General features: G+C 37.5%; 25 protein-coding genes across 36 annotated transcripts; 14 read left to right on the forward strand and 11 right to left on the reverse strand.

The window, feature by feature from the left end:
- On the forward strand, positions 10,932 to 12,363 carry LOC18769991 (dehydrin Xero 2). The gene has a single exon (XM_007202386.2). The coding sequence runs from the start codon at positions 11,324 to 11,326 to the stop codon at positions 12,128 to 12,130; it is 807 nt and encodes a 268-aa protein (XP_007202448.1). The 5' UTR covers positions 10,932 to 11,323; the 3' UTR covers positions 12,131 to 12,363.
- On the forward strand, positions 13,417 to 17,430 carry LOC18771354 (cold shock protein CS66). The gene is made up of 3 exons (XM_007202534.2): positions 13,417 to 14,923; positions 16,194 to 16,577; positions 16,920 to 17,430. Exons 1-3 carry the CDS (start codon positions 13,520 to 13,522, stop codon positions 17,244 to 17,246), a joined length of 2,115 nt encoding a protein of 704 aa, XP_007202596.2. The 5' UTR covers positions 13,417 to 13,519; the 3' UTR covers positions 17,247 to 17,430.
- Positions 17,481 to 19,837, reverse strand: LOC18769645 (pentatricopeptide repeat-containing protein At5g44230). Of its 2 annotated transcripts, XM_020568497.1 has the most exons (2): positions 17,980 to 19,825; positions 17,481 to 17,889 (listed from the first exon to the last, which is right to left on the reverse strand). In XM_020568497.1, exons 1-2 carry the CDS (start codon positions 19,765 to 19,767, stop codon positions 17,803 to 17,805), a joined length of 1,875 nt encoding a protein of 624 aa, XP_020424086.1. In that variant the 5' UTR covers positions 19,768 to 19,825; the 3' UTR covers positions 17,481 to 17,802. The 2 variants fall into 2 exon arrangements, with proteins under 2 accessions (XP_020424086.1, XP_007203772.1); XM_007203710.2 differs by having other exon boundaries at positions 17,481 to 19,837.
- LOC18770803 (protein FAR1-RELATED SEQUENCE 5) lies at positions 19,952 to 23,404 on the forward strand. 3 transcript variants are annotated; one of them, XM_020568499.1, is made up of 4 exons: positions 19,952 to 20,045; positions 20,516 to 22,666; positions 22,869 to 22,963; positions 23,087 to 23,404. In XM_020568499.1, exon 2 carries the CDS (start codon positions 20,533 to 20,535, stop codon positions 22,567 to 22,569), a length of 2,037 nt encoding a protein of 678 aa, XP_020424088.1. In that variant the 5' UTR covers positions 19,952 to 20,045; positions 20,516 to 20,532; the 3' UTR covers positions 22,570 to 22,666; positions 22,869 to 22,963; positions 23,087 to 23,404. The 3 variants fall into 3 exon arrangements, with proteins under 3 accessions (XP_020424088.1, XP_007204240.1, XP_020424087.1); XM_007204178.2 differs by having other exon boundaries at positions 20,516 to 22,604; XM_020568498.1 differs by having other exon boundaries at positions 20,516 to 22,963.
- On the forward strand, positions 23,618 to 27,061 carry LOC18769925 (protein FAR1-RELATED SEQUENCE 5). 2 transcript variants are annotated; one of them, XM_020569436.1, is made up of 2 exons: positions 23,618 to 24,180; positions 24,755 to 27,061. In XM_020569436.1, exon 2 carries the CDS (start codon positions 24,767 to 24,769, stop codon positions 26,768 to 26,770), a length of 2,004 nt encoding a protein of 667 aa, XP_020425025.1. In that variant the 5' UTR covers positions 23,618 to 24,180; positions 24,755 to 24,766; the 3' UTR covers positions 26,771 to 27,061. The 2 variants fall into 2 exon arrangements, with proteins under 2 accessions (XP_020425025.1, XP_020425024.1); XM_020569435.1 differs by having other exon boundaries at positions 23,619 to 24,180; positions 24,751 to 27,061.
- LOC18769274 lies at positions 27,864 to 28,938 on the forward strand. 3 transcript variants are annotated; one of them, XM_020567791.1, is made up of 3 exons: positions 27,864 to 28,029; positions 28,151 to 28,381; positions 28,479 to 28,938. In XM_020567791.1, exons 2-3 carry the CDS (start codon positions 28,214 to 28,216, stop codon positions 28,677 to 28,679), a joined length of 369 nt encoding a protein of 122 aa, XP_020423380.1. In that variant the 5' UTR covers positions 27,864 to 28,029; positions 28,151 to 28,213; the 3' UTR covers positions 28,680 to 28,938. The 3 variants fall into 3 exon arrangements, with proteins under 3 accessions (XP_020423380.1, XP_007202879.2, XP_020423379.1); XM_007202817.2 differs by having other exon boundaries at positions 28,203 to 28,381; XM_020567790.1 differs by having other exon boundaries at positions 27,864 to 28,023; positions 28,203 to 28,381.
- LOC18769912 lies at positions 29,129 to 33,258 on the reverse strand. Its single transcript, XM_007201978.2, has 7 exons — positions 32,466 to 33,258; positions 31,414 to 31,556; positions 30,878 to 31,149; positions 30,645 to 30,799; positions 30,246 to 30,508; positions 29,913 to 29,975; positions 29,129 to 29,792 (listed from the first exon to the last, which is right to left on the reverse strand). The coding sequence occupies exons 1-7, from the start codon at positions 32,710 to 32,712 to the stop codon at positions 29,535 to 29,537; spliced, it is 1,401 nt and encodes a 466-aa protein (XP_007202040.1). The 5' UTR covers positions 32,713 to 33,258; the 3' UTR covers positions 29,129 to 29,534.
- On the forward strand, positions 34,085 to 38,728 carry LOC18769125. Its single transcript, XM_007204273.2, has 17 exons — positions 34,085 to 34,412; positions 34,520 to 34,611; positions 34,749 to 34,787; positions 34,942 to 34,995; positions 35,275 to 35,349; positions 35,467 to 35,532; positions 35,681 to 35,723; positions 36,262 to 36,307; positions 36,498 to 36,591; positions 36,682 to 36,734; positions 36,841 to 36,925; positions 37,022 to 37,124; positions 37,203 to 37,295; positions 37,653 to 37,719; positions 37,824 to 37,890; positions 38,004 to 38,057; positions 38,282 to 38,728. Exons 1-17 carry the CDS (start codon positions 34,175 to 34,177, stop codon positions 38,417 to 38,419), a joined length of 1,407 nt encoding a protein of 468 aa, XP_007204335.1. The 5' UTR covers positions 34,085 to 34,174; the 3' UTR covers positions 38,420 to 38,728.
- Positions 39,995 to 41,801, forward strand: LOC18771351 (peroxidase 72). Its single transcript, XM_007202286.2, has 4 exons — positions 39,995 to 40,421; positions 40,575 to 40,766; positions 40,863 to 41,028; positions 41,156 to 41,801. The coding sequence occupies exons 1-4, from the start codon at positions 40,197 to 40,199 to the stop codon at positions 41,581 to 41,583; spliced, it is 1,011 nt and encodes a 336-aa protein (XP_007202348.1). The 5' UTR covers positions 39,995 to 40,196; the 3' UTR covers positions 41,584 to 41,801.
- Positions 43,053 to 44,896, forward strand: LOC18769420 (50S ribosomal protein L7/L12). The gene is made up of 2 exons (XM_020569311.1): positions 43,053 to 43,803; positions 44,575 to 44,896. Exon 1 carries the CDS (start codon positions 43,224 to 43,226, stop codon positions 43,800 to 43,802), a length of 579 nt encoding a protein of 192 aa, XP_020424900.1. The 5' UTR covers positions 43,053 to 43,223; the 3' UTR covers position 43,803; positions 44,575 to 44,896.
- LOC109950466 lies at positions 45,139 to 46,292 on the reverse strand. The gene has a single exon (XM_020569310.1). It carries the CDS (start codon positions 46,127 to 46,129, stop codon positions 45,317 to 45,319), a length of 813 nt encoding a protein of 270 aa, XP_020424899.1. The 5' UTR covers positions 46,130 to 46,292; the 3' UTR covers positions 45,139 to 45,316.
- On the forward strand, positions 49,408 to 53,644 carry LOC18770561 (folate transporter 1, chloroplastic). 2 transcript variants are annotated; one of them, XM_007203985.2, is made up of 10 exons: positions 49,408 to 49,724; positions 49,818 to 49,894; positions 50,116 to 50,209; positions 50,639 to 50,732; positions 51,198 to 51,271; positions 51,887 to 52,000; positions 52,828 to 52,899; positions 53,016 to 53,036; positions 53,218 to 53,285; positions 53,492 to 53,644. In XM_007203985.2, exons 1-10 carry the CDS (start codon positions 49,536 to 49,538, stop codon positions 53,622 to 53,624), a joined length of 936 nt encoding a protein of 311 aa, XP_007204047.1. In that variant the 5' UTR covers positions 49,408 to 49,535; the 3' UTR covers positions 53,625 to 53,644. The 2 variants fall into 2 exon arrangements, with proteins under 2 accessions (XP_007204047.1, XP_020423752.1); XM_020568163.1 differs by having other exon boundaries at positions 51,890 to 52,000.
- On the reverse strand, positions 53,337 to 55,484 carry LOC18771073 (epoxide hydrolase A). The gene is made up of 4 exons (XM_007202191.2): positions 54,984 to 55,484; positions 54,716 to 54,898; positions 54,380 to 54,621; positions 53,337 to 54,037 (listed from the first exon to the last, which is right to left on the reverse strand). The coding sequence occupies exons 1-4, from the start codon at positions 55,263 to 55,265 to the stop codon at positions 53,791 to 53,793; spliced, it is 954 nt and encodes a 317-aa protein (XP_007202253.1). The 5' UTR covers positions 55,266 to 55,484; the 3' UTR covers positions 53,337 to 53,790.
- LOC18769332 (epoxide hydrolase A) lies at positions 56,071 to 58,045 on the reverse strand. The gene is made up of 4 exons (XM_020568162.1): positions 57,639 to 58,045; positions 57,304 to 57,486; positions 56,977 to 57,212; positions 56,071 to 56,579 (listed from the first exon to the last, which is right to left on the reverse strand). Exons 1-4 carry the CDS (start codon positions 57,927 to 57,929, stop codon positions 56,327 to 56,329), a joined length of 963 nt encoding a protein of 320 aa, XP_020423751.1. The 5' UTR covers positions 57,930 to 58,045; the 3' UTR covers positions 56,071 to 56,326.
- LOC109950410 (putative mediator of RNA polymerase II transcription subunit 26) lies at positions 59,056 to 60,432 on the reverse strand. The gene has a single exon (XM_020569015.1). It carries the CDS (start codon positions 60,430 to 60,432, stop codon positions 59,056 to 59,058), a length of 1,377 nt encoding a protein of 458 aa, XP_020424604.1.
- LOC18769569 (probable ubiquitin-conjugating enzyme E2 18) lies at positions 64,448 to 67,105 on the reverse strand. Its single transcript, XM_007204683.2, has 6 exons — positions 66,929 to 67,105; positions 66,685 to 66,788; positions 66,304 to 66,406; positions 66,097 to 66,160; positions 65,182 to 65,270; positions 64,448 to 64,894 (listed from the first exon to the last, which is right to left on the reverse strand). Exons 1-6 carry the CDS (start codon positions 66,956 to 66,958, stop codon positions 64,799 to 64,801), a joined length of 486 nt encoding a protein of 161 aa, XP_007204745.1. The 5' UTR covers positions 66,959 to 67,105; the 3' UTR covers positions 64,448 to 64,798.
- On the reverse strand, positions 68,820 to 74,240 carry LOC18771746 (D-2-hydroxyglutarate dehydrogenase, mitochondrial). Of its 3 annotated transcripts, none has more exons than XM_020568066.1 (15): positions 74,046 to 74,214; positions 73,353 to 73,723; positions 73,088 to 73,189; positions 72,831 to 72,878; positions 72,639 to 72,709; positions 72,192 to 72,310; positions 71,846 to 71,941; positions 71,722 to 71,744; positions 71,376 to 71,456; positions 70,974 to 71,074; positions 70,561 to 70,669; positions 69,927 to 70,032; positions 69,525 to 69,610; positions 69,316 to 69,441; positions 68,820 to 69,192 (listed from the first exon to the last, which is right to left on the reverse strand). In XM_020568066.1, exons 1-15 carry the CDS (start codon positions 74,161 to 74,163, stop codon positions 69,103 to 69,105), a joined length of 1,647 nt encoding a protein of 548 aa, XP_020423655.1. In that variant the 5' UTR covers positions 74,164 to 74,214; the 3' UTR covers positions 68,820 to 69,102. The 3 variants fall into 3 exon arrangements, with proteins under 3 accessions (XP_020423655.1, XP_020423654.1, XP_020423656.1); XM_020568065.1 differs by having other exon boundaries at positions 71,635 to 71,744; XM_020568067.1 differs by lacking the exons at positions 68,820 to 69,192; positions 69,316 to 69,441; positions 69,525 to 69,610; positions 69,927 to 70,032 and adding an exon at positions 70,039 to 70,241 and having other exon boundaries at positions 71,635 to 71,744; positions 74,046 to 74,240.
- On the forward strand, positions 74,317 to 77,702 carry LOC18771217 (CDK5RAP1-like protein). Its single transcript, XM_007204164.2, has 3 exons — positions 74,317 to 74,703; positions 75,207 to 76,273; positions 76,722 to 77,702. Exons 1-3 carry the CDS (start codon positions 74,393 to 74,395, stop codon positions 77,231 to 77,233), a joined length of 1,890 nt encoding a protein of 629 aa, XP_007204226.1. The 5' UTR covers positions 74,317 to 74,392; the 3' UTR covers positions 77,234 to 77,702.
- On the forward strand, positions 81,305 to 86,470 carry LOC18771246 (3-epi-6-deoxocathasterone 23-monooxygenase). The gene is made up of 9 exons (XM_007201906.2): positions 81,305 to 81,929; positions 83,180 to 83,507; positions 83,632 to 83,781; positions 83,891 to 84,172; positions 85,177 to 85,266; positions 85,410 to 85,488; positions 85,585 to 85,691; positions 85,779 to 85,909; positions 86,092 to 86,470. Exons 1-9 carry the CDS (start codon positions 81,703 to 81,705, stop codon positions 86,180 to 86,182), a joined length of 1,485 nt encoding a protein of 494 aa, XP_007201968.2. The 5' UTR covers positions 81,305 to 81,702; the 3' UTR covers positions 86,183 to 86,470.
- Positions 87,275 to 88,736, reverse strand: LOC18769056 (ribosomal RNA small subunit methyltransferase, mitochondrial). Its single transcript, XM_007203627.2, has 2 exons — positions 88,276 to 88,736; positions 87,275 to 88,176 (listed from the first exon to the last, which is right to left on the reverse strand). Exons 1-2 carry the CDS (start codon positions 88,669 to 88,671, stop codon positions 87,427 to 87,429), a joined length of 1,146 nt encoding a protein of 381 aa, XP_007203689.2. The 5' UTR covers positions 88,672 to 88,736; the 3' UTR covers positions 87,275 to 87,426.
- On the forward strand, positions 98,226 to 104,618 carry LOC18770721 (beta-galactosidase 3). Its single transcript, XM_020567830.1, has 19 exons — positions 98,226 to 98,832; positions 98,945 to 99,040; positions 99,158 to 99,270; positions 99,403 to 99,469; positions 99,589 to 99,681; positions 99,797 to 99,940; positions 100,198 to 100,286; positions 100,395 to 100,500; positions 100,592 to 100,679; positions 101,047 to 101,165; positions 101,253 to 101,417; positions 101,572 to 101,750; positions 102,112 to 102,221; positions 102,291 to 102,400; positions 102,810 to 102,920; positions 103,002 to 103,115; positions 103,201 to 103,403; positions 103,528 to 103,864; positions 103,967 to 104,618. Exons 1-19 carry the CDS (start codon positions 98,662 to 98,664, stop codon positions 104,111 to 104,113), a joined length of 2,562 nt encoding a protein of 853 aa, XP_020423419.1. The 5' UTR covers positions 98,226 to 98,661; the 3' UTR covers positions 104,114 to 104,618.
- Positions 104,936 to 107,341, reverse strand: LOC18771266 (thioredoxin H-type). The gene is made up of 3 exons (XM_007202704.2): positions 107,167 to 107,341; positions 105,375 to 105,497; positions 104,936 to 105,268 (listed from the first exon to the last, which is right to left on the reverse strand). Exons 1-3 carry the CDS (start codon positions 107,254 to 107,256, stop codon positions 105,119 to 105,121), a joined length of 363 nt encoding a protein of 120 aa, XP_007202766.1. The 5' UTR covers positions 107,257 to 107,341; the 3' UTR covers positions 104,936 to 105,118.
- On the reverse strand, positions 108,414 to 110,557 carry LOC18769801 (protein RTE1-HOMOLOG). 2 transcript variants are annotated; one of them, XM_007202455.2, is made up of 3 exons: positions 110,459 to 110,557; positions 109,318 to 109,602; positions 108,414 to 109,072 (listed from the first exon to the last, which is right to left on the reverse strand). In XM_007202455.2, exons 2-3 carry the CDS (start codon positions 109,585 to 109,587, stop codon positions 108,650 to 108,652), a joined length of 693 nt encoding a protein of 230 aa, XP_007202517.1. In that variant the 5' UTR covers positions 109,588 to 109,602; positions 110,459 to 110,557; the 3' UTR covers positions 108,414 to 108,649. The 2 variants fall into 2 exon arrangements, with proteins under 2 accessions (XP_007202517.1, XP_007202518.1); XM_007202456.2 differs by having other exon boundaries at positions 109,318 to 109,605; positions 110,459 to 110,543.
- Positions 110,686 to 117,181, forward strand: LOC18769579 (protein MICRORCHIDIA 2). Of its 2 annotated transcripts, XM_020569347.1 has the most exons (19): positions 110,687 to 111,042; positions 111,147 to 111,181; positions 111,299 to 111,377; positions 111,473 to 111,562; positions 111,800 to 111,875; positions 112,266 to 112,344; positions 112,447 to 112,575; positions 112,839 to 112,855; positions 112,976 to 113,036; positions 113,153 to 113,251; positions 113,839 to 113,937; positions 114,031 to 114,177; positions 114,367 to 114,459; positions 114,746 to 114,797; positions 114,882 to 114,993; positions 115,690 to 115,852; positions 116,364 to 116,452; positions 116,633 to 116,675; positions 116,798 to 117,181. In XM_020569347.1, exons 1-19 carry the CDS (start codon positions 110,721 to 110,723, stop codon positions 116,912 to 116,914), a joined length of 1,902 nt encoding a protein of 633 aa, XP_020424936.1. In that variant the 5' UTR covers positions 110,687 to 110,720; the 3' UTR covers positions 116,915 to 117,181. The 2 variants fall into 2 exon arrangements, with proteins under 2 accessions (XP_007204594.1, XP_020424936.1); XM_007204532.2 differs by lacking the exons at positions 112,839 to 112,855; positions 112,976 to 113,036 and having other exon boundaries at positions 110,686 to 111,042.
- Positions 118,502 to 124,662, forward strand: LOC18771605. The gene is made up of 13 exons (XM_007204562.2): positions 118,502 to 118,802; positions 118,907 to 119,065; positions 119,180 to 119,428; positions 119,557 to 119,676; positions 120,051 to 120,131; positions 120,435 to 120,530; positions 121,134 to 121,229; positions 121,570 to 121,623; positions 121,720 to 121,923; positions 122,007 to 122,132; positions 122,491 to 122,556; positions 123,072 to 123,371; positions 123,789 to 124,662. The coding sequence occupies exons 1-13, from the start codon at positions 118,740 to 118,742 to the stop codon at positions 124,260 to 124,262; spliced, it is 2,088 nt and encodes a 695-aa protein (XP_007204624.1). The 5' UTR covers positions 118,502 to 118,739; the 3' UTR covers positions 124,263 to 124,662.

Consider the following 130,761-nt stretch of genomic DNA (forward strand, 5'->3'; position numbering starts at 1 on the left):
AGATGCATCTTTGCCTTCCTTCCACTTGAGATACCACAGTAGGACAATTAGTTGAATCCTCATACTCTTCCTATACAAGATGCAATCATTGGGGCATGCGTGCATTTTCTCATAACTCAGCCCCAATGCACACAAAGTCTTTTTAGCCTCATACATGGAGGTTGGTATTGTATTTCCTTCTGGAAGCAAATCGCCTTGAAGTATCAATAATTCTGTAAAACAGACATCACTCATCCCATGTTTTGCCTTCAAATTATACAACTTCACTAATGCCGATAACTTCGTGTACTTTCTACAACCAGGGTACACTGGTTGATCTCCATCCCCAATCACATTGGCAAACTCATACGGATCCGAACCAAAATCACCAAAATCATTATCATCCATATCAATTTCTTCAGACACAAAACTGTACCTACTATGGCCATCATCTTCTTCAACATTTCTGCTAGCATTAGTAGTTGCTTCCCAAGGTTCTCCGTGAAATGTCCAATTCTTATAGCTTTGGTCAATTCCATTAAAGTATAAGTGATCCCTTATAATTCCAACCCCAAACAACTTCAAATTAACACATTTAACACATGGACAACGGATATGTGTTGTAGTTAGAAGATTTTCTACAGCAAAGTTCAAAAATGCTTCCACCCCAAACTCATATGCCTTCGATCTTCTATCCGAGTGCATCCATGACTTATCCATCTCCGACACTATAACCTATTATCTATAATAAAGTGAAAATACAAGCAATGACCATCACTATAGCAGATTATACAATGATCTAATCGCAAGTAATAAACAACAGAGACGACGGGTTTTAATCAAAAACAGACGTATTTGGCATATATAGACGACGGATTTTCAACAGACGTCGTCTATTATACGTAATACAAACGACGGTTTATGAAAAAACCGTCGTGTATAAGTAATACAACGACGGTAGTTTAAAAACACCGTCGTGTAATCGTCGTCGTACGCCTTAAAATTCGTCGTGTCTCAGTTTATTTTCAAGAACACAAAACCCATTAAGAACACAACATATATATGAAACCAAGCAAGAAACCAACATATACATGAAACCAAGCATGAAAACAATAAATCCATTCCCAATTCAACATAACATAGGGTGATTAAAAGATACGACAAAATTAAATCCATTCCCAATTCAACATAACAGATAATGTAATCCATGAACCCATTAAACAGAAAATCCATGAACCCATACCTATAAGCATTGGTGCACTTTGCACCTTCTCCAGAGCGGAAAATGACAAGATCAAATAAAGGTGTCCTTTTGCTGGAAATCATTTGGAAGTTGGTGATGTGTCTTTTTGTGTTGATTTCCAGCAAAAGTACACCTTTATTTGATCTTGTCATGAACCCATTAAACAGAAAATCCATGAACCCATACCTATTTCCAGCAAAAGTACACCTTTATTTGATCTTGTCATGAACCCCTTTAACAAAACAACCTAATATCATTCAATGAATTTACAAGGGGAAGATAGGGTTTGTACTTACAGGTTGGACGAGCTCACAGATTCGACGAGCCTGGAGAGTGCAACTTTTAATTAGAGCAGAAGTGAGAGAGCGAAATGTTATGTCGCGTGAAATCTGAAATTTTAGGTTTCAGGGATCAAAGTATAAGAATAAGAGCCAAATCTAAAAAAATTTAGGTCGCGCGAAAATTTTTAGAGCGCGCGCGTTATAAAACGTCGAAAGAAAAACCAAGGCGAAAGTTCTACAAGTACCGACGTAAATTTAATATTCCACGACGGAAACTTCATTTTTCGGATTAAGAACGTAAGGCCGTTCATTTTTCGGATTAATTTTAAATTTATTTTGAATTTTTTATATAACGACGACTGAAAAACCACGTCGGTGTTAAGAAATTAAAGACGTTGTAAATTATATAAACCGACTTACATATTAAAATAACGTCGTTTAAAGCGTAAACCATGTCGTATGTTTTACTGTACGACGTAAAATATGTATTCCACGACCCAACCACCGTCGTTAAAAATTAATACACTAAACCCATAAAATTAAATTATACAATTTAAAAAATTAAGTTTATAAAAGGTTTTATGGTTTTAAAGCCTAACATATACCCTAGACTACCCAAAAATTATACTTTAAAAATAAACCCCAATAAATAACAACCCTAATCTCTAAACCCTAGACTCTAAACCCTAAACCATAAAACTAGAAGTGATTTTATGACTCATCAAAACAATTTTGTTTTGGATGGTCATTTTAAATTTTTGTTATTCAAAATGAATTTTTTCAAGGTTTATGTGGAAGAAAATATATCAATGACTTCATAGGAGTTGACTTTTCAATTTTCTGATTTATTTTATATTTATTTTGAATATTTTGATATAAAAATAATAAAATATTCTTACCATACAACAAACCACGTCGGTGTTAAATAAATTGTAGACGTTGTAAATTGTAATAGACTACTAAGTCGTTAAAATGACGTCGTTAAAATGAGAAACCATGGCGGCTATTTAACTATACGACGTAAAATATATATTTTACGACTTAACCGCAGTCGTTACATAAACGTCGTCGATTATACCCTGAACCCTTAAGAAATTGAAGATATTGTAAACCATTAACGACTCAATTGTTCAAAGAACGTCGTCTAACTATTTTTTTACGTCGTATTTGTTTAAAACACGCAACAACAAAATACGACGGTTATTGACTTTATTAGGTCGTTGGAAAAGTATTACACGTCGGTTAAGCAATTTGTATGTTTGTTTTTTTTTTAATTTAAGAAAACCTCAACAAATTTTTACATTACATATTATAGAGAAAATTGGTACATTATACATAAATATCAAGTGTTCAATAATTGCCCTGTTTAATAATTTGGAAAACAAACTCTGCCCATTCATTCCGGACTTCATCAATGGCTTCTTGGGGGTATGAAGCTTCCTGGTTTCCCTTGGCATACTGCATAAACAATGACTATTAGGGTTTATAAATAAAAAGAAATTCAATCACAGACGACGATATTTTTCATAACCGACGTAGTATATCCATTCAACGACGTTAATTTTACACGACCGTCGTTGATAATACAAAAAACGACGTGAAATGTATGAAGGTAATTTCTTCTTACCTTATTCTCAAACCCCAAGGAAGGATCCATGATGATGTCCCTCATGAAGCGCATTACATAATACCCGCATTCGACATTGCTGGGTTGCTTTGGTGTGCCTGAGAGAGTTTTCCAAATTACATTTTTACGTCCTGCTCGGGCTATGTGGGTATTATATATTTTTAAAGCACTGTTCACGATGTTTTTGGCCTCTTCATCGACCACACGATTTCCTGGCAGAGGATCCAGAAAATAGACGGTTTCTCTCTTTGCTCTTACAATCAGCAAAATCCAATGACGGCTGCACAAAATTAATATAAAAACGACGGTTATTTACAAAAACGACGTATTATAGTATTTCACACGACGAAGTAAAGTAGCTAACGACGACATTATATATTTATCACGACGATAAATAAATACCGACGTGGTTAGTAGTTTCAAACGACTAAATAAAATAAAACACCGACGTGGTTAGTTTATAAGCTGTCATTTATTGAAAATCATAAAAACAAAATCCTAAGGAGACTAACCCTGGATTGTAAGGCATCATGAAAATCTGTTCACCGTCTGTCTTCTGAAGTCGAGCTGCTACGAGTCGTGATCTTTCAGTTATTGTGCCAGAGTTGGCACTAACTGTAGCAGGGTCGATAAAGCCAACCATACTGCACATATTGGCTTTTTTCAAAACATCGTGTAAGTACCTAAACAAATAAAATAATATAAACAAGTCAGCACACAAAACACGACGGTTATGTATAAAAAAACGACGTATTATAATATTTCACACGACGTACTGAAATAGATGAGGACGTTATAATATATTTATCACGACGGTTGTTAGTTAAGACGACGTGGTTAGTTAGTTAAGACGACGCAATATATAAACCAACGAGTTATTATTTTAGAAGTACAAACCTCATATATACAGCCAATACAGTAGCTCCAATTTCTTCCATGCCTGCAAATTGTGTAATATCTTCAGGCAGGAGGAAGGTATCGCGCTCACCACCAAACACCTCCTTATCAATTGTAAATTGGACTGTCTTATCCTCAAGCAGGAGTGTCGTTTCCACAAAACGACAAAGGGTTTTTAAAGAAGATGGCGCCTCCATTTTTGAATAAGCACCAACTTCAATAACCTGTTTAAAGAAATAAAAAAAATGACGTGGTAATTCAATAAAGACGACGGTTTAAGTAATAAAACGTCGTCTTAAAAGTATTTAAACGACGGTGAAAAAACTGTCGTGGTAATTCAATAAAGACGACGGTTTTATGAATAAAGCGTCGTCTGAAACCATTTAAACGACGGTGCAAAAACCGTCGTTTAAATATTTTATTACGTCTTAAAAAAATTCCGCCGTCTAAGTTTTAAACAAACGACGGATTAAATAAAAATATCGACGTCTGAAATTTTGAAAAACAAATAAAAAAGGCAAAGTTATGTGAACATACCTTGTCGTCATGCTTTTCTTCATCTTCTTTCTCCTTTTCTTCTTCCTTCTCTTCATCTCTTTTTTCTTCTTCCTTCTCTTCATCTGGCTGATGTTTCCCCATTTTGGCAGTATCATCCTCCAAATGTAGGGATCTCACATCACCTCCAGAGCAGCTAGCTTTGTCAGACATTGGATTTTTGGGGCTTTGGCTAATTCTTGGTTTAAGCATGCTTGGATCAAAATTGGGAATTAATTGGGAAAGCTGACTCAGGAAATGCTCCCTCTCAGCCTCTACCAATTGTTTTGTCCTAGCCTCCATCCTTAAGGCCTCTTCCCTTGCCTTAGCCTCCATCTTTTTAGTCTCTTCTTGAAGGAGAACTCTTAAACTGTCCTTCAAACGGTCGTCAAAGCTCACCCTCTGTGGTTTGGGCAAATTGAAATATTGCCTTGGGGAAACACCAGCACCAACTCCCCTCAGTCTGCCTGGATGCTCGGGGCCCAAAGCCATGGTCAGCACATCATTGCTGCCATCTACTCTGACTTTGCCTTCCGAGACTTGTTTCTGCAATTCATCCTAAAAAAAGATAAACAAAAAAACACACGACGGTTATTTATGTACAAACGACGTATTATATAATTTCACACGACGCAATAACGTATAAACCGACGTTATTATAACTTATCACGACGGTAGTTATACCGACGTGGTTATTTATTTAAAACGACGAAATGAATAAACAACCGACGTCTTATGCTATAATTAAAGATAACAGAGTAGTGATTCCTATTTAGACCGTTAACGACGTTTTTAAAAAATTTTCGACGTGGTAATATCATTCACACGACGCGAAAATGAACCACCGACGTCTTATGCTGTAATTACAGAAAACATAGTAGTGATTCCTATTTAGACCTTTAACGACGTTTTTAAAAACTTTTCGACGTGGTAATATCATTCACACGACGAAAAATATAACATACGACGTAATAAGAATAATTCACAGTTTAATAAAAATTTAAAACAGAGTGATAGTAGGCTTACAATTAATTTTGCTTTCTCTGCCACCTTTGGATCAGGGATGTTACCATGTTTGTCCTGTCTAGCTCTCTTCCATAAGGTAGATCGATCAATTTCTACCCCAGGCATGGTTTCCTCCAATTGATCCTCCAATCCAGCATATCCTTTTCGAGACAATCGATGATTGTACTCGAGTTTCTCCCTAATCTGTGCATGTTGAGAATGCACAGACTCAAAATCTTTGGATAGCCTTGAAGCTACAAAGGCATCCCATTGTGCTTTCTCTATGAATTTATATGTTTCAGGGGGTTGGCTTAATTTCTCCCTGTCATTGGTGTATGGAAGGATATAATGCCTCGTTAGTGTAGACTTGAAATCCTTCCATTTCTTGGAAGCAGAAGCTAAAACAGAGGTCTTGCCCCCTTGGCCTACGACAAAAGCCATGTCAACTGCTTCCCAAATCTGCTCCTTTATATCCTTGGGGATTTGGGACCATTTCTTGTCCACAAGTGGGATCCTGGAGCGTGCCAACACACCAATATACGACTGCATCTCAATATGTGCTTGGCCAACACCTTTCCCCCTTTTATTGTACTCAACAATTGGCCTCAGTTTCTGAAGCTTTCTCTTCACAACACGAGGCATTGTGCTCATACCTCGACCAGTCTTTGAATCATCTGAGATTGTTGTCTGGCTGGTTTGTTCTGTCTCAGCAGATGATGAAGCAAACTTCATCTTCTTCGAAGACTTCATCTCCTTCGAAGACTTATCTTGAGGAGCTACCATTCCAAGCTTCTTGGAGCCAGAATCCTTAGTTTGTTGTTGAGAAACCATTTTAACAGACAAAACTGCAAGTGAAAATATTTCAGGAAAACATTAAGAACACAAACGACGGTATTAAAAAAATACGACGTATGATATGATTTTAGACGACGCAATGAAATAATCTCAGACGTAATAAATGTTTAAAACCATTATTTATATAACGTCGTGGTATATATGTTCACACGACGTCAATAGTAATACACCGTCGTGGTAAACTATTATTTATATAACGTCGTGGTATTTATGTTCATACGACGTCAATAGTAATACACCGTCGTGGTATTAACATTCACACGACGTAAAACAATAAGATATTTTGTCGTCTATATTAGATACCAACCCTAGTTTCTTTTTCTTTATATTTTATCAAATAAGGGAAAAACAAAAACCATTGTTCAGCGAAATCAAACCTGCAATTAAACAAGCATATAAAAAAAGACTATTATTTTAAAAACAACTTTGTCAATTTTCAGACGACGCTAGAACAACTGACGAACCGTCGTGGTCTACCGTCGTCTTATTTAGTTGATGTAGTTGTCTTCAAAGTTGGAAACTTTCTCTCTTTGTCTGTATATTTTATCAAACTTGGAAAGAAGTAAAATGATTTTGGCCAGAAAAAAGGTAAAAAGATTTTTCAAACAAAAAACGTATGAGCATGCAAAACAGTAACCAAAATAGTGAAAATGAAAGCTTACCTTTTGCGTGCAATGAAAGCAAGAGGAAGATGATCGATGTTTAAGTTCAGAGACGACGAAGAAGACGAGAGGAAGACGATGAGAAACTCTGACAATGCTCTGACAAGGAAAAAAGACGAAAAGGTTTCTCTGGGAGATTGAAATTTTTAATCGGGTTTGGAAACAGTGCATGTGTAAGTCGAAAAGTTGCTTACATATAAAACCATTTCAAAAAAATAATACGGCGGTTACATTTAACTACGTCGTTTTTAACTAAAACGACGCAATATTTTTCATTCGACGTGGAATCATTTCATTTAACGTCGTTAGGTTTAATATAACTGACGTGGATTTTAATTTTTAAATTATGAATAGAATTTTTTTTCCCGTGACCTTTCAGTTTATTTTTCAATTACAGTGCGTTATAAATAGAGTTTTTTTTCCGGAGGAAATTTAAAACGAAGGAAATTAATATTCTGCAATATGTAAAGTTTCTTTTTTGGATGACAGATTTAAATAAAATAAGAATATAAAAACAACAAATGTGTAAGTCAAGTAGACGAAAAGTTGCTTACATATAAAACCATTTCAAAAAAATAATATGGCGGTTACATATAACTACGACGTATAAATTACAAAATACGACGGTACATTTAACTTCGGACGTGGTAAATAAATACGACAGTAGTTTGTAGGTACCGTCGTAGTAAACTCAAAAATTAAAGTACATAAGTAATAACTCGCGTCATGGTATATTATTTAACACGTCGTTTTTATTAATTTACCGACGTGGATTTCTGTAATATACGTCGATCATACCGACGTTGATTTTACAATTTAAACGGCGGTTTTTTTGTAAGGACCGCCGTTGGTTTTAAAAATTTATTCTATAAATTTGTCGCTTTCATTCATTTTCGGTTTACATTTAAGGTTCCAAGTTCTTCCTCTCTCAGTCTCTCATGTCTCAAAGATAATAATTTGGATGTTTTCTCAAAGAGAAATTGAGCTTACTCGCATCAAATATATGTCCACAAGAAGAAGCTTGTCAACTAGCCTTCTCACTTCCTTGATCAAGCCTGATAGGACACTTAGTGCTTCTGAATACTCCTTGCTTTCCATCAAAAGAGATGCAAGCCTGGCCTCCACTCGCTGTCGAAGGAAAGTTCGCTTCTCAGGGAAATCTGAAGATCAGATGTGCCTGATCCTCTGCTTGATTTTCTTGCCTAAGAAGATCCGTCGGATTTATTGTGATAGCCTCTTCCTTTATCCGTAGAGCTTCAGAAGAAGAAGATGGGTTTCAAGAATGCGATAAAGAATAGAAATGGCTTCAGATGGCCTCTAAAGCATGAGCAATTGAATCAGTAGTTTCTGGGAGATATGATGAAGACATTGTCAATGCTTTGAACTACACAAGTCCTGCAGAAAGATATGCTAAAGAAACTGAAACAACGGCGGTTTTCTGTTCTACCGTCGTCTTTTCTCGTCGTCTATATTAAGTTACGATGGCGGTAGATTTATAATTACCGACGTAGATTATTTTGTTAAACGTCGTTAAGTGTACTACAACCGACGTGGATTTTAATTTTAAATTATAAATGGAGTTTTTTTTCCCGTATTCTTTCAGTTTTAGTTTTCAATTCCAAAGCGTGATAAATAGATTTTTCTTTCCCGAGGAAATTTAAAATGAGGGAAATTAATGTTCTAGAATTTGTAAACTAACACGACGCAATATTTGCAAATCTGTGTCATCTGTTAAGATTATGATGTGGAACAGAGTTCCATCTGGTAAGATTTCGTAACCCTTGGGATCTCAGACAAAACTGATTATGTCGGCGGTGTTCTATATAAACCGTCGTGGTTATTTCAATTCTTGTCATTAAGTAGATCTACCGACGTAGGATAAGAAAATCAAAGAAAAAAATTGTTAACAAAAATTCTTATTAAGACGACCGTTAAAATTAAAGGTACGACGTATAAAATGAATAAATACGACGATAAATTTTATTGTACGATTTAAAGATAACGTAGTAGAACTATACGAGAATGACGTCGATATATTTATATTTTCCGTCGTTGTAAATTAATTTAATACGGCGATATTTTGTATTTTAAAGCCGTGGATTTGTTTGTAATTATACGGCGTCTTATACGAAAACCTCGTCGTCTTATTTTATGAGTAAAAACGGCAGTTTTTATTGAAATCGTCGTCTTTACTTTCTACGTCGGTCGATTCATAACTTCTGCCGTTCTTTGTTGGCATTGATTTTACACTGCGGAAATCTGTTTCAAATAGACGTCGGTTGTTTAATTATGTACGTCGTTGTTTTTGAACAGCCATTTGAAACTCCATTTTTTAGTTGTCTAAGGTTGTATTACACGACGGTGTTTTTAGAACCGTCGTCTTTTTATAAACCACGACGGTTTTCACTTAGACCGTCGTTGTTTTCTGGTCGTCTTTTTCACTTTTTGTAGTAGTGTCTCTTTACTGCCTGTACCTTTATGGGAGAGCATCACATGTTTAGCTGTTTGTATACTGTAAAGATGAATCATTCATGAGCTTTTGAACAAGTACCATTACAAGAAGTTGTGTTAGCTCTTTTGTTAGACATTACAGCAAGGGCAGCTTGCCAGTCAGTCTTTCGTACACGATGTCATACGAAACGCAAGTGCTTTTTAGCAAACGCATGAGTAAATTAACTAAATATTAATGTTTGTATCTACTGCGTTTATCCATGTAAGCATTGATGATTAATTGGAAAGGAATTGCACTTTACAGATTCATTAGTAATATCAGATTTGCCATCTCAATGCCACAGTCAGGTTTGAGCATTTAAAGAGTATAGCCATGCGGCTATATACTTTCTAAATACATTGGAATTTTTTAAATGTATAGCTGGGTGGTTATACTCTTTAAGTATTATACCCATAATAGGTGAATTACAAGTTATATTATTGCATAATAGGAACTTATATAAAAATGCATTTATAAAAGTTGGGTATATTATTTGAACAATAAGTAAATTGATACTAGGTACATTATTTTTAGTAAAAGAAGTAATAGGTACGTTATTTTTTAAACTTATATTTATAAAATAATAAAATAATAGATAATTAATCACATATACTTCATAAATTAATAAATTAAAACTTTTTTTTATTAAATTAACTGATTAGGTATGTTAAATATGAATTTATTGTTAAATTTTAAAAGGATTCCAAATTAATTCCTATATCCATTTGGAGATCTTTCCAAATTCAACATGTGTCATTAGTTACAATCTATTAAAATTTGTTTCTATATTGGTTCCTACATTAATTAAAAATATATATATAATAATAGCTTAGTTGGGGGTATTTTAGGAATTGAAAAAGTACAATAAATTCGATTCTGCACTTGATTAGGTAACTTTTCGAGTTGGATCCTAGTCATCGGGTTTTATTTATAAAAAATAGGATTTCATTCAAACAAAAATAAAGAGAAGAGTTGTAGTTGAGGAAAAATGACTTTGAAGGGGTTAAGCTAAATTTACAATTTTTTTTTTCTTTTCCATTTATATTTATTTAAACAAAAAATGCTAAAACTTCTTCTGGGTACTTGGAGAAGAAACTTATGATGAAAAGCCAATTATTAAAATAAAGCATGCTTTTGGATGCCAATTATCATTGAAACCATAACTTAGCCTGCAAGAATAGTATAGTCCCATGTCGGCAGACGGTTTCCAAGCCAAAGTTGTCAAATGATGAGATGATGAAGGAGCATCAGATTCAGATGGGAGATTAGCCATTATGATTAAGCAGCATTTATAAGAAAATTGATCACTTAATCACAACATTCTCCCTCATAATTTCATCACTTTTGAATTCTCAATCTCGAGGAGGAGTAGTAACAAAAACTTATAAATATCTCTTACACATAGGTATCTTCCAACTGCACGGAGGTGGGTAAGTGTCACGAGCGTTAACTTACTTGAAATCTTATCTTATCCATGGACCATGGACCATGCACCATGCACCAACATACACTTGTCGTGTCACAACATTGCCACGTGTTTCAGTAGTTAACGTGGCACTATGATATGAAATCAGTATCCAGGTATGGGTAAGAATTTAGCCTACATGCACATCATGCATGCCTTTACGTAATTGCCTATATAAACCACCCCCAATTCTCCATCCAATCCAAGACAACTTACACTTTCTACTCAAAAAATCAATCTACAATCTCTATTTGTTTCTTTGTGTTATTGTGTGATCTTTGAAAATGGCGAATTACCAGAACCAATATGGTGCAACGGCCCAATCTACAAATGATTACGGGAACCCACTCACCAACTACACCGGATCAGAGCCCCAATCTACAAATGAGTACGGGGCTACAGATGAGTATGGGAACCCAGTCACCACCTACACCAGATCAGAGCCCCACTATACAGATGAGTATGGGAACCCAGTACGCGAAAGGGGGATGATGGACAAGATCAAGGAGAAGCTCCCAGGTACTCATGACCCCTACTCATCTCATTCTCAGACAACCTACCCCACTGCACGTTACGGTGAAACCGGCTACACTGGATTGGAGCAGCACCATGGGATGATGAACAAGATGCCAGGTACTGACCCCTACTCATCTCATTCTCATACAACCGGCACCACTGCACCTTACGATGGAACCGGCTACACCGGAACAGAGTACCGCCAGCACAAGGGCACGATGGACAGGATCAAGGATAAGCTGACTGGGACTGGTGGACATAGGGTGGATGATCCCTACTCATCTCATTCTCATAAAACCGCCACCACCACACCTTACGGTGGCACCACCACCACAGCTTACGGTGACAGCACCACCACACCTTCACCTTACGGTGGCACCACCACCACACATTCACCTTACGGTGGCACCACCACCACAGCTTACGGTGACACCACCACCACACCTTCAGCTTACGGTGGCACCACCACCACACCTTCAGCTTACGGTGGCACCGCCACCACCACCTACCCCCGTGAAAAGAAGGGCATCATGGACAAGATCAAAGAGAAACTTCCTGGTGGACATCATTATTAATAATAGGGTTATGTAAGAGATAGATACGTTAGGTATCGTTTTGTGTTCAATGTTTTAGTATGACGTGTATAATAAGCGGTGCTTGGTGTGGTTGTTATGTTTGTGAACACCGAGCTCTGCGCCATGTCCTTTGTATTTTGTGATACATACTTTGTATGTCCTTTATATCTATCTTAACAATAGTTCCTGTGTAAGCAAGTTTTAATTGTTTGGAGAGGGATTTATTAAAACCAGCAATAGTCTAATTATTTTAAATTATTATAATTTACAAGGAATTCAAACTTGAGGCCAAAAACGTAAGGCTCACCTCTGCTATTATTCATGGTATTCACGATTGGGTTGTAGATAAAGAATTTTATGGCTATACGTTGTGGTATCTTACGGCACTTCAACAATAAAGTATCTATTCCACACAAACAAAAGACGGTTCATGTCACGATTATTGACTTAACCCACATATACTTTGAAATTAAATTTTTTTTCAGTAAAAGCATTTAAATTTGGAGTCATTCTATAATGAAGGCGGCTCTTAGATGAGATATTATCTCTTAATTATTAAATTAAATTAATTATTTTGATCTAACGATTAACTAATTTAATTTAATAATTAAAAAATAGAACATCATCTAGATGAGACCCACACTTTAGAATTTGGCTACTCAACAGATTGGTCCGTTTCATGTCGGCCGTTTGTAGACCAAACTGCTGAAATTGGGCCGGTTCAATTCAATAACCCTGTACAGCTAGAACCAATGGATAACACCCACGTGGAACCTCATACACGGAACGATGAAATCCCTCTTATGAATCTTAGCCATCCAATGAGTCGGTCTGTGTGACAAAGATCAAGATGATGAATGACTTTTACAAGGGTCAAAAGCTAGTGGAGTGGAACGGGTACAGATGTTGTTGTTCCTCCTGTCGTCATCAATTCCATACAGACGCGGTGAAATGATACCTGCTTTTCAAGACAACGAGAACCACTTATTTTATCTTATCTTAATCGTAATCTTTAATCTTATGCCCGACGTAAAAAGAAAACAAAACAAAAACAAAATATCTTCCGATGTGCCGACACCGGCACACAGGTGTCCTGTCTCAACAGCGCCACGTGTCTCATATGTGAATATCAGGTAGGTATGAAATTTACTTTGCTAATTATGTACGTGGGTACGTGTAAAGATTAATGAAATTATTATTCATGGCATGGCATGCGCGTTATGCATAATGCATGCATAGCCTTTGGGTGTAGATTCGTTGCCTATATAAACCAACCTCAGTTCTAATTTCAAATACATCACTTCATCCCAAACCAAAGCCAGTTTCATTCATTTGGTTTTTATCAGGAGTTGTATTTTCTTGTGTCTTTTTTTGTTCGTACTTTGAAAAATGGCGCATTTTGGTTCAACACCCGAGCCTACTAAGACTGATGAGTATGGGAACCCGGTTCATCACACCACCACCGGAACCGGTCGGACAGACGAGTTCGGGAACCCGGTTCAGCACGGCGTGGCGGATACCGGGTACGGAACTGGTGCAGGGTACGGCACTCATACAAAACCTGGTGTTGTTGAGCACCACGGCGTCCCTGCTGTGCTTCATTCCAAGGATGACCAGTACTCTCGTGATACCCAGACAACCACTGGAGGTTACGGTGGGGACGGGTACACAGGAGGAGAGCACCAGGAGAAGAAGGGTTTACTAGGCCAACTCCAGGACAAGCTGCCAGGTGGGAACAAGGATGGCCAGTACTCTCATGACACCCAGACAACCACTGGAGCTTACGGTGGGGCCGGCTACACAGGAGGAGAGCACCACGAGAAGAAGGGTATAATAGGCCAAGTTAAGGACAAGCTGCCAGGTGGGCAAAAGGATGACCAGTACTGTCGTGACACCCACCCAACCACTGGAGCTTACGGTGGCGCCGGCTACACAGGAGGAGAGGACCACGAGAAGAAGGGTATAATAGGCCAAGTCAAAGACAAGCTGCCAGGTGGGCAAAAGGATGACCAGTACTGTCGTGACACCCACCCAACCACTGGAGCTTACGGTGGGGCCGGCTACACAGGAGGAGAGCACCAGGAGAAGAAGGGTATAATAGGCCAAGTTAAGGACAAGCTGCCAGGTGGGCAAAAGGATGATCAGTACTCTCATGACACCCACAAAACTACTGGAGCTTACGGTGGGGCCGGATACACAGGAGATGATACCCGGGAGAAGAAGGGTATAATAGGCCAAGTGAAGGACAAGCTGCCAGGTGGGCAAAAGGATGACCATTACTCTCATGACACCCACCCAACAACTGGAGCTTACGGTGGGGCCGGGTACACAGGAGATGATACCCGGGAGAAGAAGGGTATAATAGACCAAGTAAAGGACAAGCTGCCGGGTGGGCAAAAGGATGACCATTACTCTCATGAGACCCACCCAACCACTGGAGCTTACGGTGGGGCAGGGTACACAGGAGATGATACACGGGAGAAGAAGGGTGTAGTGGAGAAAGTGAAGGAGAAGCTGCCAGGTGGGCAAAATGTGCACCCAACCACTGGACCTTACGGTGGGGGTGGGGCCGCGGGCATAGGAGAGACCCGGGAGAGGAAGGGTGTAGGGGAGAAAGTGAAGGAGAAGCTGCCAGGTGGACATAAGGATGACCAGTACCTTCATGACACCCACCCAACCAAGCCAACCAGTGCAGCTCACGGTGGGGTCGGGCACACAGGAGGAGAGCCCCAGCTCCATGAGAAGAAGGGGTTGATTGAGAAAATCAAAGACAAGCTTCCTGGTCACAACAACTAGATGGAATGGATCATCATTTGGACTTCCTATCAGATAATTATCTGCTGTGCTGCTGTGTATAATAAATCGGTGCTTGTTGTTGGTCTGTGACCACCGAGCATTGTACAATGTCGTATTTTGTAATATTTGGATGTCGTTTGTGTTATAGTATAAATGTGCTCTTCTGAGTACAGTGTTTTGCTTTTGTAACTATTTATTGTCTGCTGCTTTCAAGTATAAATCTCAATAATGCACATATATTATTATTATTATTTTGTGATGAAATAGGTTTGTCTAAATGAAATCTTAACCAAGGGTTGAAAATCAAATTTTTTGGAAAAAAGAACCCAAAGGCTCCTACTTTCTGCACCGGCCCCTTGAAAAAGTGAAGAGTTTGAAATGTCAAGAGATCTTGTGAACCTTTTGCTTTAAGCTGTTGAGCAGCAGTATCACAAGCTACAACTTCATAGCTATCCTTTAACGTTTGACGGACTGCCTTGCCCTCCTCTATCTGAGTGAAGAAGTTGGCTTTCTTTGCCTTTTCTTCTTGTTGCCGCTTTTCTCAGAGTTTTGTTTTTTCTTACTGTTTGTTTGGTCTTCTTCTTGTATTTGCCGTTGACTGGTTGCTCGGTCTCGGTTTGTTCTCCTGACCCTTTGGTATTTGTTTATGAAAGTACAACTTTACCCCCCAAAAAAGAAAAGTAATTCGCTTTTAGCTCGTCTAAATCCCTGAGCACATACGAACAAGGCCCCTAATTTGTATAAACCTATATATATATATTATTTAAAAATAAAATGCAATATATATTAATTTTTATGTATTTTATAAAGTTGTTAATTCCTTTTTAAATTACAACAGTTCATATAAATGTTTTTAACTTACCGGGAAAAAAAAAATTCACATAAGAATACATAAAAAGTGGGCATAAATCACTCTCTGAAACATTATCCCACTCCTCCGAACGACCTTTACAGCGCCACTTGTCAAAATGTGACAATGCAACAAGTTCCAATAATTTTCAACTGATACAGAGGTAGCTATCGTCAAACAGGCTCTTGTGCATACGCGGTCAAAGTGTCACGAGCTTTTAACACCAAGACAAAGAATACTATTATTAACACATGATATACACATCTTATCTTATCTATGATGCAGAAACAAGATCCAATTGTCCTCTCACGGCGCCGGCAGGTGTCCCAGTGGCTAACGTGGCTGCAGTGCATGGAGTCACTATTCGCGTACGTGTAAGAATATGCATGCCTTGCCAATCCAATTGCCCATATATAACCCCCAAACCCCGTTTCTCATTTCAAATACATCAAATCCCAAACAGATCTTAATTTAAAATTACTCAAAAGTTCAGCAGCTGTTTGTGTTTGCAGTTTGAAAATGGCGAGCTATGAGAAGCAGTACGGGGCAACACCGACCGACGAGTACGGGAACCCGATCCGCCGCACCGACGAGTACGGGAACCCACTTGGTCATCACACTACTACGACCGGAACCACCGCGGCCACCACTGGCGCAGGAGGGTACGACCCTCATGACTTCGCCGCCACCACGGTAGCTGGCCAAGGCCAAGGGGTGCATGGTCACGACTATGACAGGAAAGGGCACCACGGCGTCACTGGCGCCGTGCTTCACCGCTCTGGTAGCTCAAGCTCTAGCTCTGTAAGTCCTCTTTTTTTTTCTTTTTCTTTTTTTTTAAATTTTCCTCTAATATATCAAATTATGGGAATTTAATTTCATGAATAATATGCTCGATTGCGCAATATATTTTGTGCTACATCTCTAACAGTTGTTATAGATGTGGTCACAACTTTTGTGTCACATCAATATTTAACAGTTTTAACAGTTTGTGTCAAGTCTCACGGATCACACTGTTTTGTATCACATCCATCTTGAACAGAAGTGAGACTCGTCTTGTGTCGCACTATTTCATCACAAAAATAATTTTATGGTGATTTTATTATATATGATATGATAAAGTTGGTAATTGATTGTGATTTGTAGTCTGAGGATGACGGGCTAGGAGGGAGGAGGAAGAAGAAGGGGTTGAAGGAGAAGGTAAAGGAGAAGCTGCCAGGTGGAACCAAAACCGATACAACATACGGTGGAACTGGGACCACCGGGCAGCACCACCAGGAGAAGGGGACGATGGACAAGATCAAGGAGAAGCTGCCTGGGACTGGGGGGCATAGGGCAGATGACCCCTACCCATCTCAGACTCATACAACTGCCACCACCACACCTTATGGTGGAACCGCCTACACCGAAGAGCACCAAGAGAAGAAGGGGATCATGGACAAGATCAAGGAGAAACTTCCCGGACAACACTAGATATCATTTATAAGTGCTCATATAAATATGTATACAGAGTGGTTAATTAGTAATTTTATGCCCTGTATAATAAGCTGGCGGTGAGCTCAGTTCTTTTATGCTCAATACGCAATGGCGTTTGTGTTTCGTAATGTACTTTGTATGTCGTTTGTTTCAATAAATAGACTTGCTTTTCTGTGAGCAACATAATTGACCCCCAAAAAAAAAAGGTCGAAACATATATTGCAAACTGGAAAACAAATAAGACTTGTTAGCAACCAAGAAAATTAAGGTCAAAAGTTAACAAATAAAATCTAGTTTCATTAGCACAAAAATAGATAAAATAATCAATCAAGCTAAATGAAACTCAATTCTACTTCTACATCTCTCAAAACTTATGCTAGCCGTTACATACAATTTGTCAACGGCGTTCCGTAAATGATATCATAGGCTCTAGAAAGACTGCATAATGAAACCCAAGGCAATTAGATAGATTTGTGTTTTCGAGCAACATTACCAAAAGCTACAACTTCAGAGCCAGCCTTCTACAACAACCTTCATCCTCCTGCAGGTTCAATCACCAAAAGTTACCGCAAGAGCATTTCCCATTACTGAAGTGATGGAATCTCATGTTATCTCTCACAACAATCTCCCTCCCGGCGACCTGCGATGCACCACACATGAACACATGACAATCTTCACAGATCCTAATGTTCTTCATAATCTTTATGGTGCTTCCAGAATCTGTACTGACCAATGCATATGCCAGAGCTAGCTTTTCACTATGCGACATTAATATGCGCTTCCTCTCTTCAATCCCCAAATCGTAAGCCGCAGAATTCAGGTTTGGCTGGTACCCATGAGCCTGTAATCTGTTCAGAAGATCATCCAATGCCTTCTTAATCTCGGCGTACTCTGGATGGTTCGTTTCACCTGCACAGAATTCATGAATTACCCCTTTCTTCGTTTCGACCCAGCTATACGCAGGATTCTTTTTCAGACCCTTTTCCTTCATCATCTTCCTCACTCTTGAAACATCAGCCCACCTTCCTGCCGATGCATATATGTTAGAGAGCATTACATGGTTTCCGATACTATCGGGTTCAAGCTCAAAAAGATGGTTTGCAGCAATCTGAGCTATGTCAGGGTTCCCATGAATATGACATGCTCCGAGTAGTGCTCCCCACACACCTCCGTGGGCAGCTATCGGCATTGTTTCAACAAGCTCAAGAGCTTCTTCCAAGCGCCCAGCTCGACCAAGAAGGTCTACCATGCAAGTATAATGATCAGCTGATGGAACAACATTATAGTACTTCTCCATGGTTGCAAATAACTGCCGACCTTGATCAACCATGCCTGCATGGCTGCACGCCGTTAGCACCCCTATAAAAGTAACCCGGTTAGGTCTTATCTCTGTTGTCAACATCTCATGAAACAATTCTATCGCTGCATTGGCACGGCCGTGCATTGCAAACCCCAAAATCATTGAGCTGTAAGAAAATACGTTTCTTTCCTTCATTCCTTGAAAAACCTTGTAGGCTTCATCCAAGCTCCCACATTTTGAGTACATATCTATCAATGCCGATCCCACAAGAACATTTTCAGTAGGCCCAAAACCAGATTTCTCGGCAATGTCTCGAACCCAATTAGCATACTTAGATGCACCCAATTGTGCACAAGCTGAAATGAGACCAACCAACGTAATCTCATCGGTGCCCACACCAGCACCTTGCATTCTCTCAAAGCAATCCAACGCATCTCTTGGCCGGGCATTCTGGGCATAACCAGTAACCATTGCCGTCCACGCCACCATATCTTTCACAGGCAACCCCTCAAACAATTCCCTTGCTGATCCCATATCCCCAATCTTAGTATAAGCAACAATTAACTCGGTCCAAGAAACGACATCCCTGTCAGGCATTTCATCAAACACCTTGCGCCCACAATCCAAAAAACCACACTTTACATACATATCAATCATGGTGTTGCCCACGTACAAATCCGCCGCAAACCCGCCAACCAAAATCGTCTGGGCATGTATCTGCCTACCCAAGTTCACGTCAAGCACATCCCCACAAGCCTTAAAGAGCGCAGAGAACGTAAACGACACGGGCCCAGTCCCTGCGCTTCGCATACAAGTATAAAAATTCAGCGCCTCCGAAATGGGTCCCTGAACTGTGTACCCGCGAATCATAGCCGTCCAGAGAAATGGGTTCGGGTACTTGACCTGTACGAAGACGAGGCGCGGATACGCGTCCACTGGGACGCCGAGCTTCGTGAGCGTGCGGACGAGCTTGGTGAGGACGTAGCAGCACTGGCTGAGGCCATGGCGGAGGAGGTGAGCATGAACCTCCTTGACTTGGCTGAGATTGTCGCAGCCATCTAGATCAGAGATGAGTTTGTGCTCCAAGAGCTTCCGCTTCTGCTGAAACTCGGAGAAAGGGATGAAGAATCTGGTTGGTTGTGGCTGGTGCTGGTGAAGCTGCTGAGGTAAAAGCTTGTGAATTGGGACTGTGGAGAATCGGCGAGAGAGATTTTGCATTGGACAATCCAAGTCCCTCCGGCTGCGCGCGGCTCTGAGAATGCATTTGATAAAAGAGGAGGAGAAACTCCCGCTATACAAATTAAACGGTGCGTATCGGAATAACTCGAGGGAAAAGCAAAACGGTGCGTTTTGTTCCTCTCTAATTTCTACACTCTGCTCTCTTCGTCGCACAGTGACAAGCATAACAGAACTCCTGAGCCCAAACTCCAAATTCCTCTGCCCTCCTCTAGACGACGTCGCATCAAGTCTCCTCCTTTCTTTTCTTGGAAAACTAGGTAGCTTCTCTGTCCTCTCTGGGTCTTTTCCAATATGATTATTACTGTTTTGCTGTATTATTTTAGAGGTAAAGTATTGGAGGCAGGAGGTTAATATCAAATTTATGGGTTTCTCTTGTTTATGAAATTTGATGCTAGTTTCTTATGGATGTTGCATGATTGCTTCATAGAAAATGGCTTCTAATGGTTTAGAAAAGTTTGGGGCAGAATCTGATTAAATGATTGTTCTTGAAGACAATATTTATGATTTAGTTATCTTACATTGCTTTTGTGATTTAAATTTTTTAATTTAAAAGCTCTTTTAGGGAGACTTACTATTTTGATTTGATTGAAAACTGGTATCCAGGATCATTGTCGACCTTCTGGTTTTAATATTTTTACTTGTAATCCCTACCAAACATATGGCTTACATTTTACATTTCGCTATTCTGTTATGGACAAGCACTAAATACTTTGTTCTGTATGATTAGGCTGGTTGATTTAGCAAATGGATAGTGATTTTCAAAGCAAATCATTAGAAAAAAGTGACAAGGAAGCATTATTTGGAGAAAGTGATGAACTAAGAGTAGGGATGGAAGTTAGTGATGAATCTGAAGCTTACCAGCTCTGCAACACATATGCCTTTAACAAAGGTTTTAGTATTCGCAAGGGGCATCTTCGAAGAGATTCGCAAAATAATGTCCGGCAACGAGAATTTTTGTGCTCAAAGGAAGGATTTCAAGTAGATGAAGACTTATGTGAAGCGAAGAAAGTGAGAAGGTTAGATACAAGAACAGGTTGCAAGGCTGTAATTCGATTCACCGTGGAAAATGGTATGTGGAAGCTCTCCTACATCAATCCAGTTCATAATCACGAGTTTGCTAAGCCTGAAGAGCGACAATTTCTAAGATCAGGTCGAAATATACCAAGTGTTCGTGCAAATATCCTTGGCTCTAAGAGTGATGGGAGTATAAGAACAGCAAAATCACATTCATACTTGGGAAAAGAGTTTGGCTGTGATGAGAATGATAGATCTACTAATAAAGATTTACCTAATTGTTTGCAAAGGAGTAAGGATGAAATGATAGAACAGAATGGACAAAGCTTGATAAATTATTTTAAGCATAAACAGATGGAGGATCCAAATTTTTTCTACAGTGTTCAAGTGGACCAATTTAGTCGAATCACAAATTATTTCTGGAGAGATGGTAGATCAAAGTTGGATTATGATTGCTTTGGAGACGTTGTATGTTTTGAAACTACATTTCGAACCAACAGCAATCTAGTTTGTAGTCCATTTTTGGGAGTCAATCACCATTGGAAGAATATCTCATTTGGTTGTGCTTTTTTATTGGACGAGAGTGCTGATTCATTTGTTTGGTTGTTTGAAACATTTTTGGAGTCGATGGGAAATAAACAGCCAAAAACCATTTTCACGGATGAGGATAAAGCAATGGAAAAGGCAAAGGCAATTGAGACTGTGTTCCCAGAGACACGGCATCGGTTATGCAATTGGCAGATCTCCAAGAATGCTACACAACATCTTGCTAGTCTTTGTGCTGATCCTGAATTCAAGAAGCACTTCAACAAATGCTTTCTTGATTGTTTTACTGAAGTAGAATTTCAAAATTCCTGGGATGACATGATTAAAATGTTCAACCTTGAAAGCAATTCGTGGCTGAAGATGTTGTATTCACTTCGAGAGAAATGGTGTCCTGCATTTAGCCTAGATACTTTCTCAGCAAATATTGGATCAAGCCAGAGGGGTGAGAACACAAACACTATTTTCCATCAAGTGTCTAGAAAAACAGTGGATCTCGTTAGTTTTGTACAGCATTATGAGCTAAAAACAAAAAAGATGCGATTCACAGAGTTGGAAGAGGATTTTCGTTTTAAAAATGCTATGCCTCATCTTAGAGTAAATAGTGGTATCTTTAAGCATGCAGCTACTGAGTACACTGTCAAAATGTATTCGTTCTTTGAAAATGAGCTTATGAGTATTTTTGGGGTGAGGATGGTAGAAGTTAGTAATGATGGCAATCAATATATTTATGAAGCAATTGAAGAAGGTCTTCAAAGAGTCTACATGATTCAATACAACTGTACTACGTCCATGATTTCTTGTTCATGTAAGTTATTTGAATCCATGGGGTTGTTGTGCCGTCATGCCCTAAAAGTACTGGATTTTAAAAACTATACAAGCATACCGACACAATACATAGTGAAGAGATGGACTAAAGGGGCAAAGAAAGGGATTGTGGTGAGTAATGAGTTCTGTAAGTCATCATATAGAAAGGCCAAGTCTGCCCAATCGCTGCGCCTAAGTGAGTTGATGCATGAAGGAAATAATGTTTTCAGTATAGGCTCATTGTGTGATTCAGGAACGAGGATTGTCAGACAAAAGTTAGCGGAGACCATGAAGTTACTGGAAAGTGACGAGGAAACTACCAACATGCTGGGAAGTTTGAGCAAAGTAGACGACCAATCTGTTCGTGATGTGCTTCTTGATAATGGAAGTGTGGAATCCCCCAGTTGTGATGGCTAAAGGACAAATGCTATATTGAAAAATATATGTTCAGGGTATTGCTTACTTTTTGTTCTGAAAATTGCACTTCATTGCGTAAGATGTTCAGAAATGAAAGGTTAGAGTATCTTTTTCTTCTTTGGCAGAAGCCAGCATTGTACATCCTTTTCTTTTTCAAGTAAATCAGTGTTGATATTTCTGATAATATAGTGGAGGATAGTTGATGAAGTATATGGAGTTCTGTATTGATATTGATGTAAGTATATTTTTCGTAATTTCATCTCTTGAATATTCACTAGACAATAGACTATACAAAACAGGTGAACTGTCTCAGTATCATCTCTGGGGTCATCTTCAATATCATCGACGAGCATGATCCTCCTCTCAGTATTGCTGAAACCTGGGGTCGCATTAGGTAATTGGATTCCCATTTAAAAGTGCTGTTTTACTATTTCAAACTGAATTCATTTTTTCGATCTGTAACTTTGTACATGTTTGATGTAATTACCGTGTATGGATTGGCTGAATAAATGTCTAGGTCATTTTCATGAAGTTGGTTTGAGAGGATTAAGGAGCAGTAGGCGCATGAAGATAGTGTGGAGGTGGATGAGGAGGCAGAAGCTTAGACTAATATTCAACAAGGTAGGGTCTCAGAAGCAGTTTCTGGTTCTGGGTATGACTTTGGTTTACAGAGCCCAACTTCAAGCAGCAGGCTAAACCAGTAAATGATTATCCACAACACAAGTCCCCTTGAAGTCTATGAATTACTAGCTAAGAAGCTTTGCTCTGCCTTATCAAACTTTGAGTTGTTTTGCTGTAACCCCTATAATGTAAAAAACCAGGGCTTAAGTGATCAGTTCTAATTCTCTCCCTTTCCAGTTTGTCAATGATACTCATCTAGCTAATGCTATGCAAACTGCTAAAAAGTAAACCACACCTGGACTAAAAAGTAAAATGCTACTTGCTGATTTTAACTTTTCCAACTTATATTGCAAATTATAAAATACACCACATAATTATATTAAAAGAAGAATAATGTGCAAAATTCAATGTGAGCATGCCGTATAAATTGTAAAGGAAATGTTGAAGTTATATAGCATTATCCTACAAAAGTTTACCTTTTTCCAGTAAGGCTGGGGTAATTGTAGCAAAATAAATTCACGAACACCACCAGCCCCCCAACCAATAAAAACTGCTTCTTTTTTTTTTTTTTTTAATTTTTTTAAGTAAGAGGGGGAAATCGAACTTAAGACATCGAATCGGGTGCATAGGTAAATCTTCTTAATCGTGGCATCCTTAACCACTTGGGGCCGTAAAATTATTAGTAAAAATTACTCATGAGTTTGTGGGAACCCGCCACAAAAGAGAACGAACAACTAAAACATAAGCCGAAACGCAGCGTTTCGTTCGTCTCTAATCTCTTTCGACTCTACTGTCTTCGAACAGTGAGCCAGATACAGCATCCCAGCACCTCAGCTCTCTCTCAGTCCTCAGTCAGTCCAAACTCCAAAGTCGTCTTCTCTATTCTCTTCTTCTCCGATAACCCAAATTCCCCCCGTTGCAGCTTGCAGGCCTCCTTCGAACGGCGACGTATCGAGTCTCTTTCTCTTCTCTTGTTTCTCGGCGAACCAGGTATCTCCTCTGTCCTCTCTTGGTCCTGGCTCAAATGATCATTGATACATTCCTGTTTCCTTTTTATTTTTCAAAATTATGGGAATTGGAGTTCTGGTGGAATGAGATGTGCGAATTTATGGTATTTCGTTTATGAAGCTCGATGCTTAAATTTTTATTTTTATTTTTATGGATATAGGATGATAAATTCGTAGAAAGAGACTTCTAATAGCTTAGAAAATTTGGGATAACTTACATTGCCCTCGTGATTGATCTTGGTTCTGTTTTCATTTTTTATTTTTTTGGAATTTTTTTAGCTGAAGTTGTGAACTTTAATCGCTTTATTTGGTTAAAAAAACAATATGGACGGAATAAAATCACCAGGGTTGTATTTGGATTTGTGGATTCAAAATGGGGCATATAAATTAGGGTTTTTGGTTTAGATAATTGATAGGTTGAGCCTAATATGCTGTCACGTAAAATTTTTGTTTGCAAATAGATAGAGAAACTTTTACTTGCAACGTATCTGTTACATTTTGGATTTTACTATCTGTCAATACAAGTACTGAAAAATGTGTTGTTTATGATTAGGCAGTTGGTTTAGATAATGGATTACACTTGTCAAGGGAAAATATTAGAGATAAGTGACAAGGAAGAAATATTTGACGCAATTGATGAACTAAAAGTGGGAATGGAGGTGTCTAATGAAGCTGAAGCTTACAATCTATGCAACACCTATGCCTTTAGGAAAGGTTTTAGTATTCGTAAAGGGAATATTCGAAGAGATGCGCAAAATAAGGTCAGGCAAAGGGACTATTTTTGTTCAAAAGAAGGGTTTCAATCAGATGAAGATTTGTGTGAAGTGAAAAAGGTGAGAAGATTAGACACAAGAACAGGTTGTAAGGCTCTAATTCGATTCACCGCGGATAATGGTATATGGAAGATCAGTCACATCAATCTAGATCATAATCATGAGTTTGCTAAGCCTGAAGAAAGACAATTTCTACGATCAGGTCGACATATACCACGTGTCCGTGCAGGTATGCTTGGCCCTAAGGTTGATGAGAGTACAAGACCAACAAAATCATACTCTTACTTGGGAAAAAAGTTTGGCAATGCTGAGAATGTTGGGTCCACTAATAAAGATTGTCTTAATTATTTGCAAAGGAATAAGGAAGAAATGCTAGAAGGAGGGGATGGGCAAAGTTTGATAAATTATTTTAAGCATAAACAAATGGAGGATCCAAGTTTTTTCTACAGTGTTCAAGTGGATCAATTTAATCGGATCACAAATTATTTTTGGAGAGATGGTAGATCAAAGTTAGATTATGATTGCTTTGGAGATGTTGTATGCTTTGACACCACATTTCGAACCAAGAAATACAATCTAATTTGTGCTCCATTTGTGGGTGTTAATCATCACTGCAAGAATGTCTTATTTGGTTGTGCTTTTGTATCGGATGAGAGCACTGACTCATTTATTTGGTTGTTTGAAACATTTTTGGAGTCCATGGGATATAAGCAACCGAAAACCATTTTCACAGATGTGGGTAATGCAATGGCAAATGCAATTGTGGTTATGCTTCGAGAGACACGCCATCGCCTATGCATATGGCACATATCTAAGAATGCTACACAATATATTGGATCTCATTATTCTAATCACGAGTTCAAGGAGCACTTTAACAAATGCTTTCACGATTGTCTCACTGAAGCGGAATTTGAAGCTACATGGAATGACTTGATTAGAAAGTTCAACCTTGAGAGCAATTCGTGGCTGCAAGAGTTATATTCACTTAGAGAAAAATGGTGTCCTGCTTTTAGCTTAGACACTTTTACAGCCAATATTAGATCCTCCAATAGAGGTGAGAGCATAACCAGTACATTCCATCAAATTTCTACAAAAACAATGGATCTCATTGGTCTTGTACAGCATTACGAGAAAAAAACAAAAGTGGTGCGGTCAGCAGAGTTGGAAGAGGATTTTCGTTGTAAAAATGGTATGCCTCATCTTAGAGCAAATAGTGGTATCTTTAAGCATGCAGCTTCTGAGTACACAATTAAAATGTATTCATTCTTTGAAAATGAGCTTATGAGTATCTTTGGGGTGAGGATGATAGAAGTTGGTAATGATGGCAACCAATATATTTATGAAGCAATTGAAGAAGGTCATCCAAGAGTCTACATTATTGAATATAACTCCGCTACTTCCATGGTTTCTTGTTCTTGTAAGTTATTTGAATCCATAGGATTGTTGTGCCGTCATGCCCTAAAAGTATTGGATTTAAAAAACTTCACAAGCATTCCGACCAGGTACATAGAGAAGAGATGGACTAAAGGGGCAAAGAAAAGGATTGTGGAGAGTAGTCATTTATATGAGTCGTCATATAAAATGGGGAAGTCTGCTCAATCATTGCGCCTAAGTGAGTTGATGCATGAAGGAAATAATGTTTTCAGTATAGGCTCATTGTGTGATTCAGGAACGAGAATTGTTAAACAGAAGTTGGTGGAGGCCATGAAGTTGCTTGAAAGTGATGAGGAAACTACATCTTTGCAGGGAAATTTGAACAAAGTAGATGATCAATTTGTTCGTGATGTGCTTGATAACTGAAGGTATTGACTCTCCTACTTGCGAGGGCCAAACAAATTGTACTTTGTTGTGTAAGGTTTCGGAACATGGTTTTGTTTCTTCCTTTTTTCTTTTTTGGGTCTCTTTAGGTTGAAGCTGTCATTGTACATATTTTCGTTTCAGGTCACAGCTCCCTTATGTTAGAAATATTCTGTTGTAGTGCTCCTTATATGTATGTGCTTTGTATTGGAGTTTATTAACTTTGGTCAGTTTGGGATGAATTTAAGTAGCATATCCTTTTGGTCTATGATATTTTGTGGTTCTTTCTTCTTATACTTTAGTTCGTGTGCTTCTTGTGATCTTGTTTTTATTTGGAAAGAGTTGCTTTCTTGGCATATTTTGTGCTACTCATTATAAAGAGGAAAGATGAGTTGTGTATTCATTTTGTCATCTGGGTGCTAAAGATTGCTTGGGACAATACAAAACAGGTGCATTGTCCCTATATAATCGTAATAAACTTTTGAATAATGATTTATGGAGGAGATTAGTTCTCCACGACCAAAGAAATTAAATAAGATTAAACAAAATTTAAAAATACCAGGTATCGCCGCGCGGCTATACTATTGAAAAGGACCCAGCGATTAGCGCCACGTGTCAAAACAAGTCCGGCCGGGCGGCTATCTTATTTTTTGAAAAAAATCACCAAGTATAGCCGGGCGGCTGTACTATTTTTTTTTTCAAAAGAGGGCCCCAAAAGCGATTAGGCGCCACGTGTAAAAATACGTACAGCCGCACAGCTCCCAGGCGCCCAGGTGGAAAAAGAGTATAGCCGGGCGGCTATACTCTTTTAAAACAATTTTTAAAACCGGGTATAGCCGCTCGGCTGTACTATTTTTAAAAAAGAAACAAGTCTAGCCGCGCGGCTATACGATTTTTTTTTTAAAAAAAGAGCACTCCCTTGCCTTTAGGCGCCACGTGTCAAAAAATAAATAAAACAGATCTGCTAGACGATTTTTAAAAAAAATATATACGTAGTATAGCCGCGCGGCTATACTTCTTAAATATAATTTATTTAATAGTATAGCCGAGCGGCGATACTATTTAATGAAACATTTGAATAATGATTTATGGAGGAGATTAGTTCTCCATGACCAAAGAAATGGTTCAAATCCTAATTAAATGAATTCGTTATCTGAACAACCCGGACAACTCAAACCCATTGAATTGCTAATCAAGCCCTCGGAGTTAGCTCAAGTGGTGAAGATCGATGCGGAAATGGTTTAGGGTTAGACAAGGTCAAGGTTGGATTCTTCCGTTCTAACCCGAAAATGATTTTTGGTTATTAAAAAGAAGTATATAAGTTTAAGGCTTTTTAAACCCACCCAAATGTTAGCGCTCTTGATAAACATTTTGCTTTGTTAGGTAGTAGGGGTGTATCTTTATAGCAAACTGAGATTTGGGTTTTGGAAAACAGAAAGTGGCAACATGTTTGGGACAGCGATAAGGTGTATTGCGAGGAAACCAAAACCACAGATGAAACCCATAGAGCTCAAAACCCCACCTGAGCAGACGCAGACCATCACTAGGGCCATCTTCGATATCGTCAAGGAGCATGGTCCTCTCACCATTACTGAAACCTGGGATCACGTTAAGGTGATTTGAGTGCTGCTATTGTAACTATGTACTTCATTTTAGGTGTAGTTAGTTATTGCGTACCAATTGTTTGATTAAATGTCTGAGTCGTTTTCAGGAAGTTGGGTTGAGAGGATTGACGAGCAAGAGGCACATGAAGATAGTGTTGAGGTGGATGAGGGAGAGGCAGAAGCTTAGACTAATTTGCAACCATGTAGGGCCTCAGAAGCAGTTTCTGTATACGACTTGGTTTACAAAGCCCAATCTCAAGCAGCAGGGAAAACCAGTAAATGATTCTCCACAACCCAAGTCTCCTTGAAGTCTCTGGATTATTAGTTTAAGAGTATTGCTCTACCGTTATCAAACTTTGAGTTGTTTTGCTACAACCATCGATGTAAAACTAGAAGCTAAAGGGCTAAGTTGTAATGGTCTCTCTTTCCAACTTGTCAGTGATTCTTATTTAGTTAATGGTTTGGAGACTGCTGAGACTGCTTGAGCTCGATAAGTCCCCCATTTTCATAGTTCAAGGTGAATGGACGATGCCGAATTTCAACAAATAAAAACTAACTTTTGTTCTGGATGTTCTTTTTTAAAAAATTTACCAAATAAAACGGGCAAAGACCTGAAAGGGCAGTCGCATGCACGAGTGGGCAATCTCCTCCAGCCGTTGATGCAATTTGGGACTCACATGCATCAACGGCTGAAAGTCGTCCACTCACAACTAACTGGCAAATCACCATCCCCGACCATAAAAATATGCTAATGGTATAAATGCCATAATGCATCAAGGAAATCCATAAAAAAGAGAGTTTGCGCGTATTCAGTAAGTTACAGGCTTACAGCACACATATCTCCTTACAAGATTACGAATGATGCTGGGTTTTTTACTTATCCACCAAGCATTTCACTGAAATGCCAATTTTTCAAATCCATGCTCTAGCAAAATCGATCATGTCATTGTCAACCTTTTGAACAAGCTACTAGCTAGATGTCTTAATTTGTACACAATGTACATAAGAAAGCGAAACCTGAGGGGTGATTATGTCACCATAAAAGAAAAATCGACCCACTAATCTAAGTGTAGTTCATCTTCTTTTGCTAAGCAACGAAATCTCTAAAACAGGAGAAGCGAGCATGTGTAGCATTCTACTTGACAGTTCAAGGCCTCAAAGTGTTAGGAATCTGAGTGGCTCTTTGACTTGTGCAACACTTCCTTCAGAACGGCAGCAATTCTATTTGCCATATGGTGTTCTAGAAACCTTTCTTTGACCCTTTTGTAGCCTCTCTTCCCCATTGTAAGCCTCCTCTCAACATGAGTGGCAAGTTTTACAATATTTTTCGCAAGAGGAGTGATCCCTTCCTTCCCAACAGGATGCAACAAACCTGTTGTTCCATTCACTACAATCTCTGTGGTGCCACCTGCTGCTGTTCCCTGAAATAAATATTTGATTTGGAAATTAGAAAAATGGCAATGGGAATGGGTCAATAGGATTAGCAGTAGCAGCATGAGTTACAAGATATTACGCAAAATAACAAGAGGAAGGTTCTTTACCAATACAGGCAGCTGAAATGCCATGGCTTCAATAGTTATCCTACCAAAGCATTCTCCCCGTGCCTATGGAAGGGTTTAAAAAAAAAAAAGAAGATGAAAAAGGATATATTAATTAGATTTATGTAGTTTCAACCACATTAGGGTCAGACTTGCTGGGAAAGACGTTAATATCAATGCCTATGTATGATTACTATTATGCTAACTGGGAACTTATTCACATTAAAAACTATGGTTTTGCATCCTATATGTATCATATGTTCTTCTATCTGCAACTTTTTCTATAAATAAGATATTAAAAAAAAACATTTAATAAGAGAAAAATCTTTCTAATACCTGGGAATTTTGAACAAGGACATCAATTGCAGCCAGATATGGAGCTACAGTCAGAGTTTTGTCTACAAAATGAACATGATCTTGAATTTTCTTCATCGATACAAAGTTACGTAGTTCATGCTCAAACTTGGTGTGAGCAGTCATGTCACTCCCTACAATTACAGCATGCATTCTAGGCAGTTGCAGCTTCTTCTCTTGGATCAATCGCAAGCTTTCATAGAAGGAACGCAAAAACAGATCTTGGCCTTTTCCACGTGAAACACCTGTAGTCATGAGGTGTACTTCAGTGTTCACAAGGTATGCACAAACTAACCATAAGACTATTTTTTATTTTTCATTTCCTAATGGCAATTTAAATGGAAATTAGTAGACTTCCATCAAATAGCTTGAACTACTTACTGTTTATGATGGCAAATAGTAGATCTTCTCTTCGCACTCCAAGAGACTCCCGGACATGCTCACGCAAAACCCTTTTTGCTACACTATCTTCAGCAACTTCCATCAGTTCCTTGCTGTTTCCAAGGTGAACAACAAAGGTCTCTGGCATTTTGATACTGCAGAGAGCAAATGAGTGGAAAAAGTAAACCAAAATTTGATATAAAAAAGAAAAAGAGTCAATATTTGAAGCCTACCCCAAACGTTCTCGAGTCCTATTCTCCCAATATTCTGCTGTTACATGCGAATCTATCATAGAACCTGCAACAAGCGGGAGGTGCTTGACATAATCCAATTTGAAGTAATGGCCGCGCATTTCATGGATCCACCACAACACTTTCGGGAGAACACGGGGAACATTTTCCTTAAGAACAACATCCAACCATTTCCCAGAAACTGCAGTGTTCAATACAACCAAATCAGCTTTGAGAGCTGTATATACAGCTTCTTGGCCATTTTCAGAGAGGACCTGCAGATGTATAAAAGCATTATTAGAAACGTGCTGAGAAGTTACAGAGAAATCCAGACAAGGCCATAATTTAGATAAAATCAAATTGGAAGATTGGTTTACTTCGCTTAGTTTCCGTAACAAGTGGCCAGCGGTGTGAATAAAACAATGCTTCCGAGATCATGAAATATTGAGATGATAAAGATAACTATGTAACGCATAGACAACTAGACTGCAAAAGAAGACATTCACAATAACTTTTGAAAATAAATTAAGATTTTGTACCTGCACCCCTCGGTCCAACATTTTATGTTCCAAACTGTATATCACTACATCTGCATCTGATGGTTTCATGGTTGTAACCCAACAAACTTCAGTGCCAACACCTCTTAATAAAAATGCTAGCTCCATCAACAACAAAGGTCCACCTGGAAGAATGTTCAATATGTCATACCACCAGTAGAGTTTGTAAGATATATGTAAAGAAAAATTTAAAATGAAAAGAAAAACAAGACAGCTCTTTTCATTTAAAAAAAGAAAAAATAATAATTAGGAGAAAGGGGTTTATGAAAATATGATCCAAAATAGAGAGAAACAAAGAGCATAAATTGATTGGATAAAATATATCTTCAGCCAAATATTTGGTTAAGGAAGGCGATAAGCTTTCATGAGTTATGCTAGCCTAGAAAAAACCAATGTACATACGATTCCATGTTATTTCAGTATGCCAACGAATAAAGTAATTATAACAGAAGGAACATATGCACATTACTGAATGTTGGTCTGTTGACGCCTGTCAGAATATTCATCCAATATGAACATTACTGAATGTTGGTCTGTGTACTACAAAATTTTTGGAAATATTCCTCATTTACGTGATATTACATTAAATGCAGTAAGTTAGTGTCGAAGACACAAAAACAAGTGTATCCCAATAAATAGGCAAATATTCAAAAGACGACAGAAATTTCATGTCGAGCAGTTACACATTGCTGAGAAATTCCAGAATTTTTTTAAAATTTTTTTGGTTCTCACCCAGATTAAAAAGCCAAAGCTAAGGGTGACTGGTGGAGAGAAGGCACAAGAACTTATTGTTGAATGGGTTTTAAAAATCCATCCCATATTTGGAAACCCAGTAGCTCAAAAATTTATTACATATGAGTGTCTTCGCCATCTTAAGTAGCTAACTTTCTGTGTACGTATAATCTAAGTCATCAAAAGCTCAACATAACTAATCACACCACTAATAGCTGAAATTGCAATCAATAACTTGAAGCACAATGAAACATCAACAATGCATTAAATTAGCAATAAAATAATGGAGACAGAGACAGCACCAGAAAGAGAGAGCTCGTGCGAGACTAACAGCACGAGCTTGGACTTCATGAAGCTGAGGGGGCTAGGACTGGTCCCAATGGGAGAGCCCAAAGGAACCCTCTTGTCGACTACATCCATGCGACGGTCGCAGGAATCGAAGGCGGCTCTGATGAAGAAGGCGATCAAGGTGGAGACGGAGAGCATGACGAGAAAGGCCAAGAGCCAGCGCTTCTGCGACGCGACCCACCCGACGGAGTGCTTGGCCATCTCTAGGGTTTGGAGAGTAGGCGAGGTCCGTTACTGCTAGTCTCAGCGGCATAATTCTAGGGTTTGGATTTTTGACTGCGACCGGTGGGTTTGGTACATTTGGCTTTCTGTGATTGAAGACACTTGTAAATAATAAATGAAAAGGCTTTTCGATTTCGAAGGCAGCTGTGTGGCTGGCTTTGGCGTTGAAAGCTTCAAATGTTGGTGATATTAATGGCGGATTCTGAAGCTCGTTGCTCTGCTATTTGTGTTGTTCAGAGAAACGGAGCACGGAGCTCAAGTTGGAGGAGAGAGAGTTGCTTTCTTCTCTGTCTTTGGCTCCTTTTTGGCATTACCAATACTTTTTGCTTTTTTCGGTTTTTGGTTTTTAATTTTTTAATTTTCTTTTTTGCTTTTTTGTTTAGGAAATAGGAATAATGCAAATGCCATTTTGCAAAATCTTTTTCTTTTTGGTTTTCTCTTTCCTTTTCCCCTTTTCTTCCCATTTTTAAACACTTGTTTGCTGTCATCAAATTTCCCTTTCTCTTTTCTTCTTTTACTTTTGAAAACAAACTCTTTTTCTTTTGGGAGCAGTTAATTGCCACTTTAAAAAGTCGTCATGAACTTATCCAAGTGCAATTTTATATCTTTATAACCAGAGGGTTTAAGAACTATATGATTGTTTAGACGTAACATAAAATTAAAATGCTAAATTAATTAAAAAATATTATAACTTTTCTTTTGGGTAAATACCATGAGGTTCGGCTTGTTTCAAGCCACAACGTGCTTTCAACGAGTTTCAAATCCCTGCAATTGAGTCATCAGGTAGCTCGATAGCTGAAGTTGACAATTTGCCAACTGCACCACATCTTATGGTTAAAAAAATATTATAATTTTGTCTCTTAATATATACAAACTTCAAGCACACTCAAACCGATCGTACACCCTTATCCAACCCTCATTTTAGTGACGGATTGGATTGTACCAAAAATTTTCAACCCCGTAACCAGCGGAGATGTACGAGCATAATCCATTTCCTATTTGCATACAACAGAATTAGAATAAGGAATTGGTTCATATACTTATTATTTAATTTCCTAGCTTAGGCTACCACATGTCGCGTATTAAATTAAATTATTTGTTGATTATCAATCATGTAAACCTCATGTTTTCTTGGTCCATTTTTTAATTTTGACTTATGTCCCCAAAATACGTCAATATCATCCTAATAACATTAAATTAATGTTAATTTTATAGTTTATATTCGAGACATAAATTAACTCAAAACCACAAGATATGGTGCGGTTGGTAAACTGCTATATTTAATTGGCAAGCTATTTGGTACCTCAATAGCAGAGGTTCGAAGTCCATTGGAAACATTTTGTGGCAAGGAGCAAACCGAACTCCGAGCGGACATTAATTCCACCATTCGGGGGTGTAGGGACAACTTATAGTATTTACCCAAAAAAAATCAATATAAATAATGGTGACCCATTATTTATTATATGAAAATTGTCTCGCGGGACAAAAGACCCAGAATCTCACAGCGGTCGCCGGTCGCAACCCAACAGTGGGCGAGAGTGGCCTTCTTTCTTCTTCACTAGGCGCCGGTACACTAACAGACAGTACATGCCAAGCAATGCGGAGCCTACGACGCCGTTTCCACTTTCATTCTTCTTCTTCTTCTTCTTCACATCGCATTTTGTTTGCACTACTTACAGGTTCGTTCCCATTCCTTCATGTCTTCGATAATTAACAGCAGCCTTTCCATATCGTCATTTATGAATAAACAAAGGTTTCAATTATGAATATATATATTTTGTTTCAGTTCTTGTATCACAGGCGCTTCAAGCAGCCTCACTCGTGGCGCCGAGATCCAATTGCTACGCTTTCGATAACTCTAGCCGCGTCGTCGATTTTGTATCCTTACGCAAACAATTACTGTGGCTTGTTAATTAGTATTATTTCGCAATAATAATAACAATGCTTAATGCTACTGCCTTCAAGTTTGGGTTTGATTTTGTGTGAAATTTGTTTTCTCTTAAGCTGTTAACCAGAGTAGTTGGATTGGACATCCGTTTGAGTACGACGGGAAGGTAATTTCAATTTCAATTCTGTTACGGTGATAATTGAAATTATGGTGCACATATGTTATGAATTTTAATATTGCTGTAAAATTTCATAATTAGCTCAGTTCATACTCAGATTCCAGAGGTATCGTCACTCATAAGTTTGTTTGGGATGATACAGGACTCCGACTTGGTGCTTCGATTTTGCAAAGATGTGGAGAGTAGATCACAAACGGTAGTCCATATCACCATGATCTCAAGTACTTTACCATTTGCTTTTATTTTTATTTTTCAATTTTTGATTTTTATGTTCATTAATTTAATGAGCCTGTATTGGAAAGTTCGTATGTATATAAGCCATTCAGTAGTATTTCATGTAAAGCTCCTGTATATGCTTATTCTATTAGCTTCATTGCTGCATTGGCTGTTAAGTTGCCACATTAATAACATATGAATAAATTTCAGTTTGTGTTCGATTAGGTGTTTTTGTTTGAATTTGCTCCTTTTAATGCAGGGATATGTAGATTTTGGTCGATTTGATAAGTTCAACTACTTTGTTTCTGGTTCAGGACACGTTGACTTTGTTCAAGTGAGCTTCCTTTTTTTTTTTTTTTTTTTTGGTTGAAAATGATGCTACAGTTTGGTTTCTTTCATGTAATAGGAAAATGCAGTTGTCATATTTATCTCTATTTCTGAACATATATAGGGGTTTTATAATGGCGACCTGGCGAATTGTGAGCACAGTTATGATAAATTGGGACGAACAGCTCAGGTTGATTTATGCTGGAAAACTTCCACCCTCTAGCACCCTTATTTCTTTCTCCTGGAAGTTTTCATATATATATATTTTAAATATTTGGCAATCACTGTCATTCCACTTCTCTCATAATTTTTTTTATTTTTATCTTCTTTAAATTCAGGTAAACATCATATGTGGAAGTTGTTTAAATGGCCAATGCACAGGTTTGTGTACCTTTCATTTCTAAGTTATATGTACAGTCACCATTTATACTAGGAATTGATATGCCCCCTTTTGAACTCTGTCTTTGGTTGAATGGACAGCAGATAATATAAGAAAATTCTATGGAGACCCTTAACAAATTGGAACCATTGCGATTAAAAGGGCCACTTGTTAGTAAGGTGGTGAGAATAATAAGTTTAGGTGGATAGGGAGAAGGCGATGAGTTTCAGGAATAAGATTTAAGATATGACTAGGTCACTAGAAGAATTTTTGCAAACTGTTTCATCAAGAAAGATAGAGCACTAGAGAGGGAGAGGAAGAGAGAAAGCGGAAAGAGGAAACTACAAGTAACTCTGATATTTCATACCTAATTAAAACACTGACAGAAGGTCTCATTGCTTCATCCTGTTTTCTATCAAAAACTACTTACTTACAATTTTTTTCCTCCTCAAGTTACATCTCTACCATTAATATTGTACTGCCTCTGACTCTGTCATTTTCAGTAATCTAAGACTGATTCTTACTATTGTTTGTTTTCAGGTGGACTTGGATGCATCTGCAAAGTCACTTATGAGTCGAGTTGCAGGTCTTTTGAATAGTACCTTGATTTCCACTTTATGTTGCATTATAATGAAATGTGGTGTTAAATCTCTGTTAATTGAGTCAATCATTGCATGCTGGTGTTGGGATAACAGAAATGCTTCAATATATGAGCCTTCATTTATTATGAGACACTCATGTTTCCCTGATTCTGTTGCAATTCCTAAATGTTTCAGAGTTTTTCTCGAACTAGCTATTCCATGCGAGAAACCAGGACCACGAGTATTTAAGGGCTTCACTGTAGGTTTCCATCCACGGTCATGGGAACTTGTAAGAATTGTTTTATTCTCCCTGATGCATCTTAATTTTCCCAGGCAAAAGTAAATTATTTTCTGAAGGAACCATTTTATGAACTTGCAGGTTTATGATGGCATGACTCAATTGGGCTATGAAAAGTCTCACCATGAGTTTAGGTATAGGAATTATTTGAGTTGTTTTGCTTCATTTAACATCCCTTCCCCCTAACCCAAAAAAGAAAATGTAGTATCCATCAATCTAAATAAAGTTTGCATTTTGCAGCTTTGGGACTGAGCAGACACATGTAACGCTTTATATGACTGCAATTGCTTCCCTTTCGACTTTGGTGCAAAGACCTGTTATTAAGGTACTCGAATTCCTTATACTTTGATGCATGGGAAACCATTTATCATTGAATAAGTTGGTCCAAGTATGTATCCTTTGTTTAATAAAATATTTGCAGGTCTTACCAGAAAATGGTCTGGAGGTTAAGGTATCAGGGTCGGGAGCAACTGGGAGCCCTCCTACAACTTTGTCACCCACAATGTTAAATGTTGATTGGAGATGTAAGGGTATCCTTTGCTGCAGTGGGCTTTGATATCCCTTACAATAAAGTCTTCTTAGTTTCTTTTTGTAATTTTCAGGTGAAAAGGCTCGTGATACTCCATATGAAGTTAATATCACTATCCCAGTAGAGGGTTACGAGCCCATCCAGTTTTTTCTTGCCAAACTGTGTGGTAGGCTCATACTGCCGTCACTGATAACTACTGCCTTCCCTCTCAATCCTTACTCTTCTGAAAATCGCTGTTTCAAATTATGGAGAGACATAACCAATCTTAATAGAACAAGTTCTGAAGATGCAATGTAGTACTTCATGTTAAAGCTATCCTTCTTGCACTAGAACTTGCTGGTGAAACATGATTGGACTGTGTTCACTGTCTACCAATTAGGAATGAGTCCCTCAATAATGTCATCACTCTCAGAAATTATTACATTCAAGTTAAATGGCTAATAAGGGAAAGTGGAGACAAGGGGTGTTGGAATTGAAAACACTAATGGTTTGAAATAATATCAAGGTTCGTTCAATTTTGCAGAAAACAGGCAGAACCAAAATGGAAACAGTGCACGGGGATGGGCTATATTTGGGGTGTTATCCTGCATGTAAGGCAGTTCCTACTGAAAATTATAGTATTGATAAATTGTAGAAATTATGTATTATGTATTTTATCTGAAGTTTGATTTTTCAATGAACTGTCTTGGATCAGATTCGCTGTCTCATCGACCCTGTTTTGCTGTGGAGGATTTATTTACAAGACTCAAGTTGAAAGGAAGGTAGGCCCTTTTCTATGGCTTCAAAGTCTTGGATGGTTTCCAAATTTGCAGCTTTTCATCATGGTCTCAATTTGTATGTCCTCAATTATATATTTCTATTTGATCACATGCAGCGTGGGATTGATGCATTGCCGGGAATGACAATTCTATCTGCTTGTTTAGAAACTGTAAGTATACATCACTAACACAAATATTCCTTGTATTCCTTTGGCCCATTTTCCATAAGGCTCAAATTCTTTGGGACAAATAAACCCTGCAAGATGCTTTAGTTTTAAATTGAAAAGAAACCTTGCAAAGCAAGGGAACTGAGTTATGAAGCAAATAGGAATACTATTTGCCACGCCCTCTGTAGACTTTCTAATGGTGTTGAATGTGGGGGGTACAAAAATAGGTGAGTGACGGAGGGCACAGCTACACCCGACCAGAAGACCTTAATACTACTTTTGCCAGTGAAGCCTCTTGGGAACGCTCTTCTGCTTCTAGTCAAGGAACATCAAGGCCGAACGAAAGAAAATACGGTGCAATTTGAACGTTACGAACCAGTGAGCCGCAGCTAACTTGTATTAGTACACGAAATGTGAGGGTTTTGAAGTTATACAACCTGTTTGTCTTTTGACGATACCAAATTTCATAGCATGTAATTTTGGATGTTGTAATCTCAAGTTATCAGCTGAAATCAATATAGATCTCTTGCTCATTAATTTGTCATCTGCGACTTGGAAAGCTATTAGCAAAGTTGCTAAGGGATATACGAGCTATGATGGCATATGCTCTTTTCTTTGAGGCCTGTAAGATGTCACTTGCAAATTTACAAATGAGGAATCAGAGCCTTAAAGGAGTTGTTCTCCAACCCCGCTTATAATATCTTTTATCATATTTGGATCTTCCAGATTAACCTAATATTCCCGTTATCATACTTGATTATAATTTAACTTTTCTTCATGCCTCCATACGCGTTTAACACACAATGACAATTTATTTACTAATATTGTCGATCCTGAAGTCAAAAAGCCACAAAATAAAGGAATCAATGTCAATTCATGGATAGTAGGGGGAAGAAAAAGAACAAGAAAGAAGACAGGAGATGAATATTAGGTGTAAAGAAATGTTAAAGGGCAGTCGCCTATCCAAGTGGACAACTCTCAGTTGTTGATACGTGGGGGGGCTCGTGAGCTTGCATCATTAAAATCCATACAATGAACATCTAGACGGCCATTAAATTTCAATGTGAACGTTAGGGGAAAGGGGAAAAAGTGCCCAAGTATGAAGGGTTCAACCCTAATTTTGTGGCTTGCTCTAAGATACCTTTACAGACATTGACAATGTCAGAAGCTTTGAGTCATCTAGTTTAGTTTGGGTAACTATATACTCTGTCAAACACAGTAGTTGAGTCTGCTCCTACTCTCTCTTTATTGTCATCACAAAACAATTAACAAAAGGTTGACCTGCTTCTGTTCCACATGGAATCGGTAGTCAATTGCAATGCTGTGATCCAATAACACGTGGGACGGTGAAATGTTTGCTTAACATATTTGACAAGAATTACCCAACAAAATTTGGGAATCATTTTGAAAGTTACACAAGGTTTTTTTATAATTATTTTTATTTATACAAGCGATATTAAGAGAGGGGAGAATAGAACCTAGGATTGCATGTGCAAGGGTAAATGTTTTTAACCACTTGAGCTAGTTTTAACTTAAGAAAAGAGTGTTAGAAGAACCCTAATGTAGAACTCTAGCCAAAGTTCAAATTTTCTTATTAATCTTCAATACATGGAAAATTACATTAATGGACCTTCCAAATGCTTGCTAACACGTTATTCTAATTGGAATTTTCTGAGACCGAGATCTAAATGAAGGTGGGATGTTGTTGTAATCAATTAATGGAAATTGCTTAACTGATGATCTAAAGGCCCACTGTACTGATAATTTTTTCTATGTCAAGGATACTTGGATTATAAGCCAAAAAGGTTTGTTCTTCTATAATGAGCTGATTGAGCTTAGATCTTGTATTAACATGATGATTAGTCACCCCAAAGAATGAAAGCTTTGTACCAACTCCAACCTTCTCTTCTGATCCTGTCTATTGATGTAGCTACCGAAAGTAAGTTACCAACTCCAGCTTCTCTATACCTCACTCTTGAAAGTTGTGTACAAAGTCTCCTCTATAAATACTCCCTAAGCCATCCCAACATTCATCAAAGCAAGTCTTGGGGAGAGCTTTATTTTCATTTGACAATTTCAAGTCTTCTTCTTCTCTAGTGGTCTTACTAGACTTGAACTAAGGGTACCCCAAAAAAAAACATTATGGCTCAGTCTTTGAGCTTCCTTCTAGCTCTTTCTCTTCTTGCCCTTGTCCCACTTTGTTTCTGTGATAAAACTCTTGGTGGGTATCTCTACCCACAGTTTTATGACCACTCCTGCCCTAGAGCAACAGAGATTGTAAAGTCTGTTGTTGCCAAGGCTGTTGCAAGAGAAGCTCGCATGGCTGCCTCTTTGCTTAGGCTGCATTTCCATGACTGCTTTGTACAGGTATCGGATTACAAAAATCAGCCGATTTGCTTCTAGTTAAATATTGTATCAAATCATTCTAATGCATCTCATTTGATAAATAAAAAAAGAAGTTATGTTAACACCTTATGACTGAGGTACTTAAAATCATGTTGGTAATTTTGAATGTTGCAGGGTTGTGATGCATCAATTCTGTTGGACAGCAGCAAGAACATAATCACGGAGAAGAGGTCTGTCCCAAACCAGAATTCAGCTCGAGGGTTCGAAGTAATCGATGAAATCAAGTCTGCATTAGAGAAAGAGTGCCCCAACAGAGTGTCCTGTGCTGACATTTTGGCTCTTGCTGCTAGAGACTCCACTGTGCTAGTAAGTGTTACATTTTTAGCTTTGTAAATTGCATGGTGTAAGAACCTAAGCCTAAATTCACATATGCTGACTATAAATTGTTGCTGCATATTGCAGTCTGGGGGGCCAAACTGGGAGGTTCCACTAGGCAGAAGAGATTCAAAAGGAGCAAGTTTAAGTGGCTCCAACAACAACATCCCTGCTCCAAACAACACTTTCCAAACTGTTCTCACCAAGTTCAAGAGGCAAAAGCTCAACATTGTTGATCTTGTGGCACTATCTGGTAACATTGCCAAAAAAACACAACATAGTTCTTCATTATTTACTAAAAATAAAAATTACCAAAAAAGCTAACATGCCCTGAGCTTTGTGTTTCTCGATCAGTTTTTTTTATTTCCATTGATATGCAGGAAGCCACACCATTGGAAATGCCAGATGCACCTCATTCAGGCAGAGGCTTTACAACCAGTCAGGCAATGGCTTAGCTGACTTCACCCTTGACCAATCATATGCTGCACAGTTGAGAACCAGGTGCCCAAGATCTGGTGGAGACCAAACCCTGTTTTTCTTGGACTTTGTCAGCCCAACGAAGTTTGACAACAGCTACTTCAAGAACTTGTTGGCTTCCAAGGGCCTCCTGAACTCAGATGAAATTCTTATCACGAAGAGTGAAGTGACAAAGCAATTGGTTCAACAGTATGCTGAGAACACTGAGCTTTTCTTTGAGCAGTTTGCCAAGTCCATGGTGAAGATGGGAAATATTTCCCCACTTACAGGGTCAAGGGGAGAGATCAGAAAGAGATGCAGGAAGATCAACTCAATCAATCAGAATGCATGATTTCAGGGCCATAAAAGTTCATATGTAGTGTGTGTTTTTCTGCTTTTCCAAGTTATTTTTTTTCTCTCTTTCCCAAAATAAATTATGATTGTAAAGCTTGATGTGGCCATTATATTGTAGACATCCAATGATGCAAGATTAGTGCTTATTGTGTTTTCATGGAACTTGTACTATTTTTCATCTTCAATAATCTTTAAATGCTTCGATTTTAGTTAACATCAACAATCTACACTTTCGTTTATTATTTATTTTTTGTAACGCAATGCAATAATGAGAGAAACCACAAAGCTTGCTATTCACAAAGCTAAAGTTACTTTTAGTATTATCTCAAACACCTAAATTACTAAGAGAATCTCCAAAAAAAATGTCAAATTGTCACGTTATTTTGACTCATCTTAATATTTTTCTCGAAACAACAATGAATTATGGACTCAAATTAGAGCTCGGAGCCTAAACTTACAAAAGTTAAAATTTACTGTTTCCGAACTTATTAGGCATGTCAAACTGCTCCTCTATCCTACGTCTCTTATCATCTTTCTACGTACGTCATTTTATTGTACCTAACGAGGCTTTGGAGTTGGGACTAAGAATTGAGAGACATGAGGCCCACCTTTGATAATGATAATGCAGTCTGTCAAAAGATAGGAGAGAAGTTGCTTTTTGCACAGATTCCTCAAGGCGTCCATCGGAGAAACTTTCAAGTTATTATCTAACATTTCATCAGTGATCCTATAATCATAAAAAAAATTCACGTTCCCATCCAAAGAAATAAAATAATAATGGAGAAAAAAGTGAAGTTCTCGGAAGCATGACCGGAAGACAATCATAGTGATTTTCTAAAGACAGATCCTTGTCAACAAGTTTCCCTTCACCCTTAAGATGCTCCATTATTGGTGGTAACGTTAAAACATTACTTAGCTATGTAAAGTGTTGTTTGTGCTGCTTCTTTTAAGGCAAGGACTATAGGGTAGCAGTAATAATAGGAAGGTGTTGCTTCCTTTAAACATAAAGTAATCTTCTCTATTGCATATAGGCCATAAGACTAAATGACTTGATTTGCTCCAATAATGCATGGTAGAAAAACCAATAAGTGCGTATGACACGTTGTGCAAAGGAGTTTGAGCCTGGTTCGAGGATTTTTGTACAAAGCTCGAGAAGAACCTCAAGTGTTTGTATCTTTAAATCTTTAAATAAATAGAGAAAGAAACTAAAAAATCTTTACTGTGCTACTAAAAAGTTTAGTTTTCCAAATTTTCTTAATAACCATGTAATCTAATATGTGAAACATGCTATAATCTTAAAAATTAGGCAATGGGTATTCTGATTAACTTGTTGGGTGTATTGTAAATAGAAATTCCCAAAAACCTTTGGGCCAAACGCGGTTCAAGGCCCAAAAACGGATTTGGGCCCATCATCAATTTTTGTCCGAAGTTCACATTCCTTGGTGGAGGGCAACTTAAGCCTTCGTCCCCGTATGGAGTTTATGCCTGCAAGCGGCCACTCACACTCGCGCCATACCAGTCACTCTCTTCTAAGCTTCAGAAGCCATGAAAGCACCAAGCTTATGCTAACCTAATAAGGACCACAATGCTCAGATAACATCCCCAATTGCCTGAAATCACACCCCCAACCCCAGAAAAATGAGATATTTACGGTTCATTTCCCCACATTTTTCTCGTATTCACAAAACCCTAAACCCACAAAGCCCTCCTCTATCCTCTCTCCAATCAAAGCCCCAGATTAGTTCTCATTTCGTGTGCAATTACACCACCGCTGCACCGGAGCAACGGCCACCTCCGTCCGAGACGGTATCGGCGATCGCGGATGAGATCTCGGGCCTGACTTTGCTCGAAGTCTCGGACCTCACGGAGGTTCTGAGGGAGAAATTGGGCATAAAGGAGATGCCTGTGATGGCGATGATGATGCCGGGGATGGGATTTGGCGGCTTGAAAGGCGCCGGCAAAGGTGGTCCGGCGGCGGCTAAAGGCGAGGAGAAGGTGGAGAAGACGGCTTTTGATGTAAAGCTCGATTCTTTTGATGCTGCAGCGAAGATCAAAGTGATTAAGGAGGTGAGGACGTTTACGAGTTTGGGGCTGAAGGAGGCCAAGGACTTGGTGGAGAAGGCGCCTACGCTGTTGAAGAAGGGGGTTACGAAAGAGGAGGCGGATTCGATTGTCGCGAAGATGAAGGAAGTTGGTGCCAAAGTTTCTATGGAGTGAGGTAATTTGGGCAATTTTTTGCTTATACATTTTGTGAATTTGAATCTGTGGTGTGGGTTGTAGTGTGTATAGCTTAGTGAATGAGTTTGGCAACAGGAGCTAGCTCTCATTGTTTTTTGGGGTTTGTTAACTCAGAAAGTTTTCTAGTAATCTGGTTTAGAAATCCCTGTTTTGGTCAATATGATTAACAAAGATGTTGGGAATGGGGCACAAAGCACATTAATGAAAACTCCGAGCTAGTCTTAGGCATTTTGTTACTCATATGTAAAGGTCACTGAAACTTCCGGGCTCCTATATAGGCACTATGAGTTTAGAGTTATGTCCTGTGTTCGGAGCTGCTAATCTAGGCACTATTTGGGGCTTTATAGCCTGACATTGTTGGGGATGACCTGGAGGATGTCAGGGAAGAATCAGAAAGAAAATCTGTGTTTTAACTTGCAAACTAATATGAGTTGGTGGTTTGTGAGGTACATCATTGGCAGTGGCCTATTAAATGACTAATGGGCACAAATGTGCAATATTTCTATTTTAGTGTAGAATGATATTGATTGTCCTGCTGCAGCACACATAAATGTGTGCGTGGTTGTATATGCATCAGTTTTGCGGTTAACCTTGAGTATCACCTGAGTAGACTCATCATTTGTCAATGTTTTTAGGCAATCACCTTTGATAGCACTTGTTAGCATTGCACCGTTACCACATTTTCTTTCTTGTTCAATGCAGTTATGCAACTTGAATATCTGATGGTTTATATTTTTTGGTGACTTTCCAGGGGGAGAGAAGGATGTAGAAGTTCAACGTTCAGGTGGCAAATTGTTAAAAAATGTAGAGTAGCAAATTAGTGGTTCATTACACTGGATGTGCAATTGACATAGTCTCATAGAAGCCTACCGGAGATCTTCATGATTCAAAGCAATCTTTAGTAGAACTGCTTTGCTTATCTTTCTTTGAGTTAGAATAATGTATTTGCGGAAGCTTTGTTTCATTTTTTTTTAAAAACAATCAATCCTTTCAGTTACTTCATTACTTTTACAAACCAACAGTTGTAGACCTAGCATTTTGATAATAGGTTCACAGAGTTGAAGTTTATGATATGTACTTTGCATGTTTCTCCAAACCAAAGATATGCCAACTGCCAAGAACATTTTTACAACTTGACCTTGATCCATGTCTACACCGCAAATTATAACCTGATCCAACCTAGAGAAATGCCATCGACTTTGTAGACCTTTTCATGCTGCAGTGAGCTCAACTTTGTCCTGTTCTTGAACAATGTCTGCAATCTGGCAACCTTCTCGAAGTGATCACAGAACAAGGCTTTTCAGTTTGGGCATTCCCGAACGCCCACAGGGTAACAACATCTTTGAACTTTAGGCCATGATGTCGAACAAAATATCGCCAATAAAGCTTATGATATTTGCGAATTTTTGTGGTCATGAACAGCATACTGTGCTCATTATCAGCAATGTCATACTTTGTGACCCAGATGCCTTGTGTAGGATCTTCATTACCATTCAACAATGTTCTTCTGCGTCACATTTCTTCACCTCTAATGAGAACATCGCATCAGATTTTGTCAAGTGTCTGTCAAAAGGCTTGCTGCATATTTGAATCAAGTGTTGGATGCTTGGGACTGGTGGGAGATCAGGAGGGACATACTTGTGAAATCCATTGCATGAACCTAATTCTAGTTTTAGCTGTTCTTGTGTTGCAATGGCTTGTTGGGCTTGCAGGGCATATGTGGCTGCAGGTTCTTGAAATTGAATTGAGGGTTGGAAGCTTGGGAATGGTAGGATATAACGATGAGGGACAGAGTTGTGAATTCCATAGTATGAACATAGCGCAATGGCTTCTTGGGCTTGCAGGACATGTGGAGAACAAGGTTCTTGAAATGGAATGAAGTGATGAGGAGGCACATAGTTTCCACAGAACCAACCTAGTCCTAGCTCCTGTAGTAGTATAGGCATGCCTTGTGCTGCAATGGCTTTGTGGGCATGTAGGGCAGCAGGTTCTTGAAGGCTCGGGACTAGCGGGACAGCATAGTTTCCATAGAAGAAGGAACCTTGTTCTGGTTGTGGTTGTTCTTGCTCTTCTTGTGTTGCAGCAATGGCTTCTGTGCCTAGTAAGAATGCTTCAAATTCTTGGATTTTCAATGCTAGTTGCTCATTTTCTTCTGCATGCCCATCTTCTTCCAACTCATCATCAGAATCCAAAAGCACGTGCTCTATGTAAGAAAGAGCTTTAGCCATGTGTTCATCATCATGATCATTAGCCATGCCTGGCCTGGAGCTGTTTCCTGAAGCCACTTTTATGGTTTCTTGTTTCATGATCTTTCTCACAAGAGGAAGTCTTCTTGGGAGATTTTTTTGAAGAAATGGGAAATGGGAAATGTGAAACGGGAAGTGCTTTCTGCTTCTCCACCTGGGTTTTATAGATATCTTTCCAGAATAATTGAACCCAAATTCATTTAGCTTTGGCAATGCAATTGGAACACCCTCCTTACTTGGTGTCTGGACTAAAACCTGCTATAACTAACTAACTAACAAATTGGTTTTGATGCAAAAATAAATAAAATAAAGTAGAGTAAACAGTAACACCGTAAAATCCCATCCACTAAACTAGATATGAAGAGTCAAAACACTTACAAACGACACCGTTTCCGGACCTAACCATTTTCCTGAAGTTGGTGCTACAAGAACATTTTGCAAAGGTGGTCATTTTTTAATTTGGCTATCAAGTAGTTCATAGAAGACAGGACAGGACAGGACCGGATTATAATTGTCATCAAGTTTGCTTTGCTTTGCTTTGCTTTAATTTGATAACTTCTGATCAAAAGATGAGCCAAATTATGATATATCTAGCATAGGGGAATGCTGTATGTCCACTCAACCCAGAGCTTCACCAACATTACAAATACAAAACCAGAAAGCTTCCTGTTTCAAGGGAATTTGCAATAACTATCACTTCAATGCATGTGCTCACTCACCTGTCTGTGACATGTCTGTTTTAAATTTAGAGAATTTTTCTTCTATGTGCTTATGTTCATAACTTTTTTTCTGTCTTTTCAAAATTATGTTTCAGATGCCTTAAGAACCATAATGAGAGAGGGAGAGTGGGCTGCGCTTTATAAAGATGTTCTCTCCAGTCTTTTTCAGGTATGTCATTGTTTATGAGCTCAGCATACACACATTCCTTGTGCTTGTTCGTCTGCGGTTCTGCTCCATATGTGGGTTTAATTACACAGCATTTCAACTCTACCTAGTAGTGTGTTGTAGGATTATTGAAGCAGTGTATATACTAACATATTTCAGAAATGGGAAGCTATCTTGTCAATTCACTATTCAACTACGTTTTTATTTCATGTCTTCGACACTTGTTTTCACGGGGGAATTTTCGTTTAGTTTCTTTGTCCACTTTATGTCATCACCTGGAGAATTTGGAATTCTTGCTTTATTAAATTTACTTACTCGGGCATATTAAATTCATGAAGATATTCATCTGTATATTCATCTGTGAGAAGTCTAAGTGTTTTTACAGCTACTGTAGTGTAGATCATCATTTGTTGAATGGTAATTTACGTCTTGTTGCGTTTTGGTCACCTCTGTTCAAGTTTAAGAGTCTGCTAATCAGGCCTTGGATTGAGACTCATTACGCAAATTAACCAGTCTGATTACGAGGTCTTATGGTCTATTTCTTTTGGCACAGAATTCAGTTGACTGTGCAGCTTTGGGGGCATCATCTAAAATCTGATTCGATTGGTAATGAACGTCATAAGAGATCAAGTAGCTACTCTTCTATCATATCCATTCCGAACCAAAGGAATACCAACTGCCAGGAACATTTTTACATCTTGAACTTGATCCATATCTATATACAATACACCTCAAATCACAACTTGATCCAACTTAGAGAAATGTCATTGACTTTGAAGACCTTTTCATGCTGCAGTCCATATCTCAACTCTGTCTTGGTCTTGAAGAATGTCTGAGGGTTTTAAAAAAAACGGCAGCCTTCCCGAAGTGATCACAAAACATAGCTTTCCAGTTTGGGCATTCCTGAACGCCCACAGGGTAACATCTTTGTACCATACCAGGCAATGGCGTCGGACAAAATATTGCCAATCTGGACCAGTAAGCATATGAATTTTTTGAACTCCTGCGGTCTTGAACTGTCACACTGTACTCATTACCAGCAATGTCATACATTTTGAGCCAGATGCCTTGTATAAGATCTTCATCGCCATTCAACAATGGCCAGACATGCCTTTATACGTCACATTTCATCAGCTTTAATGCTTGTGTTGTCACATCATAGTTTGACAAGAACTTCTGAAAAGGCTTGCTGCATATTTGAATCAAGTTTCGGAGGCTTGGGACTGGTGGGAGAGCAGGAGGGACATAGTTGCCAGTTCCATCGAATGAACCCAGGTCTAGTTCTGGTTGTTCTTGAAATTGAATTGAGCGTTGGAGACTAGGGATTGCTGGGAAATAATGAGGCACATAGGTTCCAATTCCATGGAAAGATCCAAGTTCTAGTTGTTGTGGTAGTTGAGGCATGCCTTGTGCTGCAGCAATGGCTTCTTGGGCTTGCAGGGCATGTGAGGCTGCAGGTTCTTGAAATTGAATCGAGGGTTGGAAGCTTGGGAATGGTAGGAGATGATGATGAGGGACAAAGTTGTGAATTCCATAGTATGAACCTAGGTGATGAGGAGAACAAAGTTCGTGAAATGGAATGAAGTGACGAGGAGGTACATAGTTTCCACAGAACCAATCCAGTCCTAGTTCCTGTTGTTGTAGAGGCATGCCTTGTTGTGCTGCAATGACTTCTTGGGCATGTAGGGCAGCAGGTTCTTGAAGGCTCGGGACTCGCGGGACAGCATGGTTTCCATAGAAGAAGGAACCTTGTTCTGGTTGTGGTTGTTCTTGTTCTTCTGCAGCAATGGCATCTGTGCCTAGTAAGAATGCTTCAAATTCTTGGATTTTCACTGCTAGTTGCTCATTTTCTTCTGCATGCACATCTTCTTCCAACTCATCATCATAATCCAAAAGCATGTGCTCTATGTAAGCAAGAGCTTTAGCCATGTCTTCATCATCATGATCAATAGAAGCCATTTTTATGGTTCCTTGTTTCACAATCTTTCTCAAAAGAGAAAGTCTATGGAGATTTTATTGAAGAAAAAGGGAAGTGGGAGGTGCTTTCTATTTCTCCACTTGGGTTTTATAGATATATCATATATCCCTCCAGAAAAATTGAACCCAATTTCATTTAGCTTTGGCAATGGAATTGGAACCCTCATTACTTGGTATCTGGACTAAAATCTGTTATAACCAACCAACATGTATTAATAACCTTTTATCACAAAAATTAAAATAAAAAATTTTTTTTAAAAAAAAAAAAACAGTAGAGTAAACACCGAGTCAAAACACTTCCAAAATGACACCGTATCCAACCTTCCACTTGAAACGACGCCGTCTTTCGCATCTGACAGCACTCAAGACAAGACTCAGAGGCAAAGCCCACCTCGTTATTCGGTAGTCGTTCGTTATATAACGCCGTCGTTTTAGGATTTCAAATCGAAACCGCCAGGTCTTGTACCTGTAAGCGATTGCAGAGAAAAGCCTGCTGCTTTCAGAACCCAAGCTGCAGAGCACAAGGCAACAGTGGTGGTTTAAGACCTGCCGGCTGCCGCTGTAGTCGGAACTACCAAGCTTTTGAATCTGCCGTGAAATTCAAATGTCGTCGGCGTCGCAGTGGCAGTGGGAAACTGCCACCGCCGGCGCCATCGCCGGGTTCGCCACTGTCGCGGCGATGCATCCTCTAGACGTTGTCCGTACGAGATTTCAAGTCCACGATGGTCGAGTCTCCAATCTTCCAACTTACAAGAACACGGCTCACGCCATTTTCACCATTGCTCGATTGGAGGTATATACATATATCCTCGGTTCACCTTGTCAAAACCCACCTTAGGGTTTTTGTTGTTGATGATGATTTGGTTCACATTGCTTTGTCTTGCAGGGCTTGGGAGGACTCTATGCAGGCTTTTCTCCTGCTGTTCTTGGTTCCACTGTTTCATGGGGCTTATATTTCTTCTTGTAAGTAACAATGTATGGGCTTTTAGAATATATGCCTTCAGCTCCAGTGTAAATTGAATTTTTTTACTTGATGAATGTTCCTGCCACGCATACCAATGGATTCTATCTTCGCAATGCAGTTGTAATTGGTTTTTTTTCATTTGGATTTTTGTGTTTTTTGTTTTTTCGTTCTTGTTTGCTGAAAGATGTTACGAATTAAACAAAATCTCTGTATTATGTAGCTATGGAAGAGCGAAACAAAGGTATTCTAAAAACAGGGATGAGCAGCTGAGCCCTGGTCTTCATCTCGCTTCTGCAGCAGAAGCTGGTGCTTTGGTGAGTATTCTGCAAACGTTGATTGAAAAGACATTAATGGAATTTTTTTTTCTTCTGAAACTGTTATCTGATCCTGGTGGTTGTTTTTATTTGCATATGGCACACACATGATTCCCGCACTCTGCATCCTTAGGTATCCAATTTTTTGTGCTTTGAAATCAAGACACTTGTTGAAACTTTTAACGAAAATATCTGGTTAGTTAAAAGAATCCTTGAATATACCAGACTCCCAGTTGGAGTTTAGCACCTTCCTGAATAAGAACATTGTTCCGAAGGTGGTCATTTTGTTCTTTTGGCTTGGTGCAATGATTTACAAGTGTTTAGAGGAATATAACTCCATTTTCTGTTCCCTTCTAATATTTTTAGAAGGTAGGCAGGATTTTAGCACATGGTTACCTATAGATGATAGCAAACTTGTGATTTTGTCAGGTTTCTTTGTGCACAAATCCTATTTGGCTTGTAAAAACAAGATTGCAGCTTCAGACTCCTCTTCATCAAACTCAACCATATTCTGGGTTTTATGGTCTGCTCCATATCTTACTTAAACTTGATAGTGATGCCTGCAATTAGTTTTTTTCATGCTAAATATTACTTATTTGTTTATTTATTTAGTTTGTGGTGAAGATAAACTACCCCTGATGTAGACTTCCAGAATTTGACTCTTTTATAAGATTGGTTTGCTTGGCTATCAAGTAGTTCATAGAAGATAGGACAGAATTATAATTGTCATGAAGTTTGCTTTGCTTTAATTATATCTTTTTATCAGAAAGCCAATAAAGATATCAAGCATACATGTTCAGTCAACCCCAAACTTCACCACCGTTACAAATACCAAACTAGAAAACTTCCTGGTTCCAGGGATTTTGCAAAAGCTATCACTTAAATGCATTTGCTCAATCACCATTGACGTGTCTATTTCAGAGAATTTTTCTTCTATGTCCTTATGTTCATAACTTGTTTTTTCTTTTTATTTTTAATCATATTTCAGATGCCTTAAGAACTATAGTGAGAGAGGAAGGGTGGGCTGCGCTTTATAAAGGTCTTCTTCCCAGTCTTTTTCTGGTATGTTGTTGTCTATGAGCTTTTTCTATGGTGGTCTGCCTTTGTTTTCTCGCACAGATGTACAGTATAATATTTAAAGATTAGAAAATAATGACTCTCTCTCTCTCTCTCTCTCTCTCTCTCTCTCTCTCTCATATGAAACAATCAATATGGGTATCACTTTATCCGCAACTAACAACAAAAATGTTTGGTTTTCCTTAATCATTTATAAGAGTTGTACAGAGGAGTTGGGGTTCACTGTGTTTTCTTCCCATGGACACTTAAGAGCCTCTGTTTACAGCTTCTAACCATCACTAAAAGAATACCATGTTCATGATTTGTGATGTTATTCAAAGATTTTGGCACTTAGAGTTTATCCATGTAAAAGGAAACTGAAGAAAATTGCGAAAAAATTGTAGTGGGAAAATAAGGCGGGGTGTCTTACATATCTGATGATATACACTGCTGAGTGGCGAGATGGAAATGCTTCTGGAGATTATTGTGTACTTCTACACTTAATTGCATTTGAAGATTATAAGTGCATTATAGCATACACATGTATCACTCATGCCAAAAATCTGTTTAGTCTTTCATGCTTCACAACTTTGCAGCTTACAGATCTTCGTGTTGTTTCAGCAGGTATCTCATGGTGCTATTCAATTCACAGCATATGAAGAACTCCGTAAAGTAGTTGTTGACTTCAAGTCTAAAAAAAGGAGAAGGCATTCTGGAAGTGCTGATTCAGTGTTGGTATTTCTCTGTTCATGCAGCTAATGTTCTGTAGTAATGGACCTATTTTAATCCATAGATCTACTTGTTCTGGAATTGTTACTTTACATTCCCATTTCACATATAGTTCAATACAGAGGTCCCTTTTGGTAGTTGGTAAATTTATTTTCTAGTCAATTGTCTAGTATTTACTGCACCAAATGAAGAATCCCAGGTTGGTGCGGAAATGTGATTTGGTAATTGGTGTACAAATTTTTGTATATGTACGTATGGGCTTGTAGATGTTTGGCAATAACATGAATCAGATTATAGTACGTCTCTTCTGCTCATTATGCCTGTTTTTTGTTCATGATTGAGGAAAACACATACATTCCTTGTGCCTGATCATCTACTACATATATGGGGTTAATAACACAGCATGTTAACTCTACCTAGTGGTGAGGTGTAGGATTATTATAGAAGCGCATATACTATATATTTTACTAATGGGAATCTATCTTATCAATTCACTGTCATTTTAATTTCTTTTCTTCTACACTTACTTTCATGGGGGAACTGTCATTTAGTTTTTTTGTCCACTTTATTTTACCCGAAGAATATGGGAAACCTTCGCTTTATTGAATTTACTAATGGGAGGATATCAAATTCATGAAGATGCATCTGGGAGAAGTCTAGGTGTTTACACAGCTACTATAATGTAGATCATCTTTTGTTGTATGGTAATCTTGTTGCTCTTTGGTTCCATCTGTTCAAGTTTAAGGGTGTGCAAATCAGGTCTTGGATTGAGCTCATTAGGCAAATTAACCAGCCTGGTTACGAGGTCTTATTGGCTATTGTTTTTTGCACAGAATTCAGTTGACTATGCAGCTTTGGGGGCATCATCTAAAGTTGCTGCCATTCTTCTATCTTATCCATTCCAGGCATGCATAAATATATATTTTTGGCATTGATGTAAAATTCTTCTAGATGTTCATTTCATTTGTAGATTACTACTTGTGTGGTTGTGATGACTTTTTTCTTTCTTTTCATTTTTCAGGTGATGCGATCTCGATTGCAGGTATATCCATAATGTTTTCTCTATATATCGTCTCAATATATAGAAGTTTCCCCAGTCTGAAACAGTCCGAGCTTTTATTACTAAAACCCTTCAGCATAACTTTTGAAGTTGCCGTTTGTGCTTATACATGTTTATGGATTGCTCGTATTCCTTATTAATGAGATTTTTCTCATTTTGTCAGCAACGACCTAGCAGTGAAGGAATTCCAAGATATATGGATAGCTGGCATGTGATAAGGGAAACTGTACGGTAAGTATGAAATTTAGCTTTCATATGATGCAAATATCTGGAAATAATTTCTTTATGCAAATCTCTATCTGATTCGATTGGTAATGAATGTTACAAGAGATCAGGTAGCTAGATGGCCTTTCCTTCCATGATATTTATCCCCTTCGATTTTTTTTTTTTTTTCTTGTCTTAGGATGCTAACCTTTCCTTCTTTGTTGGGGCTGTAGGTTTGAGGGCGTTAGAGGTTTCTACAAGGGAATCACCCCAAATCTTCTGAAAAATGTTCCTGCTGCTTCAATAACATTTATTGTATACGAAAATGTACTGAAATTTCTAAAATTTGCTAGAACGAATGAGTAAGGTCTTCTTTTGATCCTCAATTTTGAGCACTCGTTCTAGCTACAACAACAACATTATTTGAGGTTGGAAATGTGGTAATAAAATGTGTTGAAAGGTATATTCAACAAAGCATTAAGTTGTGAAAAAAAGGAAATACAAAACTCATTCAAAGTGGAGGAAAGTCTTATTATGTCGAAAATTTGCGCAGGAAGGAAAGAATTTCGTCTGAGACTTCTTGAGCCTTCTCTTGCTGGATAAAATGGTGGCCATCTAAAATCACGACTTCCAGGTCTGGCACAAGACTCTTGAGAACACTTCCTTTCACATATTCCCTTGTGCCCAGAATTTCAAAGCCAATGTCTTTGTCACCTACAATCAACTTTGCTGGAACAGTTATCTTTGATCCTTGCCATGGTCCCATGAGCTCCCAGTACCTGTTTCCGATTTTCAAAATTAACAGATGTAAAAGATTAGCCAACTTACATCAATAAAGCTCCTGAAAACAAGACAAATCAAATTGGGATTTTCTTAAAATTCAAAAGCCATTTGAATATTCTTTGCGGTTGACTTGTCAATTAAGCTAGCTAACAACCCACCCCACCACCAAATCAAACCGCGTACAAAAATTTGTGCAGGTAAACCATAAATTCTTCAATTTGTTAAAGTTGATATGATATGATATGATCCTATTTCTACCTTTTTTATGAGCCAAAACCCAAATAAAATTGGGGGAATTTTGGGTTGTTAGTTGGTGTGTCTACAGACTCTATACTTACTGCTCAATTGTACGAAAATAATTGAGGGCACCAGTGAAGCCAGATTCTTCAAACTTTTCAGCATAGACTTGGAGGTCCTCCTCAGAAATCCATGGTGGCAACACAGCTGGTGTCTCCAAATAATCAATGATCTCCATTCCAGGAGGAGCTACCAAATAATCTGTCTTGTTGTACAGCAAGAATTTCTTCATCACTGTCAAATAATCATATCTTGCAAACGACTTTTCTGCTCTTCCTGGTTGCTACCACCATACACAAATTACAAATACAATTACACAAACACATAACACAATTGCTAACTTGAAGAACATGTTCATGTCTTGACTAAAAAAGAACCTGAAACTGATAAACATAACACCCGTCACCGAAAATTCGCCTCGCAGATTCAGAATCCCTGGTGCTGGAAGATCTTTCGAAGTATGGAGCAGAAAGTGCAATCAGCGCCTTGACTCTGTCAGGCCTGAACAGGCTCAGATGCCAAGCTGCAATGGCTCCAAAGTCATGTCCCACTATAAATGCCTTTCAAATAAGAGAGACAAACAATCAAAACAGTCACTATAAAATAAAACACAGAAGAAGAAAACAGGAAAGAAAGAAAAAAAACCTTTTGTTCACCAAAATGATCAAGAATGCCAACAAGGTCTCCAACAAGGTGTTGAATAGAGTAGGAGGTAGGACTCAGAGGAGAGTCAGTATCACCATAGCCTCTCATATCAGGAGCAACAACATGGTAGCCATGCTTAGCCAAGTAACCAATCTGGTGGCGCCACGAATACCATATTTCTGGGAAGCCATGGAGGAGAAGCACAAGAGGGCCTGTCCCTTGCTCTGCTATGTGCATCCATATCCCATTTGTCTTGATCCTTTGGTGAGTCACCTCATTCATATTCTCTTCTCTTCAAGTCTCAGAAAATAAAATAAAAATAAAACCAACTGGTGTGCTTAATGGTGTGACTGGACTGGCCTTTTATAGCTCAATTATATATGTGTAATTAATATGTGGAAAATGATTTGGCAACTCTCTGAATTTCATACGGTCAAAGATGAGAACTTTGAAGCAGACCAAAGGTGAGAGTAACGTATCAAATTCTCCAAAGCTAGTCATGGTGCAGAAAGGTACAATTTTCTTGACCTGATTGCTATTCTTATTTGCTGGATGGTCTCAATTAACTTTTATTGGTCTTCTCAATTTCTTAGTTTTCATGTATTTGTTGACAATTCCCGTGGTTCCACAGGAAACTAAATATCAGTGCTTGACAGTCTCCTCTTGATCATTTTCCTGGAAACTACCATCTACCATTATTTTTATTTTCTTCTTCTTTTTTGGTGTATAAAATTGTTTTATGGCTGCGTGCTTATATGGTTTTGTATGTTATTATTGCAACCCATCTTGTGTTATATCGTGGAAATGCGACATCGGCGTTTGGTCATAGAGTAAACTAATTGTAAAAAAAACAAAATTGTGTAGGTGTAGAATTATCTTTCAGAAGTTTTTAGTATTGTAAGTACAAATTAACAGAAGGATTTGGTTGTATTGAACTGCAACCAAGAAATATAAACCATTTGCTTTGTGTCAATCTATGAAGTTTTTCGCTTCTGTTATGGAACAAGGCCTATACCCTTCCCCAAATCAACAAGTTTGAATGCAGCCACCTTACAATTAACAAAATCTTTGGTTATGTTCATGTCACTGATAAATTTAAAAATTTCCAAAACTTATTTCACAAACCAGGTGGTAGTTAATTTGGCATGTCAAAGAGGCCATTACATTAGGTTATAAACAGAATTTCTAAATGCCTTAAGAAGAAGAAAGAACAAACACAAAGCACAGAAAATTATCCAACCCTGATACAGAACAAAGAAAAGGATGGTTTTAATTGAACCCCATATTGGTTCAATGTACCCCACAAACCATTTGGGATTTATTCAGAAGCACACTAAACAATTTCATTGATCTACAGGATGTTCACGCAGGAAGGAAAGTATTTGGCTGGAGACTTCTTGAGGGTTCTCTTGCTCGATGAAATGGTGGCCGCCTATAACAACCACTTCAAGGTTGGGGACAAGGCTCCTGAAATCATCACCTAGCACATATTCACTTGTTCCATATGACTTAAAGCCGAAATCTTTGTCACCAATCATGAACTTCACAGGTACCGTAATTTTCGATCCTTGCCAGGGTGCAAGAAGCTCCCAACTCCTGTTTATCACAATCACTAGTATCAGTCAACAAAACAACAGGACCAAAAGTTACTGCAGACCAACATGGGTGAGTTGGTCTGTTGTATTGGCCAAAGCCTGCACAGGTGAGCTGGCTGCATTTTCCTTAATAAAAGGCTTTTCTTTCCTTTACCTTGTATTTTATTCTGGCCGAAGGCAGGGAAGAAACTTGGGATTCAATTTCATGTGTTTTCAAAGTGAAGTGGGGTTATTATCCTTAACTTATATGTTAACAGAATAAAAGCTTGTGATTAATTAAGTTCATTAAAACTGGAACAGAATAAGTATCTTTGCATATGATGGTTGTACCTAAGGCCTAGCTTGGAAAGAGCATCTTTCCAGAAAGGAAGAACAAAGTAAAGTTTCTACACACTTACAAGTCCATTGCACGATAGTAGTTAAAAGGACCAGTGAATCCAGATTCCTCAAATTTTTCAGCGAAGACCCGGATATCCTCTTCAGTTAGCCACGCTGGCAATGCTGACTTTGTGTCCAGGAAATCAATAAATTCCATGTCCGGAGGAGCTATCATGTTGTCGGTTATCAGCAAGAACTTCTTCATCACCGTCGTGTAGTCATACCTTGCAAACGCTCTCTCTGCTCTTCCTGGTTCCTTCTCAGCCAAGAAACCATAACTAAAAGTGACACACACATACACATATACATATGCAACCAAGAATTGTGGAGAGAAATTAAGGAGGTACCTGGAATTGAATGACATGAGTTCCATCTCCATACAATTCTCTGATTGCTTCTGTAGTTTTAGTTGTTGGAGATCTTGGAAAGTATGGAACAGATAGATTTACCAGCCCTATCACTCTATCAGGCCTAAACAAGCTCAAATGCCACCCAGCAACAGCTCCCCAATCATGCCCCACAACATATGCCTTCTCAAACCACAAAACATATAAGAATGTCAAAGAATCCTTAAACACCTCACTGAAACATAAATCATGACATGAACATGTTCATAAAAGTTCATAAACAGAACAGTTTTATAAACTTTTGGTTTAATTGGGGTTGGACAAAAGCTTCTCACCTTCTGTTGACCAAAATGGTCAAGTAAGCCGACGAGGTCTCCAACTATGTGGAAAATGGTGTAGGAATTGGGGTTGAGAGGAGAATCAGAGTCACCATAGCCTCTCAAGTCAGGCGCCACCACATGGTAGCCATTCTCGGCCAAGTGGTTGATCTGGTGGCGCCAAGCATACCAGAGTTCTGGGAAGCCATGAAGCAAGAGAACAAGAGGACCTGTTCCTTTTTCTGCTACATGCAGCCAAATTCCATTGGTTTTGATCCTCTGGTGATTTACTTCAATCATGTAATCCATGATCTCTGTACAAGTCCTCAAGTCTCGGAGAGAGCTGAGAGAGGTATGTTCAAAGGCCGGCAGTGATGATCAAGGTGCTTTGTATATAATTTAATTAATGTACGTTGAATTAAAAGGATGGCGTAGTTGGTGGATTTGAGGGCAATATTAGTCAAAGATGATAAACATCGCATTAGACTCTGGATCAAGGTGGTTTGTATATCACTCAAAAACTTTAGTCAACAATTATTTTATACTTTATCTCTTAAAATATCAACCCAGCCCATCAATACTTAACCAAGCCCAAGATAAACAGCCTAGCTCAGCCCATTTTGAAGAGCAATCTCTACAATGTTCTAGAAGCACCAGAAGTCTAAAGAACAAAGTGATAATGTCAGCTTGACCACTAGAAATATCAAATGATGGATAGGTTGAAAATGATGAGTAATGAGTGAAATATCATATTTTACGGAAAGTTGAAAACGAAGACTACAGTTATAGCGGTGCTAATTTGGAAGGGAGAATGAACACTTTAATTAAAAAACCACTGATTCGTTATACTACGTGGCATTCTCTTCCCTTTATGTATCTCTGCATTTTTTCCCTAGGTGGAACTTTTATGAGTTAGTCTTGCGCATGAGACCAAAACCTCTTTCTTCTAAATAATCAAATTGTTACAGGGTTGGAAATTCAGCTAAGATTCAACTCAAAATGAACATCCGGCTAATTGCCTTACAACGTACCATCACAAGTTCGTCTTCTCTATCAGGCTGCAGCAACAAGAAATGGCGTTCCTTAATCTTGTTGACCATGCTTTACAGACAAGTTGATTGTTCTTAATTAACCCCAGAGAAACACTCATTATTTTGCTTTGATTTCTATGTGCATACGAAGATTTAGAAGAGTTTAAGATTGTTTCTGTCCCAAAACTTTCACATACTGTGGCTGTGCCTGGATTGTTAAATTTTTTTTATTTGGCTAAGGAATTAAACACATTGAACACCAAGGAAATTAATAAAGCAATACTGCAAAAACTTTTTATTAAAGTGAAAACAGTTTTCATCACCATCCAAAAAAGTGCCTCAATGGCTACTTGTAGAGTAACTCAACTAGGAAAAGTTCAAAATCTATCTCCAAACAAATACAATTATTTACTGCTCAGGGTTGGAAATTCAGCAGGATTTATCAAAAATTCCTTATTCGCAACCCTGGCCTGTCGCGAACAATTTTCTTCAAACCTACCATCAGAGTTATAGTTAACCCAATCTCGCCGCCGTCTACGATCCTTCACTGGATTCCAGGAGCCGTCATTCCTGTTATTAAGCTGCTGCTGTTGTGCAGGCTGGTTGGGCGGCTGTTGTACAGACTGATTGGGCTGCTGTTGTGCAGGCTGGTTGGGCGGCTGTTGTGCAGGCTGGTTGGGCGGCTGTTGTGCAGGCTGGTTGGGCTGCTGTTGTGCAGGCTGATTGGGCTGCTGTTGTGCAGGCTGGTTGGGCAGCTGTTGTGCAGACTGATTGGGCTGCTGTTGTGCAGGCTGCGGTCGATGGCGGTTTTGAGGCTGCTTGGGCTGCCGTTGTGCAGACTGCTTGGTCTGCCGTTGTGCAGGATGGCGGTATTGATGCTGCTGGGGTTGCTGTTGTGCAGGCTGTGGTGGATGACGGTATTGAGGCTGCTGGAGTTGCTGTTGTGCAGGCTGTGGTGGATGGCGGTATTGAGGCTGCTTGGTTTGCCGTTGTGCAGACTGCTTGGCCTTCTGTTGTGCAGACTGCTTGGTCTGCCATTGTGCAGGATGGTGGTCTTGAGGCTGCTCGGGATGCCGTTGTGCAGGCTGAGGCGGCTGTTCGACAGCGGTTTCTTTATTCTCACCCTTCTTCATATTCATCTTCTCATATTCTTTCAAAGTGTATGAAAGAGTAGGCTTGTTCTGAACAGGAGCAATCACAGCAGCACCAGTAGTATCACCAGCAGCTGCTGCATTCTCGCTGTGGCTTTTCTCCTCGTTCCTCTTCTTCTTCAGTTTTCTCCTCAGACTTCCATTGATATTTGACTTTTTCTTTCCATCCTCCACAACAACTTCAGTCTCCTTCTTCTTCTTCTTCATCAACTCTTCAAAATCCGCTTTGCAAAAGCTCCCAAAAGATATCTCTGACAACACAATGCTAGCAGCACTGGAGACAGATCTAGTATCATCAGCAGATTTCGGCGCAGCACGAAAATTCTGGGAATTGAAATCCCTTTGGCTGTTCTGGCCTCTTCTGTAAAACCCATTATTATTCTTTTGTCCTCCGAGTAATAAATGTTTTTGAATACTCAGCCTCAGCCGCTCCCTCTTCTCCCCCTCCTTCCTCTTCTCCGCCTCCTTCTTCCTCTTCTCCTCCTCCATCGCCCTTTTCTTCGCCGACTCTATCGCCTTCTTCTTCACCTCCAAAAACTCGGCCCTCTCATCAACCGCGCTGATGAGTTCCTTGACATCGATGTCTTCGGTCTCGCCCAGCAGGTCGAAAGAGTTGGCGAACTTGGCCATGATTAGAAGTTAGAACAGAGTGTTTCCTAGGGTTTCTGATTGATCAGAGAGAGAGAGAGAGAGAGACTTAAGGGTTTCTGATGGATGCTATGATCAGCGCGATGGAGAAGAAGGTTTGACCCTCTATATATATACAATTCTTGAGTCAGTTATCCTTTCTCGCCAAGGAAACCCCAAAATCCTTTCGTGCTCTCCAAGTTAAGAAGAAATCGGGAAAGAACCAAATAATTAAAAGATTTTGTTTCCTGTTTTTCTTATTGCATATTGCATTTTTTTTTTTAGTTAAAACTTTCTTCTTTTTTTTCCAAGAATTCAAACTTTCTTCTTCTTTTTTAAAAGAGGACACATACATATGTGATTTAGATTCATAGGAAGGCTCATAATTTGAGTCGTTCCAAGCCTTCATTGAGTAGTAACATTTTACGTTTATAATTTTTTTATTTCCATTCTTCAATTAAAGATGATAACTTATTGGAACGAGAAGAAAATGTATATTTATAAAATTATACCTCATGGGGTAATAATTGTGTATATTAGTTTTTTTTTCCTTCCATGCTCTCTCTCTCTCTCTCTCTCTCTCTCTCTCTCTCTTTTACCGGTTAACTGCGTTATCTTATGAGTTTGTGTAATTTTTTGAAAAATATTTCTTTCGATACATGCCTGATAAATATATAAAAGTAATAATAATAAAAAAAGCCTTGATCAATATTTACAATGAAAAAAATGAGATGGGCCATATGGTGATAGAAAAAATTTCTTGCACGCGTGTTAGCGTCTTCTACTCAGCAGAGAGACTAGCCTGCCCTGTTGGAAAGGCTCGTGAGCTCCTGCGGCAGAGAACCACGCATGAAATTTTTATGCTGGTTCTGTGAAAACCAACTAATTTGTTAGGGTCACAAATTTCATTTCTTTTAGCATGAATTTCATGTTGTAAGTGTATACTGTTACTATTGTGATAGCAGACCATAAATGTACAAGAACAAAAATTGTGTCGTCCTGCCATGCACATCAAACTTATTACATGCTTATTAGAAAGTTTTTGTGTGGTGCTGCTGTGCAAACCAAGCTTTAAAATAAGGTATTTGAGGAAATTAAAGATTTATTCGTTCGAACATATTTAGTTTCACTATCATATTCTTTCCCAATTCAAATTATGTTAACAAAAACAAGAGGATCAACAGGCGACACACCTTCAATATCTCCATCACACATTAGCAATTCCAAATAGCAAACATAAGGAACCCCTCTTTTGCTTTAGTTTATTGTAGTGATTACTATCATAATAATACTTATGACATATAAGATTTATGGTTCAGGGAAGAATTTTAACATCAAATTGGATTAATTTTCCCAAATTTATATAGGGTAATTTTATTGGCACCTCAAAACTTGCTCTTTGCACCCCATATTCTTCTTACACCCCACTGAATTTCCGTAAATTTTAAAATTACTCATTACACCTTATTTTTCTTCCTAGATTGCCCTTATGAACCCTATTTCTTAACTTACCTGTGTAAACCCCACTGAAATCGTTACCTTGTTCAGTGGTAGTCCAACGAATTTGTTTTCGTTTTTCAGTGGCTATCCACCTAATATGTTTATGTTTTCAGTAGTAGTCCACCGAATATGTTTCCATTTTTCAGTGGTAGTCTACTGAATTCGTTTTTTGTTTCCTTGAATTTTGTTTCTTGTTTCAGTGATCATCTACCGAATTCGTTATTGAGTTTGTACATTTACCCTTCGTTGGTGAAATTGGTGGGCTAATCCAAATAATGGTATATTCAAATGGTACATTTAGAGGTTTGGATTAGAGCAACTTATTAGGTATTCTTATCGGAATGTAGATAAGATTGTTGTATCTACCTTCATTGAGAGATGGCATCCCAAAATGAACATCTTTGACATGCCTTTTGGTGAGATGACCATCACATTGGATGATGTGTCATCTATTTTAAGGGCGTCACCTTGTTTTCGTTCCTTCAATGAGAGTAAGGTCAAAATATATTACATTAAATTTGTAGTCGAAAATAAGTTACTGAAAAAATAAATATATTTCGGTTCGTTGCCACTGAATTGTAGGCAAAAATTGGTAATACGCCACCGAACACTGTTCCATATTATGGTGGATCTCCACTGCATCTGAAGTTAACGTCCGGTCAAACACCACCGAAATAGGTGCAATATTTCAGTGGCATCCCACCGAACTTACCTATCGCGTTGGGTACTGGTGTGCTAAACGCAACCAGTGAACCATCATGAAATCCTAAGCTTGAAAAACGGCAAAAAATAAACTCATAACTCATTTGAAGCCTCTCTAACGTCAATCTCACCCTTCATGAATAAATACAATATATTTTTTCACCAATATAAGCGTATAAACCTCATTAGGGTTGTAGAAACATGATGGTTTGAGAAAAAAGTCTAACTAGGGTTGCAGGAACATATGTGGAGTGTAGTGAGCAAATTTAATTTGAATACTTTTTGTCCTTAACGGTAATTATGTACAAGGGTTAAATAAAGGGAGATTCACTATTATATCCAATACATGAGCCCAAATTATATGAAATGGACTTTAGAAACACACCCAAAATCCATTTACAACATAACAAAGAGGCTTTTAACTTCTTATAAATTGCAAAACTGCCATCAATTCTTAAAACAAGCCCAATCCCAAAATCTCATAAAAATACCCAAAACACTCAATAGGGCATCAAAGTAATTTAATAATCAATATTAAATTCAATAAGGCTAACTATCATTTTTTGGGTTTTTTTTTTAAATTTGTTTATAGAAATTCAACAGTGTAGGATTTATTTATAATATTAGTGCTAAGAATAGGTATATCACTAAATATCTCTTAAATAAATTACTCATACTTAAACTTAGTATGGGTTGCCATTAAAATCTCCCTTTTATATAAGCTTGTGCAATATATCTTGCCTAAAATCTTTCACCAAGCAAACAGAAATGAAGTCTATTTCATGTTTCACTATGAATTCTAAGCGATTACCCAAAATATAAAACTAAAAAAATTAAAAATTAAAAATGTATCAAAATGGGAAAAACTATCGATCTGAGCTACTCTCCAAATGAAGCAGCAATAGAGCCCTTCCTATGTATGTCGTCCTGCTCACCTAAGGAACTTAAAATGAGATCCTCTTTAATAAAAACTCTTATATTAATCTATCGGCACATATAGTTAATAGTCTTAACCCTTACTCATGCTACTCTTTTTACTGAAACCAACCCTTTTAATTTGCAAAAACAAAAAAAAAAAAAACAAAAAAATAGATGCAAGTTGATTTCGACTGAACCCATCTTCTTTGAGTTTTGCATCCGAAAGGTTCATATAGCCGTGGTTCCGACCAATATGGTGGAATCATTCATCTTGATTTTAATTCCAGATTCTTATTTACTAAGGGGGCACAGCCGTATGCATCCAAATTATTTGCATTAGAAAGCTACACAATCAAAGAAAGAACATCCAAATTGTTTTCTGAAGAGTAATTACCAATTTTCTATAATAAAAAATTCAAAGAAAAAATTTGAAGTCGAGTTAAACAATAGACACAAGAAGAAGTTGCCTTTGAAAAGGTTGGTTAGATTGTCTCCGTTGATATTTTTCAAAATCCAAACAGGCTTTGTAGTCAAAAGCCAAAGCAGAAGACATTATCATCCCAACTGTTATTATATCATCTGTGAAAAAGAGCGAGAGGAGAGGATGAGAAGGAGAAGATTACTGGGGAGGAAGGAAGACAAGCGTTGAAATTCTTTGTATTTTTATTTTTATTTTTGCAAACTAAAAGGGTTTGTTTGAGTAAAAAGAGGAGCATCAGTGAGGGTTAAGATTATTAACTATATGTGGTTTTTGTTCACGAGTCATAACCTCATTTTTAGGTTCTTAGGCGAGCAGGACTGACTATGTATGAGCTACTCTCCAGAGGCGCACTCTACGCAAATTGCACAAACAAATGAAAACATAAAATAAATAAAAAATTGAAGTTGACACTCGAAATGACAGTAATAGCATGGTATAACAATCAAGAAAACATGCATTCCAACACCTACTTCTCTGAAGGGAGGCGGGTGTTTACCTCTACAAAGCACAGGAAGAAGAAAGGAACTTAAATTATGAGCATACCAACTTCCTCTGCCCTTAGTTTGTTCCTTACAAATCAGTAGAAACACAAATTGTTCCCTTTGCTTTACAAGTACCGGGCATTGTCAATCTATAAAGAGTTATTGAGCAATTGGGACAAACCCCAGTTTCTTATAATGCTTTTTCTTTTGTCTTCGTCATCCTTTGAACAGAAAAGCCAACTACTCTAATTTCTTGAACTAATGACGGAAGACGGTGCACCGGTAATTACACTTTATCATCATGAAACCACCATCTCGTCTCCTTGGGAGATCTGCCATTTCTACAATTCTTTACATATCGGTCATTATCTTCCGGACGTTGCTGCAGGCATGGACAAAGTGCTTTAGATACATATCCCCTACATATTTCACTCTAGTATCCCATTTAATTGCAAATTCCTTAAGGGGGCATGCCCAATGTTTACAATATAATGATTGGTATTTTAGCAGAATAAATTGAAAGCATACCCTCATGCAATCAGTGTCAAAATTGTGACTGGACATGATATACTTCCTAGTTTTTTTCTGTATATTAATGGAGAGGGGGGGAAAGACTTGCTAGTTAAAAGATTTGAAAACACCAAGCTGCAGAAAAAAGGGAACACAAACCTTCATGGTGGAGCTTGATAGCATGGAGAGAATGCTAATACAGATGGAACTAACAGTCATGGCTGGTGACCATGAATCGTACAAAATATCTACAAAATTCCATATCAACAATAGAGCACATCAGGTGAGGCAGCGAGGGTAAAACTAAAAAAAATCATATTCTTTTAAATACAATGTAACTTTAACTTTAACTCATTGGATTCATAATGGATCAATTTTCCTGGGAGATAAAGAATGTTTGATACACCACGAAGTCAGCAATGAAAAATGACAACTTAAAGCTGCTGTGATATTATACCACCTTTAATTTATGTATGATTAAAATCTCCATTACATAAAAATTAATCTGAACTAACAGACTAAACATATCCAGGCTGGCAATGACCAACCAAACCTACAGCAAAAATCACTATTCAGCAGGATTTCCAAGGCTAGCTTTACTATGCAATATAAGTCACGAAAACAATTTCACAACCAAATACGCCCCCCTTCCCCCGCGCTTCTTCCTTCCCCACAAGGCTTTCACAACAGCCAATAAAGGAGTAAAGTTTTATTATTATCTCACAAAAAATTTGTTTCAGCTAACTAAATATTTTCAGCAAGAAATGTTTTGATAAGAAACTGAGGTTGAAATGAAACACTGACTCATATTTTTCAAGTAATGATAATAAATTTATGTGTAAAAAAAAAAAAAGCAACAAAGGATGATTCAAGTCCATTATGAGGACAAGACTGTCACTTTTAACAAATGATGAATACCAAATCAAGAAAAAGAAAGAAAGAAATAATCCTCGTACCTGAGAAGAAAAAGGATCGATGATTAAACTATGTACAAATCACATATCAGTTATCACAAAACAGAGCAAAGATCAGTAACTTATGACATCAAAAGATTAACTGGAACCCATAAATTACCTAAACAGATATGACCGTTGCTATAAATATGAGGATGCAGTGGAGCAGGAGGGATAAATATAACCTGTTCATCCCACCACAAGGATTCAGACCAAAACAGGTTAAATCACCAGTTTTATGGAAATCAAAATCTACCCAACATAAAATGATTTGTAGATATATGTTCAAGCAAATGCATATCACACAAACTGATGGATTTGGACGAACCTGTGGGGCTTCCATTGGGTAATGCTCAGGAAAATCGACCTGAAGCTGATAGGTCTCATTAGAATAGAGAGTTCCAGGGGCTCCATTGACTTCAATCACCCACCTTTGCATCACAAATCCCACAACACAATAATGAATTGAATTGAAGTAACTGAAGCAGAAAAACATAGACATTGAAGAGAAAAAGTAGACATTCATAAACCCCAAAAGAGTTCATTCGCCAAATAAAACTGTTAAGGGGGAAAAAAAGAAAGGAAATTTAAACAGAAAAGCGAAAACGGCAATAAGTGTGAGATGCATAAGTTATAAATTCTTATCCTCCTCTAATTCCATTGAATTTTCTTTCTGGGCAAACAAACAGAAAGTAAAAAAAGAGAAGACCTTTGGAGATTATCGGTGACTTTGTGTTTGAAACCTGCCGGGGGATTGACCTGCCACTCCAGGAGCTCCTTCTGGAGCCGATTGCAAGCAATCTTACTCAAAGTCTGAAAATTGAAAAAACAAACACAAAACCCAAAATCAAAATCAAAAACAAAGAAACCCAATCAAAAATCAAAAACCAAAAAACAGAAATTGCAAAAGAAAGCGATTATGAGATTGTGCTGCGCTTGAAATTAGGGCAAACCTTGCGACCGGAGGCGGAGGAGCTGGTCATGCTTTTTCTCTAGAAAATGGTCGAGAGAGAGAGAGAGAGAGTAGAATGTGATGGTGGTGGTGTTGACGAGAGACGAAAGGGACAAAGAGGGACCGGGCGGCCACGGTTTCACAACTCGTCTGTGTTCCCCACCATATCCGATTTTGTATACTTATATATTTTTTTTCTTATTGTTATCTCTGCCAAGGTGGCTCTTCACGGTGACGAGGTTACTTTATGCGCCCTGGCTAAACGACGTCGTAGCCTCCTTTTACCTACTAATCACGTCGTCTCTCTTTTTTGTTTTTTTATTTTAGAGTTTTTCATTGGTAGTTGTAGGTCTTTTCCCTCAAGTGTTTGGACACTTACCAATTAAATACTTATGCTGTTTTATATTGTTCAATGAAAATCCAAAAAAAAATTGTAATATGAGTTCATATTGCATGCAAACATTTACAAGAGATAACTACTCTAATTTAGAGAAATAGAAAATTCGAACCTTATATCATAATCAACTGGTCTAACTCACGTTTTTTTAAACTATGAATCTTGATGAATTCACTTTTTTATTTTATGATTTAAATTTGTTCACTTGTAGATTGTTCCATTGTTGATTAGATTTGGGGAATTGGATCCTATTGTCACTACTAGAATTGATTCTCTTGGTTGGACCAATGGGCAATTATCTTTCATATTTGCAGTATATGCATTGGCCACTTCAAATGGGCATTTTGCTTTGAAAGAAAAGAAGAAGAAAAAAAAACAGAGACGCTTCTTAGGCGCACAGCCTATAGTTATAGTTTGTGAGTTGAGCTCCACAAAGTGAAGGCCGAAAGGCAGTTAGTGATTCTCTCAGTATCTTTGAAGTAAGGTTCCACTTTCCACCCAACTTCATGTATATCCACATTGTGTCAATTTGCCAAATATTCCTTTGAAACAAGCACTTCCACAAGCAGGTGGATAAGTTAAATAATTAGTAAGTGACTTTTGTTCAAGAATTTGATTCTTACATTATTGTTTCTCTTCTTCTTTTTTTTGGAGAAAGAATTAGTGATTCGAACTTGATACCTTTTTTACCTTCGATACTTAAAACTATTGTTCTATAATCGAGTCTACGTGGTCGGCGGCTGGAGTAAAGGCCAAGTCAAACTCAAAAGCAGTGTTTCAATGTCCACACTAAGCAGTAAAAAGTAAAGAAGAAAACCAAATAATGCCTCATATTTTTTAATTTGTGTCCATTTTCTTAGGTGGGCTATGTCATTGCCTCCAGTTGACTTTACCTCTAAGTTATCAATATAAAGTTTGTATCTGGTTGAGGCCAATTAGGATTAGCATATTCCAGCCTTGATTAATGGAAATGTTGCAGGACAATTTGTCATGCGCAATCTTCCAATGTTTGGTTTCATTATATGCTTGGGAAGGCAAGAGATTCTTTTCTTAAAATGCATTACAAGTAATCTTTTTTATGAGTGACAATCGAATCGCAGTGTATACCATGGACCTTAATTTTTATTTTTATTAATTTTTAAAGTAAAAATTAAAATTAAAATTAAAAAATAATGTGGTGAATAAAGAACTAGATGCAAATAGACATTCCAATTTGATGGCAAAATAAAAAATAGACATTCCAATTTATTAGTGATGATATTAGTAGATTGGATAATTCAAAGGTCAATGTGATGTAACGGTCAACTTTATTTTGCCAAAATCCCGTTGGTTTCCAGAAGGAAATGGAAAGTAGCAACAAGGCCAATGCCTTAACTCAAACGCCAAAAGATGTTATGTCCAAGCGTCAATGTTCGGATTTTGAACCCCGGGGCCGAAAACTGTGACATCTGGTAGACGTCAACTTGAGCAAGCTGTGAAGTTGCAAGTTGTAACCTTCCGACAAAACTTCGACCGTGAAGATTAAAGAGTGAATATTTATAAACTCTTTGCAAAATATAGCATTTTCTCACTTTTATTTACATGAGATTCCTATAGAACATCAAAAACAGTGTTCAAGAAAATGTTTCCCATGATTATTTGTCAGCTCCCAATTCCACGTTTTGGCTGGCGTCGGTTAGCGGGCATTTTTGCTCCACACATCTCAATCTCGCAAACAAATGCGAGATCACTCTCTAGGAAACAGTCATGGTAAAATTAACACAAACCTTACTTCAGGGCTAAGAACTAAGAGAGTGCGGAAGAACTTTATATGGGTTGAGTATCCCTTTGGGGTCCAGCATTTTCTTGATGGAAGCCATCAAGCTCACCTGTCCAAGCAGATTCTGTGTTTAGACATTTTATATAAAGAAACTGAAGAGTCTCGAGGGGGAAGTAGAGAGAAGAAAACACCAAGCAGGTCACTCTCCATCTCATATTCACATAACACTCACAGTAGCAGTTGGCTTGCTGTAGAAAATCTCATTAGCTTTCATCAGTCCAAGGCCGTGCTCTGCACTAATGCTCCCACGATGCTTAGATGTCCACTCGTAGACAAAGGGTTCGATTTGTGTCAAAATCTACAGATGCACTGAAGATAATAATTAAACTGCACCAAAGAAAATGTACGAATAGCTCTATAATTAAGGTACAAGGAAATTACCCCATCATCATACTGTGCAGTTGAAATATTAAGATGCAAATTACCATCTCCAAGATGGCCATATCCAACTACATTAGCTGAATCACCTAAAGATTTAAATAAAACAAAAGGTGTATATTCAAAATTACTATTAAAAAAATTATCTTCCAGAATCCAAACAAATATAGATGTCGCGGGATCACATTGCACAAAAGAATAATAATAAAACTAAATAAAATCCCTAAACTTGTGTCATACTTGACAAGGGCACCATTGAAACAGTACCACTCTTTCAAGGGACTACCTGCAGTTGAATGTCCACACCCAAACCCACTCAACCCCTAAAGTGGATAGGTATGGCCACTGCAGCAAGAAGCTAAAGAATATTTCAATTATTGTAAGCAATAAGAAGCATTTACTCACTGAGTCTAGTTCTCATTTCCTCAACAAGATCATACATCTTTTCAACAGGTAATGATAAATCGTATTTGTAAACAGCTCCTGCTTTCATCAATGCTTCTGGTATTCCCTGCCACCATAAATATACGACCAACTGAAGGATAGGATGCTTACGAAAAGACGTAAATATTTGCTTCTTCATGTATATCAAAAAGGGGATAATGATCGTTGAAAATCTTAATGACCTGACGGCTGAAATTATTGCTACTCTTACTAAATGGTTATTAATGACAAGAAAATGATAGATAGGAATAACAATCCTGCAGCTACATTTCCTGCCTGCCACCAATTTCTCAGACAGAAAAAGTCAAAATGGTTTAATAGTAAGAATAAGAACGCATAGAAACATGAAGAAAAAGTAATCATGAGAAAAAAGTGAAATTTTTATATCATATATCGATCAACACTGATAATTGAGACCAAAGCAAGTAAAATACAGGTCCAGAAGACAGAAAAAAGTGGTTTTCTTTAATGAAGATTAGTTTCGCTTCCTGATTCATGAATTCAAAGCACCACATTGAATAATCATGAATATGAGAATTAAAAACCAAGGACGAGGCTTGGATTGAGGAGGAAAAGAAAAAAGAAAAAAGAGTACCTCGCGTATACGCCAGAATGATGATGCTTGGTTTATGTCTTGTGCTAGAGCTCCGTCAGAAATCAAACCAGCTTCCATTGCATGAAGCAGGAAGCCCTCGAGCTTCTGTCTGTATCCAAATACTCGTGATTTTTATGATTATGAGCATGCCAATAATTGTTAACTACAAAGCAAAGATACTGAATAACAATAGTCTATTTCCAGTTATGTGTCAGTTTTCTTTAAACCCTAACTTGTTTCAAAATAAGGTGTTTAAAAGTAAAAATAAAAATGGAAATATATTTGCAGGACCACAGGACCACCAAGAGGAGCCAATGAGGAACTGGACCTCAATGCTAAAGAAAATTAATTAAGCTAGGGTTAAAGCACTCTCATTCAAGCAGGTGAATAATTACAAGTGGAAAAGAGGTTACCTGTCGTAAGGTTCATCACTGCCTGTTGTCTCAATCAAAATATAAAATTTGTGCAATGTGGGAGGTAATGGGTTCCGAACACCATCTAAGTGATTTAGAACCTGCTATGTAAAATACAATGAGTAGGCTTCAAAATGAAACAGTGATAAAGCAGCAAGGCTATTTTAGGCAATGTGCTATGCATCCACTTCACTTCTACAAGTGCTATGCATCTGATAATAGGACCATACTTGCATTGAAGTCGAAACAGAGACGGTGATATAGTTTGTTGTAACTACAGAGGTTGAGCACACACTAAGTTCCTCAAAATTCAAAAAAAGCAAAAACAAAGAAAAACTATGAAACCTGAAAGCTTGATATGCACCAATAATGAAAATATCTAATCTGTGGCAGAAAGCTCACCAAATCCAATGACTTGCTATCCAAAAATTCAAAGGCAGATAGAATTTCCCCAAGTTTCCTCTTTGCTTCCATTAGAAGTTTCTGATTTATAGCGTAAAGGTGAGGAACCACTTTTTTAAGCGGGAGAAATGAGCTAAAAAAGTGATGAACTTGTAAAATAATAATAACAACTGGATATCAATATCTGCATTCTACTGAGCTTAATTTAGCAGAACTTATGAAGAAGCGCGACAATTTCCTGTCAAAGAAACTATCTTACCTGGCAGCTAAAGTAATCGCTGCATGCAAGGAAAGCTACATTTACTGAAAATAACTTTGGAGGGGTAAGTATGGAAACCTTGGATACAATTCCCAAAGATCCTTCACTGCCTACATTAGTGATAAACAAAAATTATACGATCACATCCTCACTAAAAAAATCCTAGTCTTCTACACAGAAATAAAAAACAATTTAAGTGTTCAGTACATACCTATGAACAAATGCTTTAGGTCATACCCGGTATTATCTTTGCGTAAAGTCCCAAGCATGTCAATAACATTACCATCAGCCAAAACAACTTCTAGACCTGTGAGATACGGTAAAATAAAATATACTTCAGTGCAGAACAACTATTAACAAAAGATTCTCTAAGAACCATGCCATTTGCAAAATATCAAGTTTCTACCAGCTCTTAAATACTTCAGAAATCAAAAAATTATTTGTTTTGGCAGAAGTCCATAATTATTGGTGTAAAGTCATAAGCAATTTAAACTAAGATAACCAATGAGGTTTGAAGCAGATGACTGTCAAACATCAAAGTTATGTGAATTCCTCACCAAGTACGTTTCCATGAAGTGATCCATAGCGGACAAGGCGCAAACCACCTGCATTGGTCGAAACGTTTCCACCAATCTGACAGCTTCCTTTTGCACCTAAGTCCAGTGGCATAATAAATCTGAATGGAAGCATAAAGTGCTTAAATATGATAAGAACATGAATATCTAGATTTCCATGGTGCGTAATTCAAAAAAGGGGGAAATGTGCGACAATCTAACAGTTTAAAGTAGTACATATGCCAAAATTGGATTATAAGTAAATTGCACAACCAGAGATGAGAATCTACAAAAGAAACATATAACTACGAATAAGGACAAGCGCGGTGGGTGGGCAAATCATGAGGAGATCATGCAACTAATAAATTAAGTTGTAGCCCTGTTTTATGGCATTTGATCCTGTCATTGCAGGTCCTGTTAGCAAAGAAAGTGATAGATTACAGAAATTACCCTTGGTTGTCCAAGAAAGTAATCAGATTTTCCAAAATGCATCCTCCCTCGCATACCAGAATACCACTCACCTGAAAGTAGGGATCAGGGAATCTCTTCATAAGCATGCAGTTTTACTGTTGCAACCATTTGAAAAATTGACTTCATGAATTGTTGGAGCACCAGACTAAATACTTAGCATTGAATGTCTACCTTGTCAAAAGATATTATGTTGTTCATCAAACTCATATTGACAATCACCTGCAAATACAGAAGGCTACTCAGGTGAAAATATCAGAAGTATGATAGATCTTTAACAAAACCACACAGCCTATGCATAGTATATAATATATCATGTCACAAAAATAAGACGATAAAGCTCTCATTTTTCAAACTTAGGTAGATGATAGAAAATGCCACCGCTAAATAACCACTCTCATCCATTAAAGAAGCAGAACAAACCACATTACTTCATCAAAAACTGGAACACTTCCGCCCACAAGACCAGTATTCCCACCTTGAGGAACAACAGCCAAGCATCTGGAATTACAATATTTAAGAATCTGTGAGACCTGCAAGGAAGAAATAAATACATAGAAGTCCTTAATTTGTAATAAATCTATCAAAAGCAATTGAGACATACACACATGAAAATTCAGGCTTTTAAGAGTGAGCTATAGGAATCCTGGAAACTTTTATGGTAATAATAAGACTCCTGGAAGAGAAGAAGTCAACCTCCTCAGTGGACCGAGGTTGCAGCAGAAGCTTACTTGAGCCTTTGTATTTGTGCATCCAGTCTGTGTTTGCAGTCGCCAGCCACTCTTCATCCTCAATTACACCCTTCTCCCCTAATATTTCCTTAAAATAGCTGATATCATCAGAATTTAATGTTGAAAAAGAAGGATTCCTCTGAACCTTTGCCGCCAAAGAACCAAAACCTCGGTACTGAAATCTCCTTGTCTTTTCAAGAAGACCCTTTTCCGTAGAATCTCGGAAAGTCTCTCCTTGATATCTTACGAAGCCAAAACATGTCTGAACATTCCACTTGTGATTATCACTAAAGAAATGGAAATCTCTACAATTCTTGCCAAAGCCATGCGCATAACCTATTTCGGATGAAAATTCCTTATTAATTTTACAAGAAAGTAATCCACACGTTCATAGTTTAACAACTTAAACACCAGCAGCATTGAGCTCGAATAATAACCCAATAAACAAAAAGTCATATTTTTCATTTTCTTCAAGACCATTTCTGTTTTCTAAGCAACCAAACGAAACATTTCTCAAATTCCAAACGATCATATTCCTCATATTTCATCAAACCCAGCTCTTCCTTTCAAACTATAATAGAGAGAGAAAATAGCATTTGATAGAAAGGTACTCAAATTGGAGATTGAAAAAGAGTCTCTCTTTTCTATTGTAAAATACCTGAAGTAGAGTTGTGGATTGAATTCACAGAATTAATGTTCAATCGGCGATCAAAGAGTGATCTATTAGAACAGTATCTGAAGAAACTACCGGTAGCTCTCAATCTCAACCTCTCCATTTTTGTAAATTCAGTTTCGGTTTCAGAGTTTCAGCTCCCTTAAATGAAAGTGAATTTGGTCTTCCATATTTATACGCAACTGAGAGGTCTGATTGGCCCGGCCCAACTGAAATACGACATGTCGGTTTTCGTAATATTACCGGGTTTCTTTCTCCTCAGTCGTAAACTGTAATCCCTATCCAACTATCTCTGACGCAGAAAGCTGCGAAGCACGAGCAGTATCTCACCAATGGCGTCGTCGCTCTCGTCCCTCTCCTCAATCCTGAACCAGCCTCACTGTGCTCTGCGCCTGAAGCTCCAGAGACCATGCTGCTTCACTCTCAGGTTTCTCAATTGGAGACCAGAAAAGTCCAGCTTCCGCTGCTACCACCACCACCAGCTGACGCCTCGGCCGCAAAGGAGGAGTCTTGGTCCCAATTTCTCCAGAAGCTTCTCTCAGTCTAACCCTAACCTTTCTTCTCTCCCGAACCAGTCTGAGAGCCCGAGCCTCCGCTACTTCGTCGCTCAGGCTGCTCTCACCGCTTCTGAAGCCCAGCCCCAGTGAGTTCACATTCATTTTGAAATTTCAATGGATTGGTTAATGTTACAGGGCTTTGTGCAGTTATTGGGATTGGGTTGTCTTAGAAAGTCTTAAAGCAATAGTCTTTGTGGCTTATCATTTGGCATTTGCGGATTTTGCTTATAAAGACATGATCTCATGGAAACTGTGTTTTACAAATACTGCACAAAACAATTCTTTAAGCACTCAAAATTAGCTGACGGTGGAGTTATAGGAGATGCTCGTTAAGGTGGAATTTTGACATAAGAAATGCTAGTGCGTATGATCTAAAATATTACTGTGATGTTCTGCCATTGTTGGAGAAATTTGGAAATTAAATGTCCTATTGTATTCTGATAGTTCAGAGACCATAGATGGATATACAAAGGCAACCCAACAAATATTAAATAGTTTGAATGTTCTTAAATCCGATTTCCATATTTATGATCTGTATCTCATACTTCAAATGTTTCTCTCCTTTCTTTTTTTCCTTTTTTATGTCTAGGAATGTAACAGCTACGGAAGTTTCAGAAGTTCCTCCAATGGGCCGTATCTATCATGAGACTTATGGGTGTCAAATGAATATTAATGATATGGAGATCGTTCTGTCTATTATGAAGAATGCTGGGTATAGTGAAGTTGTTGATGTTCCTGAGAATGCAGAGGTTATTTTCATTAACACTTGTGCTATTAGGGACAATGCCGAACAGAAGGTGTGGCAGCGGCTTAATTACTTTTGGTTTCTCAAAAGGCACTGGAAGAGCAATGTTAAAATAGGGAGGTCGCAGTCCAAACGCCCTCCAAAAGTTGTAGTTTTGGGATGCATGGCCGAGAGGTTAAAGGACAAGATACTAGATGCAGACAAAATGGTTGATGTGGTTTGTGGGCCTGATGCATACAGAGACTTGCCAAGATTATTAGAAGATGTGGACTATGGGCAGAAAGGAATCAATACTCTTCTTTCACTGGAAGAGACTTACGCTGATATTAGTCCGGTTCGAATTGCTAAAAATTCAATTAGTGCTTTTGTTTCTGTTATGAGGGGTTGCAACAATATGTGCTCATTTTGCATTGTTCCTTTCACAAGAGGCAGAGAGCGCTCACGTCCTGTGGAATCAATTGTGAGGGAGGTGGCAGAGCTTTGGGAAGAAGGTGTGAAGGAGGTAACACTGCTAGGCCAGAATGTAAACAGCTATAATGATGCCTCTGAGTATGAAAAGGAAGTTGAAACAGGAACCAATTGGAGATATAGTGAAGGCTTTTCCAGCATGTGCAAGGTGAAAAAAGTAGGTTCTCGTTTTGCTGATCTCTTGGATCGACTTTCCACAGAATTTCCAGAGATGAGATTTAGATACACATCCCCGCACCCGAAAGATTTCCCTGATGAGCTACTGTATATAATGAGAGACAGACCCAATGTTTGCAAATCTATCCATTTGCCTGCTCAAACCGGAAGTAGCACAGTGCTAGAAAGAATGCGTCGGGGCTATAGCCGTGAGGCATACTTAGATCTTGTGCAAAAGATTCGGAGAATTATTCCAGATGTGGGCATCAGCAGTGATTTCATATGCGGTAAGAGGTCTTGTTAGAGTTCTATTCAATTTTGTTAATCTTGCTTACAAAACTGGCTATCAACTTTGGGTGAGAAGAAAATTCCAGCTTGTACTTTTCTATGTCTACTATGAATCTAACTGAGTTCTTAAAATGTTATGCTTAAGCATTTCTATATGTATGTTTTTTGGTGCCCACTGCAAATCTTTTACAAGGTATTGTAGTAGTGATCAAATCATATTGGAAAGAGGCTTTTACTTCCAATATCTGGTTTCTTTCTTTCTCACTTTTTTATGATGTCCTTTTTTTATTATCTATTTTCAGTGTTTGGTCTGGATTTTATAAATCTGAACTGATCGGTTGAAATGTTCTTTCTTATCAATTTTCCACCTGTAACCTACAATATTTTCTTTTTTATTTCAGCATATGAAGTTTTTTTCCCTTCTAACATGTTTGTTTCTAATTACAGGGTTTTGTGGGGAGACAGAGGAGGAACATGCAGACACATTGAGCCTTGTAAAGGCTGTTGGTTATGATATGGCTTACATGTTTGCATATAGCATGAGGGAGAAAACTCATGCACATAGAAACTATGTGGATGATGTTCCAGAGAAAGTGAAGCAGAGGAGGCTGACCGAACTTATCAAGGCTTTCCGTGAGAGCACAGGTCAGTGTTATGACTCACAGGTGGGAACTACCCAACTCATCTTAGTAGAAGGACCCAATAAGAGAGCTCCGGATACAGAACTCATTGGCAAGAGTGATAGAGGCCATAGAGTTTCTTTTGCTAACGTGCTGTTACCACATCGAGATGCTGATTCAAATGAGGAAAGGAATCCCGTAGTTGGTGATTATGTTGAAGTGCGTATTTTGAAATCTACAAGAGCATCCCTATTTGGAGAGGCTGTTGCAATAAGTAAACTGAGCTTGTTTTACGACAATGTGGAGGAAGAAGCTGTTGCCTGTGGAAGTAGAAGTTGAACAAAGCTGTTCATGAATATGCACGCTAGTTGAGCTGCTCATGAATGTTGCAGTAGTTTTACTTCTTTATGTAATTTATCGTTACAGAATTACTTCATTCATGTTTTGTCAAAGGTGGATGCTTGGAGCAGCTTCTTGCTTGAAGGTTGGGAATTTATGGATGCTGGTAAAACGACGATCGGTTCAAATTATGCATTTGGTCTTCCTTGCGCCTGACATTTGGTTTTTTGGGGACTCTGGTAGTGTATAGCTTTGACATTTTCAATGACAAGTAACAGCCTCAACCTTCAAAAAGGTTAGGGTGCTAGTGCAACGTTTTTGCCTTTGATATATAACGAGTTGTGATAAAGATCTGATGAAAACCTATGTAATTTGATATATGAGATTTTCACCTTTCCACCCTACTTGCCTTTTATCTCATGAGTAGGCTTCCATTGGTTTGATAAATGTGAATTCTGCAGATTATACCTCTTCAAAGTTTTTTTTTTTTTTTTTTTGGACGAAATACCTCTCCAAAGTTAATTCCATTGAGAAGTGAATTTTGTTTAAATGCAACTCGAATTGACCAGAATGATCCATGTTGGTTGCGGTGTAAATTGTTTGCATAATGATGGATTATCCAGTTGAAAATACTTCAATATCAGATTCCCCCAATGAATGAAGATTTCATGCTATTTGCTGTCAAATTTTCTTCTTTCTTCATCAACCATTCTGCCATCAAGAAACAGTTGAAAGTATTACCTTAAATATCTCTACCAATTCCAACATCCCAAAATTTGATGGTACTTTTGACCCAAAGTAGCCAACAGGGATGACAATTATGAAACCAGTCAGAAAATAATGCAATGGGTCTCCATCAATGAATTCCTCCAGTCCAGTGATAGAATGTTGATGATGATCAATATGGCTAATGGGTGACAATGAACTGTCATGATTATCCAAGCAGCAAGTAAAAAGTGGTCAATGAGCAGCACTGACCCTTCAGAGTGCACCACCCCCACTCTCTCCACACACTCCCCTTTCACAATTCACAATCAGCAAGCAACCCAACCACTTATTACTCCTCATTGCAACTAAGCGCTATTGTTAGTCCCTCATACACTCACACAAACTGCAACCAATTAATATACTATTGATTCTACTTGCGGCTCACAATCACCTTTTCACCATTCTTAAAAATCATTGTTGGGGCATACACAGTGAGTCAAAACATAAGGTTGACAATTTCACATTCATTTAGGTGGTAAAAGGAAAACAGAAGGTACAAAATTCTGTCCCAATGGGTTTTTCTTTTTCTTGGTTGGAACTTGGAATTTGATCCTTCACGGGGAAATATGGCGCGTGAGGGATGAACCACCACTAGTAGTAGTAGTAGTACCATTGTTACTGTTACTGAGGAAGAGATAGATAATCGACTAGACCGCCTGTCACCACTCACTCACCACTCGTCCTTTTTTCTTTTTTTTCTCTCTCTCATTTCTTTTTCTTTTTCTCTCCGACAATTTATTAGATAGTAATCTACATATATTTTTTTTTTAAAGGAGATTTTGGAAAAACTCAAATGAGAGAGAAATTTTTTAAAAAAAAGCTAAAATGAACAAAATTGTCCTTATTTATTTTTAAATTTTTTAAAGAATTCTTTACATTTGCATGTTTTTGATTTGAAAGTTGAGAGGTTTTTCTGTCTTTTTTGAAAAAGCTTTGACTTTTTTCAAAAGTGAAAATTTTTTTTGACTAAAACTTAAATTTATTTTTTTATAATATAAGTGATATTGAAGGTGGGAAAAATTAAATCTAAGAAATCGAGCAAATAGGTAAATATTCTTAATTACTTACAAATTTCATGCAAGAAATCCACTTCACATGCTTAATTACAGAGTAGGACCAAAAAAACATATAATAAGAGGTTGACCAACTAGGATACATATAAAATATGTTGGTATTTAAAAGATTTTCAAAGTTTACAGTTTTGAATTTTAAATTTTTTTTTAAATTCTTTTGGTTGTTTTCTTTTATTTACTGTGGGGTATAACATTTTATTTTTCAGTTTATTTTTTAATGCCTTAATTTTTTTGATTTAACTCCTTTACATTTGACACATAACTAATTCTCTCTACATCTCTTCTACTTTCTTCATTTTTTAGGGCAACGGTTCTATGACTTGGAGACAAATATTGACATAACAAGATATAAGGAATAGGGAGATCGAACGATAACTCTACAAGTAACAATGTTGGAATCTACCAAAGAAATTGAGTAAACTTCAAATATATTGATTGAAAAGAAGATGAATAAACTTACAAATACAACGCCATGAGTTGGTTTAAATAGAAAACAAAAAAACCCTAAAACCATAGGAAACCCTAGGTTCTAGAATATTCCTAAACTTAGCTAACACAAAAATAATAAAAATCATATTAGGAAAATAATATCCTACTAGATAACTTATTCTTCAAAATATAAAATAAAACATTAAATTAAATACAAATCTTGACAGAATCATAATTGCTTCAAACTTCCTCAATCAATTAGAAAATCCCAACAATACGCCTTCCTTCTTTTCCTAGCGCCATAATTGACATTTAATTGGAATTTTCCTCTCTTGCACGATTTCCTTCCAACTTTGAGTCACTTTATTTTAATTAATTTTTCACACCATAATTGACCCATATTTCGTCTTACATCATATATTCAACTGCGAACATGCTCATAACGGACCTTGAATTTATGTATTTGAGGTCATATCTTGGAGTCTTATATACCGTCAGTACCTCCACATAGGGAAACTAAGTACAAAAGCTTTAGGACATTGTATTTAATGTGCTTCACCATACCAAGCTTGCATTCTTGCTCTTAATTTATTTTAGTTTTATTTTAGGGTTTAAGCTTTTCAATTTATTTTATTTATTATTTATAGGGTAAAGGTTTTTGTATTTGAGTTTTGCAGAAAAGGAAAACTAATTTTTAATAACATAATATATATATATATATAATATAGTTTGGTAGTATGGTTCACTCAGTTAATTTTAAGGTTCGTTTAGCAGCACTTATTAGAAATCTTATATTTAAAAAGTAGTGAGATTTTAGTATTGAAATTTTAAGAATCCAAAGTTTCATTTATAAATTCTATACAAATTAGGTATTAAATTCCACATGACTCCAAAACTTGAACATATACCTGCGATAAGGTACTTTGGTCTTGATCTCGCGTATGGGGCTAAGATTCGAGTTCATAAGCTAATATCCGAGAAGCATGTCTTTGCACTAATAAATAATCATCAGTACATGATTTGGAGTATTATACTCCTACTTTAGGTTACACACTTAGTGAACGTTATGGACTTATGCATAAAATAATGTAAGTGAAGATATACTTTTTATGAAGAAAATTTTATAACGTTAGTTAAAAGGTGCACTAGCTATTTTGATGTTATGTTGTCACTCCACCATTTGATTCTTTATATTAAGATTTCATTATTTTAAATTTAATTTTTTATGTCAACGGGGTCTAGTCTAGTGAAAAAAGGTCTTAACTTACAGATCAATAGTGTCAAGTTTGAACTTCCTTGACACCTTCGTAGTGTGTGTAAGAAACTCATCCTCTTGTAGAAGGGAAAAAAAAATTAATGAGAATTGAACCGTTCGTTTGTAGTAAGTGTGACTATTAAGTCTCCTACTAAGCTTTCTTGGTCTTACAAATGGTAATCTTTTCCCTATACTAAATTTAATAAAGGAAATAAAAAGCGATACAGAGATCATAAGTTTTGCTAGCCCATGAAATCTCATATGAAGTTTATATATGCCTTTACAATTAATGCTAAAGGATCCCCCCATCTTTGTTATTTTTTTCCCCTTTTTCTTTCTTGTGTCACATCCCTGAAGTTTTTCTATCTGCAGCCAAATCTCCCATATTATTAGACAAACATGGCGAAATTCACTGTAAAAAAATCTATGAATATCGTAAATTAATTCCGTATATTAAAAAAATCCTAAATTAATTGGGAAAGAGAAGCTTTAATTGGATCTGATTTTAAAACACATGCGAATTCCGTTGGTTACATTGTCTTTACTTTTTTGTTTATGGAAACAAAGAAAAAAAAAACCGAAGACATTTGACCACCTCATTTAATGATTGTTGAAACCCTTTAGATCTTCCGAATCTCTCACTCAAGCCCTCTCATTCAATTCTCAATTCAATTCACCCCACAAAGACCAAACAAGTAGTTTCTCCATTGACTTGTCAATCTCTCTCTCTCTCTCTCTCTCTCAACTACTAGGATACTATCTACAGTATATAGAGGACTAGCTGCATGGAGTGAGAAGCTCATGATCACCACCACTTGGGTTGCTCAAAAGTTCTGCAGTAGTATTTAATTTCTACCTAGTTTCTACAACTAGGGTTACATATAAGCATTACAAGGAGTTCAAAGGAGAAACAAAAGGGTTTTTCTTTTTCTTTTCTTTTGGTGATGAGGATGGAATGGATTGTGGGATGTTGGGTTTTGGTGGGAATTTTTGTAGGATCGTTGTGTTGGGTTTCGAAGGAGATGAAGAAGAAGAGCAAAAGCCAAAATCATAAGGGTGCTAAAGTCCCCAAAGGGAATTTAGGTTGGCCCTTGATAGGAGAAACTCTTGACTTCATTGCTTGCGGCTACACCTCTCGACCTGTCAGCTTCATGGAAAAACGCAGATCTCTGTAAGCTCTCTCTTCTCTGCTCTTTCTCTCACACTTGCCATCAGATTAATTTGCAACTTTTTTTTTCCGAAAAAATATATATTTTTCTAGTTTAATTTCTCCATCGTTATTATCCTAATCATGGAATTATGGTCTTAATGTTATACAATATAAAGTGTAGAAGTATTTTAATCAAAACGAGCATCTTTCTTCTCAAACCATATCGTCAACAACAGATACATGTTCTTTCCCTGCTTATGCTGTCAATGATAGAGATGGAATAGCAAGTAGCAGTAGAATTATACATCTATGAATATAAGTATCCTTCATTTGCCCTGCTGTACTTCCATGGACTTGAAAAACGTACGCCTGCTTTTGATGATGTGCTTTTCAATTTTGTAAAAGATTTGCGTGACTTGACTTCCAAACATATTCAACCATGTTTGATTGATTCTGCAACTCTTCATATATTTGCTTTCCTTTTCTTCTTTTTCTTTTTCTTTTTTGGCTCAAACTTAAAGGGTTTGATCGAAAAGAGATTCGAGTTGGTAAAGGTAGCTTTTAATGGGAATCATCTAACATGTACCAGAAAAGAGATGAGCAACAAAAGAAAAGGATAACGTTTTTGAACCGATGTGCAATACTTGGATTAGACCAATTAGTCAGGGTGCTCTTAGGTTAAGTCATAGTTCTCACTTTATATCCTAATTCGAATTCTCCTTTCATAAATTATATTAATTTAAAGTATTTTAAATTATCACTTGTATCCAAACTAATAACGAGACATGAATTCATTTCGACATAGACATTTGCCTGCCACCGATTTTTGATTTTTAAAAAAGAAGAAGAAAAAAGAATAAATTATTGGGGCAGGCAGGGCAACAGGAGGGTTACCAACATGTATATAACAGAATGGAATTTGTTCATTCAATGACAGATGGTGACAATAGCACAAAAAAGAAAGCAAGAGTGAAAAAGGAACAACCTCAAGAAGTAAAGAAAGGAAGAAAAAGCCTGCTCTATACTAACTAGCTACAAGGCTAGAAAAAACTAGGCCTTAGACTTCACACCCCTTTATTGCTTCTTTCTTCTGCAGGCTGTGCTATAATTAATTAACAACAACACATCCTATTCTCCATAGATTTCAGCCTCCCAACAAAAATATCCTCCCATCATCAATGAAAAGTAGCAAAGTTCAATTAAATGAGTAAATAACACACACACACTCTCTCTCTCTCTCTCTCTCTCTCTCTCTCTCTCTCTCTCTACAGGTATGGAAAGGTCTTCAAGACGAACATATTGGGAACTCCAATCATAGTGTCCACTGATGCTGAAGTGAACAAGGTGGTGTTAAAAAACCATGGAAATACCTTCATCCCTGCTTATCCAAAATCTGTCAAAGAACTGCTGGGAAAATTTTCGATTCTGCAAATAAATGGAAGCATTCATAAGAGAGTGCATGGGCTTATCGGTGGCTTCCTCAAATCACCACAGTTCAAAGATCGAATCACTAGAGACATTGAAAACTCTGTCAAGCTCAACTTGGCTCGTTGGAGACACATGCAATCTCCCATTTACGTTCAAGATGAAACCCAAAAGGTCCCTACATCTTTATGCCAACTACAAGTTTCAACGCGTGATTTAAATTCATTATTGTGATAACGTAACATATTAAATATATGACAAGAGAATATATGACAAGAGAACGTTACTCGTATTTCAGATAACATTTGAAATTCTAGTTAAAGTACTAATGAGCGTCGGTCCTGGAGAAGATTTGAACTTTCTCAAGAGAGAATTTGAAGAATTCATCAAAGGTTTAATTTGCATACCAATTAAGCTACCTGGTACTAGACTCTACAAATCTCTCAAGGTAAAAAAAAAGAAAAAAGTGTACATGTCTTCATATGAGCCCTAATTAGGGTATTTTTTCTTCTTTTTTTTAATTATTAGTGCAAATATTGCTTGTGTGCATGTTGCAGGCTAGGGAGCGATTGTTGAAGATGGTGGGAAAAATAGTGGAGCAGAAGAAAAAGGCCATGGAAAATAATAGTATCCAAGAAACAAGTCCAGTCAATGACGCAATGGATGTGCTGTTGCGTGATGGCGGTGACCAAAGCAACGAGACGCAACGCCTGCCGTTGGATTTCATCACGGGGAATATCATAGAGATGATGATCCCAGGAGAGGAGACTGTGCCTGTGGCCATGACCCTAGCCGTCAAGTTCCTCAGTGACAGCCCTGTGGCGTTAGACAAACTAAGGGTACGTACGTATATCACATCATAATAATATAGACGCTTGCCTTTTTTTCTCAATTGCCCCTTAATCCAACGGTCAGGATCTGTTTTGGTACTGGGTCTGTGGACCCACTGGCTTTATCTCTGAAGTGTTTGACTTGTTTTTAGAAGTACTTTTCATCTTATTAGACACTTGAATGAATGAATGCACGCACGAGTGAGACACGGACGGGGAGAGAGAGACTGTGGGGCGGTCCGGGGGCCCACTTTGCTGTGGCTGGTATATGGACATTTTGCAGCCGTTAGATATAGATTGAACGGCTGTTAGGTGTGGACCCACTATTATTAACTTTTCCTTGGTGCCGACTTGTGACCACTAGGCAACATGCGTCCACTCATCTTCTTTTCGCTAATCAACAATCGACAATCATTCACGAATAAGTTTTATTAAAGACGTTTATGCGCGTGTAAATAACTGTTAATCGTCGTGTAGGTCTCACTATAAAGTCTACACTAGCTCTCCTCGTACGATTTATATGTGCAATGGGGCCTAATAAGGACTATATAATAGTAAAGTGCAATGTGAAAATTTGCAAACACAAAAGACCTTATTACTATGTACTAATACAATGATTGAAAAATGAGTAAGCAGAAAAATAACTGTTTGGTCTTGTACAGTCGTAGAATGAAGCTCAAAATACTGAAAGTTTGTATATGAAACCTTTTGTTTCTTTCCGACTTTAAGAAATGCTGAGAAAGTGGGTGAAAATGAAAACTCAGAGCTGCAAAAATGCAGAGCTGCTGTGTTTTTATTTTTAGAAGCATTGCTGTATTTCTACAAAAGTAGGTTTCCATATATGTGTAAGTAAAGAAAGGATGATCATTTTAGTGAAAGGAAACAGATGAACATGCTGTCCTTCAATTCTTGGTTTCGATTTTAAAGTGAAAAGCACTGCCTCTCTGTCTGTCTGTCTGTCTGTCTGTTTTAAATGCTTTTTGTTATTATTTATATATCACATGTAAATGCAGGATGAGAACATGGAATTGAAGAGGCAGAAGGTTGGTTCCTCTGAAAATTATGCATGGACTGATTACCTGTCCTTGCCATTTACTCAAAATGTGAGTCCCATATGTTTGAAACAGAATATAAATTGTGTCACTTTTTACAGTATCATATCACGTTCTTTTGATATTTCCTTCTTTATTTTTTATATTTGCCAAAAAATATATCAGAAAGTCTTTTTTTTTTTGTTTTGCTGAAGGTGATAAGTGAGACTCTTAGAATGGCAAATATTATCAATGCTATTTGGAGAAAAGCTCTTAAAGATGTTGAAATCAAAGGTATCTGTCTTTTTTTTCTTTTTTTTAAACAAAAAAAAAAAGTAAATAATTAACAAGAATATGTACAATTTGAGGAATTTTATGTTGGTTTTGCAGGGTATTTGATACCACAAGGATGGTGTGTCTTGGCATCTTTAACTTCTGTTCACATGGATGAAGAGAACTATGAAAACCCATATCAGTTTGATCCATGGAGATGGGAGGTAAACTTTCTTTTTCTTCTTTTCTTTTTGGTTTAAGTTATGTTAATTTGGAAGTGTAGTGTTCATATAAATTTTCTTTGACTGCAGAAGTTAGAAGCTGCTGTAAACTACACTTCTAGTTTCACTCCATTTGGTGGGGGACAGAGGCTCTGCCCTGGTTTGGAACTCTCTAGGCTTGAATTATCAATCTTCCTTCATCATCTTGTCACTAATTACAGGTATTAATCTTCCCCTAATCACATCATTACTCCAATGGGATATTAAAAATGTTCCTGATTGAAAAAGGCAATTTTGAATCAGACCCAATTGCTGCTTTCCACTAGCTTATGTTTGTCCAATGAGTACTTCAATAATTGACCTAGCAATATAGCTTATGTATTTTTGTGGTTCCTCATTGCAGATGGGTAGCTGAGAAGGATGAAATTGTTCACTTTCCAACGGTCAAGATGAAGAGGAAGCTGCCCATTTCTGTCACATCCACAAGCACTTAGAATTTTAGAAAGTATAATTTGATCTTTCAACACACAAATCACAACCACATTTGAATTATCCCATCAAGAAAATTCTGTACAGCATAATATCTCGAGCTATTACGAAAAAAACAATCATGAGAGGTGTAACAAGTCCCCATTTTAGGTGGATGGGCTCTGTCTGCATTATAGGGTAGTTCTGGTGTCACCATCTTTGTAATTTGCTGGTGTTTTTGGGGCCTTTTCCTTGGTCCTTCAAAATTGAATTCAATACGAGTGGGGACGAATGAATCTTACTCCCATAACGAAGTCCCTAGCTATTAATTTTTCTGTTTGATCTGATAACTTTGTGTCGGTTATATAAGAAGATTATAATAAAGATTTTGGGAGGGTTAGGATCATATATGGGGAGAAGCATCTCACATGTGCTTCTCCGTAAAATCACTTAAAACCATTTAAATTGGTTATGTGAAGAAGTAATTTTCAATAAAAGTGATTATTAGCCTATCAAGAATCACTCTCAAAAAAATTTGGTCTTCCACTGCTGCCATTGTAAATTGGACTTTTAGATTAAAATTATAAATTAATTACAAAGAATAAAAGTTATGGTCCTCATGGAAGATATAACTTGCATAAATGCACTACTGGCCAGAAAAATACAGGAAGAGAGAAAGAGAAACGGACAACTGCAATTCTATATCAAGAAAAGATAGGGTCCAAGAAAAAAACAAAGAATGGGGTTCAAGATCCTTGATCCATGATATGAAATAGACCCACTAAAAAGATGGTGACATCTATAATAATGCACACCAAGATGAAGTGCAATGGCCCATAAAGCCTTGATTGTTTTGTACCGTACCAGTATTTGTTGTCTTGCTTTTTATTTTTCTACAGCAAAATTAACTACTCTTTGATTTTATACAAAGGGGATTCGAAGTCTGTCGTCGGGTGTAGGTAAATGCTCTTAACCAATAAAGCCAAGATAATCATTCTCTTTGATGGAATGAGTTCCGCTTCATCAAAGATTCTTCCATCACTGATGTTCTACATAAAACAATCAGATGGTTGAACTCGAAACATGGATTTCGATTCATTTTAGTTATGGAACTGTCATGAGATTACATCCAGTTAGAAATAAATAAACTGATCTGTTTTCAAAGGACTTTCCTATTATAGTTAGAAATACACAAATCATTGTCATATTATAGTAAGTTTTTCCTATTATGACATCCTAATTAATGAGTGAGCTAATAGGCTAATAGCTATCAACAGTAAGCAACAGAAAATGATTCATTCTCAGCATTCCTACTCTTGGACTGATCATGAAAATATATTCCTGCTTGATTAAACAATGCAAGCAGATGCAGCAACTCCTCATTTGACAGCTTTGAAGGCCGCTTGTCCTCAAAATCAGCCGATTTCAGAACCCCCATTAACTTCTCCTTGAAGGAACTCGCTCCCATTTCCGAGCAAGACGACGAAGAAAGCTCCTCTTCATTGCTCTCTCCTCCATCCCCGTTGTCGTCGTTGCTGCAAATATAATTGTCAGTTTCACCATTTGAGCCTGCTAATTTGGACAACCGCAACAGCTCCATCACCTTCTTCTTTTGCTTGAACGTCGCCCCAAGTGTCTTATTCTTGTTACAAAAACAAGCCTTTGTAAAAGCCCACCATTCATCCAAATTAACGTTTGGAACTTCAGCTTTCGGACGAATTATAACCACCGACGAATCGACTTTCGGGCAAGGAACAAACTCCCTCTTGCTCACATCCATGACAAACTCCACATTAACCACCAGCTTCACATTCACAGCCAACCGGTTGAACTCAGAGTCTCCAGGCTTAGCCATCAATCTCCTTGCAAACTCCTTTTGAAGTAGCAGCGTGGCACTCCGAAATGACCTTGCCCCATACACCAATTTAGCCACCAGGGGCGAAGATATTCCATACGGAATGTTCGCCACGACAATATCAAAAGGAGGAAACTCCGCCTTCAGTGCATCTTTACATATAACCTGCAAAACGCATTATCAAACACCTTAATCCACTCGTCTCAAAAGCACAAAATTTTGGTTCACGCATTTCATCAAACACATAAACCCCATTTGACTTACAGTCAACCTATCTTGAACCCCACACTCCGCAACACGTTTTTGGAGAACCTCCACCATCCGCTTATCAATTTCGACTGCCACGACGCTCTTGGCAGCTTCCAGAAGCTTGAGGGTAAGATTTCCGGTGCCGGGTCCGATCTCGAGGACGGTGTCTGTGGGTTTAATTGCGGATTTTCGAACAATGCTGTCGAGAATGCGTTGGTTGGTTAAGAGGTGTTGGCCTTTGCTCTTGTGCAACTGCAAATGCCCATCTTGACCCTCCTCTCTTTTCCGACGGCCGTCGTCATCTGCGCCGTTGATTTTCCGATAGGAGCGATATCTGGACGTCGATTGCAGCTGCCCAAGTGAACAATGCCCGGGGATGACACCATAAAGACATTTGGCGCGTCGAAGCATATGTGTTATTCGTCGTTAATTTGGTTTCAAAGGGACTGACCGTTGAGATTTGAATTTTAGTTGCTGTGGTGGGAGTTTTGCCTTCGCAAGTCGGGCGATGAAAACTGAACATATAACAAAATTGATACTTTAATTATTGGGCTAGATGCCCTCATAGTGGCCCAAACTCGCATAAATTTTGGGCTGTTTCTTTCTGGTTTTTTATTGGGAAAAAAATGGATTGGCCATTCTCAGGCCCAAAATTTTGTGGTCATTTTGATAATTTATTATATTGATCATATTTAATTGCAATATGTATGAATACTTAATTTTTGTAATTGCAAGCAGAGCAGACGTGGGTTAGTCCAGTTGGTTAAGGTAGTGTGCTCGCTCCTTTGCAGTCAAGTTCAATCAATCCCTCTCTCCGCATATTAAATTAGTTTAGAATATCGCTTTGTTCAAAAACAAAAACAAAAACCTTTGTAGTATGCAATATTTAGTTGCAGTAATTGTTCCTCCAAACGTAATTATGTTGCATTGGCCCCTTGGAAAGACTATCAAGGGACATGATGATTTAGACTCAGCGATGTAATATGTTTTTTTTTTGGGAGTTTAATGTGCAACATTAAGCAGGCACCGACACAAAAGAACAAAACTATATTATTGCTAATGCAAAATGCTGTCGTTTTATAAGAAAAAAGGTTCCATGCTTGATAGTTACGTTTTAACGGTATTATTGCTTATCATAATTATTTCAAGCTTCGCTATGGGTTTTTTTTTCTTGTTATGGTTTCCAAAACATGGATTGAATCATAATATTATTGCTTCTTGTTTAGTGATGGAGGGACTTAATTATACCGTATGCATGAGGTATCACAAGCTCTGTTTTCTTCTTGCTAATCCATGTTAGCGTTTTAATTGACAAACTAAGAACCACATTATGGCACTGAGCACAGGGGCTCTGTTGAGAAGTGGACCCTTCAATTTATATAACATAACATTTGAGGGGAAAACTCTAATGTGATCGTTGTCAAGAATAAAAATGGCTTGTTCACGTTAATCGTATTTAATGATATATCAAGTATTTCATTGATTATAATAAGTAAAATTCAAAGAGAGCTCAAATTTTAATAAACAAAAATAGTTAATCTAGTGCTACATTTTCTAAAATTTGTGGTAGAATTAGTTTGCAAAGCACTTGATCAACGCAAAAATTATAAGCACATCTCAACGGTCACATGAACTTTTCTAACTTTAACTAACGGTTTTCTTGTCCTAGTCCTTGGAGATGATGATGGTCCGCTAAGCAAGGGAAAAAGGAAAAGTGAGGTATCAAACCTACTTTGCAACAAGTGTGGTCATGTTGAAGGAACAGCGGAACACAAAATGATAATTAGTTTCTAGAGGACAGGGGTGACTCATGCCATGGAAAACCCTACGAATGATGAAGGCCAACACCTTAAAGGGAAGGAGGCCCCGTAGTGGGAAGAAGATAATTGTCCTCAAGATAATGATGGGCTCGAAAAGTATGCATCTATGCTATCCAAAGTAAATCTTGTGGATGAAGCAAGGGGGGTTTGCAAGCGCGTGCCGAAACCCTAATGAATCACAGTCCCCTCCTCTCAGAACTTGTGCATGCAATTAGGGTTTGGTGTGCCACACCCACACTCTCTTAATTTACTCTTAACTGCCGTGATTGGAGCTCATGTGCTTACCAATCATTGTTTCAACGGCTTAATTACCTTTTCTTCTTTATTGATAATTAGCTATGCATGTCTTGATTGAATGCTTTGGTGAGTTTTTGTGACGTACTTGTGACATATTAGAAGTATTATTAGGTTTTAAGTCTTAAAATTGTAAACCTAGTACATCACATTACGCATAATGAGATTCAAAAGTGAATTATAAGGAAAGGGGCCGCCGATTGTGCATGCATTTGGATGTTTCACATATAAAAAACGAGATCCTTCTTCTAAAGAATCCTACGTGTATATATGTACCTACTTATCTAAGAGAAGTTTACTTATACAATAGGTATTACTTATATTAGAAAGGTGATCATTAATATAATTTTGAAGTTAATAATGTATTTGAGAGAGGCCTAATTCAATCATATGGTGGTATATACAGGGACGGATCCACAGTGGGGTTAATGGGGTCAAACGACTCTATGCACTCCATCAACGTAAGCTACAAAGTCCCCTTTAATGGCTGTGTGACCCCATAAGTAGCTGAGGGAGATGGTTGCTGGTCTAAGGAAGAAGAAGAAGCAGAGAGCGCTTCTGTTTTTTTTTAAAACATGCTGGCCAAAATGGCGTCATTTTGGCTCAGCGTTAAATTATTATTATTATTTTTTTTAAAACACGCTGGTTAAAACGACGTCGTTTTGGTCCAGCTCAGTGATTTTTTTTTATTTTTAACACGCTGGCCAAAACGGCGTCGTTTTGGCCCAGCCCTATTGATTTTTTTTTTAAAAAAAGACCTGGCCAAAACGACGTCATTTTGGTCCAGGTCTTTTTAAAAAAAAAATTAGAATAGATTCAAAGAGAACTCTCCCGACTTCACCATCTCCAATCCAAAACCCCCATTCCTAAACCCTCAAACCTAAATCTCCAGTCTCTACCCCTCAAATCTTTAACCCTTTCCCTCGCCAAACCTTTAAGCCCCAGCCCCAGCTCCTCCAAAAAATTGAACTTTTATACTATGACCCTATGAGATAAGATTCTTGGGTTCGTCCTTGGGCATACATAGCATTTTAATTAGCAATTGGATCCAACATAAATCCTCTTATCTTACAAATAATTTATTGATATAACGATCATATTGCCTAGTGAGGTTATCAAAGTGTATGGCAAATCAATATTATTATTTACTAGCCCCTTGGCACACGCGCACACATGTGCCAATTGGTTTTATTTTTTATTTTTTATTTTATTTTTTGAATTAAGAAAAAATAATATAGGTAGTTATGTTTTATAAAAGTAGGAGCTATTATCTGATTTTGTTTTTATTTTTATTTTTTTTTAATATGAAAAAAATGTGAATTTACCATATTATCCTCATTTAATTAATAATTTTAATTCTTAATATTTGAATTAACCAATAATATTTTTTTTGTATTTTGAATGTTTCACCATTCTCTATCTTTTGCTTTATATATATATATATATATATATATATATATTTATACAGCCCCGATCTCCTGGACCACAGGGGTCCAAGAGACCATGGTTACTCACCGTTGGATGTAACATCCAACGGTTCAAAAAGTTTCTTAAAATGAGTGCAAGAGTGAGTAAACCGTTGAATTTACATCCAACGATGAGTGACTACAAATCTCTTAAACCCCTGTAGTCCAAGAGATCGTAACTGTATATTTATATTATAACGCCTGAATTAGTAACTATTCTTACTAATAGGGGTGACATCCAAATATTCTTCTCATGTCCACATCATCTTACTCTCCCGTTATCTTTGGACATACACAACAGGACGCGATCTCAGTTCCCGTGACATGATTCCTCTTCTTAAATAACCAATAGCATTCATGTTCTCCATTGCACACCCAATCAATTCGTTACAACACGCAGAATCTAACCAGTGGCGCATAGGAAAAGCAAACACATAGAGAATATTCCACAAACGAGGCTTAACCATAACGGCGTCGTTTCCACCGACGTTAACAGAAGGAGGATCACGAGTCTCCAGCCAATCCCCGCACGTCGTCTAATTAATCTCAAATTCTCAATTATAATATTGGCGGGTAATGGTGCAACAAACGGCGCGCAGTTAATCTGAGAAACCCCAAGGTAAATGATAATGCACGGCACATGCACCCACGTCATATGGACCCACACCAACCACTACACTTTGGACCCCACACCTTCCATATATATGGACCATCAACCGGCCACGTCACCACAGACTGCCATCGCTCGGCTGTTGTACGGCGGCACCTGTCCTTAATATATCAGAACATTGCACGTGTCCTTTAACTGTACACGTGTTTCTTCCATTAATATTATTTGACACCTTCATGTGATTTTTCATAGGAGCTTACGACAAATGTGCTTTCATTTTCTTCTACTGATAAAAATTAAAACACCGTAATTATTTTTTGATGTGAGAGAGGGAGATCGATGTGTATATGCTTTAGGTGATTAGTGGTGGGATTTTTGTTAATTAATTAGCTGTATGTATGAAGAAAAAATAAACTATTTGGTACGAAGAGAAAAAAGAGATTAAATACATGTGTACGGTGCAAGATTAAATTAAGTAATACAAAAGGTGTTATGCTATACAATTAATAATGAAGATAGTGATGCTAACGAGGTTTAGTCCAGTGAAAAAAGGTATTGCTTTGTAGATCAGATGTCTTATGTTCGAATTGTCATAGCATTATAGTTGTATGTGTGTGAAAAATTCCCCTCATTGTAATTTAATCGCTTTTACTAAAAAAATAAAAAATAATAATGAAGATAGTGATAAGGGGAATATTGGACTGCTTTCTTGTGGTATTGGGTTTTGTAAACCTAATTTATGCTAATAAAAACACCCGGAATATTGTCGGTTGGTTTTTTTTTTTTTTGTGAATTATAATATGAAAATAACCTGAATTTGCGTCTTTAGTGGATGCACTACTTTATCTTTTATTCTTTTTTTCGGTAGGCTTCGGCACTAACCCTGCCTGCGCGCCCTTATACTTTGACATGAAAAAGTGCTCACCAAAGTGGCTTTCAATTATTACTTTAATCAAAGTCATAGGGAGAAAGATGTTAGTTGTGTAGGGTTCCCCATTTTACTAGGGCAACTTACAAAAGACAACCAATATGTCCCAGCAAACATATATGATGTCAACACGATAATACTATTTGGATATCTGTATATAAGAATTTATATATATGAATTTATTTATATATATATATAAAATTGCATGCCACTGGCCATATTGATATCTTTACTTGCAATTCATTAATTATTTTATTTCAGGAAATAATTTATACTTATATATAACAATTATGAAATAATATTACAACACAATAAAGCTGTCCACACTGGTTACTTACTATAAGCTCGAATTTTATTTTGTCAGAAAGGTTAAGGCATGCACCTTTGGCTTTTGACTAAAAAGTTGAGGCACTTCTAAGATAGATCTTCAAGTCATGTGGCATATCTTGATTGACGGTTTCTCTTCTAACTAGTAATAACATAATGGAATTATGTTAAAGGGACCATAATTTTCAACCTCATTTTTAACATCTATGATCTAAGAGCATCCACAATGTGCTTCCTAAATCACTTTTTTAGACAAATTTTAGGGAGGATTTGGAAAATACGGTGGGTGTATTCAATTTTGATTTAATAATTGTTTTGAAGCTTAAAAGTACAGCAGTATTCAATTAGGATTTTTCAGTAATCAATAAAAATCTTGTGGTATTCAAATATGATTTTTAAATAATCAATACAAATTTGATGGTATTCAATTATGACGTTTAAAAGATAAGAAAAAATACCGTAGTATTCAAAAACTTACCAATTTTGAGGTATTTCATTAAATGAAATATTGTGTGAGACTTTTGAGTGTGTGATATAAATACTAAATCACATAACAAATCTCATCTTCCTGTGCATGATTCTCATATATGCTCTCATACTTTTTTTTTTTTTCCAAAACTTCATAAGAGAGACGATAAAAAAATATTAACAAGAAAGACGATATTGCCTCTTCTGGAGTTAATGGGCATTTTTCAATAGCTCTTCTTTCCTTGTAGACAAGCTTATTTGGAGCAAAATTATATTTTCAATACTTTTTATTTATTTATAGAATCTCCTGCTCATTGTAGACATTTCCTCGAAAGGAGTTGCAGCCCTCCACAACTCTGCTTGTGTGCCCACAAGTTGCTTAATCTAATACCTCAAATAGGCTTTTATTTTTTATTTTTTTATTTATTTTTATGCCTAGTTGCTACGCATACGGTGCACATGGCTAAATATTTTTCTAATTCCCTGTCCCAAAACGTTTGGGACCAAGACAAAACATAAAAAGAAAGAAGAAGCCTTACCCACAATCTAGAAACGTTGATAAGGTGCAAGGTGTTTTTTTCACGCCAAATTTTTGTTCCAAGCTTTGACAAAAACTAGGAGTAGTCATGGGGTTGAGGTATGAGTTTTCAATATGTTTCTTTATTTGTATTTCTGGTGCTATCTGTTTTGCGTTAGGTGTTGGTAGTTTTGGATGTAGCTTCTAGCCTCTGCTTATGCTTTTGTATTTCTATTGTTAGTTTCTCAGTTGTGTTGTGTTTCTTTAACATATTCATTCTGGTCATGTGTGGCTATGTTGAGAGTTACATTGTTGATGTCAGTGTACTCTTCCTGGACTAACCTTTGATGGTTACTGTGCCTCCATCTTTGTATTAACCCTAAAAATTGGATATATGTATCCTAAAAATTAGGTATATTCCTTCATGTTATGTATTTAGGTGAATGATGATGGGTGATAAAGTTCAAGCTTGTATAGAAATATAAGTAAAATCATGTAATTGCAATCTATTAAAATCATAAGTAAAATCCTAAGTAAATTAAAATCATAAGTAAAATCATGTAATTACAATCTATTAAAATCATGAGTAAAATCATATAATTACAAATCCAGCTGAAATCCATTACATTAAAATCATGTAATTACAATCTATTAAAATCTCAATTGAATACACCCCCCTATATCTCCAACCATACTCCCTATCTACCTCCTAAAATAGGGAGACCTCTGGGAGCTCCTAAATATGAGGAGAGAGAAATGACTCCTAGTGGCTTCCTATAATTTAATGTTGCTTTAATTAATGAGTATTTCGAACTTTTAATTAATATTTATTATTTTTTATATTATTTTTTAATAGAGATTGACCAATTAAAACAGAGTAATAGCATTTATAACTCCCTAAACTAGAGAGCATGATTGAAGTTTAAATTTCATAGAGAGCTCATAAAATAATTTTTATATGTTTTTAGTTAAAATTTAACTAAAAAATAGAGAGTATATTTATGAATTATAGATCCGATAATTATTCATAATTTGATTTGGAACGTGGTTTAACATAATGTAGTAAAAACAGTTAGCATTGTCGAAAGTAACAAAATGCCGTTGAGTTGTGCTCGGATAGAGAAGCTCCTAATTACTTAGGATCTTGTACCAGCTTCGATAGCTAGGGATCCACCACATATGGCCATGGATTGATCCCAAAGCCAACGAGGATTGAATATTGGTATTGCACCCTTTGCCTTTGGGTGTCGACACAATCGATCCCCCCACAACAAGTTATTAGTTGAAGACTTGAAAGTTGTATTTATCTAGCTGACCTAATTGGAGGTGAGTGCGACGAAGGCCCCACTGTCCTAGGGTTCCCATGAATTCATTTCAATTCTCTCCGTTGTTCACGCCTATGAATGCTATGCTAGTTGAGAGAGAGAGAGAGAGAGAGAGAAGAAAAAGCTAAAGAAGGAAGGAAGGAACATAGGTAAAGAAAGATCAGAGAAGCTTCCTGGTAATTGGTTGATTTTATTTTTGGTCTATTAAATGGTTGATTAGCTAGGCTACTAAACAAGGCATGGCACATGGGGACCATATGAAGGGAGGGACAGATGATCAATACTTAGATCATGACCAACCCTGTTGACTCTCTCAACTCAACACAACGGATTTAATTTACTATAATTAAAGAGCACATGAGGGATGTGATTATTATAATCATAATCTATTTTTAATAATGATCAAAAAAACGAAAGCAGGCGCTTTTGATGATTTTGGTATCCCATATTAGTACATGTCGTCCTATTAACAAAGAGAAAGCTGCAACGGCTTTATATTAATTAAGAATTTTATTTATAAAATAATCAGGTCACCAATCTTTTTTCCGCTAATCAAGAAACAATATGCTTGAAGAAGTGGCGCCAAATTTTGATGGGACATTTAGGCAAGTAGCAATCTTCTGCTGCCAAACTCTAGTTGTAGAAATCGTGTTTCTCTCTTAACTAGCAGACAAATTTGGTTTCAAAGGGAATGATACTATTTTTCTATCTCGGTTAATAATGTTATGATACGTGAAAAAGTTATTACGTATATTATGGTATTATTGATCAAGAATAATAAAACGATACTATCCATGTATTTATGAAAGTGTTTCTCCTTAACTAGGGTTAAGGGTCAATTGGTGAAAATTACCCTAACTACAAAAATGTTACCTCACTATTGAATTCATAGCAGTAAGCATAGAAAATGACATACTTGATATACGCCCGTTCACCAACTTACATGTAATTTTATGTACTCTATTTGTCGCATTTTGGACAATTTAAAAACAAAAGTTCATCTAATTGTTCCGAACTTAAGATATTTAAACTTCTCGATTCATCTTTAACTCCGGCCCTGCAAACGTGGAATTTATACTCACAACAAAGATTTGTAATGGTAGTGGCATGTAAAAATACAAGAAGGAATATTGTAAAGATATGGTAAGTTTGACCAGAAGGTGTCACTAGATGTGAGCTCTGTTGCATAACAATATAATATTCCCAGTACGTACTGGAATAATAGAATTCATCACAAGTCTATAATAAATTATGAGTAACATGGAAGCTTGGGTCAAAAGAGAATTATCATATAACTACAATAAATTGGAACTATACCACTATAATAAATAAGATCACAGAAATAAAATAAGGAGGGAGGGTTGCTTTGTGGCTTGAATGACAGATAGTCTTTGTTACCTTCGACGACAGAGATAAGAGATCTAATGGGTGCTTCTGTGCTGTGAGAGGAGAGAGAGAGAGAGAGAGAGAGAGAGTAAATTTGGACAGAAAGGGTGGTGGGGTTTGGGTTGTTGTCAATGTGAAGGAAGAAAAGTGACAAAAATATGTGAAGGATGGGGTTTTGGGTTGAGCTTGAGAGAGACTAAGGGAGTTTCTGGTTCTCACATGACGCAAAAGAAACCAAAAGGGTTTTGGGGTTCACATGGCAATGGAAAATGCCAGACTACTGTGGGTCGTGTCCCTTTTCTCGCTCATTTCAGCTTGGTAAATGACAATAATGCCCTTTGGTCATAGCCACATTGGCTGGTCAAAACCTTTTTACTGCCAAACATGGCCTAACTAATTGGCTCCTTAATTAAAAATAACAACAGAGATTGGTGCTTTATTGTTCTAGTTTATACATACAAACATGTCAAGTCAAAAGTAGTAATTACCAAGTGTTAATTGTCCTTAATTTTCTCCATCAGAATAATTCTATACACTCTCTATCAAGCCTTGATTACCTCCACCAACTTTAATCAGCAAGTAGCAATTTAATTTTATATCCAGAACTTGTATAATTTAGATGCTTCAGATATGAAATAGGCAACTATCTTTCTTCATAAACTCAAATCTAAACCACAGAGAAAGGAATTTGAACTGGTGAATAGCACATCCACCTTAGTGAATTTGACTAAGCTCATATATGCAAAGCTTGGTACATTTACCTTTCCCTTTTTCCTTTTTGCGCTTGTTTGACAGGTTATAATTCCACTCCATTTGTAGCCTGAAGCCACGCAGAGATGAGCCTTGACACTTGTGGTGATTTGTGAACTGTGAAGGAGCGCAAGCTGTCTGTATCTGTTACACAAGTAATAAATACAGGTTCACTCCAAACCAAACGCTTAACCCAAAGTTGGTAAAGAGGTCCCTGTGTAACTCTACCTTATTTATTCACAAAAAATTATAAATACAATTCTGTATTTTCCTATCTTATTCTGTGACCAAATTTATATATATACATATATTATATAGCTCAGTTCAGAGTCTCAGGCCTGTGAGTGTGGACACCAAAGTGAATGGACCTTGTTGCTGCTGGTCTTGCTGCTTCACCACACTCTTAGCTGCTCTTGCTCTTTCTCTCTCTGTATATTTCACAATTCACTCTCTGCTTTGAGTTCTGTCTACCATTTGAGTTGATAGAGAGACGGAGAGAAAAGGCAAAACATGGAAACCAACTCAGTTTCCAAGTTGTGCTTGTTCCTGGGCTTGGTTTGCTTCTTGGGGTTTCAGCTTGTCCAATGTACTGTCACCTACGATAGGAGGGCCATTGTGATTAATGGGCAAAGAAGAATCCTCATTTCCGGTTCAATACATTATCCCAGAAGCACTCCTGAGGTACCCAAATCTTTCCCATCTTTCCCATTTTGCCATTTCACTTGTCTTCCATTTTAACAATTGTTTCATAAAATTGTGTTCTTTCCCTCTGTTCTTTTTGTGGGTTGTTTAGATGTGGGAAGATCTGATACAGAAGGCAAAAGATGGAGGCCTTGATGTGGTTGAAACCTATGTATTCTGGAATGTGCATGAGCCTTCTCCCGGCAATGTACTCTTCACTTACTCTTTTCATTTTACATTCAAAGTTTTCTACTTTGTTGTGCTCTGTTTGCCTTTTAGTTTCTTTTCTAATCATGCATGTTGCTGTGTTTGTGCTGGGTTTCAGTACAATTTTAAAGGGAGGTACGATCTGGTGAGATTCCTCAAGACCATACAGAAAGCAGGGCTCTATGCTCACCTTCGCATTGGGCCTTATGTTTGTGCTGAGTGGAATTTTGGGTACTCCCTCTCTCTCTTTTTTCCTTCTCGATCTAACTACCTTGGCTCTTGTTTTGCATTTGAGGATTTTCACTTTTTCCTTTTTCTTTTTTGACACAAATTTTCTAACTTTTCTGACTCTGTGACTGTTAGGGGGTTTCCCGTTTGGTTGAAGTATGTTCCGGGCATCAGCTTCAGAACGGACAATGAGCCTTTCAAGGTTAATCTTCCTTACAGTATCTTCTTAATTATGTTGCATAACCTGTCTAAGAAGAATTTAGGGAGCTTGCTGGGATATATTCAGTATAATTTTATAATGTACAACTTCTGGTGTTGCAGAGGGCAATGCAAGGGTTCACCGAAAAGATTGTGGGACTGATGAAGAGTGAAAAATTGTTTGAATCCCAAGGTGGCCCCATCATTCTCTCTCAGGTATATGAGCCTTTTGGATTTTCCATTTTGCTCTATGATTTCATTTTTGGCTGTAAATTAAACTATTTTGAGTCAAGTTATAAGGAAATCTGTTAATTTTTTTCCTTTGGTTCAGATTGAGAATGAGTACGGAGCACAGAGTAAGTTATTTGGAGCGGCTGGCCATAATTACATGACTTGGGCGGCAAATATGGCTGTTGGGTTGGGCACTGGGGTGCCGTGGGTGATGTGCAAGGAAGAAGATGCTCCAGATCCAGTGGTGAGCAATTAAAACTATTTGTGCTGCAGATCTTAGCTTGTCTTGTTCTGCATTTTCTCTTTAGTTAACATTCCCGCAATGGGTACTGATTCTTGAGTTCTTAAAGAAGTTGTGTGACTTGTTTGAACAAAAAAAGAAAAAAAGAGAAAAAGAGTTGTGTGACTTGTGTCGTCACTCTTTATTAAAGAGATCTCTTCTAGTTTCATTCCATCTTTTGCGAAGAGGTCGCTGAAATGTTTTGTGCATGATGGTGGCAGATAAACACATGTAACGGTTTCTACTGTGATTCTTTCGCTCCCAACAAACCCTACAAGCCTACGATTTGGACAGAGGCTTGGAGTGGCTGGTATGTTTACTATGCTTGTTTGCTTGGTATGTTTATTATGCTTGTTTGTTAATTTGCTACAAATGAAAATACATCCTTTTCACTCATTCCTTCAACAAAAATGTGAAGGTTTTCGGAGTTTGGCGGTCCAATTCACCAACGACCAGTTCAGGATTTAGCATATGCAGTTGCTAGATTCATACAGAAAGGAGGATCATTTGTTAATTATTACATGGTCAGTTTCCTTTAACTTCTATTTTGAGGCTACGAATGTGAAATTTTAAAACCTATATAAAACTGAATCCCTGTGCTTCATTGTGAAACAGTACCACGGGGGTACTAATTTTGGACGCACAGCGGGGGGCCCTTTCATCACTACCAGCTATGACTATGATGCTCCATTAGATGAATATGGTAAGAACCAAAACTTACAAGCTTTCTTTCCAAGGAGTGACATGAGTTCCACTTGATTAATTATGTGGAGAGAGAGAGAGAGAGAGAGAGAGAGAGAGAGAGAGAGAGAGAGAGGTGTCAACCACAAAATAATGAGTTAAATGGGTTACTGGGTTGCATTCTTTTAGGTGTATCTGATGATCTGAACATGCACAGATGTTCAGCATCCATCAGTCTATCTCAAATATTACAACCACAAAATGATGAGTTTTGCTAGTAATTGCTTAAGCAAGCTGATATCTGTGTGTGCAATGATATACCAGTTCACTGCATGTAAGTTTTGAACTTTTGATAATATAGCTAACTGCTCAACCCTAAAACTTGATAGGTTTAATCAGGCAACCAAAGTACGGTCATCTAAAGGAGCTTCATAGGGCTATTAAGATGTGTGAACGTGCTTTAGTTTCAGCCGATCCTATCATCACTTCACTGGGGAATTTTCAACAGGTTTTCATCTCTTTCTCAAACTAGCTTTTTATATTTGCATGAGTTATTCTTGTTTGCTAAACTCTAGGTATCTTTTGGCATTTTCAGGCTTATGTATACACTTCAGAATCAGGAGATTGTTCAGCATTTCTTTCAAACCACGATTCCAAGTCAGCTGCAAGAGTGATGTTTAATAACATGCACTACAACCTGCCTCCTTGGTCCATCAGTATCCTTCCTGATTGCAGAAATGTAGTCTTCAACACTGCAAAGGTATTAATTCTGGACTGTTATATGTGTATTCGGACAGAATCTGTGACCACACTTTCAGGAACACAAATCTTTATTTCCTTTGTTTCATTTTCTTGTAACATTGAAAGGTTTTAAAGTTTTTAAGATGAAGTCATTTGTTGTTCCTTCTCCTCAGGTTGGAGTTCAAACATCGCAAATGGAAATGTTGCCAACAAATATTCAGATGCTATCATGGGAGAGTTACGATGAAGATATTACTTCTCTGGATGACAGCTCAACAATCACCGCTCCTGGTCTCTTGGAACAGATAAATGTCACGAGGGATAGTACTGATTACCTGTGGTACAAAACGAGGTGAGAATTTCCTAAGCTTAACTCTTTTGTTTATCACCATCTCATGATTTCTCCACGGTTGGTCTGTTTTTCTCAGAAGTATTTCTAACTCACAGAAGAAAGATTTAGCAATGAATTCTTAGAAAGCCTTTCAAAAGAATGTTCCGATTTGACCATCTTGGTCTATGGCAAGTACCTAATATGCAATTTGAAATAAGACATAAGCAACAATCAAATATGCCTCAGGACAGTGTTACATATGCCTTCAGTGATATCCTGACTCTGTGACCAGAGAGGGAAAAAAACATTAAGGGTGTGAGAGATTTAGAAAGACCTGAAAGATAGATATTAAAGCATCGTATTTGTTTCCATGTGCCTGCAGTGTTGATATTGGCTCATCTGAGTCCTTCCTGCGTGGAGGGGAACTCCCGACCCTTATTGTTCAATCAACAGGCCATGCTGTGCACATCTTCATTAATGGACAGCTTTCAGGTACATTTTTTATTGCATGGATATCCCCTAGCTGATTAGTAGTAAAAAATTTAACAAGTATTATTACAGGTTCTTCCTTCGGAACAAGGGAGAGTAGGAGGTTCACATATACTGGCAAGGTCAATCTACATGCAGGAACAAACAGAATCGCACTGCTGAGTGTAGCTGTTGGATTACCAGTTAGTTCCATTGCCCTCGATTATTATTTTTTCATATTCTATATTTAGTAATAGTGAACCTAGTAGAAAAGAAAGAGGAATTTGTTTTGCAGTCATGAAATGAATGAACAGTTAACCTCATAGAAGTATGTCAGCTCAAACCTTAGATTAAAATTGGCTTCAGGCTATTGTAGTTTTGGGGGAATTATCCCCCAAGAACAAGGGTCAAAAAAGAGAAGATATTGTAATTTGTAAGGACCAATCAAAGTACTCTTTGTGGTCTAGTGAAAGGGATCCGCCAATCCTTAACTGTGAATGTGAGATGTGAAAACCTCATTACTATTCTACACAAACCTGACTTTTGGTAGTGAGGTTTCTTCTTGTTTTCCTTCTTTACTTCCTGACTTAAAGTTATTGTTTTTTGTTGAAGAATGTGGGGGGCCACTTCGAGGCATGGAATACTGGAATCCTTGGCCCAGTTGCACTTCATGGACTAGACCAGGGAAAATGGGACTTGTCATGGCAGAAGTGGACCTACCAGGTAAGCGATCTTACTTTAGAAATCAAATTTTTTTATTTATATTCAAAGGAACGTTCTACCTTATCCCTGGTACTTTAACAGGTTGGACTGAAAGGAGAAGCCATGAATCTTGTATCTCCAAATTCTATTTCCTCTGTTGATTGGATGCGTGGATCATTAGCTGCACAAAAACAGCAGCCATTGACTTGGCACAAGGTAGGCCACAAAGGAAATTGAACTCAATGTTGTAATGGAAAATAAGGGAATTGAATTATTAAAACTCCCTTACTCAACTTTGCAGACTCTTTTCAATGCACCTGAAGGGGATGAGCCATTGGCTTTGGACATGGAAGGAATGGGAAAGGGCCAAATATGGATCAATGGGCAGAGTATTGGGAGATACTGGACTGCATTTGCTAATGGTAATTGCAATGGTTGCAGTTATGCTGGAGGGTTTAGGCCTCCAAAGTGTCAAGTGGGTTGTGGCCAACCCACACAACGAGTGTAAGTAACCCTATGATGAAAATTTATAACATGAATTGTAGTATGAAAGTATGGCATAAACATTTCGTGGCTTTACTCAGCAAACAAATTCTCCCCTTCAATTTCACGTGGATTTCATTTTCAGGTACCATGTGCCTCGGTCTTGGTTAAAACCAATGCAAAATCTGTTGGTAATTTTTGAGGAATTTGGAGGGGATCCCTCAAGAATTTCTCTAGTAAAGAGATCAGTGAGCAGTGTTTGTGCTGAGGTCGCCGAATACCACCCGACAATAAAGAATTGGCACATTGAAAGCTATGGAAAAGCAGAAGACTTCCACAGTCCCAAGGTGCATTTACGTTGTAACCCAGGCCAGGCTATCTCTTCCATTAAATTCGCCAGCTTCGGCACACCCTTGGGAACCTGTGGGAGCTACCAAGAAGGAACTTGCCATGCCGCCACATCATATTCTGTATTACAGAAGGTGCTTAACAGTGCTTTCTGGTTTTCATAATGTACTAGTATTCTTACCCTCTCCTTTTTGACACTGTTCTATCTTTTTTTTTTTTTTTTTTTGTGATCACAGAAGTGCATAGGGAAGCAGAGATGTGCAGTCACCATATCCAACAGCAACTTCGGAGATCCATGTCCGAAGGTGTTGAAGCGGCTGTCAGTTGAAGCTGTTTGTGCTCCCATAGTTTCAACGACCATGGAACCCAATTCGAGGGGTTAGTGAAAGTGTGAAATAACATACCATAATTGTTGCACCTAATCCCATAATTATACACCACAGCAAGAGAGGCAAGCAAAGAAGAATAAGAGTTCAAGTACAGCGAGATAGCAATGTAGTTAGGTGGAGTGCAATAGTTTTTTTCTTTCTGATGAAGAGTAGTAGCTAAGTTTGGAGCCAAAAGGCAATTAGCTGTTAATTTAAGTGAGCTTAATGAAGTTGTGTAAAGTAGTGAACTTGTTACTTAGGTGAGTTGGTAGGAAACCTAAGGTCCTACAATTTGGTCCCTAGGGGTCAAGCCCCGGTCCCCGGCCTTTTAACGGGATATATGGGCACTGGGAAGTGAAGTGTTTTTCTGTTGAATGATTTACTGTTCATCTGTTGTTGGGGAAAAAGGATGCCCCAGAACTAATTAGGTATTTAAGGTTCATGTTGGGAGTGGATCCTACTATGACCATTTGTTTACAGTGCAGTTCAGGAATGAAAAGAAAAGTGAGAGATTTGTGTTGTCCATTTCATTGTGTTACTTCGGCTTTGTCTCTGATGGCATATTCTTTAAACCTCTATCAAAGGGAAAGTAGAAAAAGCAAATAATCCCCCATGATTTACGACTTGTTGATAGTGCTTTCAACAGTAGAAGTAAAAACACACTAGACTCGTAATCTGGTAAGGGGTTTGTAGCTCAAGTGGTTAAGAGCACGTACTCATGTATCCTAGATCCCTCTCAAGTTATGGACTTACCTACCGCAACTATACGGAATTTTCACAATATGCCAAACTAGCATGTCATCTGCCAACTTCATAGATTTTCATAAAATGCAACCATAAACCATGAAATGAGCTAAATAGAATTGTATTTATGTAGCAATACCCATATGAAAAATACCACACAAGACTTAGAACAAGTGAAACGGTTCATAACTTATAATAAAAGTCTAGCCATGTGCTTTTGCTACATATATAGTCTTAAGATAAATAGGCATATAATGCAAATTATATCATAAGTTATCAGGCAGAAGCAGAAGCAGCAGCAACGTGCTTTGCTATAGTCTGCTGCAGCTCGTCTTTCTTTGCTCCCACCACTTTGTCCACTATCTTCCCTTCTTTCAGGAACATGAATGTTGGCATTGCCTCTACGGCCCAGTCTTGAGCCACAGACTAGCAACATAAAAAAACAAAAACAAAATTCACTTGCAAATGAGTTTATTCTAAAATAAGTTTTACTTCTAGAAAGAGAGATTTTCATTTTATTTTTGTATGTTACCTTCAACTCATCCACATCAACCTTTACGAATATGACATTTGGCAGTTTCTTAGCCAACTCTGCCAGGAAAGGTGCGATGAAGCGGCATGGTCCACACCATGAAGCAGTGAAATCAATGACCATCTGCATTTGATTGAAGATCTCAGAACATGAGAAAGAAGTAAAAGAATACAATACAACTTTACTGTGAGAAAAATGTGAATAGTAAAACAAAAGCCTTATCCCTCCATTAATTACAGATGCGCATGTATATAATATAATACTTTCTGACATTAAAAAACACTTTTGACAGCTTTTAGTAGAAAAATATAGATGTGCCTTATTCTTTAAAGAAGCATATGCTATGTGCTTCAATTTCTTATAAAAATTTCAACGTTTTTATAATAAAAGCACTATAAGTAAAAGTGCTTTATAAAAAAACTTGACGGTACAAGAAGTATTTGTCGGTACCAAAATGAAAAAGTAACAGGAAGGTCAAAATAAAAAAACAGAGAACGACTTTAAGTCGGAGAGACAACATGATGTAGTTCCACCAATATACCCTTATCAAGATAAGGAGCACAAAGAAGTCGTTTTCAACCTAGGATTCTTAGAGTTACAGACGTAGCAAACGCAATAAATGTGGTAGGAAAATGTTATATTTGAGCTGGAATATTCTTTTAAGATTGAAGAATGAACACATATGCCCCTTGGCTGTTTGTTTCCTCCAGATAATAAAAAAGCTAAAAGAAAACTTGTGCGTCTACTAACTCAGAAAAATTTGTATAAAATAGGAATAACACTGTTTTGCTATTATAATGTCACGTAAAAAAGTTTTCACGCATAGCATACCGTGATTACCCGAAAATAACAAAGCTATCCTGTTTCATCTAAGTGTTTCTCCTAAGAACTTGTTATATGATCAAATAAAGGACACACTAAAGGGTGGAGTGGAGTCGAACAAAACTTAACAAGAGGTTCCATATTACTTTTAACAAAGGAAACAAAAGACGCTTGAATTTGAACAAATGCTAAATAAACGAAGCCAATTTATTAAACAGCTTTCACCAACATGTTTTCCAAGAACGAATCCAGCTAAGGGCTTCAAAATTTCCATGGAAGAATCACAAAATTCAAAAGAAAATTCCAAATTCAAACAAACAGAACCTCTTTGCCTAAGGTACAGCAGCAATCAGGCTAATTCATTCATGCATGGATTATGTGTGAGAACTAAAAGATAGCTTTGAAAATAAGAAGACAATAGAATTGCTGAACTTAACTTATTATTTATTGACTGAAACATGCTCTTCTTATAAAGGAGAGTACAAACAACTAATTAGCAAATAAAGAGGAACAACTAAAACACGTCTAACAAACTCTATCAACTAGAGGGATTTCTGAAGACCAGGAAAGAAAAACAACTGACTCCTATAAAATAGGAACTAATAATTATTCTGCAGAAAACATAATTAAGATAAATCTCAACATCCTCCCATAAATTGAATGTCATAAGACATCAGTTTAAATAAAACGCATCACAGCTGCTGTTAAACAATATCCTTGGCAGAGCAAATTCCCAACATCTTCCTGAGCTTCAAGAACACTGGCAACTTGAGTACATAAATCTAGACCAAGCGAAACCAACCAAATCTTTTTCTTTTTCATACGAAAAAATAAAACCAAACAAAATCCATTAATCAGATTCATTAAAAGAATTTAACCCAATCACCCAAAACCAGAAACAGCAAACCAAATATATATATGAAAAAAATTGTTTTTTTTTTTTTTGGGTGTGAGCAATTGAATAAAATACCAGCTTCTTGGAGTCGTTGCCCTTCTGGAGCTGCTCGTTCCATGCATCGAGAGTATGGCAACTGACAACTTGTCCCTCCTCTGCTGCCATTATTTTCTCGCTCTCTACAATTTTCTTAAGAAACAAACAGAAAATGCCACACAGAATAAACGCGTCCGCTTTTTTTATGTTGGTTTCGGACTCTCTCACTGGCCTAAATAAGAAAAGGAAAAACCGCAGTTGTTTGTCACTGCCGAATTGGCCTTAGTATTCGGTTGAATTACGAATGTGCCACGATCGATAAGGACGGTGTATAAAAGGAGGTTCCCATGCAACGTAAATGGACGTACGCTAATGCGAGCGTAATGTAGTGCTGCGGTTAGGTGGACGTATTGTGCGCTAGCCAGCCCACAATATGATCCGTGGATCTTTAAATCATAACCGTTGATAGAGTTGACTTCGACTGTTGACTTGCAAGAATCAAGGGCATCCGGTTAGGTATACTCGGACAAACAAGGTATGGTGGTCACCTAATATATCATGTGATTTGATTGTGCTTGATGTGTTGGTATATCTCTAGATTCATTTCATTTCATTGCTATGTAATTTGGACAGCTCTAGAGTCATTTGAATGAACGTAGAAAAAAGAAGTTATGTTCTTATTGTCGCATTGTAGGGTAGGGCAATCCTCAAGCCCACTTGTGACTCCATCATTGTTGTCGGAGGACAAACTAATGATTTAGTGCCTTTCGGGGTGAAATCAAGTGGTGAAGAATGGAGTAATGAGCTTGGATTAGGATAAGTTAATCGTTGGATTCCTTGTAAGGTAACAAACAAAGTAATGGTTTAATTCAATCGAATCAGATTCTCTCATAATTTTAAAAAAAATATCGTTTAATTTTGTAGTAAAGGGCTAATTGGTTAACCGTTTATGTCTAAAATCCAATCTTGATTTGTTGCATGCCATTAAGATTGCTATGTTTTATTAGTAGAATCCGGATTATTTACGGTACATAAATCTCACAAAATATTGAGTATAATAGTGAATCTCCCAATTTGTAAATAGTGTTTATCCTACCAAACATGATTACGTTTTAATGTTGTCAGGTCCGAATGCACGTTTGATTCATTGGAGACTTGCTAATGGAATTCAAATCTTAATTCTCCTACTTACTAATTAACTAATTATTTAAGAAATAATGAGAATGCCAATAAACGTAAACATAGTGACAGAAGCTTTCGATCTGTTGGAGAGACAAAGCGGAGTTTAAATCCAAGAAAGCAACATAAAAGTAGAAACTATAAAGTTTAAAATTGGAACAGCATTCAATTCCTGGATCACATGCCTTCTTAGGAGGAAACAAACACTTAGAAATTAACAGGAAAGATCAGGGGCTATTTAAAATGTACAAAGTAGCTGGCAAATGCCACTGTTGTATACACATGAATCACACATCTCTAGTAACCAAGGCTTCTGTATGACTGACTTCAAATAACAGAAATCTTACAAATGGATCAAACTCTTGAAACAGTAAGTACCAAGAAGAAACCATCCAACAAGAAAGGCCGTGAAGAATCCTAAGTAAGTTAGGAAGGTTGAACCTGCAAATGCAACTCCAAGACCGAATGCTATTAAAAATGGTAAAAAGGACCGCACCATGGATGCCGTGCTCACCCATTTACCCTTGAGGAAGATCAGAGCTGCAAGGTTCACCACATTCCACCCACCAGAACAAAAGCCTAACCTGTTTAGGTTGTTGGCTACAAAGGAGTGGCAATTGCAGGTAAGAATATTATAAGATCGGTGTTGGAATTCCTGCGTGCCCTTCCGAAGGGCATCATCCCATGTCATTATGTCTCTTCCAGGTTCATCCTGTCTGTATTGATCCTCGCTTTGACACACAGATGGATTGGGAATAGAGTGACACTGCTTTTCAAAATTTTAATGAACACAAATTAAGACAGGAATAGCAGGTGAATACATAAACGAAAATGTTGGACTAAGGGAGCAGCTCCCATCTACTCATTGCACCAGATCAAGGTATATAGGCATGTCCCTGCTCGTGAAGCAGGGTTATAGTAATTGCACACTTCTCCAGTAATGGAACAGGTTTATAAAGGGTAATTACATAGGAGCCAAAATCAGGGTTCAGATATGAAGAGTGCATATACCTTTTCTTTGCTTATTTGGATGTAGCGAGTCGCTGCTCCGAAAGCAAAGTTATCCACACACACAAAATTGGGCCCAGCAAAGTCCAAAATCACACCATCTTCTCTGCATATGCCAATGTGGCCAATGAAAGGAATCAACCATGAAATAACTGGAAGGGGTGTCCACACAATGCAGCATGGAAACCGGGCTCTTCTAGGGTCAATTTGCAGAGTTGGCGAAGCACTTCCATCGATCATCAAGTTGTGCTCAGGGCTTGCACTTGTTTCCATTGCCAAAATTGGAAGCTGCTGAGTTGCCTCAAAAACATTAGATACTTTTCACAAATCTGGCTCGGAATGCAAAGGTGCTTCCAAAATAAAAGGCACCAAGTTCACTTACACAGAGAATTTACAAATGCATTGTCCAAAAGATAAAAAGAAATGCTTTCTTTCCCAAACAGAACACAATATTTTCCAACAAGCAGCATATTTCAGAAGATCATCAAACAAATTGCAACCAAATATTATGACACATTATGAACTCTAATTAAATTCAGGAAAAGCTATTATCAAAAAATCATTAACAGTAGAGATTGCCCCATTATCAAATTGTAGTAATCTATTTTCTCCTATGTAAAATGGCATGCGGTCAAAGATAACTCTTACAATTAACTCCTCTTGTTCAAAAAAGAGATTTTCCATTATTCCAACAAGGTTATGGGACACGGTAATGCCATAATATCTTCGTTGGTTTGGAAATCGCCTACTATCATAAGGGTAAGATCCAAAAGAAATTTCTTCACCATATCACAAAAATGTTCAAAAAATTATTTATTCGGGGAGCAAACATAAATTCAGAAGCTAGTCAACTGTTCCTTCCTTATCCTGGTCTGCTATATTCATCTAGTTTTGGAACACACACACACACGATTAGCATTTATTAACTCCAATTCAACATCTTTAATTGCATTTCTAGCTAACTTAAACCATAAAAATACTTTGAGGCATCACCCAACTGCCTACATGTTTTGCTTTTACCCTAAATTAGATACCCAATAAGAGAAACTGTCAGGAAAACTTCAGGGGTTGAAGAAACCGTAGCTAAAAGCAAAAAGAGTATCACAACACAAATCTTAGAGACAGAGGAAGAGAACCAGAGTACCTTTGAATGGCAATGGAATTGTCGTCAAGAAAATGAGCCCAGCAGCACCCAGCGATGCTTCAAGCTTCAAACCAAATCAGACAATGCGTGTTTTTGGTGCTTTTGGTATGTTTGGTTAGTGGGTTAGTAAGTATGGCCCTCACCAACCGGCCCAAGCCCAAGCTACCCTCTTTCGCCTCCAAAACGGTGCGTTTTGTCCTGCTGGGGAGCATGCCAAAAAAAGAAGTGAAGCTCCTCTACTGTGAAAGCGAGAGCCTTCGAAATGGCGCCTAAAAGAGAGAAGGAAGCCATCCCTGTTGTGGAGCTAGACAGCGACGACGATAACGGTGCCGGAGTCGGAGCACCGAACCAGAACAACAATGCCTCGTCGACCGGAGCACCGCCGCAAGCCACACCTCAACCGCAGCAACAGCCCTTGGCTCCCAACTGTCAAACCCTAGACTCTCGTAGTTTCTGGAAAGCCGGCGACTATGCCGTGGGACCCACCGCCAGGCCCTATATTTCCCAAGGGCAGCTGGAGCATGCCCGGGTCCATCCCAAGTTTCTTCATTCCAATGCTACTTCGCATAAATGGGCTTTTGGCGGTAAGCTCTTCTTCCTCTTTACATGTTTAGCGAAATTGGGTTTCTTCCTAACTTTCAATTAATTCAGTCAATTTTCTTTCTGCTTATTTGTTTTTTGTTTGCAGCCATTGCTGAGCTATTGGACAATGCTGTTGATGAGGTGAGCTTTAGCTTATGCTGTTATGCCTTTCTATATGTGTTATGCACCCAAAAGTGAAGGAAAAGGAAAGTAAGACACTAAATCCTTCTTCTTCTTTTTTTCTCTACCTTAATAAAGGTACAAAATGGTGCAACTTTTGTGAGAGTTGATAAAATTGATGTTGTGAAAGATAACTCCCCAGCCTTACTTTTCCAAGGTATGGCTTCAATTGTTAAGTTTATTAATTTGTGGTTGATATGTGATTTCTTAAACAGTAAAGAAAAATTGCAAATGGTGATGCTTTCTGTGCAGATGATGGTGGGGGAATGGATCCTGAAGGTATGCGCAAATGCATGAGCTTGGGTTATTCTACTAAAAAGGCAAACACGACTATTGGGCAATGTAATTATACCGATCTTCTTGTTTCATTAGCTGTTGGCTTGATTTGTCAGTATATCATTTGCACAGTTATGTGATTCTGTATGTTTATTTTCAACGATGTCATTTTTGTTGGACTATTTTTCAAGGAGTTGCATGTATAGCTAGGTTTTAGAATTTGTTTTGTTTATGCTAAAGAAATATTTGCAAGCGTTTGCATGTTTTTGTTCATCTTGCCGTCTGACAGCTTTTACATTTCAGATGGTAATGGATTCAAGACAAGTACCATGCGGCTAGGTGCTGATGTCATTGTTTTCAGCCGTGCAATTCGCGCAGGGTATTATTAATTTCTTTTTCTTTTTAATTTACTTTCCTGTCAAACTAGCTGAGGCAATCAACTCCCACCCTTTACCATATTTCTTTTCCACTACATCCACACACATTTACAACCATATGCACAAATATGGTTGATTAACACGAACAACCTCATGAAACTAAAGGTTCCGACTTGAAGCTACGATTTAAACCTAATGGTTGTGTATGCATTTAGCTTGGATTTGTGTGATTTTTCCAAAATTTTCATTGATTGATATATGCGCACTCATGTGGGATAGTATATTCTTTTTCGCTAATTATTTTATCTTGACATAAATAAAATTTCCGCTTGCAGAATTGAGTTTAAAAATTCAATGTTATGACTTACTTTCCCCTTACACCTGTCTTTTAGCAAAGCTACCCAGAGTGTTGGTCTTTTATCTTATACGTTCCTCCGGAGAACTGGACAGGATGATGTTATTGTTCCAATGGTATTGTTTGGCCCGTTAACATCAAGCTTCTCTTTTCCTCCTTGAGACTTTGCAGTGAAATCCGTATACACAATTAACACTTCAGTTTTATTTGTATTGCAGATTGATTTTGACATCTCTGGAAACTGGGTTGAACCAATAACTTATGGCTCGCAGGATGACTGGACTTCTAATTTGAAAACAATCCTAGAATGGTCTCCCTTTGCATCAAAGGAGGATCTCATGCTACAGGTTATTTGATTTGAGTCTTCTTACAGAAATATCATCATCTACCTAAGTTTATTAACTTAAAAGCAACTGTTTGACAGAAGTTGTACATTGGTAGTATCTGCTTTCAGATGGTTGTTACCTAGTTGGAAGGGGTTGTGTGGATATGTTACAGATTTATCATGCATGAGATGCCCTTGCTTTCAGTCTTCATGTTTCCTTAAGCTATTAGAACAAAGAGTTTGTATTGGTACATGGATTTGAACAATCCCATTGTGGTGTTGCAGGCAGAAACATATGCTCGGTTTGCCCTTACTTTGATATCCTTTGAGAAATAGAGAAATAGGTTTTAATATCTGAAGTTCCTAAGGCCACCCAGTTAGTGCCTGCACTGACTTTTTCCAGCATGCCATGATGCCTTCAGCTATCACATTTCTACAACCACAGTAGTGGATATACAGGCTGCCCTTTTTTTAAAACCGAATGTACAGGCTCTGATTACTGCATGCACTACTTACTATTTTATAGGTTGCCGTCAACATATGTTGTTCCCTGACTAGTTTTTGTTCTTGTTCTTGTTTTTATAATTTCTATTTTCCAGTTTGAGGAAATTGGAGCCCATGGAACAAGAATAGTTATATACAATTTGTGGCTAAATGATGAAGGAATATATGAACTGAGTTTTGATGATGATGATGAGGTATGCCATACTTATTCAGAAGAACGTAAATTGTAAAAGCTTTCTTAGGGACATATTTTAGCTATATATATTAAGAGCTGTCTTATTATGAATTACTGATTTACTAAAAAATTTCATCTACATGTCTGAACTTCAGAATTTTAACGGAATAACTGAATGATTTAGTGTTCCACATTAACTGGTTAAGTCAACTCAGTTAAACTATGCCCTGATAACCACTAATTGGCTATAATTCTCTTTTTCAGCATTTCTGAAGATGATCCTTTTATCTTATGACTTATTCTACACAATGATGAATATAAAAGTGCTTTGTATGATATTTCAACCCCTTAAAACATGTACGAATGCGAACATACACAAAATTTTTTGTGACATCAAGCATGCAAAGCTTGCAAAAGTATATCATGTTATTTTGATTTTTTTTTTAATGAAAAAGAAACTATCTTTGTGTACAATTTTAATAGATTAATGTTAACAGGGTACTCCATATACTTTATTTCAAAAGTTGGAGGGTGGGAACATATTCATTGATATAGATTAGAGGATCCTAATATTCATAATATTTGTGGTTCTTTTGTTTGATGTAGGATATACGGTTGAGAGATGAAGCTGCCGGTGGAAAGTCAACTAAAGTACAACAAAAAATACAATTCCATATATCTTACCGTATGCGCTATTCATTGAGGGTAACTTATCAAAATTTTATGAAATTTCTGTTTTCAGCATTATTGGTTTGACAGACTGAGACGATTCTAATTCAACCATATTCTTTTGGTCAGGCATATGCTTCCATTCTGTACCTCAGAACATTCACGAACTTCAAAATTGTATTAAGGGGAAAACCTATACAGCAATATCATATTAAAGATGACTTGAGATATTTAGAAGTTAAAACATACAAGCCTCAGATAACAACATTGAATGAGGTAAGATAAAAACATCAATCCTTATCTAGTGATCTTTCCTTTTCCCTGCAATAATCTTCTTGAGCTCTGAAGTTTTCTTGAGGTTTTGAAGAAGTAATCTCAAGTGTATGAAAAAAAGTCACTGTGGAAGTTCTATAGTTTGAAAAAACGAAGAGAGTAGATTTTAAAATCTTGATTTCGTTGTTTAAGGTTATAGTGGAAACAACCATTGGATTCATAAAGGAGGCGCCTGATCTTGGAGTTACTGGATTCAACCTGTACCATAAAAATCGCCTCATCAGGGTATGTTTTGATAATGCTGAAGTGCACTTTCTATGTATTTGATTTTTACGTTGCTTTTGCTGTGAATTAATATATCTCGTATGGATGTTGAAGATCAGAATTTAATTTTTAGTCACACAGCGTTCTGAACTTCGGTTGATTATTTTGATCCCTGTACAGCTGAGTTCTTCCATGAAAGTTTATGGGATTCCAAGTTGGTTACATGATAAGGATGAGCATTGTGTAATTGTGGGCCAGTAATTCCAATTAGTTTACTAAGGCAGTGAGTTTGTTTACATTGTTGCAGCCCTTTTGGAAAGTCACAGCTGATGGTTCTTCGAAAGGGAACGGTGTTGTTGGTATCATTCTTTAACTCTGTATTCTCACTTAGATATGTTCTGGATGTATTCATTTACTTAATTTTATTAATGTACATATTACAGGAATTCTTGAAGCAAATTTTATAGAGCCAGCACATGATAAGCAGGATTTTGAAAGATCTTCATTGTTTTTCCGTCTTGAAACTAGGCTGAAACAAATGGTAAATGAGTACTGGTGAGTTACTTTAACTTGCAATTTACAGGCAACGTTTTGCCCATAAGGGTAGGGAATCTAGGGATAGCATTTTAGCTGCTCCAATCCACACTCTTGTCGTTTCAGTGTTGAGGATGTTTGGTCCTAATAGAAAAAAGAAAAAGAAACTGGTGGTAAGTTACTTCCATTAAAAAGGTGCAAAAGGGTTTATATCATAGGCACACGGGGGGGTGTACGTAAGAAAGACCAGGCATAAAAGAGAAGTAAACAATACTAAATCCAAAAATAAAAATGAAAATTGCATACTTCTTTATCCATTATAAAGTGGTCTCAGGGAAGAAGCTTCCACTCCATGAGTTGGTGCTTGATGCCACTGAAGGTCTAGACATTCATAAAAGTTAAAACGAGTGCACCATAGAAGCAAACTTTGGTCTCCATTTTAGATTCCAAGCATTTTTCCCTTGGCATTTATAGATGAATGGAATATTAGGTGTGCTATCTAGTAGTATACATTTATGCATCAGAAGGGTTTCTCTCATGAAATATGTCAATGTACTATCAATCGCTCTACTAGTGTCCGTTTATGCTTTCCATACATCCTTCTCTCATACACAAACACACATGGTTTGGTGTACTTTAGTTTGATGTGTTTTTCCAACACAGAATGATGTATTTTTACACTGGTCTGAGTTGTGGAAATTGTTCTGGACAAGACAGGAAAACCAATTGTCACTTTGTGGGATATCAGCCCATTGGTGCACGCAACCTTCAGAAGGATCAGACTTTTAAACCTTCTGTTGGAGTTACACCAAAAGATATGCATCTGGATCAAACTATGGCTGGCCTTTCTGCTAATGTCCTTCAAAATGATTCGCGAACTGTAAGTGATTTCTGGTTTGCTTCTTAGCACTGTTATCCCAATCTATTTAGTATAGTTGACAGCTAGCACATGCAGGTTAGGAACATTCTTGGTTAAACTCCTTACCGTGGATGTCCAAATGGCTGAGGAGTTATGTTGAGTTTGCTGACAGTCTGGTCACTAGCTTCGGTGTCTTAAATGTTTGCAGTGTTCATTTTTCCTATGACTATCATATGTTGTTATGTATTGCAATGTGCAGGGATTAGTTCTAACTTGAAAAATCTTATTTGTCAGTAACTAACCAATAATCACCTGAAATGCTTAACTGTGAATATTTTGACTCAGCCACTTGAAGTTTTAGGAGAACATTGTATCAGCAGGTTCACCACATTCGTTATAAAATAAAAAAATGTTGTCTTGTGTACGATGGTTTCTAAGGGAATGGGCCACAATGGATCCTCTATTTCTCTGTATCATTGCCTTAGTTTTCTTTTTGGTTGAAGTATTCTTACATTGTTGAATGCAAATGCAGAAGTCATCGGAAGTAGTGACGTCTGCCGACAATAGAGAGCCCATGTCAGTTGATGAGATATGTGAAGAGAATATACAACTTTTCATGAGGTATCATTTTAATTTTATATTCGATAAATAGGCTGGAATTCATTTGTAGATCCTTGTTATGAACACCTCTAGGTTCAAGTACCAGACATTAGTTGGGGGTAGGGCTAGAATTCACATGCCATATGATGTGGCTCTTTATGATTTTGTTGAGTTGAACCCAACAAAACCCTTTTGCTACAGGTGTGAGGCACAGGTGCAGAAGGAGACTGAGTTGAGGCAGACGGTATGTATAAACTCGTATCCAAATGACATCTTTGATTCATACTTACATCACTTCAACTTACTGCCTGAGTTACTTGAATAATGGGATACTGAGTTTTGCCTTTTGTTTCTGGAATGAAACAGATTGAAAACCTAGAGAAGGAATTGGAGATGGCCAAAAGGAAGAGCGCTCAACTTGCTTCATATTTAGAGACAAAGAGGAAGCAAAAGATAATGAAACAACCTACCGAAACGGTTTGATAAAATCTTAGAACTACATTCTGAACCGGTCACTGCAACTAGACCAACGTTGAAGAGATCCACCTGCTGACACTTCTTCTGAATTTGTATAGACCGTAGCTATAGATCACATGTTTTTGTGCTTTTGGACAGCGCTTCACAGGCCTACTCCACCTTAGTTCGGGATATAATTTGAAGAATGCTTAATACTACGAAAGAATGTACATGAACGTATGTAATGAAATGTGAAAAAATGAATGCAACTCTTTGGAAGCCTCATTTGTTACAGTGCTAGCTCATTTACACAATTTGTTGCCCTAGTTTTCTCCCTCGAGATTACTGCAGATTAATGTCATGGGTGCAAAGTGGCGGATACACTGTCCTAAATACTTTTAGTACTATAATAATATAGACTATGACTGGATTATAATTTTTTTTTTTTTTTGGGTGTGGAAAAAAGGGAATAAAAACAGGACTTCGGGTTCAGTGAGCTAGAAGTCCCTAATCAGAATGGTGATGGCTTTTCTTTCAAGTAGTCCCTAAACTCGCATGCTTTGCGGTGTGCGAAGACCAGCAATAGCTTGTAAAGAGATCTCTGGCGGTTCAGGTCCTTCTAGCCCTTCAAGCCCCATTCTTCCCTTTGTCCCTCTTCCTTTTCACCTGGTCAAGCCCCCTCAACCAGAAAGAATTTAGGGGTCGTTTGGTATCCTATTCAAATAGGGAATTCAAAAACTTTGATTTTTCTTAAAAACAAGGAGTTTTTAAATCTATTTTTAAGATTCAAAAATTTGTTTGGTATGCAATTTGAAAACTGTTTTCAAATCTTAAAAAATTTGAGAACTCGTGGGTTGTTAGAAAAAAACTGAAAAAACAAATATTTTTTGTTTTTAATAATTGGGGTGTTTTTTTAGTTGTTCTTGAGTTTGAGTTTAAAAATAGGACTACCAAACAGGTTTTCTTTGTTTTGGATTCAAGCCCTTCAAGCCCCATTTTTGAGTTTAAAAAGTTGGATTCAAGTTGAATACCAAACAGGCCCTTATCTTCCTTCCGTAGGATGGAACTTCTCCTTGCAAATAGAGTATAGCACAAGAAGCCACAATTTCGCTTCGACTCTGCGGTTGGCCTGGACTACCTTATTAGCATGAGAAGTAGGGTGGACTAGGGCCATCAGATCGATTAATACCTTGTCTAGCTAACACTTTTGACTCTTAATCCTCTATTTGGATGAAGGAATTGAAAATTGTATAGAATTCTTAAATGACGAAATTTAGATCTCCATCGTTTAAATTTTTGACAATTAATAATATCAGTGTTTGAATTTATATATGTTGAATTTTGTAAATGATGGAAATTACAGCGTAAAACGAATTCATACTCAATAGAAATTGCGAAATGATGCATTTTTGACGGAAATTTAACTCATGAATCTTGATCCCTAATTTCTATGTTTTTTTCCGCACGTCATCTAATAAGTTCCATGCTTGACAAACAATAAAAATATCAATTTCCTCTCTTCAATTCCCTACTCTTAGCTAAATCCTTAGTTATTTTTCTCCATCTAAACATACAAATTGGCGATGAGCAAAAATGTAATTTGAAAAAAAGAAAGAAATGGTGACGTGTACTACCGTTGCAGTAGTCTATTGCCTTTACGAACGTGGCAAAAGCCAAAGAGAGAGGAAGGGGTTTCGGAAGTCAGAACGCTGTCGTCCGAAAACTGGAGGTAAAATCTAGCCGAAAGTAACGGCCTCACAGTCTCAGAGACCCAGAGGCTCAACTCAACTCTGCAGCTAAGCAAGCACTGTAGCCTCTGCAAAATTGGGTTCTCACTGGACGAGGCTTCAACATGAGGAAGCGAGATTTGGCCATTCTCATGCTCTCTGCTTTCGCCATCTTCTTTTCTCTTCAGGTCAGCTCCCCAAAAACCCTAACAAACCCTTAGCACGAACGAATTTTTCATTCTTTTTAATCGAATTGAATTGTTTCTTATTGGCTTTGTTTTTGGAATTTCAGCACGAGGGTGATTTCTCGTTCAGAGAGGCATGGATGCATCTCTCCGATGACTACCCCATCAAGTACGAAGCCGACCGTCTCCCTCCGCCGATCGTCGCCGATCTCAACGGTGACGGCAAGAAAGAAGTCCTCGTGGCCACCCACGATGCCAAAATCCAGGTCTTCCTCTCACTCTTTCACTTCATTTTCATGTTAGCTTTCTTTTAATAACAAGCAGTGTTGTTGCTTACTTGTTGGCTATGGTTGGGGGTTTTGTGTTATTGTTATCATTAGGTTTTGGAGCCTCATAGTAGGCGTGTGGATGAAGGATTCAGTAATGCTCGCGTGCTTGCGGAGGTGAGCCTGTTGCCTGACAAAATCCGCATCTCCTCCGGCAGACGCCCCGTGGCAATGGCTACCGGGGTTATCGACAAGCTCAGACCCGGACAAAGACCCAGGCAGGTTTTGGTGGTTGTTACGTCGGGTTGGTCTGTCATGTGCTTCGATTCCAACCTCAAAAAGCTCTGGGAAGTCAATTTGCAGGTTTGTGGCAAGTTTCAATTTTGTTCACGCCTTTCTTGGAAAATGGTTACTTGGCTCATTAGCTACAAGTGACGTAATGGTCCTATTTGTTTTAATTCACATTCTTGTTCTTATTGGCATTTCTACAGGAGGATTTTCCACATAATGCTCATCATAGGGAGATTGCCATCTCCATAAGCAATTACACCTTGAGGCATGGGGATACAGGATTGGTGATTGTTGGTGGAAGGATGGAAATGCAGCCTCATGTATGTTTTTTGTTGTATTTATGTCAACTTTGTTTACATTTATTCTGAGTTGACAAATCAGACTTCAATTTCTGGTTTTATGGAGAAGTAATGGATAAAGCATGTATGATTACAAATTCACCCAACCGCCAAGGTTGTTTACAAAGTTTGCAGGCCATCTTTTTGATTCATAACTTCTAAACAATTCATCGGGTATGATGGCCGAGGCATTATCCACTAACTTTAGAAGTCCTGCATCCAATGTCATCACAAACTTTTAGCATTCCTGCATCTGCATTTTGACCTGTTGATACTGTATTAATGTTTAATCTGATAACTCTAAATGTTTATCATTCCTCAATGCTCTTAGAAATAATTTCTTCTGTGATCTTTAGATTTCCCTGGACCCTTTTGAAGAAATTGGGAGGACAGAGAGAAGTGCTGATCAGCATAGAAGAAATCTAACTGAAAAGGAGGTAAAAGCATTTTTTTGGCTTATGCATGAAAAAATCTTGTATGATTTCATAATTACTCTTTTTGTGGTTAGAGTAGATAATTTGTTTTTCAGTCTTTTGCATTTACTGAAGCATTATAACTTTCTTCATGTAAGGCGTGATGGTGTATATGTTCTCTTTATATTTTGAGCTTCTAAATGGATGAACTATAGAAAGCCAGTAATAACAGCTGGAGTTCTTTTTCTGTTTAGTTATTCATAGTAGAGTTTTGTTTTTTGGTTATTAGTAGTAGAGTGTTTTGATGATTTTTTCTATTTGTCTCAGGCTTCTGAGAATTCAGGAACTGTGGATTTACGCCATTTTGCATTGTTTGCATTTGCTGGTGGCTCTGGAGCAATTCGATGGACCAGAAAGAATGAGGTGCTTTATATTGTTAATTTTTTTTTTCATATGCTTCCTATTTTGGCACTTTTCTGCTTCATGATATGCTAAAAGGATTTCCTTATAAAAAGAAAGTCGCTTTTTCTTGAAGTATTGCTATTTTGGAGGATGACTCTTTTCCCCGTCCTTTTCCATTTTGTGTACAACTTGGGTATCAGTAAGTTTGTCGCAGACTCATTGAAAAACTATTGAAGAGTCCAAATATAGAACTATTAACGTGGGTTGCGTACCATTATAATACTAATCTTCATTGAGCTTTGGTGTGTAGATACTTCAGTACCTTTCCTAGAATTTTATTTCAGTCTATGAACGCATAGAATTGTGCTGCCATTGTAATATATCATCAATTTGTCAAACACTCAAGACATTAACTTTTTAGTGTAGAATGTCCAGAATTTCTCTTGTATAATGTTTAGCAGGTGTAGAAGCAAGAAGCTTTCATCGTAGGGTCTAATTTATGAGCGTTGCTATTACACTACAACCTAGTGTCCACCTCTTATCAATTAGATGATTTATCTTTTGGTTAAGCTTATTGAACTATCTGACTTCTCAAGTAGCTAATTATATCATTTGGTTGTTTAGAATATCGAAGAACATTCTTCAGATGCATCACGGTTAATTCCACAGCATAACTACAAGCTTGATGTTCAGGCTTTGAACAGTCGTCAACCAGGAGAGGTATGTTATTCTGCCATTTTATAAAATGGCATGGTTTACCTGTTTCTGTTGCTCAATGTCGGATGTCTTAATCCCTATACTTATTGTTTTTTGTATAGTAATTTTGTGAAATGGGCCAAACATATAACATGTTTGAGTTCTGACTTGACATGGGCCTGAATGAGCTCTTATGGAAACCTCTCTCTCTCTCTCTCTCTCTCTCTCTCTCTCTCTCTCTCTCTCTCTCTCTCTGTTATTAGTTCCATCTTGTTGCTGTAGTTTCTTATGATTCATTCTTGTTGGGGTCAAATTTCTGATATGTTTTTGTGAGATAAGCTCCCTGATACAGATTAAATTGTAGTTTGAATGTAGGGAATTCAGAGAATCTATCCTTGGAGTTATGCCACATCACTGGGTAGGTTAAAAATACTGTCTTTTACTCGATTCATTGAACTTTCATTCTATTTCTTCTAGATGGCAAGTGATTTTCCAATTTGTGTGCCATCATCAGGATAGAAGAGAAGATACTTTGTTGGAACTTGCAAGGTTCAAGAGGCACAAAAGGAAAATATTGAAGAGAACATCTGGAAAGACTATTAACTACCCTTTCCACAAGCCTGAAGAAAACCATCTTCCTGGAAAAGACTCAACAAAAAAAATTTCTAACTTCATTGGAAAAGCTGCACAGTATGCTGGCTCTGCAAAACCTAATAAGGTGTGACTTGTGAACTACTTATAGGTAGAATTGTTGATTGTCTTTTGAAATGGCTTTTTAACCTGTTTATATTTCTGATGCAGCCATTTCCATATATTCCTACCATAACAAACCACACACAACTTTGGTGGGTTCCTAATGTTGTTGTAGCTCATCAAAAAGAAGGAATAGAAGCTATTCACTTAGCATCTGGTCGCACTTTTTGTAAGGTAAACAAATGCCCGTGCAATTTCCCTCGTAGTGCCATAACCAAAGTGAAATTACACTTGATATAATAGCTGTACATGCCTCTGTTTGGGCAACAAATGGCCAACCGTCTTTCTTTTAAAAAAAATCAATCAATCAATTTTGAGATAATTCACCCTGCTTCAGCTCAGTCCTTTTTTTTTTGTACTTTTTTTTATTGGAAATATTCCTGTGGTTATAGTTCACCACCTTTTGCTTATGTATCTAATACGGACGTACTTCTCTACATTAATATATTCTGCTTAAACTATGTTTATGTTGGGTAATATTTATGTTATATTAGCCTTAGCCAGTAAAATTAAAATTTGTTGATCTCACCAGCTTCATCTTCAAGAGGGTGGCCTTCATGCTGATATAAATGGCGATGGAGTCCTAGATCATGTCCAGGTGCTTATCTCTTTGCTTTCTAGTCTTATATCTCAACTGTAGTTGGTCTTGAACAGCCAAATAAATGAACAAAAGCTGCTCAGTGGATGTTGGAAGTTAATGTCTGTTGAGTTTTGATTACCTACCTCTTCAATTTCCCATTTATTCAGAGGTTCAGTGATGTACAGGGAGCATGCTAAGTAATTTAGGTTACAATAATCCAGCCCTTTCGTGCAATTATATGGATAAAATTTTATCTAAAGCACAATGATATGTATCTTATGATTGGTGACTGCAACCACAAAAAATGCTAGTTTGCATATTAGTTTCCCCTTGCATTATACCTGCACGGTACATGCGTGAACTCTTCATAATTTTGAACGGAGGTGCACCGCAGCAGAAAAGCAAATATGCGTGGGTAACTTTATTTTGCATATGAATTTCAATCAAGTGGTGGCCTTTCCTTTGAATATTACATTTTGTTATTGGCTGAATCCTGGGTGAAAAGCGTGACAGAATATGTTCCTTCTCTTCAGGCTGTAGGGGGAAATGGTGCTGAGCAGACTGTTGCCAGTGGATCCATGGAAGTGCTCCGCCCCTGTTGGGCTGTTGCGACCTCTGGTGTACCTGTACGAGAACAACTATTTAATGCTTCTATATGCCATCATTCCCTTTTTAACTTATTCCAACATGGAGAATATTCAAGAAACTTTGGTCGAACTCATGATTTAGCTTCATTGGAGGTAGCAACTCCCATTCTCATCCCAAGAAGTGATGGCCATAGGCATCGTAAGGGAAGCCATGGTGATGTTGTCTTCTTGACAAATCGTGGTGAGGTATGCATGCTAATCTGGGTCCTTTTAGTCTTCTTCCTCTGGTTATCTTGAGAATGGACCTTTTTTTGGATTATCAGATCAAAATGGTTTTGAATCTAATTTCAATACACGAATCTAAGATTGCACCAAAAAGTTGTTTGGCCTTTATGATTGTCATATCACTCCAAAAGTTGCTAGAACCTTTAAAATGTTGGCATCAAATCGGGGCGTTTTCAGAATGAAATTTCATTGATTATCCAATCTGTCATAATTTATGCTTATTACAAATTCCTTGCATGATGGATTGGGACGATTATATTTTGAGGTGCTCAAATGAATCCCACAGGATTGCTTACATAATTCAGTTGTTAGCCGGCAAGGTGCAGGCTTCTGTTTTCTTATGCTGAGTTGGAATCTTACAAGTGTTGTTTCTCTCAGGTAACATCATACTCCCCTGGGTTGCATGGTCATGGTGCTGTTTGGCAGTGGCAGCTTTCGACGGGTGCTATATGGTCAAATCTTCCATCTCCATCAGGGATGATGGAATCTGGTATAGTGGTACCTACACTGAAGTCATTCTCATTACGAGTCCATGATAATCAACAAGTGATCCTTGCTGCTGGAGAACAAGAGGCTGTCGTGATATCTCCTGGAGGAAGTATTTTAACATCAGTTGACCTTCCAGCACCACCTACACACACCCTGGTCACTGAGGACTTCTCGAACGATGGCCTCACTGATCTTATCATTGTGACCAACACCGGGGTGTACGGGTTCGTACAGACCAGGCAACCAGGCGCCCTCTTCTTCAGCACCCTGGTTGGTTGCCTCATACTTGTAATGGGAGTCGTATTTGTTACCCAACACCTCAACTCCATAAAGGGCAAACCTCGTGCTTCATCTGCTCAGTGAAAGAAGCACTGCTTTCATAATGAATATACTAAACGAATGATTGCCACAGCCCTGAAGAAGCAAAGAGAGTTCATTGATATCTTCCTTTGATGAAGAAAAATCGGCATAAGCCTGACGGAGGGTTGTATCCTTTAGCCTTAAAAACAGCATCTGATTGATGAGCTGCCCTAGACCTGCTCCCCGTGTTCTCAGTCATACTCCTGTAGCAGTTCATTTACTCTTGTTAGCTTTGCATGTAAAAGCCTTATATTTAAACATGGCGGAAGCTTTCAGACTGATCCCGCTTTTTTTCTCTTTCTTTAATATAGAAAATTTTGGTATATAAATTTTACTGTTCTGCCTCCTTTTGCATGTAATTTTTCATAAGCTTACAAATTAAACTTTATATGCTGTATTTCAATCTCTGCTTTTTCTTTTGGTCAAAAAAATTACGTGTATCTATTGGTTCCTAAATTTGTTCTTCGTGCGAGGTTCCAAGTTACTTTTTTTTTTTTTTTTTTTTTTTTCTATTTGCTAAAGAATTCTTGGGTCTCCTTTTGCTTGCCGAAGGGTGCTTGCCAAATGGGTGGGTGCAGCTAAATCATGCCAATCTGGTGAAATTTTAGTAGGTTTCGAAGAAGAAACAGCTACGAACCTTTTTTGGAGAACTTCTTATTAAGAGGGACAATAGTATATTAAACTCACGCACACTACACGGATAATAGGACTTGAACCCATGATCTTTCTTTGGTGAAGTAATTGCTCCAAACCACTATATTAGTGGTCCTTTGCAAACAGCTACAAACTTTAGTACAAAAAATTGTTGAAATAACACTTAGCACAAAAAATGATATACAACGCGATTGGAATTACTGCTGTCATTGATTGATTGAGTGCAACTTAATTCTCTTTGTTTACCCAAAAAAAGAAATAAAAAAGGCATTTCAGTACATATATATATGTCATTATATTGAAATGTTGACATACCTCTCACGACATTCTATTTAAATCCCAAATGGCTTTCACTTTCATGCATGTCATTTCAAAAAGGTCCTCCATATCAATCCATTTCAAAGAGATTTCTTGGAGAAAAGTAAGATATTGCTACAAGAAAATTCCGTGGGGCAGAAAGCTAGTGGGAGGTCTAGGTCTCATTCAAGCACCTTATGACTAAAGTCAATACAAACAAGTATACCCAAGATGCCATTGTTCTTGGATCCAAAACCCGGGGAAAGGTTTTTATTTTTGAATTCTTTTTTAAATATATATTAAATTATAATAAGATGGGTTTAAATTAATTAATTTCTTCAAATTGAGTAGGTGCATGTGTGGTTTTGCAACATGGGTTGTCAACCTAATTTGGAAGGGATAAAATAAAAATATACTACAAGTAACGGTCGAGAGATGAAGCAACCAAAAGAATATTTACTGGTCCATGAAGAGACAATTCATCGCAGATGAACAAGGCTTGGTCTTCCAAAATGTGCCTCAAAAGTCACGGCTTCAACCCCTTTTTACTTGCAGCCTTGTTTTGTGCTGCTGACAGAAGACACACAGGCTTTCGAGTTAATTATGGAAACAACAACAAAACTTAACTTGCACCAATTTGCTCTCTCTCTCTCTCTCTAGTCTCTACTGCTTTCTCAGAAGTTGCAAATAGGGCTCGGGAGGGAGGAAAACAGCTAGTTGAGATGAGAGAGAAGACCAAAGCAAAATTAGCTTTTTTTGCAGCAGAATTGCACTTGTTGAGGGACCACAATAATTCAACAATGGCCCCCAACACACACACACACACACACACACACACACACACATAAAACCACATCATGGCCTTCTTGGGCTCACTCTACTCTACCACCCTAGAGCTGATCAAAATGCATGCCAACCCGCCTGCCTATGATTGCCCTAATACACCATAACAAACCCTAGTGCTCTCTTTGATTGTGCCATGGCTTGGCTTACTAGGGAAATCTAGCCATTTCTGGTGCTTAACTATATTGCTCTATGGGTCTCTAGACATAAATATATATCTTATGTGCAAAGAGAAAATTAAGGGCCAAATAAAACTCAATGCCAAACATTACAAGAACCCTAATAATATGGGTCTGGGTTTTTCTTGCCCATTTATGTACTGACAAAAGTAGCTACGCAAGTGTGTGTATATATATATATACACACACATAGAGAGAGAGAGAGAGAGAGAGAGAGAGAGAGAGAGAGAGAGAGAGCTATTAGCTAGCTGGTCTGGTGGCAAACACAAGTCTGAGATATTCTAGACCGTGATTATGTGATATACAGTAATAAAGCTGTTGGGTTACAGGCTGTTGAAAGCTTTCCTGCTATAGGAGAGAGCTAGCAATGTTTTAGTGGGAGAAATACTTCCCTACCCCGGTTGTATTAATTGTCCCATTCTTCCTATCGCTTTCCTCCTTAGATGTTGTACGCTCTCTCATAATTGTATTGAGAAAATGTGCTATAATAGAGTTGAGAATAATGCAAATGTTGTAGTTGTGATAACATTATTTGATGTGACTCTATCTCATTTGCATAATAATAATATTACATATACAAAACAATATGATTATATTAGAACATACCACCTTGAACGTCAAATTCATTTTGGGGCATATAAAGATAAAGTGAATTAATTAGGCAAAAATGGAGGAATTTAAAAAGGAAGTAGTTGAATGTACGTAGGTCAAGTATTGGAGAAATTATAGGTGCAAATTGGTTTCCCTAATACAAGACAAACTTTCCATTGTATTTGGAAGATAGTAAAGGAAAGTCGCTTGTCAGCGTCTATAGAAAAACTGTGGTCTAAAGCGTGTACAAATACAGCTAGACCGCAGTCGGGCAACAATTTCCATGCATTTGCAAACTATATATAGTTTGAATATCGTTACATTTAATCGGTGCAACTTAGGTCAACTCAACCAAAATCTGAGCTTTTGTTTCTCAACTACACATTTAGATTAGAACTACTTCCACTTGATCAATGTCCTGATTGACAATAACCTACCCATTTACATGACTACAGATTGTATATTTGTACGTCTTTTGACGGAAAACGTAGCATTTTTATGTATCCATATGAATGGTATTTTGTACGAGGATGATATTACCACTCCACTCTACGTAATACTTGCAGCATACATATATGTTAATTAGAATGCAATACCTGTTTTACCATGATAAACACTATGATTAAAGGCGGTGATTGATATTTTTCATGGCAAATCGGCTCCTGAGATTTTTGACAAGATACTTTTAAATAGGAAAGAAACAGTCGATGAAGAAAATGGATGGATACAAACGTTGAAAATTCAATTCCCGACAGGAACTTGCCCGGTTGTCCAGGGAAGGAATATTTATTCTCGATCTTGTGCTGCTCAAGAAAACATGATATTTTGAGTGGAAGTTTTTTTCTTTGGAGCCAAAAAACATGGGCGTCATTCTCATCATTATTTCTGGTAAAAGTAATATCAATTATTTTTGCATTGGGAATGCCTGGCTTTCCCTATTTTATATTATATACTAATGATATATTTTTTTTTTTCACCAAACATAATAATTTGGTTTGGGGTAGTTGGCAAATGCAATTTAAGTATTTTCCTACGGAATCCCAAGAGCAAATTTTTTTTAATTTTCTCTTGGCCAGTCAGTAATTTTTTTTGTTTATTTAAAGAAGAAAAAAGATATATTCCTAGGGAAAGAAGCCACAAAAAAACAGCTGCATCACATGGCGCCACTGTAGTAACACAATTGCTTTATATTCCCAGCCGTAAACATGTCGGAAGAAAAGGCCTTCTGTAATTTACCAGAAAACGTGATGTGATATATTTCTAGTTTCCTGTAAAAGAAGTGCACATAAAATGATATGGTATATCACTCACAGACCTGGTTAATTTCTACAGAAACATCTCAATCAGTTCTCATTCCCATGCATTGACATGGATTAGACCATAGAAATCTCCCTTTGAATCTAAAACTGGCTCTTTCAATCTTCCTATATGTCAACATGATGGAGACTGGATTTGTAACAAGAATGTACCATATTCATTTAGAATCATCACTTAAGAAACGTTCAGTACATGGAAAGGAATTCGCATGAAATCATTTTCCGTATATCTTCTAAGGGATGGGAAATGAACCATTTTTCATGTTTAGCAATATAGAGAAAGTAACTAGAAAATATCATTTTATTTTCTTTCTCGTATTTGATTTGTGCAGAGATTGAAAATAAACTTTGTTTAAACTACCCTTCACTCATCCTATATCTTGATATAATGGACATTGAATTTGTAACAAGGATTACCCTATTCATTTAAAATGATCACTTATTGACCATTGTGAGGGAAAAAAATTACACTAATAACAAGGAGCAAATCAACTGATGAATAACTAAGGGAGGACTTAACGGGAGAGTGACAGATAGAGAAGCTGGCATCATTTCATGTGGTAAATTTTACATAAATAAAGTTTCACACTAGTTTTACCTACATCCATTCCTTTCTTTCTAGTCTTAATGTGCAGTTTTTGTTTTTTTGTTTTTCTGATGTGACAAATTTAAGTGTTCAATTATTTTGACAGGACATGTCATACACATATTACTCCTCCTTAAAAAATTCTATCAAGGTAAAAAAGAAAGCTTGATTTCTATATTCACCCTCTCTGGACTTCAAAATAATTTCAAGTGCAATTATTTTATCTACTGTAAAGCAGTACCTGTCGTCCTAGGTTATAAATTTTTTCATTGAATATCTACAATCTTACTAACCAATTTTTACATTCCTGCAAATCCTTATATGAGGCTAATTAGGTCTAGCCTAGTGGAAAAGAGCCTTGATTTGCACATAAGAGATTTCAAGTTCGAACTCCTATGACATCTTGATTATGTGTGTGTGAAAAAACTTCTCCCTGTAGTTTAGACTATCACCGATTCATACACAAATAATTTGGCTACTTCAAAGATTGGAACAACCTGCTACATTAACAAAACCCAAACTACAGAGACTGACACACACACACACACACATAGAAAGAGAGAGATGTAGCTACAACATTCTTGTCAGAAATAGTGTAAAATTGTGATGTGTTTAAATCTTCTACTGCAAATATCACATATGTTAGAAATGGATCATATATAGTTGACAGCCCGCTAGCTAGATATATCATATAAGTTTCTACTCACCAATGAGCATGAAAGTTCATACTCACCAATGCCCATTGAATCAAAGTCAAATGACTGGTAAGCAATAGAAGGTATTCCCTAGTAAGATTTGGCTCAAGTTTACTTGTAATGCAATACAAGGTATTCCCTAGTAAGATTTGATTATCATTCCTCTAACCCATATTTAGTAGGAGATCTCTCCATTATCTTCAACAATAAGGTTTTGTATAAAACCATGTACATGTTTCAAAATTGATTACCAATTCATCGTATTCATATTAAGGTTTAAGATTTAGAGCATCTTCAAGTGAGTTTCCAAATTTTAGGCAAATTTTAGCTAAAATAGCTAGAAAGTCATTGTAGCAAATTACTTAAAAGTAGTTTCCTTCCTCAATGTTCTCTACTTTGGTTAATCTCTAATATTTTATTATTTTTCTCTCATCCTTTCTAAAAAATTCATTAAAAAGTCAAAGAGTAAGAGGTGAGAGAGGGTTGTGTGCCTAGGGAGAGAGAAGAGAAAGAAATGGAGAACCCTCAATTTCTCTGTCCTCCTCTCCAAACGTAGAGAGCCACCAAACTCAAATAGGGGGTTCTCCAAAATAGAGAGCCATATAGCAAGTCTGTTGGAGCTACGTTTGGCCCTCATTCTAGAGAGTATAACGACTATGTTGGAGATGCTCGTAGAGTTTAGGGATGTGTTTGTGCATTCAGTGACTTTAAATAGGCTTTACAGAGATTTGATTGATGATTAGTAGATGACTCCTTTTCAAGTTTTTATTGTTAATTCTTTCTTCATTTAAAATTCTTGCAACACTCGAAAGCCTCATATATTATTATTATCTAATTAATTAATCAATCTCAGAATGTTTCCCTCTTTAATTTATATATTAATTTATATTTTGGCACAAAAGAAGATTACCTAAGCAAGGCTGAAATTAAAAGGTTTAAAAGGGACTTGTAATGGGAAGGGAGAAATAGTAACTGCAGAGACCATTGATTATGAAAAATGAGAGGACATGCTATCAGTCAGAATAGTTTGTAAACTAAGGAAAGCCTTTCAGTTGTCTGCTTTGTTTACAATTCCTAAATTTTCATACAGTAAGTAACAATATTATTTAAGTTCATGTGCATATATATATATATATATATATATATTCCATAAAATGTGAAGCATTTTCTGTAATTATATATACCTTCCTGCAGAAGCATTAAACCACTGCAGATGGTAAGCAAATTTTCCCATTTCAAACATAAAGGTCACATCTATGCATTTTAAGATTAGGGTCAAACGAAGTAAATATTAAATTAGAGAGAGAGAGAGAGAGAGAGAGAGAGAGAGAGAGAGAGAGA

Source organism: Prunus persica, chromosome G7, assembly GCF_000346465.2.
Source record: "Prunus persica cultivar Lovell chromosome G7, Prunus_persica_NCBIv2, whole genome shotgun sequence".
Taxonomy (NCBI): domain Eukaryota; kingdom Viridiplantae; phylum Streptophyta; class Magnoliopsida; order Rosales; family Rosaceae; genus Prunus; species Prunus persica.

Excerpts from the sequence above, each read along its gene's own strand:
- LOC18771073 (XM_007202191.2), bottom strand. The coding sequence starts at position 55,265 with ATGAATGAGGTGACTCACCAAAGGATCAAGACAAATGGGATATGGATG. Across the intron at positions 54,899-54,983 it reads ATCATTTTGGTGAACAAAAG|GCATTTATAGTGGGACATGA; the intron begins GTTTTTTTTCTT and ends CTTATTTGAAAG. Across the intron at positions 54,038-54,379 it reads TATTTTCGTACAATTGAGCA|GTACTGGGAGCTCATGGGAC; the intron begins GTAAGTATAGAG and ends AATCGGAAACAG.
- LOC18771746 (XM_020568065.1), bottom strand. The coding sequence starts at position 74,163 with ATGGAGAGGTTGAGATTGAGAGCTACCGGTAGTTTCTTCAGATACTGT. Across the intron at positions 72,879-73,087 it reads GTGTTCCAGTTTTTGATGAA|GTGATTGTCAATATGAGTTT; the intron begins GTAATGTGGTTT and ends CTGTATTTGCAG. Across the intron at positions 72,710-72,830 it reads ACATAATATCTTTTGACAAG|GTGAGTGGTATTCTGGTATG; the intron begins GTAGACATTCAA and ends CCCTACTTTCAG.
- LOC18770803 (XM_020568498.1), top strand. The coding sequence starts at position 20,533 with ATGGATAGTGATTTTCAAAGCAAATCATTAGAAAAAAGTGACAAGGAA.
- LOC18769991 (XM_007202386.2), top strand. The coding sequence starts at position 11,324 with ATGGCGAATTACCAGAACCAATATGGTGCAACGGCCCAATCTACAAAT.
- LOC18769801 (XM_007202455.2), bottom strand. The coding sequence starts at position 109,587 with ATGGAAACAAGTGCAAGCCCTGAGCACAACTTGATGATCGATGGAAGT. Across the intron at positions 109,073-109,317 it reads TCCAAATAAGCAAAGAAAAG|TGTCACTCTATTCCCAATCC; the intron begins GTATATGCACTC and ends TTTGAAAAGCAG.
- LOC18769925 (XM_020569436.1), top strand. The coding sequence starts at position 24,767 with ATGGATTACACTTGTCAAGGGAAAATATTAGAGATAAGTGACAAGGAA.
- LOC109950466 (XM_020569310.1), bottom strand. The coding sequence starts at position 46,129 with ATGAAACAAGAAACCATAAAAGTGGCTTCAGGAAACAGCTCCAGGCCA.
- LOC18771605 (XM_007204562.2), top strand. The coding sequence starts at position 118,740 with ATGAGGAAGCGAGATTTGGCCATTCTCATGCTCTCTGCTTTCGCCATC. Across the intron at positions 119,429-119,556 it reads TCTGGGAAGTCAATTTGCAG|GAGGATTTTCCACATAATGC; the intron begins GTTTGTGGCAAG and ends GCATTTCTACAG. Across the intron at positions 120,132-120,434 it reads GAAATCTAACTGAAAAGGAG|GCTTCTGAGAATTCAGGAAC; the intron begins GTAAAAGCATTT and ends TATTTGTCTCAG.
- LOC18769056 (XM_007203627.2), bottom strand. The coding sequence starts at position 88,671 with ATGCTTCGACGCGCCAAATGTCTTTATGGTGTCATCCCCGGGCATTGT. Across the intron at positions 88,177-88,275 it reads GGGTTCAAGATAGGTTGACT|GTTATATGTAAAGATGCACT; the intron begins GTAAGTCAAATG and ends TGCGTTTTGCAG.
- LOC18770721 (XM_020567830.1), top strand. The coding sequence starts at position 98,662 with ATGGAAACCAACTCAGTTTCCAAGTTGTGCTTGTTCCTGGGCTTGGTT. Across the intron at positions 100,501-100,591 it reads CATTTGTTAATTATTACATG|TACCACGGGGGTACTAATTT; the intron begins GTCAGTTTCCTT and ends ATTGTGAAACAG. Across the intron at positions 103,116-103,200 it reads AGCCATTGACTTGGCACAAG|ACTCTTTTCAATGCACCTGA; the intron begins GTAGGCCACAAA and ends TCAACTTTGCAG.
- LOC18771246 (XM_007201906.2), top strand. The coding sequence starts at position 81,703 with ATGAGGATGGAATGGATTGTGGGATGTTGGGTTTTGGTGGGAATTTTT. Across the intron at positions 81,930-83,179 it reads ATGGAAAAACGCAGATCTCT|GTATGGAAAGGTCTTCAAGA; the intron begins GTAAGCTCTCTC and ends CTCTCTCTACAG. Across the intron at positions 83,782-83,890 it reads GACTCTACAAATCTCTCAAG|GCTAGGGAGCGATTGTTGAA; the intron begins GTAAAAAAAAAG and ends TGCATGTTGCAG.
- LOC18769912 (XM_007201978.2), bottom strand. The coding sequence starts at position 32,712 with ATGGCCAAGCACTCCGTCGGGTGGGTCGCGTCGCAGAAGCGCTGGCTC. Across the intron at positions 29,976-30,245 it reads TCCTTGTTCAAAATTCCCAG|GCACGGGGAGAATGCTTTGG; the intron begins GTATTAGAAAGA and ends ACCCTTCCATAG. Across the intron at positions 29,793-29,912 it reads CATTTCAGCTGCCTGTATTG|GGAACAGCAGCAGGTGGCAC; the intron begins GTAAAGAACCTT and ends TATTTATTTCAG.
- LOC109950410 (XM_020569015.1), bottom strand. The coding sequence starts at position 60,432 with ATGGCCAAGTTCGCCAACTCTTTCGACCTGCTGGGCGAGACCGAAGAC.
- LOC18769569 (XM_007204683.2), bottom strand. The coding sequence starts at position 66,958 with ATGACCAGCTCCTCCGCCTCCGGTCGCAAG. Across the intron at positions 66,161-66,303 it reads ACCCAATGGAAGCCCCACAG|GTTATATTTATCCCTCCTGC; the intron begins GTTCGTCCAAAT and ends TGGGATGAACAG. Across the intron at positions 65,271-66,096 it reads CAACGGTCATATCTGTTTAG|ATATTTTGTACGATTCATGG; the intron begins GTAATTTATGGG and ends GGAATTTTGTAG.
- LOC18769332 (XM_020568162.1), bottom strand. The coding sequence starts at position 57,929 with ATGGATTACATGATTGAAGTAAATCACCAGAGGATCAAAACCAATGGA. Across the intron at positions 57,487-57,638 it reads ACCATTTTGGTCAACAGAAG|GCATATGTTGTGGGGCATGA; the intron begins GTGAGAAGCTTT and ends TGGTTTGAGAAG. Across the intron at positions 56,580-56,976 it reads TACTATCGTGCAATGGACTT|GAGTTGGGAGCTTCTTGCAC; the intron begins GTAAGTGTGTAG and ends TGTGATAAACAG.
- LOC18769645 (XM_007203710.2), bottom strand. The coding sequence starts at position 19,767 with ATGCAAAATCTCTCTCGCCGATTCTCCACAGTCCCAATTCACAAGCTT.
- LOC18769274 (XM_007202817.2), top strand. The coding sequence starts at position 27,996 with ATGCGGAAATGGTTTAGGGTTAGACAAGGTCAAG. Across the intron at positions 28,030-28,202 it reads TAGGGTTAGACAAGGTCAAG|AAAGTGGCAACATGTTTGGG; the intron begins GTTGGATTCTTC and ends TTTGGAAAACAG. Across the intron at positions 28,382-28,478 it reads AAACCTGGGATCACGTTAAG|GAAGTTGGGTTGAGAGGATT; the intron begins GTGATTTGAGTG and ends AGTCGTTTTCAG.
- LOC18769579 (XM_020569347.1), top strand. The coding sequence starts at position 110,721 with ATGGCGCCTAAAAGAGAGAAGGAAGCCATCCCTGTTGTGGAGCTAGAC. Across the intron at positions 111,043-111,146 it reads GCATAAATGGGCTTTTGGCG|CCATTGCTGAGCTATTGGAC; the intron begins GTAAGCTCTTCT and ends TTTTGTTTGCAG. Across the intron at positions 114,178-114,366 it reads AGATAACAACATTGAATGAG|GTTATAGTGGAAACAACCAT; the intron begins GTAAGATAAAAA and ends TCGTTGTTTAAG.
- LOC18769420 (XM_020569311.1), top strand. The coding sequence starts at position 43,224 with ATGAGATATTTACGGTTCATTTCCCCACATTTTTCTCGTATTCACAAA.
- LOC18771351 (XM_007202286.2), top strand. The coding sequence starts at position 40,197 with ATGGCTCAGTCTTTGAGCTTCCTTCTAGCTCTTTCTCTTCTTGCCCTT. Across the intron at positions 40,422-40,574 it reads TCCATGACTGCTTTGTACAG|GGTTGTGATGCATCAATTCT; the intron begins GTATCGGATTAC and ends TGAATGTTGCAG. Across the intron at positions 40,767-40,862 it reads CTAGAGACTCCACTGTGCTA|TCTGGGGGGCCAAACTGGGA; the intron begins GTAAGTGTTACA and ends TGCATATTGCAG.
- LOC18771217 (XM_007204164.2), top strand. The coding sequence starts at position 74,393 with ATGGCGTCGTCGCTCTCGTCCCTCTCCTCAATCCTGAACCAGCCTCAC. Across the intron at positions 74,704-75,206 it reads GCTTCTGAAGCCCAGCCCCA|GAATGTAACAGCTACGGAAG; the intron begins GTGAGTTCACAT and ends TTTTATGTCTAG. Across the intron at positions 76,274-76,721 it reads CAGCAGTGATTTCATATGCG|GGTTTTGTGGGGAGACAGAG; the intron begins GTAAGAGGTCTT and ends TTCTAATTACAG.
- LOC18770561 (XM_007203985.2), top strand. The coding sequence starts at position 49,536 with ATGTCGTCGGCGTCGCAGTGGCAGTGGGAAACTGCCACCGCCGGCGCC. Across the intron at positions 49,725-49,817 it reads TCACCATTGCTCGATTGGAG|GGCTTGGGAGGACTCTATGC; the intron begins GTATATACATAT and ends TTTGTCTTGCAG. Across the intron at positions 50,733-51,197 it reads ACCATATTCTGGGTTTTATG|ATGCCTTAAGAACTATAGTG; the intron begins GTCTGCTCCATA and ends ATCATATTTCAG.
- LOC18771266 (XM_007202704.2), bottom strand. The coding sequence starts at position 107,256 with ATGGCAGCAGAGGAGGGACAAGTTGTCAGTTGCCATACTCTCGATGCA. Across the intron at positions 105,498-107,166 it reads GCAACGACTCCAAGAAGCTG|ATGGTCATTGATTTCACTGC; the intron begins GTATTTTATTCA and ends AATCAAATGCAG. Across the intron at positions 105,269-105,374 it reads TTGATGTGGATGAGTTGAAG|TCTGTGGCTCAAGACTGGGC; the intron begins GTAACATACAAA and ends TTATGTTGCTAG.
- LOC18769125 (XM_007204273.2), top strand. The coding sequence starts at position 34,175 with ATGGTGACCCATTATTTATTATATGAAAATTGTCTCGCGGGACAAAAG. Across the intron at positions 34,788-34,941 it reads CGTTTGAGTACGACGGGAAG|GACTCCGACTTGGTGCTTCG; the intron begins GTAATTTCAATT and ends GGGATGATACAG. Across the intron at positions 34,996-35,274 it reads TGGAGAGTAGATCACAAACG|GGATATGTAGATTTTGGTCG; the intron begins GTAGTCCATATC and ends CTTTTAATGCAG.
- LOC18771354 (XM_007202534.2), top strand. The coding sequence starts at position 13,520 with ATGGCGCATTTTGGTTCAACACCCGAGCCTACTAAGACTGATGAGTAT. Across the intron at positions 14,924-16,193 it reads AGCTTCCTGGTCACAACAAC|CCCCCAAACCCCGTTTCTCA; the intron begins TAGATGGAATGG and ends GCCCATATATAA. Across the intron at positions 16,578-16,919 it reads GTAGCTCAAGCTCTAGCTCT|TCTGAGGATGACGGGCTAGG; the intron begins GTAAGTCCTCTT and ends TGTGATTTGTAG.